The sequence below is a fragment of the Aquarana catesbeiana genome, linkage group LG11, assembly GCF_042186555.1.
Source record: "Aquarana catesbeiana isolate 2022-GZ linkage group LG11, ASM4218655v1, whole genome shotgun sequence".
NCBI lineage: Eukaryota > Metazoa > Chordata > Amphibia > Anura > Ranidae > Aquarana > Aquarana catesbeiana.
In genome coordinates this window covers 283,535,314-283,679,492 of record NC_133334.1, presented here as the reverse complement: position 1 = coordinate 283,679,492, position 144,179 = coordinate 283,535,314, and the positions used below count along the sequence as shown (strand labels likewise).

Below are 144,179 nucleotides of genomic sequence, written 5' to 3'. Positions count from 1 at the left end.
GCAGGGTGGCATTGATGGGAAAGGTGAGGCTACAGATGGGCACTGAGCAGGGTGGCATTGATGGGAAAGGTGAGGCTACAGATGGGCACTGAGCCGGGTGCAATGATGGGAAAGGTGAGGCTACAGATGGGCACTGAGCCGGGTGCAATGATGGGAAAGGTGAGGCTACAGATGGGCACTGAGCCGGGTGCAATGATGGGAAAGGTGAGGCTACAGATGGGCACTGAGCAGGGTGGCATTGATGGGAAAGGTGAGGCTACAGATGGGCACTGAGCCGGGTGCAATGATGGGAAAGGTGAGGCTACAGATGGGCACTGAGCCGGGTGCAATGATGGGAAAGGTGAGGCTACAGATGGGCACTGAGCCGGGTGCAATGATAGGAAAGGTGAGGCTACAGATGGGCACTGAGCCGGGTGCAATGATGGGAAAGGTGAGGCTACAGATGGGCACTGAGCAGGGTGGCATTGATGGGAAAGGTGAGGCTACAGATGGGCACTGAGCCGGGTGCAATGATGGGAAAGGTGAGGCTACAGATGGGCACTGAGCAGGGTGGCATTGATGGGAAAGGTGAGGCTACAGATGGCGCAGCTGCCAAGTAAAATAAGAAGTTCTGCATTTTTGGTTAAGCTGACCGTAGATCGGCAGGTCTGGCCTGTCAAGCTGATGGCCAGGCTTTATAAATGGGGGGGGGGGGGGGAGCCCATAAACTCCTAAGGCCTCCTGCAGAGCCCTGTGTTGTGGTAACACACAGCACTTACATTGGGCACCTTACTAGGGCTCTCCAATCTACAAGTACAGCCTGGACCCGCCCTGCAGGGAACACAAAACATGCCGTGCATTGAAGTGAGACATATTTGTTCCTCTGCTGCCGTATGATGTGTTGCTTTTTGAAATATTTTAGCGTGCCTTAGACCGTTTCTATTTTAGCGATTTCTTAAATCCACAGGTCTGGCAGTAATCAGGCCTGGGTGTGGCAAATTAAATTTAACTCCACTTTCCAAAAAATTTGTGTTAATCACAGTTCATTCATGAATACACATTCAATACACACATGTGGGGGGGGGGAGGGGGCAATGACTTTTTCACATACTGTAGGGCCAGGCAGGATTGGAGGTTTTTTTTCCCTTAGATGAAATCATTTAAAAACGTTTTGTATTTCCTCGGGTTATCTTTGTGTAATATTAATATTTAGGTGTGACAAATGTGCAAAAAAAATAAAAAATCAGGAAGGGGCAAATCCTTTTTGTGGTTTATACTTCCCCTTCATGTGTGGATTCCGGTACTTTCCATCCTCTTCTCCGGATTTGTCCTCAATGTATCTGACAGACGGCGCGGCCTTAATATATTCTTCTGTCAAAGAAGAGAAGAACCTGGACTTACTCTACAAGTACATCGTCCATAAAATGTACGGATTTCACTTCAGTACTTCTGCCTTGGTGGTGGAGAAGGACGCCGTCTTCATGTAAGTCATTTATTATCTTTACTCCATTCAGACTTCCTAAAATGTGTGAGACGTGTGCAGAGTATTTACTAACCAGTGCAGGATAAAGTGAATAGAATGGCGGCATGTCTTAAAGGATAAGTTCACCTTTTATACAAAAAAGTAAAGTATTGTACCTGTGATCCGGATCCTGGAGACTCTCAGTCCTCTATATCTGTGATCCGGATCCTGCAGACTCTCAGTCCTCTGTCTGTACCTGTGATCCGGATCCTGGAGACTCTCGGTCCTCTGTATCTGTGATCCGGATCCTGCAGACTCTCAGTCCTCTGTCTGTATCTGTGATCCGGATCCTGGAGACTCTCAGTCCTCTGTCTGTACCTGTGATCCGGATCCTGCAGACTCTCAGTCCTCTGTCTGTACCTGTGATCCGGATCCTGGAGACTCTCAGTCCTCTGTCTGTACCTGTGATCCGGATCCTGCAGACTCTCAGTCCTCTGTCTGTACCTGTGATCCGGATCCTGGAGACTCTCAGTCCTCTGTCTGTATCTGTGATCCGGATCCTGCAGACTCTCAGTCCTCTGTCTGTACCTGTGATCCGGATCCTGCAGACTCTCAGTCCTCTGTCTGTATCTGTGATCCGGATCCTGTAGACTCTCAGTCCTCTGTCTGTATCTGTGATCCGGATCCTGCAGACTCTCAGTCCTCTGTCTGTATCTGTGATCCGGATCCTGCAGACTCTCAGTCCTCTGTCTGTATCTGTGATCCGGATCCTGCAGACTCTCAGTCCTCTGTCTGTACCTGTGATCCGGATCCTGCAGACTCTCAGTCCTCTGTCTGTACCTGTGATCCGGATCCTGGAGACTCTCAGTCCTCTGTCTGTACCTGTGATCCAGATCCTGCAGACTCTCAGTCCTCTGTCTGTATCTGTGATCCGGATCCTGGAGACTCTCGGTCCTCTGTATCTGTGATCCGGATCCTGCAGACTCTCAGTCCTCTGTCTGTTTCTGTGATCCGGATCCTGGAGACTCTCAGTCCTCTGTCTGTACCTGTGATCCGGATCCTGGAGACTCTCGGTCCTCTGTATCTGTGATCCGGATCCTGCAGACTCTCAGTCCTCTGTCTGTATCTGTGATCCGGATCCTGCAGACTCTCAGTCCTCTGTCTGTACCTGTGATCCGGATCCTGCAGACTCTCAGTCCTCTGTCTGTATCTGTGATCCGGATCCTGCAGACTCTCAGTCCTCTGTCTGTCTGTATCTGTGATCCGGATCCTGCAGACTCTCAGTCCTCTGTCTGTCTGTATCTGTGATCCGGATCCTGCAGACTCTCAGTCCTCTGTCTGTCTGTATCTGTGATCCGGATCCTGGAGACTCTCAGTCCTCTGTCTGTATCTGTGATCCGGATCCTGCAGACTCTCAGTCCTCTGTCTGTATCTGTGATCCGGATCCTGCAGACTCTCAGTCCTCTGTCTGTCTGTATCTGTGATCCGGATCCTGTAGACTCTCAGTCCTCTGTCTGTATCTGTGATCCGGATCCTGGAGACTCTCAGTCCTCTGTCTGTATCTGTGATCCGGATCCTGGAGACTCTCAGTCCTCTGTCTGTCTGTATCTGTGATCCGGATCCTGTAGACTCTCAGTCCTCTGTCTGTCTGTATCTGTGATCCGGATCCTGTAGACTCTCAGTCCTCTGTCTGTACCTGTGATCCGGATCCTGCAGACTCTCAGTCCTCTGTATCTGTGATCCGGATCCTGGAGACTCTCAGTCCTATGTCTGTATCTGTGATCCGGATCCTGCAGACTCTCAGTCCTCTGTCTGTATCTGTGATCCGGATCCTGTAGACTCTCAGTCCTCTGTCTGTATCTGTGATCCGGATCCTGGAGACTCTCAGTCCTCTGTCTGTACCTGTGATCCGGATCCTGCAGACTCTCAGTCCTCTGTCTGTATCTGTGATCCGGATCCTGTAGACTCTCAGTCCTCTGTCTGTATCTGTGATCCGGATCCTGCAGACTCTCAGTCCTCTGTCTGTCTATACCTGTGATCCGGATCCTGGAGACTCTCAGTCCTCTGTCTGTACCTGTGATCCGGATCCTGCAGACTCTCAGTCCTCTGTCTGTATCTGTGATCCGGATCCTGCAGACTCTCAGTCCTCTGTCTGTACCTGTGATCCGGATCCTGGAGACTCTCAGTCCTCTGTCTGTACCTGTGATCCGGATCCTGCAGACTCTCAGTCCTCTGTATCTGTGATCCGGATCCTGCAGACTCCCAGTCCTCTGTCTGTACCTGTGATCCGGATCCTGGAGACTCTCAGTCCTCTGTCTGTACCTGTGATCCGGATCCTGCAGACTCTCAGTCCTCTGTCTGTACCTGTGATCCGGATCCTGGAGACTCTCAGTCCTCTGTCTGTACCTGTGATCCAGATCCTGCAGACTCTCAGTCCTCTGTCTGTACCTGTGATCCGGATCCTGTAGACTCTCAGTCCTCTGTCTGTACCTGTGATCCAGATCCTGCAGACTCTCAGTCCTCTGTACCTGTGATCCGGATCCTGGAGACTCTCAGTCCTCTGTCTGTATCTGTGATCCGGATCCTGGAGACTCTCAGTCCTCTGTCTGTACCTGTGATCCGGATCCTGCAGACTCTCAGTCCTCTGTCTGTACCTGTGATCCGGATCCTGGAGACTCTCAGTCCTCTGTCTGTACCTGTGATCCGGATCCTGCAGACTCTCAGTCCTCTGTACCTGTGATCCGGATCCTGCAGACTCTCAGTCCTCTGTCTGTATCTGTGATCCGGATCCTGGAGACTCTCAGTCCTCTGTCTGTATCTGTGATCCGGATCCTGCAGACTCTCAGTCCTCTGTCTGTATCTGTGATCCGGATCCTGGAGACTCTCAGTCCTCTGTCTGTACCTGTGATCCGGATCCTGCAGACTCTCAGTCCTCTGTCTGTACCTGTGATCCGGATCCTGCAGACTCTCAGTCCTCTGTCTGTATCTGTGATCCGGATCCTGCAGACTCCCAGTCCTCTGTCTGTACATGTGATCCGGATCCTGGAGACTCTCAGTCCTCTGTCTGTACCTGTGATCCGGATCCTGCAGACTCTCAGTCCTCTGTCTGTACCTGTGATCCGGATCCTGGAGACTCTCAGTCCTCTGTCTGTACCTGTGATCCAGATCCTGCAGACTCTCAGTCCTCTGTCTGTACCTGTGATCCGGATCCTGTAGACTCTCAGTCCTCTGTCTGTATCTGTGATCCGGATCCTGGAGACTCTCAGTCCTCTGTCTGTATCTGTGATCCGGATCCTGGAGACTCTCAGTCCTCTGTCTGTATCTGTGATCCGGATCCTGGAGACTCTCAGTCCTCTGTCTGTACCTGTGATCCGGATCCTGGAGACTCTCAGTCCTCTGTCTGTACCTGTGATCCGGATCCTGGAGACTCTCAGTCCTCTGTCTGTCTGTACCTGTGATCCGGATCCTGGAGACTCTCAGTCCTCTGTCTGTATCTGTGATCCGGATCCTGGAGACTCTCAGTCCTCTGTCTGTACCTGTGATCCGGATCCTGCAGACTCTCAGTCCTCTGTCTGTATCTGTGATCCGGATCCTGGAGACTCTCAGTCCTCTGTCTGTATCTGTGATCCGGATCCTGCAGACTCTCAGTCCTCTGTCTGTTTCTGTGATCCGGATCCTGCAGACTCTCAGTCCTCTGTCTGTCTGTATCTGTGATCCGGATCCTGGAGACTCTCAGTCCTCTGTACCTGTGATCCGGATCCTGCAGACTCTCAGTCCTCTGTCTGTACCTGTGATCCGGATCCTGGAGACTCTCAGTCCTCTGTCTGTACCTGTGATCCGGATCCTGGAGACTCTCAGTCCTCTGTCTGTACCTGTGATCCAGATCCTGCAGACTCTCAGTCCTCTGTCTGTACCTGTGATCCGGATCCTGGAGACTCAGTCCTCTGTCTGTACCTGTGATCCGGATCCTGCAGACTCTCAGTCCTCTGTCTGTATCTGTGATCCGGATCCTGCAGACTCTCAGTCCTCTGTCTGTACCTGTGATCCGGATCCTGGAGACTCTCAGTCCTCTGTCTGTATCTGTGATCCGGATCCTGCAGACTCTCAGTCCTCTGTCTGTATCTGTGATCCGGATCCTGGAGACTCTCAGTCCTCTGTCTGTACCTGTGATCCGGATCCTGGAGACTCTCAGTCCTCTGTCTGTATCTGTGATCCGGATCCTGGAGACTCTCAGTCCTCTGTCTGTACCTGTGATCCGGATCCTGGAGACTCTCAGTCCTCTGTATCTGTGATCCGGATCCTGCAGACTCTCAGTCCTCTGTCTGTATCTGTGATCTGGATCCTGTAGACTCTCAGTCCTCTGTCTGTATCTGTGATCCGGATCCTGGAGACTCTCAGTCCTCTGTCTGTACCTGTGATCCGGATCCTGGAGACTCTCAGTCCTCTGTCTGTATCTGTGATCTGGATCCTGTAGACTCTCAGTCCTCTGTCTGTATCTGTGATCCGGATCCTGGAGACTCTCAGTCCTCTGTCTGTACCTGTGATCCGGATCCTGCAGACTTTCAGTCCTCTGTCTGTACCTGTGATCCAGATCCTGCAGACTCTCAGTCCTCTGTTTCTGTGATCTGGATCCTGCAGACTCTCAGTCCTCTGTACCTGTGATCCGGATCCTGGAGACTCTCAGTCCTCTGTCTGTATCTGTGATCCGGATCCTGGAGACTCTCAGTCCTCTGTCTGTACCTGTGATCCGGATTCTGGAGACTCTCAGTCCTCTGTCTGTACCTGTGATCCGGATCCTGGAGACTCTCAGTCCTCTGTCTGTACCTGTGATCCGGATCCTGGAGACTCTCAGTCCTCTGTCTGTACCTGTGATCCGGATCCTGCAGACTCTCAGTCCTCTGTCTGTACCAGTGATCCGGATCCTGGAGACTCTCAGTCCTCTGTCTGTACCTGTGATCCGGATCCTGCAGACTCTCAGTCCTCTGTCTGTACCAGTGATCCGGATCCTGCAGACTCTCAGTCCTCTGTCTGTACCTGTGATCCGGATCCTGCAGACTCTCAGTCCTCTGTCTGTACCTGTGATCCGGATCCTGGAGACTCTCAGTCCTCTGTCTGTACCTGTGATCCGGATCCTGCAGACTCTCAGTCCTCTGTCTGTATCTGTGATCCGGATCCTGGAGACTCTCAGTCCTCTGTCTGTATCTGTGATCCGGATCCTGCAGACTCTCAGTCCTCTGTCTGTATCTGTGATCCGGATCCTGGAGACTCTCAGTCCTCTGTCTGTACCTGTGATCCGGATCCTGCAGACTCTCAGTCCTCTGTCTGTATCTGTGATCCGGATCCTGGAGACTCTCAGTCCTCTGTCTGTATCTGTGATCCGGATCCTTGAGACTCAGTCCTCTGTCTGTATCTGTGATCCGGATCCTGCAGACTCTCAGTCCTCTGTCTGTACCTGTGATCCGGATCCTGCAGACTCTCAGTCATCTGTCTGTATCTGTGATCCGGATCCTGCAGACTCTCCGTCCTCTGTCTGTATCTGTGATCTGGATCCTGCAGACTCTCAGTCCTCTGTCTGTATCTGTGATCCGGATCCTGGAGACTCTCAGTCCTCTGTCTGTATCTGTGATCCGGATCCTGGAGATTCTCAGTCCTCTGTCTGTACCTGTGATCCGGATCCTGGAGACTCTCAGTCCTCTGTCTGTCTGTATCTGTGATCCGGATCCTGCAGACTCTCAGTCCTCTGTCTGTACCTGTGATCCGGACAGAGAGTCTCTGAATGGCAGGAAGAGTCGTGATCTACGAGGACACTCACCAGCACCTTCACAGTTTATTGAGAACTACAAGCCATCTGCCGTGGTGGCCCACGGGAGTTCATTCATTCACAGAAATCTGTGCATGAATGATGCGGCTGTGACAGGGAGGGGGGTTCGGGGAGAGGATCTCCTGCCCACTGTCACAGGGAGGGGAGATCGGGGAGAGGATCGCCTGCCCACTGTCACAGGGAGGGGGGATCGGGGAAAGGATCGCCTGCCCACTGACACAGGGAGGGGGGATCGGGGAGTGGATCGCCTGCCCACTGTCACAGGGAGGGGGGATCGGGGAGAGGATCGCCTGCCCACTGTCACAGGGAGGGGGGATCGGGGAGAGGATCGCCTGCCCACTGTCACAGGGAGGGGGGATCGGGGAGAGGATCGCCTGCCCACTGTCACAGGGAGGGGGGATCGGGGAGAGGATCTCCTGCCCACTGTCACAGGGAGGGGGGATCGGGGAGAGGATCGCCTGCCCACTGTCACAGGGAGGGGGGATTGGGGAGAGGATCTCCTGCCCACTGTCACAAGGTGGGGGGAAGGGATCGCCTGCCCACTGTCACAGGGAGGGGGGATCGGGGAGAGGATCTCCTGCCCACTGTCACAAGGAGGGGGGATTGGGGAGAGGATCTCCTGCCCACTGTCACAAGGTGGGGGGAAGGGATCGCCTGCCCACTGTCACAGGGAGGGGGGATTGGGGAGAGGATCTCCTGCCCACTGTCACAGGGAGGGGGGATCGGGGAGAAGATCGCCGGCCCACTGTCACAGGGAGGGGGGATCGGGGAGTGGATCGTCTGCCCACTGTCACAGGGAGGGGGGATCGGGGAGTGGATCGCCTGCCCACTGACACAGGGAGGGGGGATCGGGGAGAGGATCGTCTGCCCACTGTCACAGGGAGGGATCGGGGAGAGGATCGCCTGCCCACTGTCACAGGGAGGGGGGATCGGGGAGAGGATCTCCTGCCCACTGTCACAGGGAGGGGGGATTGGGGAGAGGATCTCCTGCCCACTGTCACAAGGAGGGGGGATTGGGGAGAGGATCTCCTGCTCACTGTCACAAGGTGGGGGGATTGGGGAGTGGATCGCCTGCCCACTGTCACAGGGAGGGGGGATTGGGGAGAGGATCTCCTGCCCACTGTCACAGGGAGGGGGGATCGGGGAGAAGATCGCCGGCCCACTGTCACAGGGAGGGGGGATCGGGGAGTGGATCGTCTGCCCACTGTCACAGGGAGGGGGGATCGGGGAGTGGATCGTCTGCCCACTGTCACAGGGAGGGGGGATCGGGGAGAGGATCGCCTGCCCACTGTCACAGGGAGGGGGGATCGGGGAGTGGATCGCCTGCCCACTGACACAGGGAGGGGGGATCGGGGAGTGGATCGCCTGCCCACTGACACAGGGAGGGGGGATCGGGGAGTGGATCGCCTGCCCACTGACACAGGGAGGGGGGATCGGGGAGAGGATCGCCTGCCCACTGACACAGGGAGGGGGGATCGGGGAGTGGATCGCCTGCCCACTGACACAGGGAGGGGGGATCGGGGAGTGGATCGCCTGCCCACTGACACAGGGAGGGGAGATCGGGGAGAGGATCGTCTGCCCACTGACACAGGGAGGGGGGATCGGGGAGTGGATCGCCTGCCCACTGACACAGGGAGGGGGGATCGGGGAGTGGATCGCCTGCCCACTGACACAGGGAGGGGGGATCGGGGAGAGGATCGCCTGCCCACTGTCACAGGGAGTGGGGATCGGGGAGAGGATCGCCTGCCCACTGACACAGGAAGGGGGGATCGGGGAGTGGATCGCCTGCCCACTGACACAGGGAGGGGGGATCGGGGAGAGGATCGCCTGCCCACTGACACAGGGAGGGGGGATCGGGGAGAGGATCGTCTGCCCACTGTCACAGGGAGGGGGGATTGGGGAGAGGATCGCCTGCCCACTGACACAGGGAGGGGGGATCGGGGAGAGGATCGTCTGCCCACTGTCACAGGGAGGGGGGATTGGGGAGAGGATCGCCTGCCCACTGACACAGGGAGGGGGGATCGGGGAGTGGATGCCGGAACTGGAACATGAAAATATAAACAGAGGATTTTGTTGTGCCTTCCCTAAATAAATTGGTGATCCTGATAAACCATCAATTCAATAACAAATCACTAAAAAATTATTATATTGTGCAAAATGGGCAAAAAAAAGTCCAAAGTGAATATCTCAGTCTCTGATTGTAATAATCTTTATAAAGTGACTTTCAATTCCTCTTACTCCAATATGTTCAATGACTCCCACCACCAGCACACGCATGCGCTCCCCTTTGGGTATGGACCTACAAATAATTGGGTCACTCACACTTTCCTCTCTTCAGGATTATGCTCCAATTCCACTCCGCCTAATCCGTCTCTCCACACTTTCCTCCTGTGAACTCTCAGGGTGGGATAAACTTTGTCCACTTAAGTAGGTGTATAGTCCTTTAAAGGGATCCTGGATCTCCCTGCAACCAAGCTCACACAACACAGGGGTCCCATATAGTGTAGTAAGTTGGAAAAGTAAAATTGCACCTACATAAATAAAACGAGATGCGCATTTTGAAATGAGAATGACAGCTGGGCTGTGGCCCCCATGTCACTTCCGGTTTTGGCAAGTCACCCAGCTCCATCCTACGCGTGTCGTCATTGTCAAAAAGGAGCTGGAACATGTTTCAAAGGTGAACTTATCCTTTCATCACATTTCAGTACATCAGTACTACGTTCACTATTACTGCCGTGTATGCTATCCATGAAAGCAAGTTAAAAATGGCAACTGCTCAGATCAATTAATAGCTGGGAAAAAAAATCCAAAACCTTTTTGGTTTTAAAAGCAGTAGTTTTTGTTGGATATCTTTGAAAATACAGTATATGTGAATCCACATTGTTGTGCTCTGCACCTCTGTACATTGTGGTCTGAGCTTCCATCCTGTGTATAGCGATGACCTCAGAGCAGGCGTGCCATGAAGCCCCATGTTCAGATATGCACTTTTCTGTGTCTCTGCGATCCCTACGATCCCTATCTGGGCCGGGCACTGCCTGGCAGTATGGAAGGGGGTGGTAGTAGGATTATGAGTCCCTGACACCTCCGGTCACTATTTGTGTTCTGCGCCAAGAGATCCATCTTTCTAAATTATGGGATAGATTTCCTACAACTGGAGCACACAATCTGGTGCAGCTGTGCTTGCTAGCCAATCAGCTTCTAGCTTCAGCTTCTTCAATTAAGCTTTGATAATAAGCTCCCCATTCACACCAGTGCGACTTGTTATGCGATTTGGCAGGTCCATATCACAGGACAAGTCGCACCGTATTGTTGGCAATGGAACTGTTCCAATCGGTGCAACGCCGACTTTGCAGTGCCGCACAGATTTGAAAAAGAAGTTCCTGCACTGTTTTTGGGCGATTTCAGGAGCGACTTGCATAGACATTTGTGCATGAAGTCGCACAGATGTCAGCCAAGTGGGACCTGAAGTTGCACTGACATGCGGCTTTGAAATCATGCAATTTTCAAGTGAAGTCGCACGATTTCAAAGTCAGATTTGCTGTGAACAGGCAGATTGGTTATCTATGCAGAGCTGCACATCATATTCTGTGTGCTCCAGTAGTAAATCTCCCCCCCTCAGGTTCTGTAGCACAGCCGGGTCCCGGGTTCTGTAGCACAGCCGGGTCCCGGGTTCTGTAGCACAGCCGGGTCCCGGGTTCTGGTTGTGTAGCACAGCTGGGTCCCGGGTTCTGTACCACAGCCGGGTCCCGGGTTCTGTAGCACAGCTGGGTCCCATGTTCTGTAGCACAGCTGGGTCCCGTGTTCTGTAGCACAGCCGGGTCCCGTGTTCTGTAGCACAGCCGGGTCCCGTGTTCTGTAGCACAGCCGGGTCCCGTGTTCTGTAGCACAGCCGGGTCCCGTGTTCTGTAGCACAGCCGGGTCCCGTGTTCTGTAGCACAGCCGGGTCCCGTGTTCTGTAGCACAGCTGGGTCCCGTGTTCTGTAGCACAGCCGGGTCCCGTGTTCTGTAGCACAGCCGGGTCCCGTGTTCTGTAGCACAGCCGGGTCCCGTGTTCTGTAGCACAGCTGGGTCCCGTGTTCTGTAGCACAGCTGGGTCCCGTGTTCTGTAGCACAGCTGGGTCCCGTGTTCTGTAGCACAGCTGGGTCCCGTGTTCTGTAGCACAGCCGGGTCCCGGGTCCTGTAGCACAGCCGGGTCCCGGGTCCTGTAGCACAGCCGGGTCCCAGGTTCTGGTTCTGTAGCACAGCCGGGTCCCAGGTTCTGGTTGTGTAGCACAGCCGGGTCCCGGGTTCTGTAGCACAGCTGGGTCCCGGGTTCTGTAGCACAGCTGGGTCCCGGGTTCTGTAGCACAGCTGGGTCCCGGGTTCTGTAGCACAGCTGGGTCCCGGGTTCTGTAGCACAGCTGGGTCCCGGGTTCTGTAGCACAGCTGGGTCCCGGGTTCTGTAGCACAGCTGGGTCCCGGGTTCTGTAGCACAGCCGGGTCCCGTGTTCTGTAGCACATCTGGGTCCCGGGTTCTGTAGCACATCTGGGTCCCGTGTTCTGTAGCACATCTGGGTCCCGGGTTCTGTAGCACAGCTGGGTCCCGGGTTCTGTAGCACATCTGGGTCCCGGGTTCTGTAGCACAGCCGGGTCCCGGGTTCTGGTTCTGTAGCACATCCGGGTCCCGGGTTCTGGTTGTGTAGCACAGCCGGGTCCCGGGTTCTGGTTCTGTAGCACAGCCGGGTTCTGTACCACAGCCGGGTCCCGGGTTCTGGTTCTGTAGCACATCCGGGTCCCGGGTTCTGGTTGTTGTGTAGCACAGCCGGGTTCTGGTTCTGTAGGAGAAGAGGTTCTATCAGCCGCTCAGTAGAGGACGTTGGTTTTTATTGGCTTTCTTTTCTTGTGATGTTTCCTGTAGTCCTGCTGGCTGGGACAATGAGAAGAAAATAGGAATTTTGCATGAAAATTTTTCCAGCATCAAACCTGAAGATGCCTTTGAAGACTTTATTGTAAAGCCGCCTATTAGAAAGGTAAGTGATTGGTCTGAGTGAAGGATGTGGTGGAAATGCCGCAGTTCGAGGTCTGTAGGGGGGAGGGGGAGGGGTATATATATTTTTTTCACGGTCAGGAAAGATCCACCTAACCTGTATGTGTCGTCTTCTCTTCTCTGATTAGCTGGTCCATGATAAGGAGGTGGCAGCAGAAGATGAGCAGGTCTTTCTAATGAAGCAACAGGTACGTCCGTTCTCCACAGGTCATGTCATCTTCGTTTTATTTTTATTTATGATGAATGAGTTTAAAATGAACGCAGGTGATGGAAATGAACGCAGGTGATGGAAATGAACGATGGAAATGAACGCAGGTGATGGAAATGAACGCAGGTGATGGAAATGAACGATGGAAATGAACGCAGGTGATGGAAATGAACGATGGAAATGAACGCAGGTGATGGAAATGAACGCAGGTGATGGAAATGAACGCAGGTGATGGAAATGAACGCAGGTGATGGAAATGAACGCAGGTGATGGAAATGAACGATGGAAATGAACGCAGGTGATGGAAATGAACGCAGGTGATGGAAATGAACGCAGGTGATGGAAATGGACGCAGGTGATGGAAATGAACGCAGGTGATGGAAATGAACCCAGGTGATGGAAATGGACGCAGGTGATGGAAATGGACGCAGGTGATGGAAATGAACGCAGGTGATGGAAATGAACCCAGGTGATGGAAATGAACGCAGGTGATGGAAATGAACGATGGAAATGAACGCAGGTGATGGAAATGAACGCAGGTGATGGAAATGAACGCAGGTGATGGAAATGAACGCAGGTGATGGAAATGAACGCGGTTCCAAAGGCAGAGGGATTTTTACCCTAATTGAATTCTCTGCTTTAAAGTGATACTAAAGTCTCGTTTTTGTCATACTTCCCGGCTCTGTGATGGGTTTGCACAGAGCAGCCCTGATCCTCCTCTTCTGGGGTCCTTCTTCGGTGCTCTTGGCCCCTCCCTCCTGTTGAGTGCCGCCCACAACAAGCAGCTTACTATGGGGGACACTTAAGTCGAGCCGTCGCTCCGTGTGTCCATTAGAGATGGGCTCAGGCGTGTTCAATATCCCACATTCCCAATCCCGGCAGGAAGCCGACACTTCACCCGGCCAATCACAGGCACTCAGACATTTCCCGGTTTGCAGCTGCAGAGATCAGGAAATGTCTCAGTGCCTGTGATTGGCTGTTTGCAGTGTCGGCTTCCTCACGGGATTTCGAACACGCCCAGCCCATCTCGTGTCAATTCAGACATGAAGCTGCTGCCCAGCCCCACCCCCTCTCTCTCTTCATTGGCTCACTGACTTTGAGTGACAGCAGCAGGAGCCAATGGCACTCCACTGCTGTCTCAGCCAATCAGGAGGGAGAGTCCCGTACAGCCGGGTCTCTCGTGCAAAACATCCCTGGACAGAGATGGGGCTCAGGTAAGTAATTAGGGGGGGAGGGGGGCTGCTACACACAGAAGTCTTTTTATCTTAATGCATCTTCTGCCTTTACAACTCCTTTAAGGGAAAAACCTCCTTTATGCAGCTCCCAGCCCTCCTTATACTTGCCTGATCTCAATCCAGCAATGTACCTGCAGCTCTCTCAGCCATCTGCCTCCTCATTGGCTCCTGTTGCTGTCATTTTGTCCTATAGAGCAGCAGTGCCCCCCCCACCCCCCCTCTTCAGAGTTGATGGGAAGATGGATGGAGACAAATACAGGACAATCTTAGAAGAAAACCTGTTAGAGTCTACAAAAGACTTGAGACTGGGGGGAGGTTCACCTTCCAGCAGGACAACGACCCGAAACATCCAGCCAGAGCTACAATGGAATGGTTTAGATCAAAGCATATTCATGTGTTAGAATGGCCCAGTCACAGTCCAGACCTAAATCACATTGAGAATCTGTGGCAAGACTTGAAAATTGCTGTTCACAGACGCTCTCCATCCAATCTGACAGAGCTTGAGATATTTTACAAAGAAAGGATAAGTTCACCTTTTCACAAAAAATAATAAATGCACATTTTTTGTGCAGGTTAAAAAATGTATAAATGTATTATTTTGTGTTGCAAAAGCTTGTCCTATACTTTGTAGGTCTTATTATCTTTCACAGTCACTTTCAGGGATTTCCAATCATTTCCTTTTCTCCCCAAATCTCTCTGATGTGACTTTCTGCTGCTCCCTGTTAGTTGCTTTATAGATGACGGACAGGCATTGGGGGCACACAGACAAACATTGGACGGGCAGCCATTGGACGGGCAGCCATTGGACGGGCAGCCATTGGACGGGCAGCCATTGGACAGGCAGGCATTGGGGGCAGACAGGCAGACATTGGATGGGCAGACATTGGGCGGGCAGGCATTGGGCGGGCAGACATTGGGCGGGCAGGCATTGGGGGCAAACAGGCAGACATTGGGCGGGCAAACACTGGACAGGCAGGCATTGGACGGTCAGCCATTGGGCGGGCAGGCACTGGGCGGGCAGGCATTGGGCGGGCAGACATTGGGCGGGCAGACATTGGGCGGGCAGACATTGGGCGGGCAGACTTTGGACGGGCAGGCATTTAATTTAAGACTTCTAATTGTTTTAATTCTTTTATTGACAGTCTTACCTGGCGAAGCAGCCGGCCACTCCAACAAGAGCCTCGGTGAGTATCCCAGAATATTCCGGACTAGTTGCCTCAATGCTGCTCAGCCTTAAAGAGTATCTGTAAGTAGCCAAGTCTGTCTTCAGATCAGTTCCTGATGGTCTAGGTCACTGGTTGTCAACTCGCAAGATAAAGGGGGGCCTCAGATGCGCCCCTAATGGCTACAAAGGGCTCCTTATAATATTGCATGTAATGCTCCAGGAAACTAACACAGACTGAAGACTTACTGGGGGAAATGGCCAGAGTTTAGGAGTGTTTGGAGACTGAAGTCACGCTTTAGGAGGCCGTCAGATACTAGGCCATGTTCCATGAAACTGCCAGACTTTACTACTATTAAGGGACCCTTTTCAAATCTCAAATGTTCCCTCTATTGACTGCTGGGGCCCAAGGGCCATGCTTCAAACACTAAAGGGCCACAGGTGGGGCACCAGGGGTCTAGGGGGACCCTAGATTACAGAGCCAGGCTTCAGTTAAATGATGTTGTGTTACCCCCTTATTTTACCATCCAGCGGCTCTCTGCTGACCTTAAATCTTCTCTGAAGCTGAATTGTCCGTCTTAGACGAGGTCATTCCACATAAGGGGGAAATATGAAGATTTGTATGTGTATTATGACCGGTTCTCTTTAATCTGAAGAGTTGTTTAGATAAAAGTTATAAATTGATTTGCATTTTAATGAGTGAAATAAGTATTTGATCTCCTATCAATCAGCAAGATTTCTGGCTCCCAGGTGTCTTCTATACAGGTAATGAGCTGAGATTAGAACTCTCTTAAAGGGAGTGCTCCTAATATCAGCTTGTTACCTGTATAATAGATATCTGTCCACAGAAGCAATCAATCAGATTCCAATCTCTCCACCATGGCCAAGACCAAAGGGCTGTCCAAGGATGTCGGGGAGAAGATTGTAGACCTACACAAGGCTGGAATGGGCTACAAGACCATCGCCAAGCAGCTTGGTGAGAGGGTGACAACAGTTGGTGAGATTATTCACAAATGGAAGAAACACAAAATAACGGTCGATCTCCCTCGGTCTGGGGCTCCATACAAGATCTCACCTCGTGGAGGTTCAATGATCATGAGAACGGTGAGGAATCAGCCCAGAACTACACGGGAGAATCTTGTCAATGATCTCAGCTGGGACCATAGTCACCAAGAAAACAATCGGTAACACACTACACCGTGATCGACTGAAATCCTGCAGCCCCCGCAAGGTCCTCCTGCTCAGGAAATCACATGTACAGGTCCATCTGAAGATTACTAATGAACATCGAATGATTCCGAGGAGAACTGGAGGAAAGTGTTGTGGTCAGAGGAGACCAAAATCGAGATCTTTGGCATCAACTCAAATCGCCGTGTTTGGAGGAGGAGGAATGCTGCCTATGACCCCAAGAACACCATCCCCCACCATCATACATGGAGGTTCTATGACCCCAAGAACACCATCCCCCACCATCATACATGGAGGTCCTATGACCCCAAGAACACCATCCCCCACCGTCATACATGGAGGTCCTATGACCCCAAGAACACCATCCCCCACCGTCATACATGGAGGTCCTATGACCCCAAGAACACCATCCCCCACCGTCATACATGGAGGTCCTATGACCCCAAGAACACCATCCCCCACCGTCATACATAGAGGTGGAAACATGCTTTGGGGGTGTTTTTCTGCTAAGGGGACAGGACAACTTCACCACATCAAAGGGACGATGGACGGGGCCATGTACTACCAAATCTTGGGCGAGAACCTCCTTCCCTCAGCCAGGGCATTGAAGATGGGTCATGGATGGGTCTTCCAGCATGACAATGACCCAAAACACACGGCCAAGGCAACAAAGGAGTGGCTCAGGAAGAAGCACATGAAGGTCCTGGAGTGGCCCAACCAGTCTCCAGACCTTAATCCTATAGAAAATATGTGGAGGGAGCTGAAGATTCAAGTTACCAAACGTCAGCCTGGAAACCTTAATGACTTGGAGAAGATCTGCAAAGAGGACAAAACCCCTCCTGAGATGTGTGCAAACCTGGAGGCCAACTCCAAGAAACATCTGACCTCTGTGATCGCCAACAAGGGTTTCTCCACCAACTACTAAGTCATGTTTTGTGAAGGGATCACATACTTATTTCACTCATTAAAATGCAAATCAATTTATTATTATTTTTTTTTTTTTTTTTAAATGTGTTTTTCTGGATATTTCTGTTATTTTGTCTCTCACTGTTATAATAAACCGACCAATAAAATTATAGACGATCGTTTCTTTGTCACAATATCAGCACTCGATCAAATCATTTTTTCCCCTCACTATATGGATCAGTCACGATAGTCATGAATCCTGAAAGATTAGTCCAGAATGATGTAATAAAGAGGGTCTGTTCATACAGAACACGTATGTTATAAGGCATGTTGGGCTATAAAGTGGAACAATATATGTGCACAAATGATATGGCTGAATGAACATGCGATTAAATGCTGCACCTCTATAGGTCAAATACCAAACCCAAAACAAGTACTAAGAAAGAAAAAGGTGCGCAAAAAAACGCTACAAGTAACAATAAATATTACTGTGAATAAGTTCTATAACATATAAACATGTGAAAAGATGAATATTGTATCAAAACATAAAGTCCATATAGTATATGAAAAATAAATAAACTGAAATTGAATGTATCAAAAACAGAATATCCCACAGTGTATCTTCAAATTGGGAAATGTAAAGTCCTTCACTTATTCTCAAAAAGCAGGACAAATATTAATGTGAGAATATGTGAAAAAATAAAATCCATGTGGTGTGTGAAAAAAAAAAAATTATCAAAAAACGGGAGATCCCACAGTGAATTTTCAAATTGGGAGATGTAGAGTCTTTCACTTATTCTCAAGGAGCAGAACACATATTCCTTATTCCAATCATCTGAGATACGAGGCATACAATGCAAATACAGGCTGCTTACCAGAACCGTTGGATCTCAAGTCATAGAGATCAGAGGCGCTTTGTGCATTAGCCTGCCGGCAGGTGAACTCGCATTGATTGAAGACAGATCTAGGAACCAGCAAGGATACAGACTTCCCTTCCAGGACACTCTTAAATTAGCATGGATCTGAAGAAACTTCTTAATGTCAGGGGGCCATTGTACCTTAGCCAAAGTGAATGTGAGGATCCACCTTCTCTAACACATCCCTGAACCAGTAAGTGCTTCTGATCTCTATGACTTGAGATCCAACGGTTCTGGTAAGCAGCCTGTATTTGCATTGTATGCCTTGTATCTCAGATGATTGGAATAAGGAATATGTGTTCTGCTCCTTGAGAATAAGTGAAAGACTCTACATCTCCCAATTTGAAAATTCACTGTGGGATCTCCCGTTTTTTGATAATTTTTTTTTTTTTCACACACCACATGGATTTTATTTTTTCACATATTCTCACAATAATATTTGTCCTGCTTTTTGAGAATAAGTGAAGGACTTTACATTTCCCAATTTGAAGATACACTGTGGGATATTCTGTTTTTGAGACATTCAATTTCAGTTTATTTATTTTTCATATACTATATGGACTTTATGTTTTGATACAATATTCATCTTTTCACATTGTTATATGTTATAGAACTTATTCACAGTAATATTTATCGTTCCTTGTAGCGTTTTTTTGCGCACCTTTTTCTTTCTTAGTACTTGTTTTGGGTTTGGTATTTGACCTATAGAGGTGCAGCATTTAATCGCACGTTCATTCAGCCATATCATTTGTGCACATATATTGTTGTATATTTTAACTATTAGGTGGTTAGCGCAAATATCCCCCCTCTCTTTTACTATAAAGTGGAAGGCAAGTAAAAAACGAACTAAGTTTAAATCTACCCCCTCCCCCATTCTAGTTTTGTTCTATCTTTCCTGTAAAAGGAAGGATTTTTATACTTGCCTATTCTGAAGTCTCTCCGGTCCAGTTACGTCACATGAACGTTCCAGCACCGGCTTTAGTGCAGTGGAGAGATCGCCAACAACAGCTGGCGGTGACGTCACCCATAGGCTTACTAAGGGGCTTCACATTGTGGGCTGTCTCTCTGCTGCACTGAAGCCGGTGTTCTATCACATAGCTGCCACCCGGCCTACTGCGCATGAACGATGCGCAACCGAAGTGACGTTGCATCGCAGCCATCTTGGTACACCCGCACTCGTCCGCAGTAAGCATAGAGTTAGAAGTCGGCAAGCGGACATCTTTATACACCCACCGGAGTCTTGCTTTTCACTGTTTATTTTTAACAGTAAACACGGCTTATATAGTGACATACAGGATTTAGAAGTCTGTAACACTGTTTTGATGTTTGATCTTAAAATCAGCAGTCTTCTGTCAGATCAGCAAACCTGTGAGATCAGCAGGCTTGCAGCTGCTTTTAAAATTCAACATCAAAACATTGTTACGGACTTCCAAATCCTGTATGTCACTTTATATGCCGTGTTTACTGTTAAAAATGAACAGTGAAAAGCAAGACTCCGGTGGGTGTATAAAGATGTCCGCTCGCCGACTTCTAACTCTGGGCTTACAGCAGACGAGTGCGGGTGTACCAAGATGGCCACGACACAACGTCACTTAGTTTACATATTCTGATGGGTAGCGGCTTTCTGACAGGTCACTGGCGCTGGCAGATGGTCATGTGACCAGAGTGACTTCAGAATAGGAAGTATTAGACGTCTTTTCTTTTACAGGGGAGATAGAAAAGTCTTAGAATGGGGGTGGGAGTAGATTTAAGCTTCGTTAGGGGTTGACCAACCTTCCACTGTAAAGTGCATGTAAAGCCAAAACCTTCTCTTTGTTTTGGGTCTAGCAGTGAGGGGAGAGAACCTTTTTATTGCTGTCTGAGAGGGAAAATCCTCCAATGGGGACACTCCTTCCAGTGACAACCGTCTCAGAGAGGATTTCCCTCACTTCCTGTCTACAAAGCAGAATGTACGGGAAATCTCCCAAATTGGGACACACATGGCAAAGGGTTTAACCCTTCACAACTTGTACCAAAATGGTAAAATAAAGAAAATGTTTTGGCTTTGATGCACTTAAAAGTATTCCCTGCCTGTCACTGGAGGAAATTGGCTTATTGCCCCCTGTTGTACTGTGATATGTGACACATCAGAAGAGAACATTAAATAATCTCCATGTTTTTTTTTTTTTGTTTTCTCAGGAATCACCGGCCAGAGCTCCCACAGGTTCCCCCCGGACTCCGGGCCGCACTGGTTCCACCACCGTGCCCAGCTCTTCACCCATGGCAGCCGTCAAGAAACCAGACCCCAATAGTAAGAGTAAGACCCCCCCACCCCCACCCCCCTGTCCTTTTCAGAATAATCCTGGAAATCCTCGTCTGGGCAGAACACATTCTGTGAGGGAGATTTACTAAAACTGGAGCAATCTGGTGCAGCTGTGCATGGCAGCCAATCGCCTTCCAGGTTTTATTGCCAAAGCTTCAATAAACAAACTGAAGTTAGAAGCCGATTGGTTACTATGTACAGCTGTACCAGATTCTGAGTTCTCCAGTTTTCATAAATCTCCCCCCAGTTTGAACGTGATGGATTCTGAAAGAGGCAGCAGACCTGGTGGGGGTGACCATGACTGTTCTACATTTATATCTAGAACTATAGTACAGATCTAGGAGCACACAGATATATGTATATATTATGAGTGATTTGGGTGTATATGTGGACTGTGCAGTAAAACAGCGATAAGGAAATCACCAACTTCTGCTCATGGCTGAAAATATATTTGGAAGAGGAGGGTGACAATATAAAAGTAGATAATAAAAACAGAGTAAAGAGATTGGCGCGGCTGTGAAGGTCGGATATAGTTGGAAGCGAAAGTAACTGTGACCGTTATAATTCCCAGCATGCCAGGAATGTAACTGTGATTGAATCAGGGTTTAAAGTTATTTGTAAAGTCCCTCCTCTGTGTAATGGGTTTGCACAGAGCAGCCCTGATCCTCCTCTTCTCAGGTCCCTCTGCGTTGCTCCTGGCCCCTCCCTCCTGTTCAGTGCCGCCCACAGTAAGCAGGTTGCTATGGGGGCACCTGAGCCAAGCTGCAGCTCCGTGTGTCCATTCAGACTCGAAGCTGTGGCCTGGCCCCGCCCCTTTACTCTCCTCATTGGCTGACTGACTTTGATAGCAGTAGGAGCTGTGCTGCTGTCTCAGCCAATGAGGAGGGAGAGTCCTGGACAGCCGAGACAATCCTACAACATCGCTGGATAGAGAGGGGGCTTAGGGAAATATGAGGGGGACTGCTGCACATAGAAGGCTTTTTTATCTTAAAGGAGTTGTAAAGGCAGAAGGTGCATTCCTTCTGTGTGTAGCAGCCCCCCCCTCCCCCCATAATACTTACCTGAGCCCCGTCTCTATCCAGCGATGTCCACGAGTGTCTGAGCTGTCCAGGACATTCCTCCTGATTGGCTGAGAGATGGCAACGGTGCCATTGGCCCCCGTGGCTGTCAAAGTCAGTCAGCCACTCAGGGGAGAGAGGGGACGGGGCCGGGTCAGGGTTCCATGTTTGAATGGACACATGGAGCTGTGATTTGACTTCAGTGCCCCCCATAGAAAGCTGCTGGCTGTGGGGGGCACTCGATAGGAGGGAGGAGCCAAGAGCAGCAAAGAGGGACCCAAGAAGAGGAGGATCCGGGCCGCTCTGTGCAAATTCACTGCATAGAGGAGGGAAGTATAACATGTTTGTTATTTCAAAAATAAAACTAGACTTTGCAATCACTTCAATGCATAGAATTCACCTTCTGCCTTTACAATCACTTTAGGAGGGTAGGGTGGGTTGGGTTACAGGTAGATTTCAAATATTCTTATTCTTGTTTAATATAATATTAATGTTTCCTTTTCCAGATGCAGCGGCCAGTGAAGGTGTCTTGGCCAGTTTCTTCAATAGCCTGCTGAGTAAAAAGACCGGATCACCGGGGAGTCCGGGGGGGGCGAGTCCTGCACAGAATTCAGCAAAGAAGCCAGGTATGGGTATGAAGGGGAGCAGTTCAGTCTCGTGCACGCTGCGGCTGGCATACGCTTCTTTCACAGGCTTTTCAAACCACTTACAAACTGCCCACCCACAATGTAGTGCAGAAGGGCGGCCACACAGAACCACGTACCCCTACCTCACTGCCTACTTTAGGGTTTAGGGCGCACACCCTCCTCCAATGGCACCCACTCTGATTGTACACAGAGAAAGGGAAGGGGATCACCGCTCCAGGTGGATATATGGATACAAGACTCTCCTCAGAGCTGGAACACCAGGTACAGGCTAAACGTATAGCAAAATGAAGCAAAAAGGAAGTTCTGGACAGCCACACTCCGGAATATAGCCTTTATTGTAAAAAGTCCAACAGGTACAAACCACAGCACAAAATGGGAAAAACGAGCTGGTTTGTACCTGTTGGACTTTTTACAATAAAGGCTTTATTCCGGAGTGCGGCTGTCCAGAACTTCCTTTTTTGCTTCATTCTGATTGTACACAGTGGGAGTCCTGACCAATGATTCATGGCTGGGACCCCATATAGTACACCATTTGTAGATGATATCATTTTCACACAAACCAATCAATAAACACTTATTGGGATTGTTTTGATCATAAATATGTAGAAGAATCCATATTGGCCAACATTTATGAAGAAATGTGATTCTTTTTTATTGGATATGTTTTTAAGCAGAAAGTAAAAAATATGGGGTTTTTTTCAAAATTTTTGGTGGTTTTTTGTTTTGTTTATATTGCAAAAAATTAAAAAAAACCCAGAGGTGATCGAATACCACCAAAAAAAAATGCTATTTGTATATAATTATAAATGTAATGTGGGTACAATGTTGCATGACCGCGCAATTACCAGTTATAGTAACGCAGTGCTGAATAGCAAAAAAATGGTCATGAAAGGGGAAACCTTCCGGAGCTGAAGCGGTTAATGTAGGAGTATAATAAATACAGGGACTGCCAGCGGCACCAACATTCTAAGGCCCTTTTCACCCGATCGACCCGCTCGGATCTGACTGTCCATTTTTCAGGTGGATCTGAGCGGGCCAGCCATTGACTTGTATGGGAAGGCTGATGTCAGTGGAGATGTGTTGCTCGCCTGCCATCCGATCCGTCAAGATCCACTCAAAACTGATGGATGGCGATACGTTCGTAATCCGTCCAGTGGATGGGATCAGATGAAAACGAACAGGCTGTCCATTTCATCCGATCGTCCATAGAGGACAGCGGAGCTCTGACAGGTCCGTCCTCGCACAGTGAGGGGAGACGGACCCGTCACTCGCCTGATCAGCCGGGATCCATGGAGCGATCGACCCCGAGTGAAAGGGGCCTAAGGTATCATGCACACTGCAGCTCAAAGAAGCGCCTCCTACAGGCTTTTGAGCTCTCATTTTCTCTGCCTGGAACTCCCCTCTATGTTTCCATGCAATCAATGGCTTTTTAAGGAGTTTACACTCATATGCTGATACAGGCAAAAAAAACCCACCAAACTCACATTTTTAGGAGGAGCGTTTGAGCAGAAAAGACACCCAAGTTCCAAAAGACGTGCAAAAAATGTTGATAAAAACACAAAAAAAAATAGGAAAAATGAGCTGAGGGGAGGAGAAGGTGTGAAACAAAACGCTTATCCTCAAAGAAGCTCAATAAAAACGTGCAAAAAACTACAAGATTCTTCAAGCTGAAATAAAAGCTCAAATGCCTGTAAAAGCAGCTCTTTTTTTTTTTTCTTTTTTTTGAGCTGGAATGTGGATGATCCCTAATGGTGTCATCAGACATTGACAGGAAATAACACAAACTTTTAAGGTGCCAACGCAATACAACAGTTAAAAAAATACAAATTTTTATTGTTACAACATCCATGAAATCATCTGAACACATACAATGTATACATGTAGAACCTCCCTTGGAGTAAATGATGCCAACCCATTTCAAAACGACACTTTATTCCATTCACAAAACCTAATGATAGGTAGGTGTCTTCCATGGGTGGGAAATTCCTCAGCAATAGGAGCACCCCACTTCTTCAGGAGGTGAGGGGGGGCTGCAAGAATGAAAAATTAAACACTTGAAAGTACAGAATAATTGCTACACTTCTTATGTGAAGCAGATCAACAAATAACTCACCAAGTCAGAGAAGTCAGACACAGAGCAAGGGAAGGGAATAAGACGGCAAGCAACTGCACTGCTATGAGAAAGAAATTAATATAATAATGAGACTAATGAGGCCCCATAAAAATAAAATAATGATAAAATAAAAATAGCACTGCTGTGCTCCTGGCCCCTCCTCTTCTCAGGTCCCTCTGCTGTGCTCCTGGCTCCTCCTCTTCTCAGGTCCCTCTGCTGTGCTCCTGGCTCCTCCTCTTCTCAGGTCCCTCTGCTGTGCTCCTGGCCCCTCCTCTTCTCAGGTCCCTCTGCTGTGCTCCTGGCCCCTCCTCTTCTCGGGTCCCTCTGCTGTGTTCCTGAACTCCTCCTCTTCTCGGGTCCCTCTGCTGTGCTCCTGGCCCCTCCTCTTCTCGGGTCCCTCTGCTGTGCTCCTGGCCTCTCCTCTTCTCGGGTCCCTCTGCTGTGTTCCTGAACTCCTCCTCTTCTCGGGTCCCGCTGCTGTGCTCCTGGCCCCTCCTCTTCTCGGGTCCCACTACTGTGCTCCTGGCTCCTCCTCTTCTCAGGTCCCTCTGCTGTGCTCCTGGCTCCTCCTCTTCTCAGGTCCCTCTGCTGTGCTCCTGGCCCCTCCTCTTCTCAGGTCCCTCTGCTGTGCTCCTGGCCCCTCCTCTTCTCAGGTCCCTCTGCTGTGCTCCTGGCCCCTCCTCTTCTCGGGTCCCTCTGCTGTGCTCCTGGCCCCTCCTCTTCTCAGGTCCCTCTGCTGTGCTCCTGGCCCCTCCTCTTCTCAGGTCCCTCTGCTGTGCTCCTGGCTCCTCCTCTTCTCGGGTCCCTCTGCTGTGCTCCTGGCCCCTCCTCTTCTCAGGTCCCTCTGCTGTGCTCCTGGCCCCTCCTCTTCTCAGGTCCCTCTGCTGTGCTCCTGGCCCCTCCTCTTCTCGGGTCCCTCTGCTGTGCTCCTGGCCCCTCCTCTTCTCAGGTCCCTCTGCTGTGCTCCTGGCCCCTCCTCTTCTCGGGTCCCTCTGCTGTGCTCCTGGCCTCTCCTCTTCTCGGGTCCCTCTGCTGTGTTCCTGAACTCCTCCTCTTCTCGGGTCCCGCTGCTGTGCTCCTGGCCCCTCCTCTTCTCGGGTCCCACTACTGTGCTCCTGGCCCCTCCTCTTCTCGGGTCCCTCTGCTGTGCTCCTGGCCCCTCCTCTTCTCGGGTCCCGCTGCTGTGCTCCTGGCTCCTCCTCTTCTCGGGTCCCTCTGCTGTGCTCCTGGCTCCTCCTCTTCTCGGGTCCCTCTGCTGTGCTCCTGGCTCCTCCTCTTCTCGGGTCCCTCTGCTGTGCTCCTGGCCCCTCCTCTTCTCAGGTCCCACTGCTGTGCTCCTGGCCCCTCCTCTTCTCAGGTCCCACTGCTGTGCTCCTGGCCCCTCCCTTCTGTTGAGTTCCCCCCACAGTAAACAGCCTACTATGGGGGCACTTGAGCCGCTTCTCTGTGTGTACAGAGTGGGGGCTCGGGTAAGTATTGGGGGGGAGGGGCACACAGAAGCCTTTTTATCTTCATACATAGAATTCACCTTCTGCCTCTACAATCCTTTTCAGAGCACAGATCTGTCCACTGACTGTGTTTCTCTTCTACAGGACAGAAGCCGGTACTGACCAACGTCCAGGAGGAACTGGACAGAATGACGAATTCTGCCCCCACGGAGAATGAAGCCTGACCCGCCTATCAAGCAAACGATTACATCTGTGTAAATGACCAAATAATAACCATGTATAACGGACTTATGGCTGCTCTGACACAGCGGATCCTGTAGGTTTCGTCGTGGAAAGGGGCGGGCCTCCTAGCTTGTCTCAAGTGTTACACGCCCCTTATGGGAAGCTTGCCTTGATTTTATTCCACCTGATTAACCCCTCAAGTACAGGAAGTGGTCTCTGCCCCACCAACGCTTATAATGGGTTGCTGTGATTGGAGAGTCGGGAGTTGCTGACGCCGCGTCTCTCGTGTTCTCGCTGTCTGTGACGTGCGCCGGGCTGCTTAACGAGGGAGATTTGTACGTTTGAACCTGAGCTGAATGAAGCATGTGCTCCAGTTATTGGAAAGTAAAGGCCCGGCTGTACGCTAGGGGCAGGAAGCCGAATCGCCTTCCCCTTTGTACATCTGCTCCGGGACGCTTCTGCCCAAGGGGGTATGTCCGGCTTTCCGGGAATCCTTCACTTTGCCCCTAGAAAACCGCAGCAAGGGAATTCTGGGTAGGACACTTTATGTCGCCAGCCGGGAGGATTATACATGGGGGGGGGGGGGTTGGGGGGAGGGGGGTGGCCATATCGTAGGGTGGAAAAAAATAGCATGTTTTTCAGTTCCAAGTGCCTAGAGCGGTTCAGGATGTGCCACTAGGAGGTGCTTGGAGGATTTCTGCACTGTATGGACAGTCACTTTTATAGACTTTTATTATTTGCGATGACCTAGCCGCAGTCACTGTTACCTGTGGATCCATAACGTTTCCCAGCATGCATTCCTGCATCATAAACACCAAACCCTTACCTGTGGGGGCTCTGCAGAGCTGGTCATAGGGGGGGTTTGCTGCCGGCCCACCTCTTCTCTCATAGATTATTATTTCTATTCTTGTTATTTCAAGTTCTCCTGAAGGTAAGGCTGGGACTACATGCTGCAATGCTTAACCCATTAAACCCCAGAGGCACAACAAGCTCCAGCTTTTCAGGTGGATCAGCAAAAGTACAATGGGAATATTGCAGACCTGCAGTCTGTAGAACAGACCACTTTAGCACCTTGTCTAGCCTTACACTAGAAAATAATCTGTACTCCTATGTACATAGCAATGTTCATACTTATACCACAAGAACACCGCCTGCTGCGGAATACGTGTGACCTTTATGTCCTGAACACCACTTCGTTTTCTTCTTTGTTTTATAAATGTGTTTTTTTTCATTACTTGCCAACAATCCTAGCACTGGGGGCTGTTCCTTCTGTCTCCTCAGGGGCGGAGCTCCTCTTAGGGCTGTTCCTTCTGTCTCCTGGGGGGCGGAGTTCCTCTTGGGGCTGTTCCTTCTGTCTCCTCAGGGGCAGAGCTCTTCTTGGGGCTGTTCCTTCTGTCTCCTCAGGGGCAGAGCTCTTCTTGGGGCGGTTCCTTCTGTCTTCTCAGGGGCAGAGCTCTTCTTGGGGCGGTTCCTTCTGTCTTCTCAGGGGCAGAGCTCTTCTTGGGGCGGTTCCTTCTGTCTCCTCGGGGGCTGAGCTCTTCTTGGGGCTGTTCCTTCTGTCTCCTTAGGGGTGGGTTCTTTTGTGGGTGGAGCTTGTGAGGTTTCCCTTTGGACTGTTGGCAAGTAGATCGTTTTTTTGTTTTTTTATTCTTGTCAAGGCACTTTCCCAGTTTTAGCTGCAAAGTCTGTACAATGGGTTCTGGCTGGAGTACACTGCCGGAAGGAAACCTCCGATCCCGCCGCTGGGTTTCTTTTTTAATTTATTTATTTTTTTAAAACTTTAAATTGGATAAAGTTGTTTTCTGTGCAGTCTGGCCTCTCCGTGTATATTGAGTAGATATATGCCTCTGTTTACCACTAGAATCCACAACCTGTTTTATCGTCCGATTTTCTGTGTAACCAAAACACTATGAAACGCGTTACAAATGTACTTACCTTCGGGGCGGGGCGCGTTCCTCCCTCCGGTTTTTGCATTAATGGAATCTTTCTACTTAGTGTCCTAACACAACGGTTATTAGTGAGGATTTGTCAGTATGAAGCATGTGGACCCAGATCACGTCATTATCTGCACACGCTGGAGGCGGTTCTTCTCATCCAACCCACTGATTGGCTTATTCCCTCCCACACTATTTGTTTATAGCAACCAATCGGGTTTTTACCTTCAGCTTCCCTGTGCCCTATGGGAGAAGAGAAGAAGAAACTGGTTGCCATTGGCTACAAAATTGATACTCTTTGTAAAGACCTTTAAAAATCGGGTCTAATTGTGCTCCTCCCCCCAGTCATGTGATTGGTTCTGAGGGATTGGATAGGTGAGCGTTGGGTTTGGTGATAAGGAAGTTGCCTTGGCTGAGTGCAGGAAGATCGGCACAATGAGGTGATATATTGTGGGCGGATCTCGTCTCAGAAATCGCGGTGCTCAGTAATTGTGTCCTCAGAACTCGCACAAAACTTCACAACGATTGTATTTGTAATGTCTGAGTTATTGGAATCCACCTTCATCTATTAAAAGAACTTTCTTCTGGCTCCTCCCCCTTTCCAGTAATTGGAGTTTATTATCTTTTTTTTCTATCATTTTTATTGAGGATATAAAACCAAACAATACAGTATAGAAAAGTACCAATATATGATATCATGAGTGACCTACATCATTGGTCGCTAAGGAACCGGTATAATATAATTCTGGGCTGTGATTATATTTCCTAATAACAAGAGGAACTGCATGACCGGGGGGCGCCCTCATCTAAGGCGGGGGGGCGCCCTCATCTAAGGCGGGGGGGCGCCCTCATCTAAGGCGGGGGGGCGCCCTCATCTAAGGCGGGCGGGTCGCCCTCATCTAGGATGGGGGGGTGCCTTCATCTAGGATGGGGGGGTGCCCTCATCTAAGGCGGGGGGGGCGCCCTCATCTAAGGCGGGCGGGTCGCCCTCATCTAGGATGGGGGGGTGCCTTCATCTAGGATGGGGGGGTGCCCTCATCTAAGGCGGGGGGGCGCCCTCATCTAGGATGGGGGGGTGCCCTCATCTAAGGCGGGGGGGGGCGCCCTCATCTAAGGCGGGCGGGCCCTCATCTAGGACGGGGGGGGGGCGCCCTCATCTAAGGCGGGGGGGCGCCCTCATCTAGGACGGGGGGGGCGCCCTCATCTAGGACGGGGGGGCGCCCTCATCTGGGACGGGGGGGCGCCCTCATCTGGGACGGGGGGGCGCCCTCATCTGGGACGGGGGGGCGCCCTCATCTGGGACGGGGGGGTGCCCTCATCTGGGACGGGGGGCGCCCTCATCTAGGACAGGGGTGCCCTCATCTAGGAAGGGGGGGGGCGCCCTCATCTAGGACGGGGGATGGGAGGTCATCCCAGCCATGCATTGATCACGGTAGCTGGTCTTTGTGTTTGTATTTACAGCCCTCAGATGGGAAGTGGGACCAATGGCCGCCGACCAGCAGTCCTACATCTCTCCCCAAATGAGGTTTAATAAAAGGAAAAAAAGTTTAATAAGTAGGAAGAGGAGAAAGAGGCAAGAAAGGGAAAAGAGAGGGGGAGCCTCAGATCTGAGGAGGCCGCCCCCCGTCAGGTAGGTGATCCGGGGGTCCTGCAGGATGGCGGAGAGGCGTTTGTTTATTATTATTCAGGACATTTTGTTCTTTAAGAGGTCAAAAGATCGCTCTGGGGATTTCCAGGATCTTGCGATCGTTATTCTGGCTGCTGTAGAAATGAAAGCTCTTCTTTTTTCAGCACTTCTTTCTCTTCTAGGTGAGAAGGACGTCGCGGCCTCCAGGGGGCAGATTACCGGCGGTTACACCGGATTCTGCAGATATACAGAAGTCGGTCTTCAGGACGTGGCAGAGTCATTTGGCACATATTGTGTATTCACAAGATATTCAAAGAGGGCGGTGCCGGAGAGGAGGGGGCGGTGCCGGAGAGGAGGGGGCGGTGCCGGAGAGGAGGGGGCGGTGCCGGAGAGGAGGGGGTGGTGCCGGAGATGAGGGGGCGGTACCGGAGAGGAGGGGCGGGGCCAGTATTTACAACCAAATCCCAGCAGAGTATAAACTCTAAATATAAGAAGTCTGATCTTCTGGCTCAGGTGGGGGAAGAACAAAAGGCGGATTTTCTGGGTAGCCGGCTGCTCAGACTTTCTATATATAAGAACGACGGCTGTAGCCTGAGAAAAGTATCATTAATATTATTTTATTGAGAGCATAGATTGCTTATTCATACAATTAACTCGCTAGATTTGTATTTTATTTTTTAGAAGTGGCCTGCTGAGGTATTAACCAGTGAAAAGTCATTAGTGACCCGGCCTTAGAGAGGAACTTTATACCAGGAAATGAGAATGGGGGAGCAGGAAGGATTTTATTGGTTTGTTTGGCTCCTTACCTGCCTGCGGTTGTGCAGACGCAGCTCACTGCACCAATTCTGCAATGCTGAAGCTGACAGAACAATGTCCGCCCAGCCCAGCCAATGACAGGCCAGCAATTGAGACCCAGAAGGCGGCTGCCTGAAGATGTCAGCGGCTGGTGGGGAGTTCCGGGATGTCGCATTGCTGCATTGAAGGTGAATATAGTTCAGATTTAGGGTACTTTCCCACTGGGACGGGGGTCCGTTAGCGGTAAAACATCGCTAGTTTTAGTGATTCTTTTAACCCCCGATATTGGCTGAAGAAAGGGTTAAAAGTGCCCGAGTTCTGTTGCTGCCGAAGTGCTTTGCAGGCGCTGCCCATTCATTCCAATGGGCAGGGTGGTGGAGGAGGGGTGTATACAGCGCTCCCGCACCGCCCTAAAGATGCTGCTTGCAGGACTTTTTTTCCCGTCCCGCAAGCGCCCGCTAGCGGCCGAATACCCCCGCAAATACGTCAGTAAAGCGCAGCGCTTTACCGCCGACGCCGGCCCCACTGCAGTGTGAAAGGGGCGTTATTGTTTATACGTTGCCATGACTACAGCTGTGTGCCAACTGCTCCCCACATTGTCAGAGACCTGACATCGTGTGAACAATAACAGCGTCAGAGCGCGTACAGCGCGTGCGCGAGGTCTGGTGGTTACATTTACTAGTTAGAATGGCGGCGCGGGTTTATATGAAGAGAAAAGGAACGTTCACATATAGAAAGAAATGAGGAGAGAAATCGTACCTCCATCTATTTGTCTTTACTAACTTCATCAATGGAGTATTTTTATTGGAGGGATTCATCCACTTTAAGTCATGAACTTACATTGATGATAATTTTAGGGTAACGTTTTGTAGATCTAAATAACTTTTAAAGGTTAAACGTTCCCCTTCCGGAGTGACCCCAATACTCTGCAGACCTTCTGAGGACACGTTTTCTGAGCACTTCCCTCCTTCAGAGGCCGCAGACTCTCTATAGATGGAGGAGGATTTCTATCTTTTTGTTCCATAGTTCTTCATTACAGATCTGTACACCCCCAGGAGGAGGAGGAGGAGGAGGAGGAGGGTGGTGATGGTGGTGGTGATGATGATGATGATGATGGTGATGCGGCACCTGCACAGAACACAGAGGACACTGACCCTGCTCATCGCGGTGGCTCACTTTGCGCCTCGGTGACATCACAGACCCTTCTTAGACATTATTCGGTCTGATCCTCATATTTTGCGTTCTGCTCTGTGTAGATGCGGTTAGTTGTATAGAATTTGATACAAGGGTAGGAAACCGCAACTCTCCAGCTGTGCGGAAACTACAACTCCCATCATCCTCTGCCTCTGGAAGTCATGTCTGTGGCTGTCAGTCCTGCAGGGCCTGATGGGATTTGTAGTCTCGCTGGAGTTCCAGGATTGCTGCCCCCCCTGTAATTCTTCAGCACCTCTGTGATCTGGAAAGGCCGCTCGCAGTATCCGGTGTCCAATGCTCTTCTCAACTGACCTCTAACATGGCGCTTTCTGGGGCAATTTAAAAAACAAAAAATAAAGATTACCTTTTAAAAGGGATGGAAGATCCGTCTGTTATTTCTGATTGTCTTCAATACTTGTATATACAGTCCAGGCTTCTCCCACCGTTTATAAACTCCTCCGGAGTTGCTGCAATACTCCATGAAATGACCTCGAACTTGGATTTCGAATCATAGAGATACTGTTGTACGAGGAGGATTTGGATTTTGTGGGAATTTCAGAGACCATTTAAGGCTCGCCAGCTCCTTAATGTCTTGCAGGACAATTTTATGGGTCAGATGGTAGACGCACCAACTAGAAATAAAACATTACTAGATCTACTGATTACCAACAATACAGACCTGATCACAGATGTGGAAATACGGGGCAATTTAGGTAACAGCGATCACAGGTCAATTGGCTTCAGTATAAATCACACAAATAGGAGACATAAAGGGAACACAAAGACACTGAATTTCAAAAGAGCCAACTTCCCTAAACTACAAACCCTGTTAGAAGGCATAAATTGGGATAAAATATTAGGAACAAAGAATACGGAGGGGAGATGGGTTTGCTTTAAGAGCATATTAAATAAGGGCATTAGCCAATGTATCCCATTGGGAAATAAATTTAAAAGAGCGAATAAAAATCCTGGATGGCTTAACTCCAATGTAAAAATGCATATAAAAGCAAAGGAGAAGGCCTTCAAAAAATACAAGGTTGAGGGATCATCATCAGCATTCAGACTTTGCAAAGAATGCAATAAGAAATGTAAAGGTGCAATTAGGACAGCTAAGATAGAACATGAAAGACACATAGCGGAGGAGAGCAAAAAAAAAAGTATATAAACAGTAAAAGAGGGAGGACAGACCATATTGGCTAATAGAGGACAGAATTAGAAATTGACTTGGGAAACCTAACATTAATAAATCACCGGGACCAGATGGCTTTCACCCAAGGGTACTTAGGGAACTCAGTCAAGTAATTGGCAGACTATCGTTCCTAACTAATTTTTACTGACAGTCTACTGACTGGAATGGTACCAGACAATAAGAGGAAGCGGAAGAGTTCCACCTCGGGGATAAAAAAAAGGGGGGGGGGTCACCTCCCTTTCATGGAGGAGGGAACTGCTCACTGTGCTAAAATTAATCCATGGTTCCCATCTAGCTTGGAACTCTTCTAATCTACTATTAGTACAGGCCCATTTCTCACCTGCCACGGTTTTGTTGACCTTTTTCACCCAATGTACTATAGTAGGTGCTTGTGACTTTTCCCCTTTAGCTGCATCCAACATATGTGGACCTATACTCTTATATGCCCTGATGGAGCTTTGAGTACTATGAACAAGTCATTGCAAGGATCATCCTTGATCAGGACCGTTGTTATTTTAGAGTTAAAATTCCTGAGCTCAGTCCAAATTGGCCTAATCTTTGGGCATTCCCACCAGCTGTGGATTTGGGAGCCTTGCTGCCCACAGCTCTGCCAACATCTATCCGACACTGAGGGGTATATGACGGCCAACGTCTTCGGGACCTTGTACCACCTAGACAGAAGTTTGTCTCCTGTATTTCTGTATGTACCAGTCTTACCATATTCCGTTTCTGTTAGTCTGTGAAGTGACGGTCTAGTTTCCCACTCCACAAACAAATCAAAGGTCTGCGGTGACACGTCTATTCAGCAATTTATAAGAGATGGAGAGAAAACCCCCATCCATTGGCTGTTTATTCCATAGAGATTCCAAATCAGAGAGGTTCCTCCATTCTAATCCTCTGTAGGTGAACAATGCAGACATGCTGTAGTCGCTGATCCCTCCAGGTATCCATTGGAAACTCGCCATGTTCCTCTCTAAGGTCCCTCATCTGTATTTTTTAATGTTCACTATTTTTATTAGTTTTATGATTAAACACAGAATTACAACATGGCACTTCAGAGGGATGGATATAAAACAATAGAGTGATCAGTGCAGAGAACATCAACAGATACAATAGATCCAGAAGAACGGCTCGTCCACCTCGGAAACATCAAGAAGAAATTTAGTTTGAGGCAAATGGTGGGAACAGTCAATGTAGACTGCACTGAGGATGAGAGCCGAGGTGAAGGTCTGGCTTGTTCCAAAAATACAAATCTCAGAGAAGAATCCTAGAAATGAGGAGAAAATAATGGGGGGGGGGGAGACAGTCAGGGGGAACCCACAAACCATCACTAGGGCTCCATCCATGGATGCCCCATTATTTATAATTCGAGGAGATGGTGGTCAAACTTAGAAAACAAGTGACCCGGGGTTCCCGAACTTGGTGCAGTTTAGTGTGAGTGTAATTTATCTTTTTAAAGCATGAAAAAGAGTCTAGATCCTCTGTCGTGTTTTTGTTGCTTACAGGGAGGTTCACCATTGAGCGCTGTCACCAGAATAGCGGTTATACCCGTCCTGATGACAACTTTGAAAGAGGATTTCCCTTCGTTTTAGAGAGATTCACATCCTCAGGACAGGGAAATCTACCCAATGGGGTGCACACCTAAAATAATGGGAGGCGGGTGTCTGGGATCTGACCATTCACTGGCTATAAATACACTTTTCGGCCCCATTCACATTTGTGCGACCTGAAAGTTACGTGACTTGAAGCAATGCCTGTGTAATGTTGAGGTCTATGAACCTCAAGTCCCATCAAAGTAGTGCAGGGAGTACATTGAAGTTGCACAGAGATGGACGGTCCTCATTGGAATTCATGGGGTACAACTTGTCATGCAGCTTTGCTGTCCCAAGTCGCAGGACAAGTCGCACAAGTGTGAAAGGGGCCTAAAGGGGAGACATTGAGGTTGTTATTAATGTGCTGCAACACATGGAAATGAATGAAATGTCATTTTGTGACATTTTTATAGCTTAAAAAAAAGGTAAACTTGTAACAAGGCGTCGCTCCTCCACACTGCGTATTCCAGCAGACGGGCGTTCTATAGAGCTTAAGGCCCCGTTCACACCTATGTGAATTAGATGCGGCTTACACTGCATCCAGTTCGCAGGACATTTCAAAATACATTCATTTTAATGTGTCTGGTTCACATATCTGCGGTGCATTCGCACTCCGCATTGCACAAAAAACGTGTGCGATTTCTAGGCAGTGCGGTCCAGCTCAGGTGCGAATAATTGTGTGAATGTTGGTTTTCTATCGGTGATGTTTTATCTCCAATGTCAGTACTTTGTCTCCCTTCCCTGGAACAAGCATGGAAATAATAATGTCCGATCCTTCTGATGGGAATATTTGTTCCAGGTCAGTAAATAACACCGTACTGAACCCCGCGGGTACGAGGCGGAGACTTCTCCATAAAGGGATCGGCAATGACATGTCTGTAATTTATTTATCGCTCATCCATGTCTTTATGGACCTTGCTTTGTACACTGGTGATCAGTCATATTGGAACAGGAAGGGGCCGTCCCCAAACTGTTCCCGCAAAGTTGGGAGCATGAAATTGTCCAAAATGTCTTGGTATGCTGACGCTTTAAGAGTTCCCTTCACTGGAACTAAGAGGCCAAGCCCAACCACTGAAAAACAACCCCACACCATAATCCCCCCTCCCCCCCACCATAATCCCCCCTCCTCCAAATGATTTGGACCACTGTACAAAGCAAGGTCCATAAAGACATGGATGAGCGAGTTTGGGGTGGAGGAACTTGACTGGCCTGCACAGAGTTCTGACCTCAACCCCATAGAACACCTTTGGGATGAATTAGAGCAGAGACAGCGAGCCAGGCCTTCTCATCCAACATCAGTGCCTGACCTCACAAATGCTCTTCTGGAAGAATGGTCAAACATTCCCATAGACACCCTCCTAAACCTTGTGGACAGCCTTCCCAGAAGAGGTGAAGCTGTTATAGCTGCAAAGGGCGGAGCCAACTCAATATTGAACCCTCCGGACTAAGACTGGGATGTCATTAAAGTTCATGTGTGTGTAAAGGCAGGCGTCCCAATACTTTTGGTAATATAGTGTATCTCAGGCACTAGAGGCGGAGTCTGGCCTTTACAATCTCTCAGGTGTTTGGTGTAGGTGGCCCACAAATGGATACATCACAGTAGCACTTCTTTTAGATGATGGATGAAATATTCAGTTCTTGTTAGGACATAATACAAAACATTTTGTAGCAGAGGGATTGTAGGAGGACATACAGGAAGTGAGCAAAACCAACAAAAGAGAAAATATACCATAAAATGGCGAGTTTATTGTACAAAATGTAAAAAGGACATACAGTAGTAGTGACCATATCCATGTAATATACCCAAATATAACACACATCTCTACTACAGAGGGTCCACATAAGAAGCTTGACACCTTATGAAAACACTCTGGGAGCGCATGTGAGCATTATCCAGGGAGCGGAACAAAGTATTTGATCGGCTGCTGATTTTGTACGTTTGCCCGCTGACAAAGAAATGATCCGTCTATAATTTGAATGATACAAAAAAAGTGCAGCGCTATATCAAAAATCAAATGTGCATATACAAAAATTATATATGTATAAAAGTGCAATATGCTGTAAATTTCCTGATACTATGCAAAAGAAATAATTATATGCCTTAGAACTAGCAATAAAGTGCAACGTACTCCTTATTGCACACAGTGTCCTTATAAATTCCAATCGATCGTGCAAAAGAGAACGATAGATACCGTATTTATCAGCGTATAACACGCACATTCATTTTAAGAGGGAAGTTTCAGGAAAAAAACCTACATTTTAAATAAGAAACTTTAAAGCAAAATAAGGGTCAGTGCCTCACTGCAGCCTCACCTTTGCCATCAATGCAGCAGCCTCACCATTGCCATCAGTGCAGCAGCCTCACCATTGCCATCAGTGCAGCCTGATCGAACAGAACAGTGGTCCAATGGCGGCCCAGGAGACAGGACTTCCTATTACAGAGGCCGCCAAGTAAACAGGAGATTCTCACTGGACGTAATCTGACGGCGCTCACCCCGGCCCGCTCCCTGTCCCCTCTGAGGCAGCTAAAATTGAAGAATTGGCGTATAACACGCACACGCTATTTGCACCTGATTTTTATGGTGAAAAAGTGAGTGTTATACGCCAATAAATACAGTATATCTATCTATCTATATCTCTTTGCGTGTGTCACCATCACCAGTTGTGCCCTCACCCTATAGGCTTAATAGCTACACCTTCAGATTACAATCAATCCTCTGCTTGGCCTCTTTAGATTTTCCACCTTCTTATGGCTTATCCACTTATTCAGGCATCTCATATTACAGTCATAGTTTCCAACTGTCCCGGATTTCAAGGGACTGTCCCTGATTTGGAACAAAGTCCCTCTGCCCCTCGTTCCTCCTCATTTGTCCCTCATTTTGGGTCCGATCTATATAGATATATATAAAATGCACTTTTTATCTAATAAAAAGTGTTTTCCAGAGTTAAACCTTTAATCTGATTTCTAAATTGCTGCATTTGTAAATTCCAAAAGCCAATATAAAGGAATAATGGTGGTAAATAAAGCACTTGTGGGTTTTACCAACCTTGTTTTTTGTACAATTCTCCTTTAAGGGGCGTGTCTTATGCCTGCATACTTTTCCTGATAGGTGTCCCTCATTCCCATCTCAAAAAGTTGGGAAGTGTGCACAGAGTAAACTCCACCCTTATTAATTTACCATTGGTCTCCACTCACATCGCCCACATGCAAGGTAATAAAGCTTACAATAGAGCTTTACCGTTTTAAAAGATTTATTTATATAAAACATAATACAGATTACACTCACATTTCTTCAGATTAAATTAAGCCTTGATATGTGTATCCACAAGTACTAGGATAAAGGTTTCACCTCATAGCTGGCTCTGCAGCCCCGGTTATCGGCGCCCCCCCCCGTCCTTTACACTGGCTCTTATTTTCTTTGTTTTCTGGTTCCTCAAATGTCAGCCTCTCAAGCCCCTCCTACTAGTTTCGTCACTCCTCGTGACTTCCTCTGGGAGATATGATCATAATTCCCAGAGGAAGTCACTAGCACTTGAGGATACACATATCAAGGTTTATTTTAATCTGAAGAAATGTGAGTAATCTGTATTATGTTTTATACAACCCCTGGCAAAAATGATGGAATCACCAGTCCCTGAGGATGTTCCTTCAGTTGTTTATTGTTGTAGAAAAAAAGCAGATCACAGACATGGCCAAAAACTAAAGGCATTTCAAATGGCAACTTTCTGGCTTTAAGAAACACTAAAAGAAATCAAGAAAAATAATTGTGGTGGCCGGTAACAGTTAGATTTATAGAACAAGCACAGGGAATAAATTATGGAATCAATTCTGAGGAAAAAATGATGGAATCACCCTGTAAATTTTCATTACAAACACGAACACCTGCATGAGATGAAATCTGCTTGTTAGTATGAAGGTAAAGAGGGTCAATCATCAGGCAGTGTTGCACAAGATGTTGGTTGTTCACAGTCGGCTGTGTCTAAAACATGGACCAAATACAAACAACATGGGAAGGTGGTTAAAGGCAAGAATACTGGTAGACCGAGGACACAGTGTTCGTGTTTGTAATGAAAATTTACAGGGTGATTCCATAATTTATTCCCTGTGCTTGTTCTATAAATCTAACTGTTACCGGTCACCACAATTATTTTTCTTGATTTCTTTTAGTTTTTCTTAAAGCCAGAAAGTTGCCATTTGAAACGCCTTTAGTTTTTGGCCATGTCTGTGATCTGATTTTTTTTCTACAACAATAAACAACTGAAGGAACATCCTCAGGGACTGGTGATTCCATCATTTTTGCCAGGAGTGGTAGAAATAAATCTCTTAAAACGGTAAAGCTCTATTGTAAGCTTTATTACCTTGCATGTGGGCGATGTGAGTGGAGACCAATGGTAAAATAATAAGGATGGAGTATACCCTGTAATATGAGATGCCTGAATAAGTGGATAAGCCATAAGAAGGAGGAAAATCTAAAGAGGCCAAGCAGAGGATTGATTGTAATCTAAAGGAGTAGCTATTAAGTTTATAAGGTGAGGGCACAACTGGTGATGGTGACCAAAGATAGAGATATATAGATATAAATGCACAGAGGTGGATTAGAGTGAAGACATTTACCTTCATTCATCTAGTGATATCACAGATCACCAAATGGACTGTTTGTTTTTTGCACAATCGTTCTCTTTTGAACGATTGATTGTAATTTATAAGGACACTGTGTGTAATAAGGAGTATATTGCACTTTATTGCTAATTCTAAGGCATACAATTATTTTTTTTGCATAGTATCAGGAAATTTACAGCATATTGCACTTTTTTATATATATAGTTTTTGTATATGCACATTGGATATAGTTTTGTATACGCACATTCGATTGTTGGTATAGCGCTGCACTTATTTTGTATCATTTTGTATTTTCACATATTTTGGAAGTGCCGGAAGCTTTTTGGTACTATATAGCAGCTCACAAGGTTTTATCTATAATTTTATTGGTCGGTTTATTATAACAGTGAGAGAATAATAATAAAAATATCCTGAAAAACGCATTTCAAAAAAGTTATAAATTGATTTGCATTTTAATGAGTGAAATAAGTATTTGATCCCCGATCAATCAGCAAGATTTCTGGCTCCCAGGTGTCTTCTATACAGGAAATGAGCTGAGATTAGGAGCACTCTCTGTCTTTCTCTTTTAAAGGGAGTGCTCCTAATCTCAGCTTGTTACCTGTATAAAAGACACCTGTCCACAGAAGCAATCAGATTCCAATCTCTCCACCAAGACCAAAGAGCTGTCCAAGGATGTCGGGGAGAAGATTGTAGACCTACACAAGGCTGGAATGGGCTACAAGACCATCGCCAAGCAGCTTGGTGAGAGGTGACAACAGTTGGTGGGATTATTCACAAATGGAAGAAACACAAAATAACGATCGATCTCCCTCGGTCTGGGGCTCCATACAAGATCTCACCTCGTGGAGGTTCAATGATCATGAGAACGGTGAGGAATCAGCCCAGAACTACATGGGAGAATCTTGTCAATGATCTCAGCTGGGACCATAGTCACCAAGAACCAAACTGGTTAGATATTGAATTTTAAAAGCAGCAAACTTCTGTCAGATTAGCAAACCTGTCAGATGATCAGCTTGCCGCTGCTTTTAAAATTCAACATCTAACCAGACAGAGTTGTAATTACTGTATTTCACTATATAAACTCACTTTACTGTTAAAAATAAGTGTAAAATGCAAAACTCCGGTGGGTGGAACAAGATGTCCGCTTTCCCCCTTCTCAGTGTATCCTTACAATGGAGGAGTGCGGGGTGTAGCAAGATGGCGGCAACGGAAAGAGGGTGGCAATATCCTGCTATGGGGTGTTTCTCTTTAGCAGGGACTGGAGCACTTGTCAGGATAGATGAGCACACAGTGGTTGGAGGAGAAGGCGGGGAATGTCCTCCAATGAGCACACAGTGGTTGGAGGAGAAGGCGGGGAATGTCCTTGCATGGACTAGTCAGAGCCCAGACTTAAACCTCATTGAAAATCTGTGGAAGGATTGAAGACTGCAGTTCACAAATGCTCACCATCCAATGCAGATGAACCCAAACTGTTCTGAAAAGACGAGCGAACAAATATTGCAAAGTCTAGATGTACAAAGTTAGTAGAGACAAATCCCAACAGACTAAAGGCTGGAATTACAGTAAAAGGGTCCAACAAAATACTGACAGAAGGAGAGGGGGGATCCCTCCTCCTCCTCCAACTCAGTGATTCTGATTTCTCTGACATGTCGGTGTTCTATCTTTCACTCGGATGGTATAAGTTGCACGGAGTAAATACAGCGGGATAAAACGAAAACTGTGTCTGTCTTAATTTTAGGCTGCAAAGCAACAAAATTGGATTATTGTAAGGGGGGGGGGGGGGGATTCTTTCCTCACAGTGCTATGGGATGGCGGCACTGACAGTTCCTGAAGGGTTACGGTGCGCAGATTAGTCCTCGTCTCCTCCGTACATGTCGGCCAGCTTGGTGAGGCCCCCAGTCATTCAGAGCGCTGTAATCCTGATCCCCACCAGAGCTGGAGGAGTGCAGGGAGCTGAGAGAGGCGGCTTCCGACCCGCTACCTTCATAGTCCAACATTAGTAGTGAATTGTATGGAGAGGGGGGGATGGGTCCATGCGGTCATTTTTTACATTCTTTTTATTGTATCTGACAAATACAAAAGGAAAAAACAGTCAATCATCCAGACAGAAATCTTGTGAGCTGATAAATGTCCAGAGGCAGAAAGTACAGGAAGTTATCAGTTACATTGTTCCCTGCTAGAATATGAAGTCTTGACACACTCCCTGTCTTATGGCGGGCAAACATTTTTTTCTCCTGGGTACAGATACACTTTAAGGTGGATCACATAATCCGTATACTTCTACAACACAACGGGTCTATTTCACAAAGCTCTCACACAAGGGGGAGGGGTTTGTATTAGCCATGTGACTTTTATTTGAAATCTCATTGGAATTTGATACAAACAGAAGAAGGATCCTTATCCTGCATTAGGTTTGTGAATTCAGCATTTTGTGTCGGTTCTCTTGCAGTCTCTGTGAATGTGGATCTCCATTTATATAGAGGATGCAGCATTCACACTGCACAGTGAGAGCGCACCCCTCAGGGACATAATCCCTACTCTTTAGGTCTTATATGGTGAACTGTTTTTCTCGGATTCCTGAGCTCAAGGAACATGTAAGCTGCCATGCTATCTCAGCCACTAACATCCCATAAAACTGGAGGACTGAGGACATACTGTGAGTGCAGAGCACCAAGGACATCCCCCCTGAGTAGGCGTCATCCCTCTCCCTGCGCTCACATTGTAATGATACAAAGAGCATCACACTCCTTTCTGCATCCACCAGAGCCAGGAGAGGAAGAGGATCGGCCTGTCACATGACCAGGAGAGGAAGAGGACCGGCCTATCACATGACCAGGAGAGGAAGAGGACCAGCCTGTCACATGACCAGGAGAGGAAGAGGACTGGCCTTTTACATGACCAGGAGAGGAAGAGGACGGCCTGTCACATGACCAGGAGAGGAAGAGGACCGGCCTTTCACATGACCAGGAGAGGAAGAGGACCGGCCTGTCACATGACCAGGAGAGGAAGAGGACTGGCCTGTCACATGACCAGGAGAGGAAGAGGACCAGCCTGTCACATGACCAGGAGAGGAAGAGGACCGGCCTGTCACATGACCAGGAGAGGAAGAGGACTGGCCTTTTACATGACCAGGAGAGGAAGAGGACCAGCCTGTCACATGACCAGGAGAGGAAGAGGACTGGCCTGATGATTTTGGATAAAGGTACAGTATCTGGCAAAAGTAAGGTCCCATCCTGACGGCCCCATCCTGTTAATATGTTGTTTTCTAATTAATGTACTTACAGTATCTCACAAAAGTAAGTACACCCCTCACATTTGTGTAAATCTTCTCTTCTATCTTTTCATGTGACAACACTGAAGAAATGACACTTGTCTACAATGTAAAGTAGTGAGTGTACAGCTTGTATAACAGTGTAAATTTACTGTCCCCTCAAAATAACCATAATAATTCCATTGACACAGCGAGTGATTTTTTTTTCTGTGACCAACCCATTTTATCACAATAGGGTTGGGTCACCCATTTTAATTGAGATGATTAATGCATTAGATCAGCTGCACTCTGTCCGCTATGAACCTGTTAAATAGCGTGGGTCTCGACATGAACTCCACACCCCCGATGACGTCATTTATGACGAAACTATTAGGGTGGTGTTTATGCTCAGTCACACCATGCTAGTCACACCATGACGTCATTTATGACGAAACTATTAGGGTGGTGCTTATGCTCAGTCACACCATGCTAGTTTGTATTGCGATCTGCAGATTGTTTTTTATCCAGGCTCATTCTATCAATGCCTTGTTGGATTTGTGACATTTTATATTTTCAATAAACCATCACGGTTTTATACTATGTGGCGAATTTTCCTCACTTTTGAGACACAACTGCAAAGGACTGTTTTCTCATATCATTAGGAACACTTTAATGGACTGATCACTGCTATTCATTATTTCTATTTCATCACTGCCATTTATTTGTTTGATATTTACATAGAGCTGCAATTTCTGTTTTTTATTGTTTATACACAAATGTTCTGTTATGTGATTGCCAACTGCTTTCTCTTAAAGGGAGTTCCACCCAAAAATGGAACTTCCGCTTTAAGTGCTGATGACCCTCCGACTGACATGTCACATATGGCATGTCATTTTTTTTGGGGGGGGGGGAGTGGGCTCCCACTTCCTCCCCCGGCGCCGGACGGAAAATCACCTCTCCCCCCTCCCTGCAATCTTCTGGGACACGTCACAGGTCCCAGGAGATTGTCAGGCCAATCACAGCACATATCGCGGCTCGTGCATGTGCAGTACACCACAGCTGGGCATCCACAGTTAGAATGCCGGGGAGAGGAGCGGGAGGAGCGGGGCTTCGTGTACCCACATCGCTGGACCGCGGGGCAGGTGAGTGTCCGATTATTAAAAGTCAGCAGATACACTTTTTGTAGCTGACTTTTAAATGGGTGGAACTCGGCTTTAATACATTTTATTTTTTCACCTGCGCAATCACTATATATTTTTTTACACAGCCATTATTGTCTAAACCGCTGGCAACAAAAGTCAGTACACCCCTAAGTGAAAATGTCCAAATTGGGCCCAATTAGCCATTTTCCCTCCCCGGTGTCATGTGACTCGTTAGTGTTACAAGGTCTCAGGTGTGAATGGGGAGCAGGTGTGTTAAATTTGGTGTTATCGCTCTCACTCTCTCATACTGGTCACTGGAAGTACAACATGGCACCTCATGGCAAAGAACTCTCTGAGGATCTGAAGAAAAGAATTGTTGCTCTACATAAAGATGGCCTAGGCTATAAGAAGATTGCCAAGACCCTGAAACTGAGCTGCAGCACAGTGGCCAAGACCATACAGCGGTATAACAGGACAGGTTCCCCTCAGAACAGGCCTCGCCATGGTCCACCAAAGAAGTTGAGGTCACGTGATCAGCTTCATATCCAGAGGTTGTCTTTGGGAAATAGATGTATGAGTGCTGCCAGCATTGCTGCAGAGGTTGTAGGGGTGGGGGGTCAGCCTGTCAGTGCTCAGACCATACGCCGCACACTGCATCAAATTGGTCTGCATGGCTGTCATCCCAGAAGGAAGCCTCTTCTAAAGATGATGTACAAGAAAGTCCACAAACAGTCTGCTGAAGACAAGCAGACTAAGGAGATGGATTACTGGAACCATGTCCTGTGGTCTGATGAGACCAAGATAAACGTATTTGGTTCAGATGGTGACAAGCGTGTGTGGGGGCAACCAGGTGAGGAGGACAAAGACAAGTGTGTCTTGTCTACAGTCAAGCATGGTGGTGGGAGTGTCATGGTCTGGGGCTGCATGAGTGCTGCCGGCACTGGGGGGCTACAGATCATTGAGGGGACCATGAATGCCAACATGTACTGTGACATACTGAAGCAGAGCATGATCCCCTCCCTTCAGAGACTGGACCGCAGGGCAGTATTCCAACATGATAACCACCCCAAACACACCTCCAAGACCACCACTGCCTTGATAAAGAAGCTGAGGGTAAAGGTGATGGACTGGCCAAGCATGTCTCCAGACCTAAACCCTATTGATCATCTGTGGGACATCCTCAAACGGAAGGTGGAGGAGCGCAAGGTCTCCAACATCCACCAGCTCTGTGATGTCATCATGGAGGAGGGGAAGAGGACTCCAGTGACAACCTGTGAAGCTCTGGTGACCTCCATGTCCAAGAGGGTTAAGGCGGTGCTGGAAAATAATGGTGACCACACAAAATATTGACACTTTGGGCCCAATTTGGAGATTTTCACTTAGGGGTGTACTGACTTTTGAGAGATACTGTACCATTAATAAGAAAACAGCATATTCCTGGGATGGGACGGAGGAGTCCAGAGTTCGGCTTTCAGGATAAGAACTCTTTGCTGGATACAGTCCATTGTCTGATGTATAATGAGGCCATTTATACCGTCTATTGTATGCAAAGTGCGAGATCCCGATTTTGGCTGTTTATAATTGAACACTAACACATGGCGGGCCCCTCCTCCCTCTGCTCTGGGATGTGATAGGAAACCCAACAGGAGGCTGTACTGCTTCTCCATGCACTGTACACTTCTACAGATGAAGCTGAAAGTACGACTACTTACCTCCTCAATTAAGTTTCCAATCACATCGGGATTGGCTGGTCTTGGCTGGTACTGAGGAGCCGGCATGAATGTTGGTGCGATATTAGGAATGACCTCAGGGCGGGTATCAAGACCACGGTGAAACTGGCCAAGTTCAAAACCCTGGGGGGTAAAAATAAAGTTCAGTTCTGGTTCTTCTAGAAGATGTGAGAAAACCTTTTTTACTTCTCTTAGTGGAATGATCTGGTAAATTCACTGAAATGAAAGTAAAAATTAGGCTTAAAGAGAGAATTGCTGATCTAAATAATGATGAGGAGGAAGAGCAGAGAGACAGCTCTGGGTCGGTGTCCCGGGGTAAGGGCAAGAAGTGTCCCGGGTATGGGCAGGAAGTATCCCCAAGGTAAGGGCAGGAAGTGTCCCCAAGGTAAGGGCAGGAAGTGTCCTGGGGTAAGGGCAGGAAGTGTCCCCGAGGTAAGGGCAAGAAGTGTCCCGGTGTAAGGGCAGGAAGTGTCCCCAGGGTAAGGGCAGGAAGTGTCTCTGGGGTGAGGGCAGGAAGTGTCCCCGAGGTAAGGGCAGGAAGTGTCCCTGGGGTAAGGGCAGGAAGTGTCCCGGGGTAAGGGCAGGAAGTGTCCCCGGGGTAAGGGCAGGAAGTGTCCCCGGGGTAAGGGCAGGAAGTGTCCCCGAGGTAAGGGCAGGAAGTGTCCCCGGGGTAAGGGTAAGAAGTGTCCCGGGGTAAGGGCAGGAAGTGTCCCCGAGGTAAGGGCAAGAAGTGTCCCCGGGGTAAGGGCAGGAAGTGTCCCCAGGGTAAGGGCAGGAAGTGTCCCCGAGGTAAGGACAGGAAGTGTCCCCGGGGTAAGGGCAGGAAGTGTCCCCGGGGTAAGGGCAGGAAGTGTCCCGGGGTAAGGGCAGGAAGTGTCCCCGGGGTAAGGGCAGGAAGTGTCCCCGGGGTAAGGGCAGGAAGTGTCCCCGGGGTAAGGGCAGGAAGTGTCCCCGGGGTAAGGGCAAGAAATGTCCCCAAGGTAAGGGCAGGAAGTGTCCCCAAGGTAAGGGCAGTAAGTGTCCCCAAGGTAAGGGCGGGAAGTGTCCCCGGGGTAAGGGCAGGAAGTGTCCCGGGGTAAGGGCAGGAAGTGTCCCCGGGGTAAGGGCAGGAAGTGTCCCCGGGGTAAGGGCAAGAAATGTCCCCAAGGTAAGGGCAGGAAGTGTCCCCAAGGTAAGGGCAAGAAGTGTCCCCGGGGTAAGGGCGGAAAGTGTCCCCGAGGTAAGGGCGGGAAGTGTCCCCGGGGTAAGGGCGGGAAGTGTCCCCGGGGTAAGGGCGGGAAGTGTCCCCGAGGTAAGGGCAGGAAGTGTCCCCGGGGTAAGGGCAAGAAATGTCCCCAAGGTAAGGGCAGGAAGTGTCCCCAAGGTAAGGGCAAGAAGTGTCCCCGGGGTAAGGGCGGGAAGTGTCCCCGAGGTAAGGGCGGGAAGTGTCCCCGGGGTAAGGGCGGGAAGTGTCCCCGGGGTAAGGGCGGGAAGTGTCCCCGGGGTAAGGGCGGGAAGTGTCCCCGAGGTAAGGGCAGGAAGTGTCCCCGGGGTAAGGGTAAGAAGTGTCCCGGGGTAAGGGCAGGAAGTGTCCCCAAGGTAAGGGCAAGAAGTGTCCCGGGGTAAGGGCAGGAAGTGTCCCCAGGGTAAGGGCAGGAAGTGTCCCGGGGTAAGGGCAGGAAGTGTCCTGAGGTAAGGGCAGGAAGTGTCCCCTAGGTAAGGACAGGAAGTGTCCCCAGGGTAAGGGCAGGAAGTGTCCCGGGGTAAGGGCAGGAAGTGTCCCTGGGGTAAGGGCAGGAGGTGTCCCCGGGGTAAGGGCAGGAAGTGTTCCCGGGTAAGGGCAGGAAGTGTTCCCGGGGTAAGGGCAGGAAGTGTCCCTGGCGTAAGGGCAGGAAGTGTCCCCGGGGTAAGGGTAAGAAGTGTCCCGGGGTAAGGGCAGGAAGTGTCCCCGAGGTAAGGGCAAGAAGTGTCCCGGGGTAAGGGCAGGAAGTGTCCCCAGGGTAAGGGCAGGAAGTGTCCCGGGGTAAGGGCAGGAAGTGTCCTGAGGTAAGGGCAGGAAGTGTCCCCTAGGTAAGGACAGGAAGTGTCCCCAGGGTAAGGGCAGGTAGTGTCCCGGGGTAAGGGCAGGAAGTGTCCCGGGGTAAGGGCAGGAAGTGTCCCTGGGGTAAGGGCAGGAGGTGTCCCCGGGGTAAGGGCAGGAAGTGTTCCCGGGTAAGGGCAGGAAGTGTTCCCGGGGTAAGGGCAGGAAGTGTCCCTGGGGTAAGGGCAGGAAGTGTCCCCGGGGTAAGGGTAAGAAGTGTCCCGGGGTAAGGGCAGGAAGTGTCCCCGAGGTAAGGGCAGGAAGTGTTCCTGGGGTAAGGGCAGGAAGTGTCCTGGGGTAAGGGCAGGGAGTGTCCCCGAGGTAAGGGCAGGAAGTGTTCCTGGGGTAAGGGCAGGAAGTGTCTCAAAGACAACAGCAAAATGCTGCTTCCCATTTGAGGAACTCCGACTGGGTGGAACAAATACTGGAGCTGTGCAGAGAGACCACTTCAGGGGTCAGCAGTGAGGGGACAGGGGTCAGCAGTGAGGGGACGAGCGGTCAGCAGTGAGGGGACGAGGGGTCAGCAGTGAGGGGACGTGGGGTCAGCAGTGAGGGGACAGGGGTCAGCAGTGAGGGGACGAGGGGTCAGCAGTGAGGGGACAGAGGAGAGCAGTGAGGGGATGAGGGGTCAGCAGTGAGGGGACAGGGGTCAGCAGTGAGGGGACAGGGGTCAGCAGTGAGGGGACAGGGGTCAGCAGTGAGGGGTCAGCAGTGAGGGGACAGGGGTCAGCAGTGAGGGGACAGCAGTGAGGGGACGAGGGGCCAGCAGTGAGGGGACGAGGGGTCAGCAGTGAGGGGACGAGGGGTCAGCAGTGAGGGGACGAGGGGTCAGCAGTGAGGGGACGAGGGGTCAGCAGTGAGGGGACAAGGGGTCAGCAGTGAGGGGACAGGGGTCAGCAGTGAGGGGACAGGGGTCAGCAGTGAGGGGACAGGGGTCAGCAGTGAGGGGACGAGGGGTCAGCAGTGAGGGGACAGGGGTCAGCAGTGAGGGGACAGGGGTCAGCAGTGAGGGGACGAGGGGTCAGCAGTGAGGGGACGAGGGGTCAGCAGTGAGGGGACGAGGGGTCAGCAGTGAGAGGACAGCAGTGAGGGGACGAGGGGCCAGCAGTGAGGGGACGAGGGGTCAGCAGTGAGGGGACGAGGGGTCAGCAGTGAGGGGACGAGGGATCAGCAGTGAGGGGACGAGGGGCCAGCAGTGAGGGGACGAGGGGCCAGCAGTGAGGGGACGAGGGGTCAGCAGTGAGGGGACGAGGGGCCAGCAGTGAGGGGACGAGGGGCCAGCAGTGAGGGGACGAGGGGCCAGCAGTGAGGGGACGAGGGGTCAGCAGTGAGGGGACGAGGGGTCAGCAGTGAGGGGACAGGGATCAGCAGTGAGGGGACAGGGGTCAGCAGTGAGGGGACAGCAGTGAGGGGACGAGGGGGCCAGCAGTGAGGGGACGAGGGGCCAGCAGTGAGGGGACGAGGGGTCAGCAGTGAGGGGACGAGGGGTCAGCAGTGAGGGGACGAGGGGTCAGCAGTGAGGGGACAGCAGTGAGGGGACGAGGGGTCAGCAGTGAGGGGACAGCAGTGAGGGGACGAGGGGTCAGCAGTGAGGGGACGAGGGGTCAGCAGTGAGGGGACGAGGGGCCAGCAGTGAGGGGACGAGGGGTCAGCAGTGAGGGGACGAGGGATCAGCAGTGAGGGGACAGGGGTCAGCAGTGAGGGGACGAGGGGTCAGCAGTGAGGGGACAGGGGTCAGCAGTGAGGGGACGAGGGGCCAGCAGTGAGGGGACGAGGGGTCAGCAGTGAGGGGACGAGGGGTCAGCAGTGAGGGGACAGGGGTCAGCAGTGAGGGGACGAGGGGTCAGCAGTGAGGGAACGAGGGGTCAGCAGTGAGGGGACAGGGGTCAGCAGTGAGGGGACGAGGGGTCAGCAGTGAGGGGACAGGGGTCAGCAGTGAGGGGACGAGGGGTCAGCAGTGAGGGGACGAGGGGCCAGCAGTGAGGGGACGAGGGGTCAGCAGTGAGGGGACGAGGGGCCAGCAGTGAGGGGACGAGGGGTCAGCAGTGAGGGGACGAGGGATCAGCAGTGAGGGGACAGCAGTGAGGGGACGAGGGGTCAGCAGTGAGGGGACAGCAGTGAGGGGACGAGGGGTCAGCAGTGAGGGGACGAGGGGTCAGCAGTGAGGGGATGAGGGGTCAGCAGTGAGGGGACGAGGGGCCAGCAGTGAGGGGACGAGGGGCCAGCAGTGAGGGGACGAGGGGTCAGCAGTGAGGGGACGAGGGGTCAGCAGTGAGGGGACGAGGGGTCAGCAGTGAGGGGACGAGGGGTCAGTAGTGAGCAGTGAGGGGACGAGGGGTCAGCAGTGAGGGGATGAGGGGTCAGCAGTGAGGGGACAGGGGTCAGCAGTGAGGGGACGAGGGGTCAGCAGTGAGGGGACAGGGGTCAGCAGTGAGGGGACAGGGGTCAGCAGTGAGGGGACAGGGGTCAGCAGTGAGGGGACGAGGGGCCAGCAGTGAGGGGACGAGGGGCCAGCAGTGAGGGGACGAGGGGCCAGCAGTGAGGGGACGAGGGGTCAGCAGTGAGGGGACGAGGGGTCAGCAGTGAGGGGACAGGGGTCAGCAGTGAGGGGACGAGGGGTCAGCAGTGAGGGGACGAGGGGTCAGCAGTGAGGGGACGAGGGGTCAGCAGTGAGCAGTGAGGGGACGAGGGGTCAGCAGTGAGGGGATGAGGGGTCAGCAGTGAGGGGACGAGGGGCCAGCAGTGAGGGGACAGGGGTCAGCAGTGAGGGGACGAGGGGTCAGCAGTGAGGGGACAGGGGTCAGCAGTGAGGGGACGAGGGGTCAGCAGTGAGGGGACGAGGGGTCAGCAGTGAGGGGACAGGGGTCAGCAGTGAGGGGACGAGGGGTCAGCAGTGAGGGGACAGGGGTCAGCAGTGAGGGGACAGGGGTCAGCAGTGAGGGGACGAGGGGTCAGCAGTGAGGGGACAGGGGTCAGCAGTGAGGGGACGAGGGGTCAGCAGTGAGGGGACGAGGGGTCAGCAGAGAAGCGGAGTGCGTGGAGCGTCTGACATGCGGGAGCAGAATGGGGCGATATTATATCTGCAGATCGTGTGAATGGGCCCTCAGGAGAAGGAAAGACGTGTCTGTTCTAAACAACAACGTCTGTTACTTTGTAATCTTATGTAATGAGGATGTTATTGGTGAATAATGGGGGGGAGGGGGGAGAGATAAACAGATAATAGAAGATGAATAAACAAGAAGTAAACATTTGGTCTGACCCATAGGGGGGATTACAGGGGGGGGGATGAAATGGTTAAACACGGCACCGCCATTAATCTGCCGTAGACCTCCAGAGATTTGCCGGTTAACGGAGTTTCAGCAATAAACCCGAATGTGTCGTACCCGATTCTCCTCTCCACCACCTTCTTGCTGACGCGTTTTGTCTTCAGGAGGCAGAAGTGGCTTCTTCATAAACAGCAGAAAAGGTAATATCAGTACTATGGGGGAGAAATGTACAAGGATTACAAATCTATAGATAACTGGAGGAAGATGCTTTTATTTGACATCAGAACCTGATATTATATATATTTGCAGTGTGCGCTGTCCTTACCGCTGGGCTATCATTTCAGATATTCACATAAAACACACAATTGGGATTTTAGTCCCCCTGATGGGGGTATGTGTACTATTCCATCTGACCAGCAGGTGGCAGCGGCTGACTGTATGAAGACCGTACATCTATATGACTTTGTATTGATCGGAAGGGATGTGGCAAAAGATTATTGAGCCCTTATACCGAGCGCCAAAATATGATTGTAATCTGATATATATATATATTGTACATTCTAGTGTATGACCAGGTGATCGTCTCCTGAAGAAGCGGATTATGTTCCTGTGAACCTGCGCCGAAGTTCAAGCGCGTTTCTCATCCCCGATTAGAGTGCGGAGAATCAACACATATAGGGCGTACACACGGTCGGACTTTGTTCGGACATTCCGACAACAAAATCCTAGGATTTTTTCCGACGGATGTTGGCTCAAACTTGTCTTGCATACACACAGTCACACAAAGTTGTCGGAAAATCCGATCATTCTAAACGCGGTGACGTAAAACATGTACGTCGGGACTATAAACGGGGCAGTGGCCAATAGCTTTCATCTCTTTATTTATTCTGAGCATGCGTGGCACTTTGTCCGTCGGATTTGTGTACACACGATCGGAATTTCCGACAACGGATTTTGTTGTCGGAAAATTTTATCTCCTGCTCTCCAACTTTGTGTGTCGGAAAATCCGATGGAAAATGTCCGATGGAGCCCACACACGGTCGGAATTTCCGACAACACGCTCCGATCGGACATTTTCCGTCGGAATATCTGACCGTGTGTACGGGGCATAAGAAGAAACAAATTTGTGTTTTCTTCATGTCATTTTGTTGGTTCTTGTTTATTTTTTTTATCTTGTACAATAAATATTTTGATACATTTTTTTTTACCCTTTTGGTTATAGTCCTTCTATAGTTTAGTAATTAGATGGGGTACCGGACTACTATTCTCCAATGTTGAGGGCTCTCCTAGGAGACCCCCCCCTCACAAATTTTCTTTCTCTAAGGGAATGTTTAGCTTGTCCGAGCCGCCCCTCCCCCGAGCACTAATACTACTTACTGAGAAGAGCCAGGGTGCCCCCGAGGATGCCCAGGATGACAGGGATGCCCAGGCCTCCAGCCAATGTCTTGTCACAGGTATTCTCGGCTGTACATTGGCACACTTGCATACTCAATGTAGTTGTGTTTTTCATATCCCCGACATCGACGAGGGTGACGGGTATATTATAGATCTCTTCAGCCAGTTCCCTGATTGGTTTAATCAGAAATTCTGTACAAAAAAAAGCAACAATTACTCAAAGAGAGAAATAATATACACACTACAAAATATCACCGCAACATTCCAGTGTGTTTGACCCCCTCCCTCCTTGTTGTGTGTATATTATATAGAATGCTCAGCATAAATGAGGACACCCCAATATACAGAGCTCGGCATAAATGAGGACACCCCAATATACAGAGTTCAGTACAAGGAGTACACCCCAATATACGGCGCTCAGCATAAATGAGGACACCCCAATATACGGCGCTCAGCATAAATGAGGACACCCCAATATACAGCGCTCAGTATAAATGAGGACACCCCAATATACAGAGCCCAGTATAAATGAGGACACCCCAATATACAGCACTCAGTATAAATGAGGACACCCCAATATACAGAGCTCAGCATAAATGAGGACACCCCAATATACAGCACTCAGTATAAATGAGGACACCCCAATATACAGAGCTCAGCATAAATGAGGACACCCCAATATACAGAGCTCAGCATAAATGAATACACCCCAATATACAGAGCTCAGTATAAATGAGGACACCCCAATATACAGCGCTCAGTATAAATGAGGACACCCCAATATACAGAGCTCAGTATAAATGAGGACACCCCAATATACAGCGCTCAGTATAAATGAGGATACCCCAATATACAGAGCTCGGTATAAATGAGGACACCCCAATATACAGAGCTCGGTATAAATGAATACACCCCAATATACAGAGCTCAGCATAAATGAGGACACCCCAATATACAGAGCTCAGTATAAATGAATACACCCCAATATACAGAGCTCAGTATAAATGAGGACACCCCAATATACCGAGCTCAGTATAAATGAGGACACCCCAATATACGGCACTCAGTATAAATGAGGACACCCCAATATACGGCGCTCAGCATAAATGAGGACACCCCAATATACGGCGCTCAGCATAAATGAGGACACCCCAATATACAGCGCTCAGTATAAATGAGGACACCCCAATATACAGAGCCCAGTATAAATGAGGACACCCCAATATACAGAGCTCAGCATAAATGAGGACACCCCAATATACAGAGCTCAGTATAAATGAATACACCCCAATATACAGAGCTCAGTATAAATGAGGACACCCCAATATACAGAGCTCAGTATAAATGAGGACACCCCAATATACAGAGCTCAGTATAAATGAGGACACCCCAATATACAGCACTCAGTATAAATGAGGACACCCCAATATACAGAGCTCAGTATAAATGAATACACCCCAATATACAGAGCTCAGCATAAATGAGGACACCCCAATATACAGAGCTCAGTATAAATGAATACACCCCAATATACAGAGCTCAGTATAAATGAGGACACCCCAATATACAGAGCTCAGTATAAATGAGGACACCCCAATATACAGAGCTCGGTATAAATGAGGACACCCCAATATACAGAGCCCAGTATAAATGAGGACACCCCAATATACAGAGCTCAGTATAAATGAGGACACCCCAATATACAGAGCTCAGTATAAATGAGGACACCCCAATATACAGAGCTCAGTATAAATGAATACACCCCAATATACAGAGCTCAGTATAAATGAGGACACCCCAATATACAGAGCTCGGTATAAATGAGGACACCCCAATATACAGCACTTAGTATAAATGAGGACACCCCAATATACAGAGCTCAGTATAAATGAGGATACCCCAATATACAGAGCTCGGTATAAATGAGGACACCCCAATATACAGAGCTCGGTATAAATGAATACACCCCAATATACAGAGCTCAGCATAAATGAGGACACCCCAATATACAGAGCTCAGTATAAATGAATACACCCCAATATACAGAGCTCAGTATAAATGAGGACACCCCAATATACCGAGCTCAGTATAAATGAGGACACCCCAATATACGGCACTCAGTATAAATGAGGACACCCCAATATACAGAGCTCAGTATAAATGAATACACCCCAATATACAGAGCTCAGCATAAATGAGGACACCCCAATATACAGAGCTCAGTATAAATGAATACACCCCAATATACAGAGCTCAGTATAAATGAGGACACCCCAATATACAGAGCTCAGTATAAATGAGGACACCCCAATATACAGAGCTCAGTATAAATGAGGACACCCCAATATACGGCGCTCAGCATAAATGAGGACACCCCAATATACGGCGCTCAGCATAAATGAGGACACCCCAATATACAGCGCTCAGTATAAATGAGGACACCCCAATATACAGAGCCCAGTATAAATGAGGACACCCCAATATACAGAGCTCAGCATAAATGAGGACACCCCAATATACAGCGCTCAGTATAAATGAGGATACCCCAATATACAGAGCTCAGTATAAATGAGGACACCCCAATATACAGAGCTCAGTATAAATGAGGACACCCCAATATACAGAGCTCAGTATAAATGAGGACACCCCAATATACAGCACTCAGTATAAATGAGGACACCCCAATATACAGAGCTCAGTATAAATGAATACACCCCAATATACAGAGCTCAGCATAAATGAGGACACCCCAATATACAGAGCTCAGTATAAATGAATACACCCCAATATACAGAGCTCAGTATAAATGAGGACACCCCAATATACCGAGCTCAGTATAAATGAGGACACCCCAATATACAGAGCTCGGTATAAATGAGGACACCCCAATATACAGAGCCCAGTATAAATGAGGACACCCCAATATACAGAGCTCAGTATAAATGAGGACACCCCAATATACAGAGCTCAGTATAAATGAGGACACCCCAATATACAGAGCTCAGTATAAATGAATACACCCCAATATACAGAGCTCAGTATAAATGAGGACACCCCAATATACAGAGCTCGGTATAAATGAGGACACCCCAATATACAGCACTTAGTATAAATGAGGACACCCCAATATACAGAGCTCAGTATAAATGAATGCACCCCAATATACAGCGCTCAGTATAAATGAGGACACCCCAATATACAGCACTTAGTATAAATGAGGACACCCCAATATACAGAGCTCAGTATAAATGAGGACACCCCAATATACAGAGCTCAGTATAAATGAGGACACCCCAATATACAGAGCTCAATATAAATGAGGACACCCCAATATACAGCAGTCAGTATAAATGAGGACACCCAATATACAGAGCTCAGTATAAATGAGGACACCCCAATATACAGTACTCAGTATAAATGAGGACACCCCAATATACAGAGCTCAGTATAAATGAGGACACCCCAATATACAGCGCTCAGTATAAATGATTTCACCCCAATATACAGAGCTCAGTATAAATGAGGACACCCCAATATACAGAGCTCAGTATAAATGAGGACACCCCAATATACAGAGCTCGGCATAAATGAGGACACCCCAATATACAGAGTTCAGTACAAGGAGTACACCCCAATATACGGCGCTCAGCATAAATGAGGACACCCCAATATACGGCGCTCAGCATAAATGAGGACACCCCAATATACAGCGCTCAGTATAAATGAGGACACCCCAATATACAGAGCCCAGTATAAATGAGGACACCCCAATATACAGCACTCAGTATAAATGAGGACACCCCAATATACAGAGCTCAGCATAAATGAGGACACCCCAATATACAGCACTCAGTATAAATGAGGACACCCCAATATACAGAGCTCAGCATAAATGAGGACACCCCAATATACAGAGCTCAGTATAAATGAATACACCCCAATATACAGAGCTCAGTATAAATGAGGACACCCCAATATACAGAGCTCAGTATAAATGAGGACACCCCAATATACAGAGCTCAGTATAAATGAGGACACCCCAATATACAGAGCTCAGTATAAATGAGGACACCCCAATATACAGCGGTCAGTATAAATGAGGACACCCCAATATACAGCGCTCAGTATAAATGAGGACACCCCAATATACAGCGCTCAGTATAAATGAGGACACCCCAATATACAGCGCTCAGTATAAATGAGGACACCCCAATATACAGAGCTCAGTATAAATGAGGACACCCCAATATACAGAGCCCAGTATAAATGAGGACACCCCAATATACAGCGGTCAGTATAAATGAGGACACCCCAATATACAGCGCTCAGTATAAATGAGGACACCCCAATATACAGCGCTCAGTATAAATGAGGACACCCCAATATACAGCGCTCAGTATAAATGAGGACACCCCAATATACAGAGCTCAGTATAAATGAGGACACCCCAATATACAGTACTCAGTATAAATGAGGACACCCCAATATACAGAGCTCAGTATAAATGAGGACACCCCAATATACAGAGCTCGGTAAAAATGAGGACACCCCAATATACAGAGCTCAGTATAAATGAGGACACCCCAATATACAGAGCTCAGTATAAATGAGGACACCCCAATATACAGAGCTCAGTATAAATGAGGACACCCCAATATACAGAGCTCGGTAAAAATGAGGACACCCCAATATACAGAGCTCAGTATAAATGAGGACACCCCAATATACAGAGCTCAGTATAAATGAGGACACCCAATATACAGAGCTCAGTATAAATGAATGCACCCCAATATACAGCGCTCAGTATAAATGAGGACACCCCAATATACAGAGCTCAGTATAAATGAGGACACCCCAATATACAGAGCTCAATATAAATGAGGACACCCCAATATACAGCTGTCAGTATAAATGAGGACACCCCAATATACAGAGCTCAGTATAAATGAGGACACCCCAATATACAGAGCTCAGTATAAATGAGGACACCCCAATATACAGAGCTCGGTATAAATGAGGACACCCCAATATACAGCGCTCAGTATAAATGAGGACACCCCAATATACAGAGCTCAGTATAAATGAGGACACCCCAATATACAGAGCTCAGTATAAATGAGGTCACCCCAATATACAGCGCTCAGTATAAATGAGGACACCCCAATATACAGAGCTCAGTATAAATGAGGACACCCCAATATACAGCGCTCAGTATAAATGAGGACACCCCAATATACAGAGCTCAGTATAAATGAGGACACCCCAATATACAGCGGTCAGTATAAATGAGGACACCCCAATATACAGCGCTCAGTATAAATGAGGACACCCCAATATACAGCGCTCAGTATAAATGAGGACACCCCAATATACAGCGCTCAGTATAAATGAGGACACCCCAATATACAGAGCTCAGTATAAATGAGGACACCCCAATATACAGAGCTCAGTATAAATGAGGACACCCCAATATACAGAGCTCAGTATAAATGAGGACACCCCAATATACAGCGGTCAGTATAAATGAGGACACCCCAATATACAGCGCTCAGTATAAATGAGGACACCCCAATATACAGCGCTCAGTATAAATGAGGACACCCCAATATACAGCGCTCAGTATAAATGAGGACACCCCAATATACAGAGCTCAGTATAAATGAGGACACCCCAATATACAGAGCCCAGTATAAATGAGGACACCCCAATATACAGCGCTCAGTATAAATGAGGACACCCCAATATACAGAGCTCAGTATAAATGAATACACCCCAATATACAGAGCTCAGTATAAATGAGGACACCCCAATATACAGAGCTCGGTATAAATGAGGACACCCCAATATACAGAGCTCAGTATAAATGAGGACACCCCAATATACAGCGCTCAGTATAAATGAGGACACCCCAATATACAGAGCTCAGTATAAATGAGGACACCCCAATATACAGAGCTCAGTATAAATGAGGACACCCCAATATACAGAGCTCGGTATAAATGGGTGCACCCATGTATGGCATTCCTCTGCAGTGTACCCCGTATTGTGTCACGGGAAACAATCACCCCAGTTTGGCTTCTCTCAGGGTTGCCAACCTCCCGCGTTCTTTACTGACAGAACAAAGTCATTTGTTTGATTTACACTTAAAAAGTAACAACATGAAAAGATCAGCCTCCGATATTTACTGGCAGTTGTAGAAGAAATCACTGATTTTTACAAAGTGTCAGTAAATTTTGCTTTCTACGTCTTTCACTATCTGCAGTGACCTTGTCTGGCGATTTTCTCCACCCGTCTCTTCAGAAGACGCTCCTGATGAGGTGAGAAGTTCCTGGAGATCTGTGATGGTGGAACTTCCATCTTTGTTATTCTGAGTGAAGTGAAGATTTGCTGATCTTCTTGTCGTCATTTTTCTTCATTCTCAGGTCAGGTGACTTTTCTCTTCCATGTGGTGTCATTGCTGACAGCAGGAAATGGGAGGGGCTTTCTTTGTTAGGTAACGCCCCTTTATAATCACCTGTCTGCTGGACACCTGATTGGTGGATAATTACTCACCTGGAGATGAATTCTTGTTCATTAGGATTTTGTTGTCTAAAATGTAGCTTTGCTCCTAAGACCCCCCCCTCCCCCTCCCCCCACACTATACAACTTTTGTTGTCTGATTTCCTTCAGATTTACCAAAACCATGTCGTGCGATGGACGGTCTGATTGTATACAAATAGTAACTCTTAAGGTTTGACCTCATATTATTATACGTTTTTTGGTAAATCTAAAGGAAAAAAAATCTAAAGAGAATTGTATAGTGTGTATCCGGCTTTAGACTTTCATTGGGGTGTGTTCACTTTTGCAGCGCGGTCTGGTAATTTGTTAAGAAACCTCCAGGGGGGGTGTGGCTCATGTGATGTCATGGGACCTCCTCTTCATCCCCAGCTCCATACAGCTGAACATGAAGAGTACTCACACTGTGACATCACAATGTGTGCGTGGTGCAGTACTTACCTGAGCCTGGGCCGTACAATGAGATCTGGGGGGGCGGGTCCATGACAGCCTGGGCTCAGAGGAAGTGGATTGGATGACACTGGTCATCAATCAGCCAGGAAGAGCGAGGACATCTTGTGGTGGAAAGAAGTACTGCTCCAGACTCTGTATTGTAGTTAGAGCTTCCTATTTATTTTATCTTTATATGGGCTGTTCATCTTTTTTAGCTCAAGTTCTCCTTTATTCACGATCTGCAGTTCTTTTATTGTTTTAGTATGAGAGAGCGAATGTTTTCTCCTCAGTAGGAGCACAAAATTATAATAAACACCTGACAGAGGCGTTAAAGCTGAACTCAGGGTTAAATTATGTTTTTTGTCTGTGGGGGGGGGCAAGAAAAAGTAAAAAGCTTATCCCCCCCCACCCACCCAAGCAGGCAGCTCTCTCCAGGTTGTGGGCGGGCACTCGGGGGCGGGCACTCGGGGGTGGGCACTCGGCATCCTCACTTACAATGCAGGACTGCCGGACCTGCATTGTATGGGATGAAAAGGAAGGAGGCGCAGAGCCCGTCGTGTAAAATGATAAAACAGGTGAAAGAGATATTATTGTAGTTACAAGAGTGACATGAAATGGGCCAATCGGCATCAGTCTGGAGAGGACTGGGAGTGGCAGAGCGTCACCCACAACCCGCAGCCTTGGTCCCCGGCGTAGCGGACAGGAATGGGCGGTGTGTGGATAGAAGCCGCGGTCACAGGTCCATGGAGAACGCTGGAGCCGGAACTCAAACCCGGAAGTGGAGCCGCCCGATGCTCGTCGCTGGTTTACATATTCGCCGTACAGCGACGCGTTTCGGAGCTTTCACCCTTCATCAGTCTGTCTGTCATAAGACTCCCCACCACAAATAAATACACCGGCTGAGCTCAGTGCGGCACAACCAGATCACCTATTCCATATCTCTGATCACTGAGGGTCTCAGCCACAAAGTCAGCCTCTAATGACACCCACAATGCACCTGACAGACGCTCATCTCATATCTTAGAGACGTTCAGCCGCGCCGATATGATTTATTTGACATGTAAAACTCAATAAAGGTCTTTTTGAAATGAAATATCACATAAATCCTGATAAATCGAATTATGTGATGAATCCAGAATGTTCTACCAGCCATGAGAACCCTGCGCATGCGCACACAAACACAAGGAATCGATCGATGTGCAGGAACTTACTGTCATTCTCTATGCTGATTGTCCAGTTGTCACGAGCTTCGCGGCTCAGTTCTGCCCTGTATGGGGCTGTAAAGGGGGGCAGATCTCTGTCAATAATATTAATAGATATGGGGTCTGCACTCTTCAGGCAGTATACGGCGTCTCGATATTCCAAATACGGTCCGTTATCGTTCACATCTTCAAGTGTGATCTGAAGGGTGCCGGTCCCGGTGGTTGGGGGTGAACCTGTAGAAATCACAATATATATTAAAGAACTCCGTAATAAAATCCACATTCTGTATGGTGATTGTTTTACAGCATCGGCAACATTGTCTGTAGCGGTGTACACATCCTATATGGTCAGAGAGTAACCCCGCTATTCTGTCCTGCACCCCTCCATGCCATCTCCAGTCTGCTGGTCAGTGAGCCCCCCCATAATGATTCCTCATCCAGGGACACCCCCCATGTGCTCTCCCCCTCTCTACTGGTCAGTGAGCCCCCCCCCCTAATGATTCATCGTCCAGAGACACCCCCCATGTGCTCTCCCCCTCTCTACTGGTCAGTGAGCCCCCCCATAATGATTCATCGTCCAGAGACACCCCCCATGTGCTCTCCCCCTCTCTACTGGTCAGTGAGCCCCCCCCCCCATAATGATTCATCGTCCAGAGACACCCCCCATGTGCTCTCCCCCTCTCTACTGGTCAGTGAGCCCCCCCCCCATAATGATTCCTCATCCAGGGACACCCCCCATGTGCTCTCCCCCTCTCTACTGGTCAGTGAGCCCCCCCCTAATGATTCATCGTCCAGAGACACCCCCCATGTGCTCTCCCCCTCTCTACTGGTCAGTGAGCCCCCCCCCCATAATGATTCCTCATCCAGGGACACCCCCCATGTGCTCTCCCCCTCTCTACTGGTCAGTGAGCCCCCCCATAATGATTCATCGTCCAGAGACACCCCCCATGTGCTCTCCCCCTCTCTGCTGGTCAGTGAGCCCCCCCATAATGATTCCTCATCCAGGGACACCCCCCATGTGCTCTCCCCCTCTCTACTGGTCAGTGAGCCCCCCCCTAATGATTCATCGTCCAGAGACACCCCCCATGTGCTCTCCCCCTCTCTACTGGTCAGTGAGCCCCCCCATAATGATTAATCGTCCAGGGACACCCCCCATGTGCTCTCCCCCTCTCTACTGGTCAGTGAGCCCCCCCCCATAATGATTCATCGTCCAGGGACACCCCCCATGTGCTCTCCCCCTCTCTACTGGTCAGTGAGCCCCCCCATAATGATTCCTCATCCAGGGACACCCCCCATGTGCTCTCCCCCTCTCTACTGGTCAGTGAGCCCCCCCCCATAATGATTCCTCATCCAGGGACACCCCCCATGTGCTCTCCCCCTCTCTACTGGTCAGTGAGCCCCCCCATAATGATTCCTCATCCAGGGACACCCCCCATGTGCTCTCCCCCTCTCTACTGGTCAGTGAGCCCCCCCCTAATGATTCATCGTCCAGAGACACCCCCCATGTGCTCTCCCCCTCTCTACTGGTCAGTGAGCCCCCCCCTAATGATTCATCGTCCAGAGACACCCCCCATGTGCTCTCCCCCTCTCTACTGGTCTGTGAGCCCCCCCATAATGATTCCTTGTCCAGAGACACCCCCCATGTGCTCTCCCCCTCTCTACTGGTCAGTGAGCCCCCCCCCATAATGATTCCTCATCCAGGGACACCCCCCATGTGCTCTCCCCCTCCTGTAAGCACACTAAACAACTGCTGCCCCTTTGGCCTCCAATGCCTGAAATATGTTAGACATGTAGAACAGAGACTGGTTGGCACATGTATGGGATGTACAGATCGATTCTAGACAATTCCGCTCGATGTATTTATCATACATAATGATTTCTAAATAACGGATAACTGGGCCAAATGTTTTTTTATGCTCCGTTTGGCCGGAGTGCCGCTTTAAGGAAACAATTCGGGTGAAGTAAGAAGAGAATCTTAAGATAAGTTCTGCCCTTTATATATATACACTATATTTCCAAAAGTATTGGGACGCCTGCCTTTACACACACACATGACCTTTAATGACATCCCAGTCTTAGTCCGGAGGGTTCAATATTGAGTTGGCTCCGCCCTTTGCAGCTATAACAGCATCAACTCTTCTGGGAAGGCCGTCCACAAGGTTTAGGAGGGTGTCTATGGGAATGTTTGACCATTCTTCCAGAAGAGCATTTGTGAGGTCAGGCACTGATGTTGGATGAGAAGGCCTGGCTCACAGTCTCAGCTCCAATTCATCCCAAAGGTGTTCTATGGGGTTGAGGTCAGGACTCTGTGCAGGCCAGTCAAGTTCCTCCACCCCAAACTCGCTCATCCATGTCTTTATGGACCTTGCTTTGTGCACTGGTCCAATCATTGGTGGAGGGGGGGATTATGATGTGGGGGGAGGGGGTATTATGGTGTGGGGGGAGGGAGGTCATGGTGTGGGGGGGAAATTTGGTGGGGGGGTTGTTTTTCAGGGGTTGGGCTTGGCCCCTTAGTTCCAGTGAAGGGAACTCTTAAGGCGTCAGAATACCAAGACATTTTGGACAATTTCATGCTCCCAACTCTGTGGGAGGAGTTTGGGGACGGCCCCTTCTAGTTCCAACATGACTGCCCACCGGAGCACAAAGCAAGGTCCATAAAGACATGGATGAGCGAGTTTGTGGTGGAGGAACTTGACTGGCCTGCACAGAGTCCTGACCTCAACCCCATATAACACCTTTGGGATGAATTAGAGCGGAGACTGCATGCCAGGCCTTCTCATCCAACATCAGTGCCTGACCCCACAAATGTTCTTCTGGAAGAATGGTCAAACATTCCCATAGACACCCTCCTAAACCTTGTGGACGGCCTTCCCAGAAGAGGTGAAGCTGTTATAGCCGCAAAGGGCGGAGCCAACTCAATATTGAACCCTCCGGACTAAGACTGGGATGTCATTAAAGGTCATGTGTGTGTAAAGGCAGGCGTCCCAATACTTTTGGGAATATGAAAAGGAATTGGCGTTGGGACTTTATATGAGGCAATAACTGTGATCCCTGATTATTTGGGGAAAAAAAGGGAAAAAAAGAAGAGGAAAAGGTTGGGACTTTGTGTGAGGCACACTGCTACAAAACATAGTATGAACCAATCAGTGTAAACATTGTTTATTAAATACAAAAGGCAAACAAGACATGGTAGTATAATAAAATGATAAAATTGCATAGTAAATAATGGGTAACATATAAACCTTATATTGCAATCAATATATAGTACACATTGAGCTTACAATAAAACTTAATAGATCTAGGAATGTAAGCCAGATTGTAATGGTAACATATAAGTAAACAATGGATTGGTGGATAATGATATAAAGATGGTATTCAGGTAGGATGGTAGAACATGGGGGAATGTGACGTCACATCATAGGAAAGCTCTACGCGTTTCGTGGTTAGTATACCACTCGTCAGGAGCAGATGCAGGGTTTGGGATTATCTAGGATAAATTGCCAAATTGAGTATAGTAAAAAATATAAAAAACAAAATAGGGAATAAAAAGGAAAGAGGGGGAGCAGACAAGGATCCCAAGCACGCAAGTCGCTCCGACTTAGAAGAAAGGTTCCTGTACTACTTTAGGGGCGACTTGCGTAGACTTCTATACAGAAGTCGTCTTGCAAGTCGCCGTGGATGTCGTGTGCAGATCACCTCGGTGAGGCGACCTGCAAGTCGTGCCGCTTCTAGTTTTCTTATTGAAAAAAAAAAAAGAAACCATCAGATGTTCTCAGAGACATCGGAGACTTGAGGAACACTCACCATTGTCCACAGCCAAGATGATGGCTCTATAAATGTTGTTCTTCACAAACACCGACTCTCGATCTAACTGTCCGTTTCCTGTGATGATTCCATTATCCGGGTTCACGCTGAGCCACCCGGCCGGGTCATTGCCTATCCTATAGCTGCAGGAAAACATTTAATAAGATCATCACGACCAACGTCTGACTTGCCGTATTGGGGTTGTTCATCTATCGGGGATCTCTTTATCAAATATCAGACATAAGACGATTGGACATCCTGGAACTGTAAAACAAACTTATACAGCAACTTTCTTTGTAGCTTTGTGTAAAGAAGGAAACATTTCACTCACTTCCGATCGTTGTGCCTCTCATACAAAAATAAAGGAGTGCGAATGTCACCAGGACAGGAGGGGCAACAATGAAAATATTGTTGGAAGTTTCAATCCTTCACTCTACTAAAAGTGTGTGTAGGAAGGTTCTGGGCTACAACATGGAGAAGGAGACAAAGGGGGTTATTTACGAAAGGCAAATCCACTCTGCACTACAAGTGAAGTGAAGTCGGTAAAAGTCATCTCACCACTCCCCCTGGTTCTCAGCACTCTGCATAGAAGTCTATGGGCTGGCTTCTCTATGGCTCTCCCCCTGCTGGCTGGAGGGGGTAGTGCAGCATAACCTCAGCATTACAATAGTGAGTGAAGCAACAAAGGACATTGGCGGTTATTTACTAAAGGAAACTCCACTTTGCACTGCAAGTGCACTTCATGCAGGGCAAATAAAAAACAGCATTTTAGCTTGCACATGATTGGATGATAAAATCAGCAGAGCTTCCCCTCATTTCAGATCTACCCCTCAGATTTAGAGCGACTTCACTCTAAGTGCTCTAAGTGCTCACTCTTGTACTGCAAAGTGGATTTACCTTTCGTAAATAACCCCCTTAATTTCCATGCATTTGTAAAAACATACTTTAATGTGTATAACAATGGTAATGATACACCAATCACAGTTCTGGCATTCCAAAAAATTGTACAATTAAGTCCTTGTGCATCGACGCGTTTCACTTTCCGCTTCCTCAAGATACACAAAAGGACAACATAGAATTCACTGTATAAATGAAAAACACAAATTATATCTATGCTAAACATACAGTAAGGGAAAAAATAATTTGATCGGCTGCTGATTTTGTATGTTTGCCCACTGACAAAGAAACGATCGATCTATAATTTTATTGGTCGGTTTATTATACCAGTGAGAGAATAACAACAAAAATATCCAGAAAAACACATTTCAAAAAAGTTATAAATTTATTTGCATTTTAATGAGTGGAATAAGTATTTGATCTCCGATCAATCAGCAAGATTTCTGGCTCCCAGGTGTCTTCTATACAGGTAATGAGCTGAGATTAGGAGCACTCTTCTCTTCTCTCTCTCTCTCTTTCTCTCTCTCTCTTTCTCTCTCTCTCTTAAAGGGAGTGCTCCTAATCTGAGCTTGTTTCCTGTATAAAAGACACCTGTCCACAGAAGCAATCAATCAGATTCCAATCTCTCCACCATGGCCAAGACCAAAGAGCTGTCCAAGTATGTCGGGGAGAAGATTGTAGACCTACACAAGGCTGGAATGGGCTACAAGACCATCGCCAAGCAGCTTGGTGACAACAGTTGGTGGAATTATTCACAAATGGAGGAAACACAAAATAACGATCGATCTCCCTCGGTCTGGGGCTCCATACAAGATCTCACCTGGTGGAGGTGAGAACGGTGAGGAATCAGCCCAGAACTACACAGGAGAATCTTGTCAATGATCTCAGCTGGGACCATAGTCACCAAGAAAACAATCGGTAACACACTACACCGTGAAGGACTGAAATCCTGCAGCCCCCGCAAGGTCCTCCTGCTCAGGAAATCACATGTACAGGTCCGTCTGAAGATTACTAATGAACATCGAATGATTCAGAGGAGAACTGGGGGAAAGAGTTGTGGTCAGAGGAGACCAAAATGGAGATCTTTGGTATCAACTCAACTCACCGTGTTTGGTGGAGGAGGAATGCTGCCTATGACCCCAAAAAAACCATCCCCCACCGTCAAACATGGAGGTCCTATGACCCCAAGAACACCATCCCCCACCGTCATACATGGAGGTTCTATGACCCCAAGAACACCATCCCCCACCGTCATACATGGAGGTCCTATGACCCCAAGAACTCCATCCCCCACCGTCATACATGGAGGTCCTATGACCCCAAGAACACCATCCCCCACCGTCATACATGGAGGTCCTATGACCCCAAGAACACCATCCCCCACCGTCATACATGGAGGTCCTATGACCCCAAGAACACCATCCCCCCACCGTCATACATGGAAGATCTATGACCCCAAGAACACCACCCCCCACCGTCATACATGGAGGTCCTATGACCCCAAGAACACCATCCCCCACCGTCATACATGGAGGTCCTATGACCCCAAGAACACCATCCCCCACCGTCATACATGGAGGTCCTATGACCCCAAGAACACCATCCCTCACCGTCATACATGGAGGTCCTATGACCCCAAGAACACCATCCCCCACTGTCATACATGGAGGTGGAAACATTATGCTTTGGGGGTGTTTTTCTTCTAAGGGGACAGGACAACTTCACCGCATCAAAGGGACGATGTACGGGGCCATGTACCATCAAATCTTGGGTGAGAACCTCCTTCCCTCAGTCAGGGCATTAAAGATGGGTCATGGATGGGTCTTCCAGCATGACAATGACCCAAAACACACGGCCAAGGCAACAAAGGAGTGGTTCTAGAAGAAGCACATTAAGGTCCTGGACTGGCCTAGCCAGTCTCCAGACCTTAAGCCCATAGAAAATATGTGGAGGGAGCTGAAGGTTCGAGTTTCCAAAGATCAGCCTCGAAACCTTAAAGCAGAATTCTGGGATCGGCAAAAAATCCCTCATTAGTACGTCCCCCTACACAAAATACTAAACAGTTATTACATTTGAGAAATTCCTTACTATTGAAGAGAAAAGTCTAATTGAATTTTCAGGAAGTCTAGTTATTGGTTGTTAACGGTTTGGAATATCTGATATCCATATTCAGACTGGGAGGAAGCACTCAAGCGGAGTGTGGGACGTTTCAATACATTGGTGGCAAGCAGTGGGACGCTTCCTGAAGTCTGGGACATCCAAACCTCCACCTGGATCCAAGACCAGGATAATAGACTTCAGTCACCCCAGCGGAGATATGGATCTGGCATCAGAGTTCCCGGGGCTGCTGCGGATCATCCTTTCAGCATACACTAGGACTGTGTCTGTGGATGAATACCTGGAGCTCGGGTAACAGATTTGGGTAGGACAAGTGCTTTCCAACCCCAGAGCAATGGCCAGTGACCAGCGGGCATTGCGGATGGCATTCCTGGAAGAGCGGCCCCAGGAGCAATTGGTGACTGAGTTGGACAGGCTGGTCCAGCAGGAGATAGAGCTGGACAATCGTTATCGGGCTCTGCAATGGCACGCAGAGCAGGAATATTTAGGGGAGACAACAGAATGCTCTCCGGAGGGATATGACTTTGGAGGCCCTGGATTGCTGTGGGAGAGCCCTACAGATCATTTTGTGTTTGGCGATGGAGGAGAGCCTACCCTTAAAGACCTGCAAGAATATAGAGAGTCTATGCTCAGTCTTGCAGGGGTCTCACAGTTTAAACCTGATCTGGACCATTTGCTAAGGAAGGAACAGCATCTGGAAAGGGCATCGGGGAACTGCTAGAACACGTTCAGCAGCATGCCAGAGAATCAGCAGCAGAAAGTCCAGAGATTGCCGTCTACAAAGCTGAAGTGCTGACAACAGGGCAGACATTAGCTTTGCCTCTGCCCAGCACCAATAACATCTTCTGGGTTTCACGGACAGGAGATGGGAAACCTCTATCCCCAGACACCAGTTCCAGAGACTGGGGATTTAATAGACTTCTCTGCTGAGGAAGGACAACCTGGTGAGCCTCCAGCAGAAGAGCTGGTATTAGGGCCAAACATCCCTGAGCTCTGCCCAGCACCAACAGCAGCATCTGTGGAGTTACCAGAAACTTCTCCAGCTGAAGCGCTGACAAATGGACAGAGGGTCCAAGACCTCTGCTCCCCACCTGCAGCAGTTCCGGATGCCCAGGGTGAGAAGGAGATGGTCACTTCCCAACAGTTGTCCAGGGTGGAGAAAGCGATCCTTCCTCCCCAGCAAAGATCAGTGCACCTGGGAGACAGTATCAGAGACATGTCGTCCCAGCAGCCAGATGAGGGTAAAGGGGGTGGAGCAGCCAGCTCCCCTTCCCAGCAGAAGATGGCACCCCAGAATGATGCCACCAAACTAACAGAAGAGCTGGCAACAGAGCAGAGTGCTGCTGGCCTCTGCCCTCAACTAACAAAACATGCAGTGTCCACCTGTATACTCCAGGGATGCTGGGCAGTCAGTCCAAATCCCCAACAGCATGATGAAGTGAGCCCAGACACCCTGTCTTCTTTCCAGTGTCTGAAAGGACTCCAGAGAGAAGGGCCAGTCTGCACTTCTCCCCAGCGGCGGGCATGTTCTCTGAGAGAGGCAGAGGTTTGCTGGGTGAGTAATGCTATGTTTGGGACAATTTGTTTGGGGTACTATGTGGGTACAGGCAGTAGAGGACTGGAACTACTGACTAACTTCGAAGTCTACACATCTGGGGTCTCCTCCTGTGTTAGTCTGCCTCCGAAAGGGGAGAGATGTGACGGGAGGGACTTTGGACGGGGGGGGCTGGTGGAACCCAGAATGCCTTGGAGAGGTTGGGAAACCCTTGCTTCAGCTCCCCATGCACCTCCTATGTCTAAGTAACCCTGTGTCTAATAGGGGCACAGGGTGACTGAGAACCCCAGTCTGATCTGTACTACTCAGACTCACTGTACAACCACACTGGAATGTTGTGTGTGGATATATATATTATATATTGCCTCATACTGTTGGGGACTCTTTGTTGGGTCGTTTGGGGTGTGTCTGTATTCCATTGTTCTATTGTGTCTGTCTGCCTTGAGTATTATGGGATGTGTATGTAGATTAGCTGTTAGAGGGGAGAGGGGGAATTTCTCCAACAGCTCTCCCTGCTGATTGGACAGTCTACCCCGCCCTGAATGCAAAGGTAGGCGATTTTCCTGAGTGTTACCTCTGTGTACCTGCGTTTCAATAAACAGTTTCATGTTCAGCAACCAAAACGAGTACTGTCTAGTTATTCGTTGTCATGGGTTTGGAATATCAATATTCAGACTGGGAGGAAGTGGTATATGACGAAAGCACTCAAGCGGAGTGTGGGGCGTTTTGTTACATAGATGTAGAAGGTTGTCGGGTTTCAGAAATCTTACAATCACCACTCACGTGATCGTTTGGATCTGCGCCTTGTCGGGGTCCTGAGCCGTGTAGGACGCCACCTCTTGGCCGCTCGGCAGATCCTCCCGGACAGTGACATTCTTCACTGGCGGTACGAAGATCGGAGCCTCATTCAAATCCTCCACATCCACCGTGATAGTGGCGGTAGAAGTTACCAGCGGTACAGAAAAGGCGGCTTCGTTGGTGGCCGCTACCAACAGGATGTGTTGTCTTTTCACCTCAAAGTCCAGTCCCTGCAATCAGGAAGAAATGATTGATTGACAGTTATACACCGGAGTATTATAGCAGCTCTATTGCATTTATTATTATTATTATTATTATTATTGCTCATTACATAGGCAGGCTTTGCTTCCTGCTTAGAGGAGCTACACGGTGCAGATCCCAATGCAAGTCTACAAGTGAGGACTAACTAAAACCAAAAAAGATAAAGTGTCCATCCAAAGCTGGATGTCCGGGGTTAGCTTTATCTGTTGTTGCATCCAATACTCAGATTCAGAATTCAGAATAGTTTATTAATCCCAAAGGGAAGTTATTAAGATACAATTACATTCAACAAAGACAATACAAACTCACAATAACAATAACATTTACCAATAACAGCAAGTTAATATACAATAACCATACAGCAAATTAAAATAAACAAATTCAAATTAAATTCACACTTTACTGTAGTAAACATACAATCCTATTAAAACACTACATAGAATAATAACTCAGATTAAAAAATAACAGAAAACCAAATTACAAAATGAAAATCTTGCAACACTTTCTCTAAACATTATCCTAAAAATTATTTCACATATTTAACCAATACCAACATGATATAAATCTGCATAAAAAAAAAATTTAAATGGCCCACGCATTTCAGGGTTTAAGAGTTCACTCACACAGGCAGCCAGGGGGCAGTATAAACAGGAGGCGTTTATATGACTAAAACAGACAGTGAGGAGGCAACATATTGCCTCCTTACTGCCTGTCACCGATGCACCGTGGAACCTGCCAACCTATGTGTGCGAGCCCTAGGGAAGTCTGTGATGTTAGATAACTCTATATAGTGCTGTAGTCTGTCCTGCTGAGGTCTTTTGTGACCTTAATTCGTTTAGTTGGCCTTCTCTGCATCCTCTCCAGATCCACAACTTTCTTTTTGGTGAAAAGGCCCTCAAATCTGTATTTCTCCCTCCATCTTTCTACCTTTTTACAAAAATTCTGCTAAGGCTCCTGTACATTAGAGAGCTGCCCGTGGAACTATATCCAGATATATTTAACTATACCCAATTATACCCAGATATACCCAACTATATTCAATTATGTCCAACTATACCCAACTATACCCAGATATACCCAACTATATTCAATTATGTCCAACTAAGTCCAACTATGCCCAACTATACCCAACTATGTCCAACTATGTCCAACTATACCCAACTATATCCAGATATAAACAACTATATTCAATTATGTCCAACTAAGTCCAACTATGCCCAACTATACCCAACTATGTCCAACTATGTCCAACTATACCCAACTATACCCAACTATGTCCAACTATATCCAGATATACCCAACTATATTTAATTATGTCCAACTAAGTCCAACTATGCCCAACTATACCCAACTATGTCCAACTATGTCCAACTATGCCCAACTATACCCAACTATGTCCAACTATACCCAGATATACCCAATTATACCCAACTATGTCCAACTATATCCAACTATATCCAACTATACCCAACTATGCCCAACTATACCCAACTATGTCCAACTATACCCAGCTATGCCCAACTAGGGCCAACTATACCCAACTATATTCAATTATGTCCAAATAAGTCCAACTATGCCCAACTATACCCAACTATGTCCAACTATACCCAGATATACCCAATTATACCCAACTATGTCCAACTATATCCAACTATACCCAGATATACCCAACTATATTCAATTATGTCCAACTATGCCCAACTATACCCAACTATACCCAACTATGTCCAACTATACCCAGATATACCCAATTATACCCAACTATGTCCAACTATATCCAACTATACCCAACTATGCCCAACTATACCCAGCTATGTCCAACTATACCCAACTATACCCAACTATGTCCAGCTATACCCAGCTATGCCCAACTAGGTCCAACTATACCCAACTATATTCAATTATGTCCAAATAAGTCCAACTATGCCCAACTATACCCAACTATATTCAATTATGTCCAAATAAGTCCAACTATGCCCAACTATACCCAACTATGTCCAACTATACCCAGATATACCCAACTATATTCAATTATGTCCAACTATATCCAACTATACCCAGATATACCCAACTATATTCAATTATGTCCAACTATGCCCAACTATGTCCAACTATACCCAGATATACCCAACTATATTCAATTATGTCCAACTATGCCCAACTATACCCAACTATGTCCAACTATACCCAGATATACCCAATTATACCCAACTATGTCCAACTATATCCAACTATATCCAACTATACCCAACTATGCCCAACTATACCCAACTATGTCCAACTATACTCAGCTATGCCCAACCAGGGCCAACTATACCCAACTATATTCAATTATGTCCAAATAAGTCCAACTATGCCCAACTATACCCAACTATGTCCAACTATACCCAGATATACCCAATTATACCCAACTATGTCCAACTATATCCAACTATACCCAGATATACCCAACTATATTCAATTATGTCCAACTATGCCCAACTATACCCAACTATACCCAACTATGTCCAACTATACCCAGATATACCCAATTATACCCAACTATGTCCAACTATATCCAACTATACCCAACTATGCCCAACTATACCCAGCTATGTCCAACTATACCCAACTATGTCCAGCTATACCCAGCTATGCCCAACTAGGTCCAACTATACCCAACTATATTCAATTATGTCCAAATAAGTCCAAATATGCACAACTATACCCAACTATATTCAATTATGTCCAAATAAGTCCAACTATGCCCAACTATACCCAACTATGTCCAACTATACCCAGATATACCCAACTATATTCAATTATGTCCAACTATATCCAACTATACCCAGATATACCCAACTATATTCAATTATGTCCAACTATGCCCAACTATACCCAACTATACCCAACTATGTCCAACTATACCCAGATATACCCAATTATACCCAACTATGTCCAACTATATCCAACTATACCCAACTATGTCCAACTATACCCAGATATACCCAACTATATTCAATTATGTCCAACTATGCCCAACTATACCCAGCTATACCCAACTTTGCCCAACTATACCCAGCTATACCCAATTATACCCAACTATGCCCAACTATACCCAGCTATGTCCAACTATACCCAACTATACCCAACTATGTCCAACTATACCCAGCTATGCCCAACTAGGTCCAACTATACCCAACTATATTCAATTATGTCCAAATAAGTCCAACTATGCCCAACTATATCCAACTATACCCAACCATGTCCAACTATGCCCACCTATGCCCAAATATACCCAACTATATTCAATTATGCCCAATTATGCCCAACTATACCCAGCTATGCCCAACTATACCCAACTATGCCCAACTATACCCAGTTATGCCCAACTATACCCAACTATACCCAACTATACCCAACTATACCCAGCTATGTCCAACTATACCCAACTATGTCAAACCATACCCAGATATACCCAACTAAATTCAATTATGTCCAACTATGTCCAGCTATGCCCAACTATACCCAACTATGTCAAACTTTATTCAACTCTGTCCAACTATACCCAACTATACCTATGGAAATGTACCCAACCAGAACCCCAACTATACTCAACTATACCCATATACCCAACTATATTCAACCATGTCCAACTATGTCCAACTACTGTTGTTGGGTGCAGTTAGGTATAGTTGAATATAGTTTGGTATACTGTATATCCGACTATGTCTGACTATACCCAAAAATATCCATCTATACCCAACTATGTCCAACTATGTCCAACTACAGTATGTCCGACTATGTCCAACTATACCCAACTATACTCAACTATGTCCAACTATAACCAACTACACCCAGCTACACCCAGCTATGGTCAACTATACCCAAATATGCCCAATGCAGCTCATCTGTGTGGTTTTACTATCACCCAACTGCACATCCGAAGAGGTCCTATAAGAGTGAGGTTTTCTATTTGAGCAGGACGGCCCAGGGATTACAGTGAAATTAATATAATACAGCCGATGAAATATGGTAAAGAAAACATGAGAAAAGTAAAATTGCATGTAAAGTAACAGAAACATCAGTGTGTGTGGTCATAGAATATATGCTGTTATTTCTGATTAATACCCTGCAGTTGTTTATGAAAGCCGAACTTCAGGTAGAAAAGAATCCTTCAATAAATTAACTGTATTTAAAAGTAATTATGGTAATATAACACCTAATATCAGCCAGTTGCAGTTCCTTTCCTAGCAGAGCTCAGACTAGGAGAGGGAGAAGCAGCAGAAGGAGGTAATATGTAGTGCTCATGTACTCACAAGCAGCATGCTGATAGCAAGAGAGAGCAGAGTGACAGTGAGAAGAGCTCATCAGTCAGCTGTTTCTCCCTTACTGTCCAATCACAGGCTGGGGAAGGGACAAGACCTGGTTCTATTATATGGCTGGCTGTGCTGTGTATATCTCAGGAATCCATGGAGAGGAATATAAAGTATTTGGCTGGTAAAGCAGCTCTCATGTACAGATGTATTTGGTGTATTTGGCTGATGCCTGGAGTCCAGCTCTACATAAGGACGGCTCTTAGTACAGCAAACACAATGAGCTTACCTTCACTGTTGTCAGCTGCCCCATGTTGTCTGGGGTTGTAGTTATGCCAAACAGGTTTCCTTCATTGCCTTTAACAATCTTAAACACGGCTGTCCAGGCGTCTGTGTTGGGGGTGTCGTCATCTGTGACCGTCAGGAGTGCAACTTCGAACCCCACAGCGTTTTCAGGGACCTTCGCTGAGTACTGAAATTAAGAGATCTCATATCAGAACTACAACATAATGGTCTTCATGAATGTAGAACTATATGTCAGGGCTTCTCTAAAATGGCCTCCTCCGCCTACAGGACCATAACAAGATGGCCTCAGCCTACAGGACCATAACAAGATGGCCTCCGCTTACAGAACCATAACAAGATGGCCTCTGTGTACAGGACCATAACAAGATGGCCTCCGCCTACAGGACCATAACAAGATGGCCTCCGCTTACAGGACCATAACAAGATGGCCTCTGTGTACAGGACCATAACAAGATGGCCTCCGCCTACAGGACCATAACAAGATGGCCTCTGTGTACAGGACCATAACAAAATGGCCGCTGCGTACAGGACCATAATAAAATGGCCTCCGCGTACAGGACCATAACAAAATGGCCTCTGTGTACAGGACCATAACAAAATGGCCTCCGCCTATAGGACCATAACAAGATGGCCTCCGCCTACAGGACCATAACAAGATGGCCTCTGTGTACAGGACCATAACAAAATGGCCTCTGCGTACAGGACCATAACAAAATGGCCTCCGCGTACAGGACCATAACAAAATGGCCTCCGCGTACAGGACCATAACAAAATGTCCTCCGTGTACAGGACCATAACAAAATGGCCTCCGCCTACAGGACCATAACAAGATGGCCTCCGTGTACAGGACCATAACAAAATGGCCACCGCGTACAGGACCATAACAAAATGGCCTCCGCGTACAGGACCATAACAAAATGGCCTCTGTGTACAGGACCATAACAAAATGGTCTCCGCCTACAGAACCATAACAAGATGGCCTCCGCCTACAGGACCATAACAAGATGGCCTCTGTGTACAGGACCATAACAAAATGGTCTCCCCATTGTACAGGACGATAACAAAATGGCCTCCGTGTACAGGACCATAACAAAATGGTCTCCGTGTACAGAACAAAATGGCCTCAGCCTACAGGACCATAACAAAATGGTCTCCCCATTGTACAGGACGATAACAAAATGGCCTCCGTGTACAGGACCATAACAAAATGGTCTCTGTCTCTGGAAATCCTACAAAATAGCTTCTGTGTACAAAATTTATATTAACCACTTCACGCCCGTGCTATAGCCGAAAGACGGCTACAGCGCGGACGCCAGTTGCCAGGAGGGCATCCCTGGACGTCCTCCTGTTTACTTCCGCCATGCGCGCTCCTGCACATCGGGGAAATTCTGTGCTGGCCAGTCACAGATCGCTGTAAATGGCCAATCACAGCGGCCGTTTACAGCGCGATCGGAGCTTCCAATGAGAGATGATCTCATATGTAAGTATATGAGATCATCTCCCTCCTCACACAGAGACAGCGTGTGAGCAGGGAGAGCGAATGGCTGCAGCGGTGAGAGTAAAAAAAAAAAAAAAACAGAAAATAAAGTGACCACAGTGCCTGTCAGTGCCATCTGTCCCCAGTGCCACGTATTAGTATCATCTGTTATCAGTGTCACGTGTCATCAGTGCCACGTATTAGTGCCACATCAGTGTCACATGTCATCAGTGTCACGTATCAGTGCCATCTGTCATCAGTGTCAGTGTCATCAGTGCCACGTATTAGTGCCATCTGTCATCAGTGCCACGTATTAGTGCCACATCAGTGTCACATGTCATCAGTGCCACGTATCAGTGTCACGTGTCATTGTCCTGGTGCTCCAGGGCCTTGAAAAGTGTAATAGGTAGTCAACAAGTTAGATGTGTCATTTATGCTCCTAGAACCCCTGAAGGTGCTCACTGCATGTTGGGCCTCTCTATGTGGCCAGGCTGTGGAAAAGTCCCACACATGGGGTATCGTAATACTCAGGAGGAGTAGCAGAATGTATTTAGGGGTATTATTTGTGGTATATACATGCTATGTGAGAGAAATAACCTATTACAATGACAATTTTGTGGGGAGAAAAAATCTTCATATTGCAAAGAATTGTGGGAAAAAATGACAACATCAAAAACCTCCCCATGCATCTTACTAAACACCTTGGAATGTCTACTTTCTAAAAAGGGGTCATTTGGGGGGTATTTGTACTTTCCTGACTTGTTCGGGTCGCAAGAAATGAGAGGCCGCCAGTACATCAGGTGTGATCAATTTTTTATGATTCGCACCACAGCTTGTAGACTCTCTAACTTTCACAGAGACCAAATAATATCCACTAATTTGGGTTATTTTTACCAAAGATATGTAGCAGTATAAATTGTGGCCAAAATTTATGAAGAAAAATTAATAATTTGCTAAATTTTATCACATAAACTAAGAAAAATGCGGCTTTTTTCAAAATTTTCGGTCTTTTTTTCATTTATAGCGCAAAAAATAAAAAAAACGCAGAGGTGATCAAATACCACCAAAAGAAAGCTCTATTTGTATGAAGAAAAGGACAAAAATTCATTTGGGTACAGAATTACATGACTGAGTAATTGTCATTCAAAGTGTGAGAGCGCTGAAAGCTGAACATTGGTCTGGGCAGGAGGGGGGTTTAAGTGGCCGGTAGGAAAGGGGTTAAATGGCATTTGTGTAAAGGGGTCCTAGAGGAGGACATGTGGCAGAATCTGAGGACCCTCTAAAATGGAACAAAAATAGAGCCAGTACACAGGACTGTGACAAGATCGCTCCTTGTTACAAGAATTAAAGAGCTGAACCCCCAAAACAAAAATGTAAAATATTCTTATCTTATCAGCCTTTAGATATGACGGCTGCATTCCTTTTCATTTTTCATGCTTTTTTCCCCTTTATTTTCCCCCTGGCAATTCTGCAAATATTACACCCCCTGTCCTGGTGGCTACTCTCTCCCCTCCACTTTATCCATGAAAGGCACCAAAGTTGTCACCCAGGCTGGACTACAAACATGTCTTCCTCTTTTTTATCTCCATTGTGGGTGGAGGAGGGGTCAGTAGTTTACAGAAGGACGATAACATTGTTGGTGTTTTCTGTTCAGCTCACATGAAAGGACATTTCTGGTGAGATCAATGGGAATTTTCTGTTCTTGCTGATAGTTCTCTTAAAAATGAGGACTAATGCAGCCACCACATCTAAGGACTGGTAAGCTTGTAGTCAGGTGCAGTCTACTTTCTCCACTGCAGATGGCGCTCAACTGCAGCGGAATAGCAGTGAGAAGTCAAGAGGAGCCTGGTTCCTCTATGGTTTCCAGGGTCACTGGGGAAGCCATCCGATTGGATGCTACCTCCCCACGTGACTCTAGCAGCCATCTTGGGTCAGACAGAGCCTATTTAAGGCCCTGGTTCCCAGGTTTAGCACGCATTCACTCATAGGTAGTGTAGGGACAGGTCACCTGTCTATCGGGGACAATATTAGTGGCAGGACGAGGTTCCAGGTGAGAAGGGAAAGGATAGGGCTCGCAATCTTCTTGGGCATCTACCCATTTGGACCCCATTCTGTTACTGGGAGTGAGGTAAGAAAGGTACACTGACTGGTGGAGGCTCCGCATGTCCCTCCTAATGCAACACAAACACCTGTAAGTATGTAGGACAAGGGAAGCCGTGTACAAGATTACACACAAGGGGCTCATCTCTGAGTTGGGGGATTCTTCACATGACCCTCACCTGGTCCCGGGCATTGGTGAGCACGCCTTGGGGTGAGGTGTTATCCCCGTGTTACATGGACACCACCTGGTGTAGCCAAAAGAACCCACCCAGTGGGCAGTCCTCTCATCTGACCCAGAACTTGGCACCTAACAAGTTAAGAAACACGGAGGAAAGGACCTTCATCACCCACCTCCATGTATGGATCTCTGTCTATACACGGATCTCTGTCCATACACGGATCTCTGCCCATACACGGATCTCTGTCCATACACGGATCTCTGCCCATACACAGATCTCTGCCCATACGCGGATCTCTGCCCATACACGGATCTCTGTCTATACACGGATCTCTGCCCATACACGGATCTCTGCCCATACACGGATCTCTGCCCATACACGGATCTCTGTCCATACACGGATCTCTGTCCATACACGGATCTCTGCCCATACACGGATCTCTGTCCATACACGGATCTCTGTCCATACACGGATCTCTGCCCATACGCGGATCTCTGCCCATACGCGGATCTCTGCCCATACGCGGATCTCTGCCCATACACGGATCTCTGCCCATACACGGATCTCTGCCCATACACAGATCTCTGTCTATACACGGATCTCTGCCCATACACGGATCTCTGCCTATACACGGATCTCTGTCTATACACGGATCTCTGCCTATACACGGATCTCTGCCTATACACGGATCTCTGTCTATACACGGATCTCTGCCCATACACGGATCTCTGCCTATACACGGATCTCTGCCTATACACGGATCTCTGTCTATACACGGATCTCTGCCCATACACGGATCTCTGCCTATACACGGATCTCTGCCTATACACGGATCTCTGCCCATACGCGGATCTCTGCCCATACACGGATCTCTGCCCATACACGGATCTCTGCCCATACACGGATCTCTGCCTATACACGGATCTCTGCCCATACACGGATCTCTGCCCATACACGGATCTCTGTCTATACACGGATCTCTGCCCATACGCGGATCTCTGCCCATACACGGATCTCTGCCCATACGCGGATCTCTGCCCATACACGGATCTCTGCCCATACACGGATCTCTGCCCATACACGGATCTCTGCCCATACGCGGATCTCTGCCCATACACGGATCTCTGCCCATACGCGGATCTCTGCCCATACACGGATCTCTGCCTATACACGGATCTCTGCCTATACACGGATCTCTGCCTATACACGGATCTCTGCCTATACACGGATCTCTGCCCATACACGGATCTCTGCCCATACACGGATCTCTGCCCATACACGGATCTCTGTCTATACACGGATCTCTGCCCATACACGGATCTCTGCCTATACACGGATCTCTGTCCATACACGGATCTCTGCCTATACACTGATCTCTGTCCATACACAGATCTCTGCCTATACACGGATCTCTGTCTATACACGGATCTCTGCCTATACACGGATCTCTGTCTATACACTGATCTCTGCCTATACACGGATCTCTGCCCATACACGGATCTCTGCCCATACACGGATCTCTGCCTATACACGGATCTCTGCCTATACACGGATCTCTGCCCATACACGGATCTCTGCCCATACACGGATCTCTGCCTATACACTGATCTCTGCCTATACACGGATCTCTGCCCATACACGGATCTCTGCCCATACACGGATCTCCGCCCATACACTGATCTCTGCCCATACACGGATCTCTGCCCATACACGGATCTCTGCCCATACACTGATCTCTGCCCATACACGGATCTCTGCCCATACACGGATCTCTGCCCATACACGGATCTCTGCCTATACACGGATCTCTGTCTATACACGGATCTCTGCCCATACACGGATCTCTGTCTATACACGGATCTCTGTCTATACACGGATCTCTGCCCATACACGGATCTCTGTCTATACACGGATCTCTGTCTATACACGGATCTCTGCCTATACACGGATCTCTGTCTATACACGGATCTCTGCTCATACACGGGTCTCTGTCTATACACGGATCTCTGCCCATACACGGATCTCTGTCTATACACGGATCTCTGCCCATACACGGATCTCTGCCCATACGCGGATCTCTGCCCATACACGGATCTCTGCCCATACACGGATCTCTGTCTATACACGGATCTCTGTCTATACACGGATCTCTGCCTATACACGGATCTCTGCCTATACACGGATCTCTACCTATACACGGATCTCTGCCTATACATGGATCTCTGACCATACACGGATCTCTGCCTATACACGGATCTCTGCCTATACACGGATCTCTGCCTATACACGGATCTCTGCCTATACACGGATCTCTGCCCATACACGGATCTCTGCCCATACACGGATCTCTGCCTATACACGGATCTCTGCCTATACACGGATCTCTGCCTATACACGGATCTCTGCCCATACACGGGTCTCTGCCTATACACGGATCTCTGCCTATACACGGATCTCTGCCCATACACGGATCTCTGCCCATACACGGATCTCCGCCCATACACTGATCTCCGCCCATACACGGATCTCTGCCCATACACGGATCTCTGCCCATACACGGATCTCTGCCCATACACGGATCTCTGCCCATACACAGATCTCTGCCCATACACGGATCTCTGCCCATACACGGATCTCTGTCTATACACGGATCTCTGCTCATACACGGATCTCTGCCCATACACGGATCTCTGCCCATACACGGATCTCTGCCTATACACGGATCTCTGTCTATACACGGATCTCTGCTCATACACGGATCTCTGCCTATACACGGATCTCTGCTCATACACGGATCTCTGCCTATACACGGATCTCTGCCCATACACGGATCTCTGCCTATACACGGATCTCTGCCTATACACGGATCTCTGCCTATACACGGATCTCTGCCCATACACGGATCTCTGCCTATACACGGATCTCTGCCTATACACGGATCTCTGTCTATACACGGATCTCTGCCTATACACGGATCTCTGCCTATACACGGATCTCTACCTATACACGGATCTCTGCCTATACACGGATCTCTGCCTATACACGGATCTCTGCCCATACACGGATCTCTGCCCATACGCGGATCTCTGCCCATACACGGATCTCTGCCCATACGCGGATCTCTGCCCATACACGGATCTCTGCCTATACACGGATCTCTGCCTATACACGGATCTCTGCCTATACACGGATCTCTGCCTATACACGGATCTCTGCCTATACACGGATCTCTGCCCATACACGGATCTCTGCCCATACACGGATCTCTGCCCATACACGGATCTCTGTCTATACACGGATCTCTGCCCATACACGGATCTCTGCCTATACACGGATCTCTGTCCATACACGGATCTCTGCCTATACACTGATCTCTGTCCATACACAGATCTCTGCCTATACACGGATCTCTGTCTATACACTGATCTCTGCCTATACACGGATCTCTGCCCATACACGGATCTCTGCCCATACACGGATCTCCGCCCATACACTGATCTCTGCCCATACACGGATCTCTGCCCATACACGGATCTCTGCCCATACACTGATCTCTGCCCATACACGGATCTCTGCCCATACACGGATCTCTGCCCATACACGGATCTCTGCCTATACACGGATCTCTGTCTATACACGGATCTCTGCCCATACACGGATCTCTGTCTATACACGGATCTCTGTCTATACACGGATCTCTGCCCATACACGGATCTCTGTCTATACACGGATCTCTGTCTATACACGGATCTCTGCCTATACACGGATCTCTGTCTATACACGGATCTCTGCTCATACACGGGTCTCTGTCTATACACGGATCTCTGCCCATACGCGGATCTCTGCCCATACACGGATCTCTGCCTATACACGGATCTCTGCCTATACACGGATCTCTGCCTATACACGGATCTCTGCCTATACACGGATCTCTGCCTATACACGGATCTCTGCCCATACACGGATCTCTGCCCATACACGGATCTCTGCCCATACACGGATCTCTGTCTATACACGGATCTCTGCCCATACACGGATCTCTGCCTATACACGGATCTCTGTCCATACACGGATCTCTGCCTATACACTGATCTCTGTCCATACACAGATCTCTGCCTATACACGGATCTCTGTCTATACACGGATCTCTGTCTATACACTGATCTCTGCCTATACACGGATCTCTGCCTATACACGGATCTCTGTCTATACACGGATCTCTGCCTATACACTGATCTCTGCCCATACACGGATCTCTGCCTATACACGGATCTCTGCCTATACACGGATCTCTGCCTATACACGGATCTCTGTCTATACACGGATCTCTGTCTATACACGGATCTCTGCCCATACACGGATCTCTGCCCATACACGGATCTCTGTCTATACACGGATCTCTGCCTATACACTGATCTCTGCCCATACACGGATCTCTGCCTATACACGGATCTCTGCCTATACACGGATCTCTGCCTATACACGGATCTCTGCCTATACACTGATCTCTGTCCATACACTGATCTCTGTCTATACACGGATCTCTGTCTATACACGGATCTCTGCCTATACACGGATCTCTGCCTATACACGGATCTCTGCCTATACACGGATCTCTGCCTATACACGGATCTCTGTCTATACACGGATCTCTGCCTATACACGGATCTCTGCCTATACACGGATCTCTGCCCATACACGGATCTCTGCCCATACACGGATCTCTGCCCATACACGGATCTCTGCCTATACACGGATCTCTGCCTATACACGGATCTCTGCCCATACACTGATCTCTGTCCATACACGGATCTCTGTCTATACACGGATCTCTGCCTATACACGGATCTCTGCCTATACACGGATCTCTGCCTATACACGGATCTCTGCCCATACACGGATCTCTGCCTATACACGGATCTCTGCCTATACACGGATCTCTGCCCATACACTGATCTCTGTCCATACACGGATCTCTGTCTATACACGGATCTCTGCCTATACACGGATCTCTGCCTATACACGGATCTCTGCCCATACACGGATCTCTGCCTATACACTGATCTCTGCCTATACACGGATCTCTGCCCATACACGGATCTCTGCCCATACACTGATCTCTGTCTATACACGGATCTCTGTCCATACACTGATCTCTGCCCATACACGGATCTCTGCCCATACACGGATCTCTGTCTATACACGGATCTCTGCCCATACACGGATCTCTGCCCATACACGGATCTCTGCCTATACACGGATCTCTGTCTATACACGGATCTCTGCCTATACACGGATCTCTGCCCATACACGGATCTCTGCCTATACACGGATCTCTGTCTATACACGGATCTCTGCCTATACACGGATCTCTGCCTATACACGGATCTCTGCTGAACCAGTTAACTCTCAATCCATGTATGGCCACCCTAGAAATCCTGATTTCCAGGAATAGCGGCTACAACAAACAACTACCACTTTAGCAGCTGCTACAACATTGTCCTTTGTTACACGGAGCGTTACATAATGGCGGATCGCGGGTTCCACACTCACCTGAATGGGATCGAATACGGGAGCGTTGTCATTGGCGTCTGTTACAGTGATCACAGCTTTGGCGAAGGTTTCAAATCCCTCCCCCTCCTGGTCCGCGGCTTTGACAGTCAGAGTATACACAGGATACAGCTGAGAAGAATATGATAATAAAAGTCATTAATAAATATTATGTATCGGAAATACAATCATTGTGTGTTCTTCCCTGAATATGATGACCCCTCTGGGTACGACCCCCCCGAAAGAGGACCTCTGCTTTGTCCATGCAAACCCCCACACACCTTCCTTTCCTCTCATTGGTTGTCCTCTTCACCCTCCTTGGCTGGCCATACACTAGTAGATCTTTGAATGAATGTTCGTAATAAAATTCTCATCAGTACGTTCGATGACTTTAGGAATGTCGTTTGAAAGGACTTCAAAGGTTCTTCTGCTTTTAACATTCGATTTTGGAATAAAAATCACATTCACTGTTTCAAATTTGTTTGAAAACAAATTTCCATGTTACTTATTGGAATTTTCTTGTTGCTTTGAGCCGAAAACAATCACTGATTTTAGCCAATTAACTATGTGATCCAATTAAATAACATTCCCGAAATCTAGTGTGTGGCCAGTTTGGACTCCCCGTGTGACCGCACTGACTGGGGTCACATGATCCTCCATACTCTGAAGTACCGGATATTTCCCGAACGGAGCTGTAAAGACGAGATTTGTGCTGCCGGGACATCCGTGTGCTTTGCCCTGAATGGGAAGTCGTGATTCTCATGGACCGAACGTCTAGAACTTGAATTTGGGGCATCCTGAGACACTTTTAGACACTTTCACAGAATGTCGGCGCCAGTTGCTCTCGTTTTGCCAAAAGAAAGTTGGTCCAAATTAGCTCCAATTTTTTTTTTGTGTACTGCACCTATATCATACCTATACTGCACCTATCCCGCCTATACCAACCCTATACCGCAATATATCAAACTTTTACCGCATCTGAACCACATCTACCTTGCACCTATACCAACCCTATATCATACCTATACTGCACCTATCCCACCCCTATATCATACCTATACTGCACCTATATCATACCTATACCGCACCTATATCATACCTATACTGCACCTATATCATACCTATACTGCACCTATATCATACCTATACCGCACCTATATCATACCTATACTGCACCTATACTGCACCTATATCATACCTATACTGTACCTATACTGCACCTATATCATACCTATACTGCACCTATACTGCACCTATATCATACCTATACTGCACCTATATCATACCTATACTGCACCTATATCATACCTATACCGCACCTATATCATACCTATACTGCACCTATACTGCACCTATATCATACCTATACTGTACCTATACTGCACCTATATCATACCTATACTGCACCTATACTGCACCTATATCATACCTATACTGTACCTATACTGCACCTATATCATACCTATACTGTACCTATACTGCACCTATATCATACCTATACTGCACCTATACTGCACCTATATCATACCTATACTGCACCTATACTGCACCTATATCATACCTATACTGTACCTATACTGCACCTATATCATACCTATACTGCACCTATACTGCACCTATATCATACCTATACTGCACCTATACTGCACCTATACCGCACCTATATCATACCTATACTGCACCTATACTGCACCTATATCATACCTATACTGCACCTATACTGCACCTATATCATACCTATACTGCACCTATACTGCACCTATATCATACCTATACTGCACCGATATCATACCTATACTGTACCTATACTGCACCTATATCATACCTATACTGTACCTATACTGCACCTATATCATACCTATACCGCACCTATACTGCACCTATATCATACCTATACCGCACCTATATCATACCTATACTGTACCTATACTGCACCTATATCATACCTATACTGTACCTATACTGCACCTATATCATACCTATACCGCACCTATACTGCACCTATACTGCACCTATATCATACCTATACTGCACCTATACCGCACCTATATCATACCTATACTGTACCTATACTGCACCTATATCATACCTATACTGCACCTATACTGCACCTATATCATACCTATACCGCACCTATACTGTACCTATATCATACCTATACTGCACCTATAATATACCTATACTGCACCTATACCGCACCTATACTATACCTATACTGTACCTATACTGCACCTATACCGCACCTATACTATACCTATACTATACCTATACTGCACCTATACCGCACCTATACTATACCTATACTGTACCTATACCGCACCTATACTATACTTATTCTGTATCTATACCATACCTATACCGCACCCTTACTGTACCTATACTGCACCTATACCGCACCTATACTGTACCTATACCGTACCTATACCGCACCTATACTGTACCTATATCATACCTATACTGCAATTATACTGCATGCAGGTTAACTAAAGCTGTCAGTAAAGAGTAGCTGCAGTCTGCTCACATAATTTGTAATAAAAACATCTTTACCATTCTGAAGCTTCCCTCCAACCACTTTGCATATTATTTTATATATACTGGGATTCTGTACTTGCCAAATATGCTGCAGAAATCTCCCTCCACTGAGTCTGGCTGCAGCCATTTTAACTGTGGGCAACTGAAGCTGCTGCTTGTTCACTTCCTGCATTTACACAGAAACACAGAGGCACACCTCCAGCCCTGCAGCTCTTATTGGCCCTCTTATGACTCATCCCTCCTCCCTTCCTGGCAAACTCTCAGAAGAGTGAGAGAGAGAGCTGTACATGATGTCATAAGCCTAGGCTAATGACCAGACAGGAAACAGGAAGTGGCTGTATAAGGGATTTACTGGCAGAAAAAAAGGTTTTACTATCCAAAGTTAAAACAACAACAACAAGGGCAGAAGATTTAATAGATGGAAAGATGAAAAATGACTGAAGTTCCGCTTTAAGTGCATTGATGCTCCTAAAGGGCCCCAATGATAGCCGGCAGAAGAACATCTCAAAGGACTGCCGCTCCTGTAATAATCATTCCGCATCCCCCTTTGTTCTTTTGTCCCCTCCCCCCTTACCATCCTACTTCTCTTTGGGCAGTGCATACCCAGTCTGTTCAGGATCAGCACCACCGCCATAAATACGCTCTGGCAGTTCCAGCACTCGGGAGATTCAACTTTACTGCTCCTGATTGCTGCACTGAGGTGACCTTGTTATTGTCTATACTGATCTGGACCCCACATGTCATCTCATGCCGCGTCTTTACCGATGATCACAAGTTTGTTTTCTCCTGCTTTAGTGCTGGTTTTCTTTGGTATGGCGCTACTATTGGGTACTAAGTGTTACTTTCCCAGCCTGGTGTGTCAGAGGGGCTGAGGTTCTGGAGAAGGTGGAGGCAAAGAACAGAGGACCCGTCCTATCCAGTGGCTCCCATAGGGGGCGGCACTACACTTGCAAAACTATTTTATTTAGAATTTGGCGCATTTGTTGATGTAAAAGTGGTGAATCTTTAGAACCACCTGAATTTGGCGCAGGAGTTGCTGTCAGAACCAAAAGTCTTGCAGATGCTTCATGAATTTGGGACAATACATTGACTAGAAGGATTAACGCCAGAAAAGTGACGCAGCAGCTTCACTAAATTCCCCCAAATGTCTTCCAGCTCCTGAGTGTGCATAACATTAACACAGAGCAGAGCTTTGAAGGTAATTCTTGTAAATACCTCAAATTCTTCTATTACTGTCATGTGTGAAAAGTGAAATTATGTGCAGCGCTCAAAACATGGAAATACAAATGTATACAAACGAATGTACACTGTGCAATGACCACAAAAACTAATAATAATGAAAATGTGAAATTCACCCCCAAACTAAAGTCCATGTGTCATCATACAAAAGTTGTTTTAAAACATAAACATAGCAGTCTTTAAATAAACGGTGAAAACAAATTGTGTGGATAGAAGTGGGATTCCACGTGACATCAATGTTGAGGTGAGGACACGGACAATAGAACCACCACCGGTTAGTGAGGAGGCTTACCGGAGTGAGAGGACCCAAATGGGCAAATACTCAGTGAGTCAACAAGGCTTATGGTGCAACCACCAAAATATGGGACCTCCACGTCTGAGTTCCAGATCAAGTTGTAAGGCAATCCAATTGGTCAAGAGATGTCACCAAGAAGAGATCTTCAGAAACAGCCAACTTGTCAGACCAAATCCTCTCAAGTGTTCAAAATATCATGACCAAAAAAAGAAAATACTCCACATAGTGTGAATCCGTATAACCGTAAAATGTATTAAAAGAGAATTGGAGACACTCACATTTAGAAAGTGAATCAAGTGCTTAAAATTGAAGTTTAGGGGTAACGCAATGACATCAGCAGGGCTCCTCCCTGATGTTTATACGGATTCACACTATGTGGAGTATTTTCTTTTTTTGGTCATGATATTTTGAACACTTGAGAGGATTTGGTCTGACAAGTTGGCTGTTTCTGAAGATCTCTTCTTGGTGACATCTCTTGACCAATTGGATTGCCTTACAACTTGATCTGGAGCTCAGACGTGGAGGTCTCATATTTTGGTGGTTGCACCATAAGCCTTGTTGACTCACTGAGCATTTGCCCATTTGGGTCCTCTCACTCCGGTAAGCCTCCTCACTAACCGGTGGTGGTTCTATTGTCCGTGTCCTCACCTCAACATTGATGTCACGTGGAATCCCACTTCTATCCACACAATTTGTTTTCACCGTTTATGTAAAGACTGCTATGTTTATGTTTTAAAACAACTTTTGTATGATGACACATGGACTTTAGTTTGGGGGTGAATTTCTCATTTTCATTATTATTAGTTTTTGTGGTCATTGCACAGTGTACATTCGTTTGTATACATTTGTATTTCCATGTTTTGAGAGCTGCACATAATTTCACTTTTTACTTATTCCTTGATTTACACTTGTCTTAGTGTTGTACTGGCTGCTACTAGATATATGTCAGCGCGATATACACCAATTATTTCTATTACTGTCAGTCAAGTGTCAAAAGACTGCAAGCGCAATCAGCACCAGCTCTGGAAGCTGACAAGGAAGCAGCTGTGACAGTGGAGAGGAACGCCTCACACTTCAAGCTTTGTTTTCAAAGTAAGAAATAATTCTGGGTTGTCCCCTAAATCCTGCACAATTAAGAATAAGTTGTTGCCCAACCATGACCGGTACTCTTTATTGGACTTCTCCATCCACACCTATCAGTTTAGTTCTAGACAACTGTCAGGATTTTCCACCCCTTCCTGCAAATACCGGAATAAAACCCCCCACTTTCTAGCGGCTGTATCTCCCAATGATTGTACATTACGGGGGGATCCATCACTGGAGGAAGACACCAGTATCTGTGGAATGGCAGCAATGGTTAGCCGGGACTGTGAGTGGTGGTGGGGATTCCTCGCCACTGAAGATCCAAAAAGATATCACAAACCTCGCGGTCCAATCCGGCGGTCACAACGCTGATCAGTCCGGTGGCCTTATCGATGGTGAACATTGTAGGGGTTGGTAAAGGGGGATCCTGATTTGTGATAGAGTAGCCGAGAATTCCGTTATTCGTGTCCACGGTGTCATCGGCGTCTGTTGCTGTGACATTCATCACAGGAGTCCCTAAAGGGGGAGGAGAAGAGACATTACAATGGAAGTATCCGGAGGGAGTGCCCATAGGGAGTGCCGCTTCACTAAAGTCATCACATGACAACAAACCCCTCCCCCCCCCAGAACCCCAGAGGAGGCCGCGGGGGATGGGGGGCCTGTTTTATGGACACACTTAGCCAGCTTGGGAGAGAACACACACCAGAACATGGGGAGGAACCAGGAGTGCCGAGGAGGGACCCCAGAAGAGGAGGATCAGGACTGCCCCTTGCAAAACCACTACAGAGGGCAGGTGGGTACGACGTGTCTGTTATTATTAAGGGATTAAACCTTTAATGCCGCGTACACACGGTCGGACTTTTCGTCTACAAAAGTCCGACAGCCTGTCCGACAGACTTCCGGCGGACTTTCAGCGGACTTGCAGCAGACTTTCTAACGAACGGACTTGCCTACACACGACCACACAAAAGTCCGACGGATTCGTACGTGATGACGTACACCGGACTAAAATAAGGAAGTTCATAGCCGGTAGCCAATAGCTGCCCTAGCGTGGGTTTTTGTCCGTCGGACTAGCACACAGACGAGCGGATTTCGGGGTCCGTCGTACTTACGACGTAAAGATTTGAAGCATGCTTCAAATCTAAAGTCCGTCGGATTTTAGGCTAAAAAAGTCCGTTGAAAGTCCGGAGAAGCCCACACACGATCGGATTACCAGCCAGCTTTAGTCCGTCAGCGTCCGTTGGACTTTTGTAGACGAAAAGTCCGACCGTGTGTACGCGGCATAAAGGTTGTACAAAGGGCATCCGAAAAAAATGAGCTGCAAAGCAACTGCTTACGGCAGGATGTAAAAACACGTTATTAGTAGCTTTTTGCATTGACATTAATGTGTGTTTAGCCGCATTAGCTTTTAGCAGCGTTTCTCTGCCGGGATACAAACTCAATGGTTCCCTATGAGAGCCGACTTAACGAATCCGACTTTCAGCCCAGTGATTTGAATTGAGGTCTCATCCAAGTCGGATCATCATGATCTGACTTGTGGCATGTGACTTGTGCTCTGAGGATCTTGAAGAGAAAGCCCACGGCAAAATTAAAAAAAAAAAAACGGCGTGGGGTCCCCCAGGCCCTTTGAGACTCTGCAACATTATGACATCACGGGATGGTCACGCTCCTTGGCTGTATAAGAACCGCAGAGAACAGAGCTGGCACAACGATGGGAGCCAGTGGCAGAGGAGGTTAGCAGTGGGTCAGCAGCGACCGAGACCGAAGGAAGAAGAACAGAGGAAGAAGACCGGAAGAAGAAGTCTGGAAGAAGAAGTCACCACTAGAGGGAGAAGTCTGGAGGAAGAAGACACCACTAGAGGGAGAAGACCGGAGGAAGAAGACTGTAGGAAGAAGACACCACTAGAGGGAGAAGACTGGAGGAAGAAGACACATTGAAGATTTTTAATAAAGGACTTGTCACAACCGTATCTTGTTTTTATTTACACTACACTAACTTTTTTGGGGAGAATGGGTAGGGGTACAATGTACCCCATGCTCATTCACATCGGGGGGAGGAATCTGGGGGCCCCTTTGGTTTAAAGATTCTGGTAAGCCCCCTGCCCGCAGATCCTTACAACCACCGTCCAAGGTTGTCGGGAAGAGGCCCTTGTCCTCATCAACGTGGGGACAAGGTGCTTTGGGGGGGCAGGGCCCCCCTGCCCCAAAGCACCCACCCCCTCATGTTGAAGGCATGTAGCCTGGTATGGTCCAGGAGGGGGGGGGGCACTTGCTCCATCCCCCACCCCTTTCCTGACCTGCTGGGCTGCATGCTTAGATAAGGGTCTGGTATGGATGTTGGGGGGACCCCATGCCGTTAGCGTGGGGTTAGTCCAGACCGAAGGGTCTGGTATTGTCTTTGGTGGGGGGGGGGGGGACCCACGCAATTTTTTTTTTTTGGCATGGGGTTCCCTTTCAAGTTTCATACCAGACTCAAATGGACTGGTATGGATCTGGGGGCGGACTCCACGCTGTCTTTTTTTAAATTTTGGGGTGGGGTTCCCCTTCAAGATCCTTAGAGCACAAGTCACATTCCACAATTCGGGTCATGATGATGTTGTATTCGGCCTTAGGCCGCGTTTATCAGCATCAGATGTCTTTACAGCTGTAACGCTGGTCTTCAGAACGCGATGGCCCTGGGGGGTTTGGAGCTTGAAAAACGCCTCTGCCACCTACAGCTCCAAAAAGCCTAATGTGCATGGACACATAGAACAACATGGAGAGGAGTTTTTAAGCTGCAAAAAAACCAAAACATCTGATGCTGGTAAGTACAGCTGTAAAAACGCTCCGTGTGCATGAGGACTTACAATCACTTTAAAGATAAGTCCTAAAACAAACAAAAAAAGACAACTTACCCGGTTTGGACCCCTCGGTCACTGTGCCTTCAAACACCGGCTGGGTGAAGGACGGACGATTGTCGTTCTGATCGGTCACTTCAATAATAATCTCAATGGGGGTCTCTACTTGTTGCCCATTTGATGAGACGGCGTAGAGCAAGACCTGAAACAAGAAGGAACAATCTATTATTATAGAATCGCCTTGTCTGATGTACAGTGCCTTGAAAAAGTATTCACACCCCTTGAAATTTCCCACATTTTCTCATGTTACAACCAAAAACGTAAATGTATTTTATTGGGATTTTATGTGATAGACCAACACAAAGTGTCACATAATTGTGAAGTGGAAGGAAAATGATAAATGATACAAATAAATATGTGAAAAGTGTGGGGGGGGGGGGGGGATTTGTATTCAGCCCCCTTTACTCTGATACCCCTAACTAAAATCTAGAGGAACCAATTGCCTTCAGAAGTCACCTAATTAGTAAATAGAGTCCACCTGTGTGTCATTTAATCTCAGTATAAATACAGCTGTTCTGTGAAGCCCTCAGAGGTTTGTTAGAGAACCTTAGTGAACAAACAGCATCATGAAGGCCAAGGAACACACCAGACAGGTCAGGGATAAAGTTGTGGAGAAGTATAAAGCAGGGTTAGGTTATAAAAAAATCTCCCAAGCTTTGATCATCTCACGGAGCTCTGTTCAATCCATCATCGGAAAATGGAAAGAGTATGGCACAACTGCAAACCTACCAAGACATGGCCGTCCACCTAAACTGACCGGCCGGGCAAGGAGAACATTCATCAGAGAAGAGCCAAGAGGTCCATGGTAACTCTGGAGGAGCTGCAGAGATCCACAGCTCAGGTGGGAGAATCTGTCCACAGGACAACTATTAGTCGTGTTCTCCACAAATCTGCCCTTTATGGAAGAGTGACAAGAAGAAAGACATTGGTGAAAGAAAGTCATAAGAAGTCCTGTTTGTAGTTTGTGAGAAGCCATGTGGAGGACACAGCAAACATGTGGAAGAAGGTGATCTGGTCACATGAGACCAAAATTCAACTTTATGGCCTAAAAGTAAAACATTATGTGTGGGGAAAACTAACACTGCACATCACCCTGAACACACCATCCCCACCGTGAAACATGGTGGTGGCAGCATCATGTGGTGGGGATGGTTTTCTTCAGCAGGGACAGGGAAGCTGGTCAGAGTTGATGGGAAGATGGATGGAGACAAATACAGGACAATCTTAGAAGAAAACCTGTTAGAGTCTACAAAAGACTTGAGACTGGGGCGGAGGTTCACCTTCCAGCAGGACAACGACCCGAAACATCCAGCCAGAGCTACAATGGAATGGTTTAGATCAAAGCATATTCATGTGTTAGAATGGCCCAGTCACAGTCCAGACCTAAATCACATTGAGAATCTGTGGCAAGACTTGAAAATTGCTGTTCACAGACGCTCTCCATCCAATCTGACAGAGCTTGAGATATTTTACAAAGAAGAATGGGCAGAAATGTCCTCTCTAGATGTGCAAAGCTGGTAGAGACACCCCCAAAAAGACTTGTAGAGAAAGGGGGTTCTACAAAGTATTGACTCCGGGGGGCGCCATACAAATACCCCTCCCCCACACTTTTCACATATTTATTTGTATCATTTATCATTTTCCTTCCACTTCACAATTATGTGACACTTTGTGTTGGTCTATCACATAAAATCCCAATAAAATACATTTATGTTTTTGGTTGTAACAAAATGTGGGAAATTTCAAGGGGTATGAATACTTTTTCAAGGCACTGTATTACAGAAATTGGGAGGAAATCTTGTTGCTAAACACAATGACTTACCCCAAACCTCACCCCCAACTGAAACCATTTGGACCCATCACCCAGTGACGTCATCCCGCTGTGTCACTCCCGGAGAGATGTCACATTATAGGAAACTACCATGCTACAAGAGATCCATTCCATGGTATCAGGAGGAACTGACATTAAGTATTAAAATATCAGACAGGCTCTTCATTGTAGAAAAGATATACAGGACTTCTTCTTCTGAAATACATCAAACTTACATCCAATCACAATCTTCTTCAGAACGTACACTGAGCTGCACATGTGCACACCCCGGTGTCAGGAATATTGACCTCTCATTGGTATGTACAGGAGTTTCACCACCAGAGCCGGCAATGAAGACAGCAGAAGAAGCCGCACCGAGGAGAAGCCGGGAGAAGATGTTGGTGTCGGGGGAGGGGGAGGGGTGGGACTCACAGACGTTCCATTGATGGAGGGGAAGTATCTGCAGACTTTAGTTCTGCTTCAATGTTAGAGAGAAACGCATGTTCTCTATTGGAAGAGATTGCTTCCATTGTACAACAGTCTGCAAAACCCCCCGGAGACTGCAAGAAAATCTTAAAGGCGACTGCTAGAGATTTCTCCATGGTTTTTTTTTACCTGAGCACTAGAGGGCGCACCACTCCATCCAATATACTGTATACACTCACCGGACACTTTATTAGGTACACCTGTTCAGTTGCTTGGTAACACAAATCGCTAATCAGCCAATCACATGGCACTATGGAGCAAAATCTCTGAGGAACGTTTCCAACACCTTGTTGTATCTATGCCACCAAGAATGAAGGCCAAAGGGGGTCCAACCCGGTACTAGCAAGGTGGACCTAATGTTTACTTACCTTATAGCTGGGTATAGTCTCTCTGTCCAGAGGCCGGGTCACATTAAGCCATCCAGTAGTCCTCTCAATGACAAAAGTCCCCTCAGGTGGAGAGTCGACCCCTTGGCCTGTCATGCTGTAGAACACAGAAAGTTCGTTTGCCCGGCTGGACTTGACCTAGAAGGAAGGAATATGGGAAATGGGAAGAACAATAAGCTTTCATAAAGGCATCAGAGTCCTAATTATTTATTTTATGGGTGGAATACAACAATAGATTTTCCCCATCATTTGTGTTAAGTTTGACCTAAATAACACTCCTCCGGCCAGCAGGGGGAGATTGAAGTCCAGAGAACTCATAGACCTCAATGTGGTCTATTGAATCTATCTATCACCTGGAACCTTGGGAGTGGTAGTTGGAGGCTGCAACCATGCATTGAACTAGGCAGTTTACTGAACTACAAATCCCACCAGACCCTGTGCGAGCGGGAGGAGAGAGTATTTATTGAATCGCCGGGGAAAGCCCGCTCTCTCGGCAGTCCATGCAGGAAGATCTGTTTATGCCGGTGGGGAAAACAAAGTAGGCCATGAAAGCCTGGCGATGGAGAGGAGATCGCTGGGGATCAGCAACTCTCAGTCTGGTCCATCTTGCAGGGTTGCCGCCGAGAGACCAGAGCATTCGCCAGACCCTCTGCTCCCACCATTCACAGCCAGACTGGAACCCACCCAAGGGGCCCCTTCCATCGCAAAAGCCTATCATCTCATTAGGGAGTTGGTGAGAGGACCGCCGGCCCATCTTGTACTGAAAGCAGGACAATCATTGTACCCAACCAACCCGCATCCATCTATAGGAATCTGGTCTTCTGTCACTTAAAGGGGTTGTAAAGTCTCATGGATTGTATTCTATATAGGAGGGTGAAAAACCTTCTGTGCTGCAGCTGCCCCCAGAGCCCCCCTCCCCCTTCTTACCTGAGCCCGTCCGTTCCAGCGATGTGCACAAGCCCAGCGACTCCAGCCGCTGTCTCCGTCCTCATTGGATAGAGCAAGTGGCTCCCCCTGCTGTCAATCAAATCCAGTAACACGGGAGTCGGGGGGTGGGACCGATTCAATAGACACAGCAGCAGGACTCGGGAGCGCACCCGCATGGGTGCCCCCATGGAAAGCGGCTCTCCTTGGGGGCACCCAGTGAAGAGGAGGAGCCAGGAGCACCGCCCGGGCACCCCAGAAGAGGAGAATCAGGCCGCTCTGTGTAAAACCCTTGCACAGAGCAGGTAAGTGTAGCAATAACTCTCGGTGGAGCTGCTGGTTTAAAGCGGGCTGTTACCGTCACCTTCCTTACCTTTATTTCACCAGAACCGGGTCTAGGGTCCCGTTGAGTTTACCATCAGACAATGTAGGCACCGGACACTTGAGTATCTTTTCCAATGCTTTAATAAACTTGAATTAAAGGAAATAGCAGGAAAGAGGTAGAAGGAAAATTGCAGGGAAGCTCAAATACCTTTTCTTAGTGTTCTTAGTGTAGCATTAGGGATTGAAAGCTTGTAGCTGAAAACACTCCCTCTGTAGAGTTGAATCTTTGCCCGCCCGGATAGGTTTCTCTCACTAACCTAGCAGTCAGTACGGAGCACGAACAAAAGTCTCTGCCACAGACTTGATTGGAACAGAACCCGTACGATCCTCTGCCACAGGATGTAATGGTTTACGATGAACAGTGAACACAGCACTAGAACCTTTAAGCCAACCCGGCAGTACTATGCGGTAGGATTACTTTAGGATACGTCCTCCAACCGAGTCACCAGGCCCCTCTCCAGACCAGCACTCTGCATGATCCTTCCATGACGGGTCCTCCCCTGGGATCTCCTCGGTTGTCCAGCTTCTTCACATAGGATAGACAGCTCAGGACCATTCCACTGCTGCTGTGGTAGGCCCCAGACAGGCTTCTGGGCCCACCCACACGCTGCAGCGACGTGGGCCTCCCGATCGGAGGACCACGAGGTAGCACTCTTAGCGCATACCTGTTGGCCAGGAGGGCCAGCAGGTGGACGGAAAAAAACCCCCCAAAGCATGGCGTCTGTCCCATAAATACCCTCTCCCAGAATGCAACTTGGAGGACCACCTCCACCGAGTTATCTCTGGGACAGAGGAGCACTCATACACTTCAACGTTTTGCCTTTCCAACAGCGGCTCATAGTAACAACGACACCCACAGGCACAGTGCGAAATTACATGCAACTCAGCCAAACTGGAACAGAGGCAAATCTGACTATGTATGAACAGATAACCCACTAAATTTACCTATCAGCAGTAGATTAAAAATCTACCAGCGCTACATAAGTATAACATGTTTGTTATTAAAAAAAAACAAAAAACCTTTCCAATCACTTTAAGCACATAGCGTTCCATTCCAGGGTTCCGGTCATATTACATCATTATTTCTTACCTTCAGCATTACTTCTATTCCTCCCTGCAATGAACGTAGCTGCACCTATTGTTGTTATCTTACTGCACGCATCGCTGAAGGTCTATCTTAGGTGCACCAATCCTCAGACGAAAAAGGGCCCCAACATAAGCCGGCAGAAGATCAACTTTGAGGACTGCATCTAATATTCACCTTACAGGTTTCCCTTATATCCCTCCATTTCATTATATATTGTTCAAACCTAACCACGCTCACCTCGTGAAATTTAGGCCACGCTCCTCAACCATTAGTGCATGTCGGCAGTAGAGCCCCGATATTGGTAGATCTACTGCTGCCCATCATTACACTTTGGATGGCATTGCCGGTGTTTATGCTGGTCTGGGTGGCCCATGTCTCTTATATTTAGCCCTCATGATTAGACACCTCTTATGCCAAACTATTGTATTTGGGTTTCAGCAATACCGGGTAATAATACAATCAGACTACCTCTGCTGACTGGTTTGGTTTCTGTTTTTGGTATAGCACTATCATTGGAGAATAAGGATTATTTGCTGTTTGCTTGTCTTTACACTCAACCTGGTTTGTCAGAGGGGCCGAGGCCCTTGGTAAGGTCGAGGCAAAGAACAGAGGATCTATCCCATCCAGTGGCTCCTATGGGGGTAGCCAGTGGCGGCTGGTGCTTCGTTTGAAAACCCCATTGAAATCCAATGCCTCCGGCACCCAGCATGTAGATTTAGGGGCCGGGCACATGGATAGGGGGGTGGCGCCCCTGCGCCCCTAATGAAGCGGCTGTCGCTCTGGGGGTAGCGCCACATAAACTTTGCTCTATCCTTGTGACCCATCTACTTTTATTTTTCTGATGGCCATGGATTGTAGGTAGGATTGCTCCTAAACTGTGACATCACTATATATCCAAAAGATTGTGGAAAAAAGTTTGTGGACTCCTTACAAATGTTATTTTTGCTGAATGGACACCAAATCTTGTGGAAAGCCTTCCCAGAAAGGTGGAGGTCGCTAAGTGCGGCTAACACCATATTATTGCTGATGCTTTTGGAAAGGGACATCCAACAAACTTATATAGGTATCGGGGTCATCTCTCCTCAAACTTTGGGCCATATGGTGTGCCAATCATGAACAATGTGGTGCAATGTCAGAAGAGAAGCATTGTATTGTATGCAGGAAGGAATTTCTTTTTAATGTTCTGCTCACCCGACACAGAAAGAAGACATGCTGAGCGCTCTGTGCTAATAACCAATGTGTGATGTATTCTGTACGGAAGGAGAAAGGTTGGTGTTGTAGGTACCTGAATGAGCCTTTTGGGAAATGGGCCTCTTTCATTTTCAGAGCAGTGAATTGGTGGGATGACCCAATCTCTCTTCTGCCTCCGAAGCTCATGTGATGGATGTGAATGTTCAGCCTGCAGAGGAGACACCAACAATTATCACAATCAGCAAAATAAAATACTTTATAACTAAAGATAAAAACTCCACCCAAAGATGACATTTATTTCATTTTGATTGAATGTAGGCGGGTCAATCATCTGCTTTCTTCTTATATCATCCCCAATGGAGCTCCCTACTCTCTGACCTGACAACCTTGAAATAAATGAACAGCCAACAGTGATAGTGGAGAGTCCTCTTTGAGATGTCCAGTCCTAGGAACTTGTTTCTGAAGTCTCTTAAACAAATTCTGTAAAACATTTTTTTCCCCAGTGAGGACTTCCATTAGGACAAATCGTGTCGTGTAGAGCTACAGCAGTGACGTCATCGCGCCTGCTGGGGTGTTAGGTGTGATCTGTGTGTTATGCTGTGTTACCATTTTTTATGTGAGTAGATGCCTAGTTTTAATAAACCCTTACTGTTATACTGCACCATCAGAGATCTCCTTCATTTTGCCTGATTTATTCTGATATGACCAATGGCTAGCCTGATCAATGTGAATGGCGGTGTAAGCGGTGTGAACCAGTAATGGAAATTGAGGCTACAAGGGAAAGCAATCCTGTATCCACCACTGTGAGTGCAGACCAGGGAAGGAGCTCGTCTCCAAACAACTGGGGAGCAAGGGATGGATCCCATGAAGCCACACATTGATGCAGACCCAATGGTATTGGAATGAATGGCAGTGACAGGAGCCCGGGCTGAGACTGACATTCATTCCAGTACCATTGGGTCTGCATTGATGGGCGGCTTCATGGGATCCATCCTTTGCTCTACAGGTGTAAGCGGTGTGCAGAGGTGGAGATAATGAGAGCATATTCTCCATCCAGAAGGTCGGAGTGTTGTTGTTCACCCATCCATTCCATCATGGAGCACTTGGTGTGTTAGGAAGTGACCATCCATCCATCTATTTTGGGATTTCTCCCTAAAACGCGGTAAGACCTCCTATACTCTGAAGTCTGAGGGTCTGGTAAGTGGTCTTGGTGTGTTGGTGTTCACAATGGTGAAGAGTTTGCTGATACATAGGATCACTTGGGATGTTTTCTTGGCGTACGGATACTTTATCTTCTTGTTCTCAGCACTTTATCTACAGATGAGCTTTATTGGACTTATATAAGGTGTTGGGAGTTTTCTATATAGTACATGATTTATTGATTGATTTGTGTATTCTTAATATATTTATTTTGCACTATATATGATTTGTGGCACATTCACTTTCATTTATTTATGGTAGCACAAGGTAATGGGTGAAATATTTCTCTAGTGTATCACATGCGGTGATATAGTGAGTGCCGCCACCATTCACAATTGATATATTTGCGCCGTTTTGTTTCAGTGACACTTTAGCGCAAACATTGTTGGTTTTATAAATTGTGTAAAACACGAGTAGTATTGGGTGTAATGAGGATGTAACCCCTTCATCACCATTGTTGCCCTAAATGTGACATACAGGATGGAATACCTTGACGGCTGCGGCCTCCAAGGTTTGTTTACAAGCCGACCTCATATGATCACCTCATCATGGCTGTTATATTGATCACATGATTGGGAAAAGTTCTGACTGATTCCGGACTGTTAGTGGAGTCCTCAGCTGTCAGAGACGGTGCGGTTTTATGGCTTTGAGCACGCTACTTGTATTTCCTCCCAGCTGTTAAATCTGGAATGTATATTCCCTTGGCATGGGGCACCGTACTGGGAAGGCTGATCTACAGATGGCAGATGCCAGCTGGTAAACCCTTTTGCTTTATTAGTATTATCAATTAGATATGAACTTCCATATGTTCTCATCTACTCACGTCATGGAACCCTTCAGCTACAGACAATGGGGGGCATCAGAGTTAATCCTAATCCCTAAATCCTCCATATTGATCTTTCGCTCCCACCTCTTCCCATGATTGGATGGATCCTCCACATAAAGCTGCACAAAGGAACCTGAGTACAAAGACTCAACACCCATCATGGGTCTTCTGACTTGGATTCCATGAGGGGACACATGTAGAAGTATCTCTGGACCTGCCGGTACTTCCTCTGTGTGGTTCTATGTGGACAGTCCAGCACCCCTCAGGGTGAGTTCACAGTAAAGGGTATATTGGGGTATAACTGAACCCGGGCCCCATTGCAGCTGCCCTGACTCTATGTACACCCCAACCCCACCGACATTGTACAGCTAAGGAAGAATATTTTCAGCATCAATAAGCCCCATTCAGTCTGGAACTTCCTCTACCAATGGTATTATTGGAGGTAGGAAGAGACATGGAAGGAAGACCCCCATCATTCATACAGCCTGACCTACCTGCCCCGTATATAGGAGGCTCACCTCTTTGTGGTGGGGGTGGCGTTTTCTCAGTATCACGGTGGTCTCAGTCAGCACATTCTTCCCCTCCAATGCCACAACACCCAACTCTTTGTGTCCATGAAGCTTCAGATGTTCCTTCACTACGATGGAGCCGTCAGCCTGAACTTCAAAGTGAGAGTCTTTGGATTCATAGCGTACCTTCGATTTCAGGCCGCAGGTAATGAAGTCCACTGAAAGATAAAAGAGGGGGGAGGTGTGAGCATTGAGGTCATCCCACCACCACACCATCCGTCACGTCTATTCAATTCTGTATCTTCTCTTCAAAATGTTCAATTCACTAAAATGAATATTGTGTAGAACTGGAATTTTATATCCAAAGCCAAAAACCTTTTTTTTTTTTACTTTTTGATAGAGAGGGTAAGGGTTAGACCTCTGTCAGGTTTTTATTGCCCTTTGTGCCCCCCCTCTAACCTGTATGTCACTGGGGCAGAGAGGTGAGGGGGGGACAACCAAATTATTATAAGTGTCACCAGAACAGGAATATAGAGGGGTCTCCAGGGGGACATCTGTTCTCTGGGGAGATTTCCTTCCATTTTCTTCATATCTCCAGGACAGGAAATGAAGAGAAATCTCCCCAACTGGACCAAAAAATCCAAAACAAACAAAAGAAAACCTTCTGATAGAGTTTAAGTAATTATTTCCTATGACCCTTTATTTTTCTGCAGCTGCAAACGGTTAGATGATTGTATATAGATTTCCTGTAGAGATGATATTGGAATACAATTGTATTATTACTATTTGTTACTATTTTGTTCCAGACCGGCATACTCTTACCCCAGAGGAAGATAGAAAATCCACTTGGGTTACCCTGCAGCTAATGAGATAAAAAGGAAGTAATTCCTAGCAGACTAGACACCGGGGAAAGAGGATGCACAATGGTTGTAGACAAAACATTATCCTTCCACACACAATACTGACCATCCAACACCACAAAGCACGTGTTCAGTTGTGTTATATTCAGATACCAGACTTATATTTTGCAGACTGTTCCCATACAGCTCAAGCAGCCCTGTATAATCCAAGGTTATGTACTAGAAAGTTTCCCCCATACAGAAAACTGGATAATGGACATTCTACATTGTAATTACCTTCAACACTGCATGCAGACTGTATTGGGGGTCATCTCCTCCAGAGATAAATTAGGTCAAATATAACATTTACAATGTAATTATTATACACCATATAGAGCCGCCTTTCCCAACCAGAGTTCTGCAGAACCCCAACATTCCTACAGAGGTTCCCAGGGAGTCCTTGAGCAACAGGCAATGTCTGCCTCTCAGATAAGTAACCACTTCGGCTGAAGAAGAAGCCGACCAGCATCGAAACGCGTCCCATGTCTACAGTGATCTCGGGGATTCCAGTCCGGGGTTGAACACTTATTACAGTTGCACTGACAGCGGCTTCCTCCATCTTCAGCGCGCTTCATCCACAGCCAGTGGCCAAGGCTGGTGGTTCTCTGGCTGCCCCTTGGACATTTCTGGCTCCCGTCACCATTATGCCATGCTCCACACATGCGTACTTTTGTGAGTGCATTTTTTATCTTTCGATAAATTGTCATTTATTTTTTAATGCTACACTATGGGGCTGCATTGTTGTTTCTTTTGTTTTCTTACAGTTTATTCTTCATTATGAGTAAAGGCATTTTTAACAAGTTTAACAACTGTCAGTGAATATTCACTACTACTGGGAGACCGAAATCCCTGGTCCTTTAATTCCTGTATGGCCACTTCATAGCCTTCTCATTCACTGATAACATTCAATGAAGAAGGTGAACAAATCTTCAAGAATGTAAACCATCCACCTGAAGAGGTTATAGAGCCCACCCAGTCAGCCATCCTCCTGATAGCCGTCTACGGCCTTCCAACAAGGATAACAAAAGATAGAAGGATAACCGCCCTGGAATTATCTGTGTCACAGGAGCTTCCCACCACTCCATCTGGATTATGATAAAAACCAAAGTGAAACCATGAGCGGTACTCTTACCTTTTCCCACCACCGTGCCGGGGTCCAGAGATCGGGGCACCGAGAAATGGTATTCCTTATCAGCAAAACCATAGCGACAAATGTCCCAGTCTGATAATCCTCCCATAATCTGTGGCAAGGCAAAAGAAAGCACTGGTTGGTCTACAGAAGAGAACTTTAATCATTAGATAGTTACATAGAAGGTGAGGTTGAAAAAAGACACAAGTCCATCAAGTCCAACCTATGTGTGTGATTATATGTCAGTATTACATTATATATCCCTGTATGTTGTGGTCATTCAAGTGATTATTTCTTGAAGCTATCGATGCTCCCCGCTGAGACCACCGCCTGTGGAAGGGAATTTCACATCCTTGCCGCTCTTACAGTAAAGAACCCTCTACGTAGTTTAAGGTTAAACCTCTTTTCTTCTAATTTTAATGAGTGGCCACGAGTCTTATTAAACTCTCTTCTGCGAAAAAGTTTTCTCCCTATTGTGGGGTCACCAGTCTGGTATTTATATATTGTGGGGTCACCAGTCCGGTATTTGTATATTGTGGGGTCACCAGTCCGGTATTTGTATATTGTGGGGTCACCAGTCCGGTATTTATACATTGTGGGGTCACCAGTCCGGTATTTATATATTGTGGGGTCACCAGTCCGGTATTTATATATTGTGGGGTCACCAGTCCGGTATTTATATATTGTGGGGTCCCCAGTCCGGTATTTGTATATTGTGGGGTCACCAGTCCGGTATTTATATATTGTGGGGTCACCAGTCCGGTATTTGTATATTGTGGGGTCACCAGTCCGGTATTTGTATATTGTGGGGTCACCATTCCGGTATTTATACATTGTGGGGTCACCAGTCCGGTATTTGTATATTGTGGGGTCACCAGTCCGGTATTTGTATATTGTGGGGTCACCAGTCCGGTATTTATATATTGTGGGGTCACCAGTCCGGTATTTATATATTGTGGGGTCACCAGTCCGGTATTTGTATATTGTGGGGTCACCAGTCCGGTATTTATACAATGAAATCATATCCCCTCTCAAGCGTCTCTTCTCCAGAGAGAATAAGTTCAGAGCTCACAACCTTTCCTCATAACTAAGATCCTCCAGACCCTTTATTATCTTTGTTGCCCTTCTTTGTAGTCGCTCCATTTCCAGTACATCCTTCCTGAGGACTGGTGCCCAGAACTGGACCGCATACTCCAGGTGCGGCTGGACCAGAGTCTTGTAGAGCGGGAGAATTATCGTTTTATCTCTGGAGTTGATCCCCTTTTAATGCCAATATTCTGTTTGCTTTGTTAGCAGCAGCTTGGCATTGCATGTCATTGCTGAGCCTATCATCTACTAGGACCCCCAGGTCCTTTTCCATCCTAGATCCCCCCAGAGGTTCTCCCCCCAGTCTATAGATTGCATTCAGATTTTTGCCACCCAAATGCATTATTTTACATTTTTCTACATTGAACCTCATTTGCCATGTAGTTGCCACCCCATTAATTTGTTCAGATCTTTTTGCAAGGTTTCCACATCCTGCGGAGAAGTTATTGCCCTGCTTAGCTTAGTATCGTCTGCAAATACAGAGATTGAACTGTTTATCCCATCCTCCAGATCATTTATGAACAAATTAAATAGGATTGGTCCCAGCACAGAACCCTGGGGGACCCCACTACCCACCCCTGACCATTCTGAGTACTCCCCATTTATCACCACCCTCTGAACTCGCCCTTGTAGCCAGTTTTCAATCCATGTACTCACCCTATGGTCCATGCCAACGCACTTTATTCTGTACAGTAAACGTTTATGGGGAACTGTGTCAAATGCTTTTGTAAAATCCAGATACACCACGTCTACGGGCCTTCCTTTATCTAGATGGCAACTCACCTCCTCATAGAAGGTTGTTCATGGAGGGTATCTAACGAAACATCTGGGGGGTATCTAGCCACACCAATGCCACAGAGACGTGACATCCTCCTACAATGTTAAAGGAAATGTATAATGGTTTTGTACATAATTTCTTTCTGGAAGGCGGCGTGCATCCTGCCTATCTGGGCCAGAGACAATGAGTGGGAGCCTCTTGCTGAAGAAATGCAAAGTATGCTTCTCCCTTGAATAAGACTTGGGGTGATAAAGTCTCAGATCATTTTGTAGATTTTAGCCTTGAGGGGTTGTATTTAAGTTAAGCGGAGAAGAGGACAGTGTCTTCAGGTGGCTTGTACTTTGTTCATGCTCTCTATACTGAATCATAAGGGAGGTAGAAGGCAGAGGCATAAATGAAGGCATTAAAAGACCAGCTAGCAGTTACTTTGGAATGTGTTCGTTCAACTGCTGGTCAGGCTGTGGATTTCCTGACCGGCAGCTGCACATTCTTACGCTGCCTATGATTGGCGGTGTGCAGTGCCAGCTTCCTGGCAGGTTCGATCTGAACACGCCCAAGCTCATCACTACTAAGCATAGGAAAAGGCAACATGATAGAGAGGATATGACAGATGGGGAGGTACATTACCGCAACCCCCGAGATGTGGAATTTGAAGAAGTAGGGGAGTTTACACAAACTGAACTCCATGATCTGGCAAAACAATACAAACAGAATCCTGGGGAACCCCTATTGAGTTGGCTCCTACGTTTGTGGGATGAAGGATAGCGGACAGTGTTGTTTTGTCAGGTAAGGGAGCAGTGGCTATGGGAGTGTTAACCCATGATGCACAATTGCGTCAAGCCATGCAAAATGCCAGAGAGTTTACTGTGAATTTTTCACTGTTGGACCTTGTGAGACATGGGATAGTCCAAGTATACGCTAGTCCTAGATCTGGAAAATACCTACTCATGGAAAACGATCAAAGAAGGTATTTCCCAGGTACACGACATAGGCTGCAGAACCGGAATAAATACGTTTCCAGAATGGATGGGTCCAGAAATGGAACCCTTTACATCTGCTCTGCACTCTAAGCTAATGAACTCTGCGCCATTCAATCTCAGGGCTCCTTTATTGTCCTTGTTGGGAGGCCTTGGAATAAATAGCATTATTCATGAAGCCACTACCCTCTCAAGCCAGTTGGGAGAACTAGAGGAGACTAAAACAAAACCTGTTAGGGCAGTCGATAAGGTCAAGGCCAGACAGGAAGAAAACAAGCAGAAAAGAACAGAGAAGAAAGGGAATGTGGGAGAGAAGACAGGAGGTGAAGAGAAAACCAGGCTAATTATCTCTAGGAAACAAAAGTGGGTGGACCTAATAAAAGCAGGAGAACCTAAAGGAGGAGATAGATGGGATTCCTACTGCAGAATTGCTTAAGAGGTGGAAACAGTTAGTGGGGAAAACTGACAGGGTTAGGAACACTACCCCTAGTTAAGTCCTAGATATGCCCCAGTTGCTCCTTTCCCTTCCCCTGATCTCTCTGTCAAAATCAATGGCACAACTATAAGCCCATCCCCCGCAGGCCAAGGTTCTAGGTGTAGTCCTGGACTCTGAACTCTCCTTTAAGCACCACATCCAATCACTGTCCAAATCTTGCCGCCTCAACCTCCACAACATCTCCAAAATACGCCCCTTTCTAACCAATGACACAACAAAGCTGGTCATCTCTCACCTCGACTACTGCAACTCCCTCCTCATTGGCTTGCCTCTACATAGGCTCCTCCCCCCTTCAATCCATCATGAATGCTGCTGCCAGACTCATCCACCTTACCAATCGCTCTGTGTCTGCTACTCCTCTCTGTCAATCCCTCCACTGGCTTCCGCTCACCCAACTAATTACATTCAAAATACTAACAACTACTTAAAAGCCATCCACAATTTAGCCCCAGCTACATCACTGACCTCGTCTCTAAATACCAACCTACCCGTTCTCTTCGTTCCTCTCAAGACCTCCTGCTCTCTACTTCCCTCGTCACCTCCTCCTATGCTCGCCTGCAGGACTTTTCCAAAGCCTCTCCAATCCTATGGAATGCCTTACCCCAATCTGCCCACTCATTTTCTCCATCAGCTCACCCCCACAGTTATTACCTTTTGTTCCACTTGACCCTCCCTAGATTGTAAGCTCTAACGAGCAGGGCCCTCTGATTCCTTCTGTATTAATTTGTATTGTAAATGTAATGTCTGCCCCCATGTTGTAAAGCGCTGAGCAAACTGTTGGCTCTATATAAATCCTGTATAATAATAATATAAATGAAACAGAACAGACCCCTCCTGTTAGCCCCAAACCAGTTCCCAAAACTGCACATGAACCCAAACCCAAATCCTTTTATCCTGGGGAGGAGTTAGAGAGATTCAGAAAAGGGGATTGTGAGGTTCCTTATCATCTATGAAGGGAAGGTGGGCCTCCTATAATAGCGGTAAGGACAACAGGAGACGGACGCCCATATCCACCTGTCACTGTATGGTGGGGGAAGTCATCTTCACCTACACATCTGATGGCTTTAGTTGATACTGGAGCTGAAGTTACACTTTTGCAAGGAAATCCTTCCCATTACAAACTGATTTATGTAGAAGGTTTGGGAGGACAAACCATACCAGCAGTTAGGACATGGGTGAAAATAGCTATTGGCAAGGGACCAGGATTTTTGACAAAAAAAGTTACCCAAATATATTCTTGGGATGGATGTACTTCAAGGTCAGTCTATTCAGACTGAATGGGGTACATTCACATTCGGGTATCCTGATAAAGTGTATCTGGTTAGGGCGGTGAAGGTTGCGGTCAGAGGTCATGCGAAATGGACCCCTGTCTTCATTCCTCCACCAGAGAAGCCAGTAGGTCTCAAGCAGTACAGACTTCCTGGAGGCAACAAAAGAGAGACTATTCAAGAACTGTTGAGAGTAGGGATCCTGATACCTACTGTAAGTCCTTTCTCGTCTCCGGTGTTCCCAGTAAAGAAACCTGATGGGACATATAGAATGACTGTGGATTACAGAGGTCCAAACAAAGTTGCACCTCCATTGAAGTCAGCTGTACCTTATTTGATCTCCATCATTGAGAAAATTGCTAAAGTGGCAGGAAAATACCATACTGTGATAGACCTTGCTAATGCCTTCTTTTTTATTTTGATAGACCTAGAGTGTCAGGGCCAGTTTGCCTTTGTATGGGATGGCTACCAGTACACTTTCACCATACTTCAAGAAGAGATGTCCATTCTCCAACAATTTGTCATGGACTGATTGCCCGAGATTTGAGTACCCTCAATTTGAAAGTCGCGGTGTTTCACTACATCGAGGACATCATGATCTCTAGAACAAAAGAAGATGTAACTGAAGCAATGCACCTACTGATACAGCATATGGAGAACAGAGGGTGAGCTGTCAGAGACAAAGTCCAATGACCTGCCACAGAGCTGAAATTCCTGGGAATGATGTGGACTGGGCCCCAGGGGAAAATATTAAAGACAGTTGTGCAAACTATCCAGGCACTATCGCCCCCTACTGCCAAAAAAGGAGGCACAGAAGTTCATTGGAGTTGTGGGATTCTGAAGATCGTTCATCCCACATCTTGGACTGATCCTGAGGCCTATATACAATGTCACCAGGAAAAAGACTGAGTTCTCATGGGGTTCAGAGCAGCAGACAGCATTCCTTGCTGCTAAAGAAGCCATTTTGCAGCATCAGAGATTGGGACCCGTGAGACAAGGAGTGCCATTTCAGCTGGATGTAGTGGAGCAGGATGGTACTATTTCTTGGAGTCTGTGGCAGCCAAACGAAAGACGGAGAGCAATACCCCTTGGATTTTGGTCCAAGCAACTGACAGGGGCACAGAAGAGCTACATGCCCCTAGAGCAGTACCTGTTAGGGGCCTACACAGCACTTCAACACATAGAGACCATTAAAGTAGAGACACAGTCACCATCCATATTGACAATAGCAGGATGAGTGAGAGATAATGGACTGACCACTAGGGTAATTGTAGCCCAGAACCAGACATTGATGAAATGGAACTTTGAAGAAAGAAGGGGTATTGCAGCTGGGGATGTCAGAGACATTTCAAAACAGTTGGTGGGGCTTGTTATTTTTACCAGCACCCAGCCAGAAGAAGATATTCCTTTGCTGCAGTCATCCCCCATTCAAGAGGCTTCACCCTTTGAGTCTCTGTCAGAAGATATTAAAGGGTCAGCTGGGTTCACTGATGGTTCAGCCATAGTCACCTCATTTGGTTGTCAATGGACAGCAGCAGCCTACAACCCAAGTACAGACACAGTTCTGCAGGAGACCAGAATTGGAGGGTACAGTCAGTATGTAGAGTTGGAAGCTGTAGTGATGACTCTTCAGGAGGATCCTTCTTCCCATATTACTATCTACACTGACAGCTGAGCAGTCTTTAAAGGACTGACAACTTGGATGCCCACGTGGAAGTCCACTAAATGGATGATTCATGGAAAGGTGGTGTGGGGAGGCAAGGAAGTCTGGGACTACATATGGAAGGAAGCTCATTCCCGCACCATAAAAGTGGGGCATGTAGACACACATGTGCCCCTGGTCCCAGACTTCGACAACTATAACAGATTGGCAGAAGAAATTGCCAAGGTGAATGCAGTTGTGCCAATTGATCCTATCTTGATGAACCTGGCCAAATGGGCCCACAAACAATCCAGACATTTGAGGCAGAAAGCGACATATAAATGGGCACAGCAGAGAGGATTGCCTATATCCATGGACATGATAAAGACTGTAATAGGGAACTGTACAGTGTGTGGAGAATTGAGACAATGGCCATTGTAAAAGTACTCCACCAGGTTGATTAAGAAGGGTAAGAGGCCTGCAGAGATTTGGCAGAGTGACTTCATTGGCACCCTGCCTCGGGGAAACAATGGACTGAGGTATTGTTGCGATGCGGTGGACACGCTCCAGAAACTTGTCGTGGCATATGGCTGTCCCAAACAAGTTCAAAGTGATAACGGCTCACACTTCACCAGATCAACAGTCCGACAGTGGGCCAAAGATTCTGGAGTGTACTAGATATGCCACATCCCATACCATCCACAGGCAGCTGGTTTGATTGAAAGATACAACTGGCCATTGAAGGAGCAGATGCACAAACTTACATACATACACTAATGGGGTGGGATTGGGTCCTCACAAGGCAATAATACTGTTAAATGCTAGGCCAATAGCCAAAAGCACATCATATGAGAGGATGGTGGGGGCTGGGGCACAGATTCCACATATGGAGTGCAGAGTTCAGTATTTACGTAAGGTTCCTGAAAGAACAGGCTCAACAGGTACCAAGTTACTGCTTCCTATGATATAGAATCCAAGAGTGACATGTCTGAAGCTGAAGCCTATCTAGGAATGAGAGGGAATTTGGCAGGAAGGTTTGAAGTTATATTTGTAGATGAGTGGCTGGTACTCTCACTGGTTAGTGGATACTGCTCAGCAAGAGTGGAAAGTGAGGCTCTAAAAAAATCAAACCTTCCAAAATAGATAGCAATGATCTTCTGGGTAATATCAGTATATCTCCTCTCCTCCCTATCGATGTTCTTTGGGAGTGTCAGAAGTGGATACAGGCAGGAGGCAAAGTGTTGGTCAGAGATCCAGGCAAGAAGCCAGTTAGAGGAGAGATTGTAGCTGGGCCAGGGTCTATGGTTAATGTATTATTAGAAGGAACAGATAATCCATTTTGTTTCTCGCTCAATAGACTGTCTCTGATTTGAACTACAGGAAAACCAGAGAAAATTGGCTTCATGATAGAGACCGCAAGAGCTGTGGAGAGCAAGCCCCTAGATGTGTTACAAACCTGGACTTGGTTTTAACTGACTTTCTAAATAACTTTTGCAAAAGATTGATACACCTTCTCAGTGGCAGAAATATGGGAGGGGGGTTGCATTCAAGGCAAATTAATGTTTCGGATGAGTTTTGTTAGTAATTACGTGATTTTCTGTGTGGAGGCTGAGAGAAAAATCAAGGGCGGAATGTGTTGCATTTGATATAAATGTAGCAGGTGTCAAGCCGGAGCAATTTACACAGGCTTTTTTAAAACAGGGAGAATTTGCCTGCCATCTCCTGTGGGTGATCACCCCCCTTCCTCTCCTCCCACACTCACACAACTGCTCATCCTGCACCCTTCCATGTGCCCCTGTTGTTAGGAAGAAGAAAGCCAATAAAAAGGCACAGTTACAGCAGCCAATGGGGGTGGGGGACTTTAACAAGCTGCAGGAAGCAGCTGCTGCAAAGGATTCTGGGATATATAGTCCCTATCTAAAAAGGCCCCATAGCTTTCTATTGGGACAGAAATACAAATCCCAGAATGCTCTGCTGGCAAGAAAATAAAGGCTCCATCTTGCTTATCAAAGGAGACTCAGAACCATGAGGGAGTGAGAGAGATCCGACCTGGAGGAGAGGTGCTGTCTCTCAGATGATCTTCCTGCACGATTCAGGCCTCCACCGTCAGTTGGGACTTCCAGCCTGAGAGAAGGGGATCCCAGGTGTATATCGAGGCACACCTACACCAACGGTGAATCGTTCCAGTGTGAGGTGACCAGTCGGGTTGCCAAGAGAGCCTGTCTGTTCCGGAACGTTCGTTTGGGCCTTGATTGTAGGATTTGGTGAGAGGGCATTTTTGCCCATCTGCAGGGAACAGAGACACTGCACTACATAAGCAGTTATTTGAACACTGTATACAGACATCATCGCTGGTAGTCATCTTGCTGACACTTGTAGTACCACAGGGATAAAGGATAAGGCCATCCATTTCGGGGACACTGTATACAGACATCATTGTCCTCTCACCTTGTTGAACAAAACCCTGCCTGTTTCACTTGATAATCTCAGCCAGTTGTGTTGTTTGGCCCTGCCACTCAGGAGTTTAAGTGCACCAACGAAAGTGGCTAGCTAAAGACACCAAAGCTTATCTTTGCTTCAGAAGGAGTGAAGATACTAGTGCCATATGGATCCGCACACACATATTCAGGGCTCAGCATATGCATTGGGTGTGTGGGACAGTTTATCTAGGAAGTTAAGCCATTACTTGCTGACTTGTATAGAGTGATTAAGTTGGACCTGTGGTGTCAGGGGACAGGAGAGAGAGGCCTAACAAAGGGAGTCATTCCTCGGCTCTCCTCCTGCCTGGACTCATCAAGCTAACCCGAGTAAAGGTAACCAATCCAATATAAAGTGTCATATTGTGCTTTATTTGCCATTTAAGTGTGCCTCTGCTCTTGGGGACATTCTCAGGTTTGGAATCCCGGGAGAGCAGTTTGAATATAGGATGGAGAGCTCCTAAATCTCAGTTATTGATCTCTAGTTTCATCGAGAAAGGCCCAAAGTGGCCAAACGCTGCGATAAAAAATAACATCTAAACAAGAATGAATCAATTGAAGGCGAGACAATAGAAGCAGCTTGCACCAAGAGTCTGCAATACAAAACCCAAAATCATGTAGTATATAAATAGTGCAGAGCTAAATAAATTAATAAAAGTGAAAACAAGACTGAAAAAAGAAAACTAATGCAAGCATATGTGAAGGTTAAATCAATAAGTGAAGTGAAACGTATTCAGAAAAACAGCACTAATATACATATAAATAACAGTGATATAAGATGACCCATCTACTGATGAAGGCCAATGAGATGCCAACACACGTTTAGAGGGGAGGAGCTGAATCTGTGAAGCATCATTTTGAGTGACATCGCCATCCTAAGTGGAGCAGCCTCTCAGGAGTTCCTGTTATCACAACCTTGAATCGTTCCTATGGTTTTGGGAGACCCATTTCCCGTGGCTTGGTGAGACCAACTTTTTGGTCTGTATAGCTGGTAAGGAGCCAATCTATTTCACTTTGGGTGTTCCGGTCTCCATTAGATTAAGGGACTTTTTCTTTCATCACAGTGCTCATTGTAGAACTCGCCTTATTGAAGTTTCTCCTGCAATGCTATTGGGACTTTATATTCACTAATTTTACTACGTATAAGTATTTCTCACTTGGGATTATCATATTTAAAATTTATTTTGAATTTACTCATTTGTGCATCTTATATCACTGTTATTTATATGTATATTAGTGCTGTTTTCCTGAACACGTTTCACTTCACTTAATGATTTAACCTTCACATATGCTTGCATTCGTTTTCTTTTTTCAGTCTTGTTTTCACTTTTATTAATTTATTTAGCACTGCAATATTTATATACTATTGATCTCTAGTTGATTATTTGAAGATATATTGTTACTGTCTGTTATTTGTCCACAGAAGTATTGCAATAAAGACAATTTCTGTGTTTTATCATAACGTGTGTGTTTCTCATTGGTCCATGCACTTACACTATTGCCAGGTGTACCAGAGGGGTCTCTGAGGCTGTTATTGGGGTTGAGAGGCAAAGTAACGGACTGAACATACTTAAGCAGCCCTTACGGGGGTATCACTATATAAATATATGTCTATTTTATCATTTTTATTCTCAGACTTTACTGTACATGGAAGAACCGGTTTAGTAGTTTGTCTTAGAAATAGAAATCAGGCTACTTTTGCATGTTTAAGTGGATTTCTCATAGAGATGCCTTTGTAAAAATGACACAAGCTGTCCTCAATGAGAACTTAGATACCATTGTTGTATGTTGGGCTATGTAACGGAAATGTTAATCAATGGTTAACAATAGCTTGACCTTCTGACATATATGACCTATGGCATGTATGATAACAGTCATGCAAATATGACATACTTACTACATATTAATACAACATGTTTAGCTTTGGAGCCAGTAAAGAGTTTAACGCTTGACATGCACATGTAGTTTTCTCTCATTTATCCCCATTGGCTGAACAAAAGTAATCGATTGATCACAACAGCTCTGATTGCCTGAATACCCAAACATGGACTACTTCTGATAGGATGAAGTCTCTCTGCAATCGACAATATTCCACCTGGCACAATCGTTAATTTAATTTAATTTTGTTGAGCCAGATAGTGCCAACAGGGCCACCTAAGACTTGTTGTAGACGTATAGAATTGGGGAATTTCCAAACAGCTTACTCTTGGTTGTGAACAAGCACAAGTGATCCGTGTGAACCCGGTCTACCAATCTTCCTATAACCTCCCGTCTACGTCCTTTGGCACCTTGACAATAAAGTAACTATTCTACAGAAGTTCTTCCTTCCATGGGTTGCGACCAATTTTCTTTTTCTTCAATATCTTACTCTAACATGCAGCCTTTTTTACACAATGCGAAGGATTAACCCCTTAGGTTCCACAGTGAGTATAACAAGCATGCTTTACTGCATACACAGACTGCTTTTACTGTTGTAGGTTTAGGTGACCATAGGGCAGTAGTTAATATAGAGAAGGGTAGGTGTCCATAAGGCCATAGCTAAAACAGGGCAGGTGTCCACAGGACCATAGGTAATATTTTGTATGGTTGGGGTCCAAAGGGCCGTAACTAATACAGAGAACAGTAGTTGTTCAAAGAGCAGTAACTAAGTAATAAGTAATATAAAGAAGGGTAGGTGTCCATAACATAATAGCCCAATATAGAGAAAGGTACAGGGCAGTTTCTAATATAGAAGGTACACAGGACAATAGGTAAGATTTTCAGAGTAGGAGTCCATGGGTAGTAGCTAATACAGAGAACAGTAGATATTCAAAGAGCAGTTACTAACATGAAGTAGGGTAGGTGTACACAGGGATATAACTTACAGAGTTGGGAAGGTGTCCCTATGATGGTAGATAACATTTAGTGGGGTGTCCAAAAAGCAAGCAGCTAATGGTAGGGTAGGTTTCCATAGGGCACTAGGTAATATAGAGAAGGGGAGATATCAGAAGAAAGTAGCTATAAGTTGAGTAAGAGTTCATAGGACAATAACTAACACAGAGTAGGTGTCCATAGGACAGTAGATAATCTTTAGTAAAGTAGGTATTCACAGGGCAGTAGATAATACAGAGGTGGGCAGTAATGTGTCCAAAAGCGAAGTAGCTAATAGTAGAGTAGATTCCAAAAGGGCAGTAGGTAATACAGAGAAGGGTAGGTGTCCATAGGTTGCATGTATTATAGAAAAGAGAAGGTTTTCATAGGGCAGTAGGTAATATAGAGAAGGGTAGTTGTCCATAGGGCAGTAGGTAGTATAAAGAAGGGTAGGTGTCCAAAGGGCAATAGTTAATATAGAGAAGGGTAGGTGCCCATGGGGCAGTAGGTAATATAGAGCAGGGTAGTTGTCCATGGGGCAGTAGGTAATATAGAGAAGGGTAGTTGTCCATGGGGCAGTAGGTAATATATGGAAAAAGGTAGGTGCCCATGGGGCAGTAGGTAATATAGAGAAGGGTAGTTGTCCATGGGGCAGTAGATAATAGAGAAGGGTAGGTGACCATAGGGCAATAGGTAGTATAAAGAAGGGTAGGTGTCCAGAGGGCAATAGTTAATATAGAGAAGGGTAGGTGCCCATAGGGCAGTAGGAAACAGTTGAGTAGGTACTGAAGGTGTCCACAAGGTAAGGTGTTCCTAGGATTGTAGTTTGGTGTCCGGACAATATTATGTGTCCAGGGGACACCGGCTGTGTGTGGCCCATTGGTTGGTTTTCATTCTGCAGAACTTTGATGGGATATTCAGCGTCCTCCCTGCTCGGGGTCACCACTCACCTGCAGCAGGAGGCAGATCAGCAGAGCTTCCAGGCAGCTCCTCTTCTTCATTGGTGGGCTCTGGTTGGTGTCAGTCCTGTACAAAGTCCTGAGTGATTTAACGTCTCCTCTGCCTGTCCTTGCACTCTCTCCTCTGTGGTGGGCGTGGCATCCCCAGGTAAAGAATAAGAGGTGACTACCGGGTACCTGAGGCTGCAGCTTAGTCACCCCGGGGAGTCTCCCTCCTCTGGAGAAGAGAGGTGAAATATGACACTATCAGAGGGTCATTCGGGACTAGGATGGACCAGTCTTAAAAATCAGAGATCTGTTTTCAGGAGAATCATCACAATGATCGTCCATTAATACAAAAAACTGGTAGCGACCAGATCGGATCACCGACACCGAGATGTGCCGAATATTCTGTGTAACCAATCTGCAAAGTGCAGTGTATGAGACAAAGAGCCAGACACCAGAGGAAGAAGAAGTGGTTAATAATTCTCAGGGACGGTCTCTGGGGTCATACGTGAATATTGGGTAAAGCAGAACTTCACTCTCTCAGTCAATGAACTCGGTGTAATCCTTATCCTGCCAGCATTACTAAATAGATAGGAAGGGAGATGATATTTTTGGGTTTTACACTTTTTTTTTACATTTCTTCAGTCACTTCCTGATTTCTGGCCCATGCCACAATGATGTCATACATCCCAGGAGTCTTTAAGGAGGAGCTTTCTCAGCTAAGTACACCCTACTGCCTGAATGCCTGAGCTAAGGGCAAATTAATTCCAGGAAGTTACATAGTTAGCAGTGGCAGCTAGTGCTCAAAATTTTTGGGGGGGCGAAAACAAACTAAAAAATGTAACTGTTAGTAATGCAGGGCTGTAAATAGCCATTTATCAAGTGATTATGTATCATTACTGCTAGATAAAATTGTACCCATCATATGCAGCCTCACTGTGCCCATCATATGCAGCCTCACTGTGCCCATCATATGCAGCCTCAATGTGCCCGTCAATAGCAGCCTCAATGTGCCCATCAATTGTAACCTTACTGTGCCCGTCAATTGCAGCCTCACTGTGCCCGTCAAATGCAGCCTCACTGTGCCTGTCAATTGCAGCCTCACTGTGCCCATCAATTGCAGCCTTACTGTGCCCGTCAATTACAGCCTCACTGTGCCCGTCAAATGCAGCCTTACTGTGCCCGTCAATTGCAGCCTCACTGTGCCCGTCAAATGCAGCCTCACTGTGCTTGTCAAATGCAGCCTCACTGTGCCTGTCAAATGCAGCCTTACTGTGCCCATCAATTGCAGCCTCACTGTGCCCGTCAAATGCAGCCTTACTGTGCCCGTCAATTGCAGCCTCATTGTGCCTGTCAAATGCAGCCTCACTGTGCCTGTCAAATGCAGCCTTATTCTGCCCATCATTTGCAGCCTCACTGTGCCTGTCAAATGCAGCCTCACTGTGCCCATCAATTGCAGCCTCACTGTGCCCATCAAATGCAGCCTCACTGTGCCCATCAATTGCAGCCTCACTGTGCCCATCAAATGCAGCCTCACTGTGCCCGTCAATAGCAGCCTCAGTGTGCCCATCAATTGCAGCCTTACTGTGCCCATCAAATGCAGCCTCACTGTGCCCATCAATTGCAGCCTCACTGTGCCCATCATATGCAGCCTCAATGTGCCCATCAATAGCAGCCTCACTGTGCCCGTCAAATGCAGCCTCACTGTGCCCGTCAATAGCAGCCTCACTGTGCCCGTCAATTGCAGCCTCACAGTACCCGTCAATAGCAGCCTCACTGTGCCCGTCAACTGCAGCATCACTGTGCCCATCAAATGCAGCCTCACTGTGCATATCAATTGCAACTTCACTGTGCCCATCAATTGCAACCTCACTGTGCCCTTAAAATGAAGCGTCACTGTGCCCATCAATTGCAGCCTCACTGTGCCCATCAAATGCAGCCTCACTGGGCTCACCATAAGCAGCATCACTGTGCCCATCAAATGCAGCCTCACTGTGCATATCAATTGCAACTTCACTGTGCACATCAATTGCAGTCTCACTGTGCCCTTAAAATGCAGACTCACTGTGCCCATCAAATGCAACCTCACTGTGCAAGTGAATTGCAGCCTCACTGTGCCCCTCAAATGCTGCCTCACTATGGCCATCAATTGCATCCTCACTGTGCCCATCATATGCAGACCCACAATGCCCCAGCCATGTTCATTGCACAAACTTGCAGGGTAGTTGTGGTGCACCCTATTCATGGTGAAATGGCATTTAATATTTGTCATTGAACAGCACTGAGTGGCTGCATCTCTTTTCAGGTGGGGTGGTCGGGGTGGTAAAACTTCAGCTCAACTGCCTGCTTGTACTGCCCCTCCCAGCTGTGTGAATGAGCCCTTAAGGTCTTCTTTACAAGTGTGGTCTCAGATCTGGGCATTCCTCTCTAAGGGTCCAATCTCTGACTGTCTGACTGACACCCTTTCCATCCCACATTACTTTTTATCTCTTTTACCTGTTCAGCAGCTCAGTCCTTTCTCTGCACTCATTTAAGGTGGTCATAGAATAGAAGATTCCTTTTATTATTTCATTCCTAGTATGGCCACCTTAAATGAGTGCAGAGAAAGTACTGAGCTGCTGAACAGGTGAAAGAGATAAAAAGTAATGTGGGATGGAAAGGGTGTCAGTCAGTGATGGGAATGTTCAGATCTGAGACCAGAGAATGGAGGATGGGAGCAATGAAGATCTATGTGAGGGGAGAGCAAACACCAGAAACTGGTCTCCATTCAGTGTCCTCCACCCCTCTCTACCAATCCCTCCACTGACCTCCATTCAGTGTCCTCCACCCCTCTCTGCCAATCCCTCCACTGGTCTCCATTCAGTGTCCTCCACCCCTCTCTGCCAATCCCTCCACTGGTCTCCATTCAGTGTCCTCCACCCCTCTCTACCAATCCCTCCACTGGCCTCCATTCAGTGTCCTCCACCCCGCTCTACCAATCCCTCCACTGACCTCCATTCCGTGTCCTCCACCCCTCTCTACCAATCCCTCCACTGGCCTCCATTCAGTGTCCTCCACCCCTCTCTACCAATCCCTCCAGTGGTCTCCATTCAGTGTCCTCCACTCCTCTCTACCAATCCCTCCACTGGTCTCCATTCAGTGTCCTCCACCCCTCTCTGCCAATCCCTCCACTGGTCTCCATTCAGTGTCCTCCACCCCTCTCTGCCAATCCCTCCACTGGTCTCCATTCAGTGTCCTCCACCCCTCTCTGCCAATCCCTCCACTGGTCTCCATTCAGTGTCCTCCATCCCTCTCTAACAATCCCTCCACTGACCTCCATTCAGTGTCCTCCACCTCTCTCTACCAATCCCTCCACTGGTCTCCATTCAGTGTCCTCCACCCCTCTCTGCCAATCCCTCCACTGGTCTCCATTCAGTGTCCTCCATCCCTCTCTAACAATCCCTCCACTGACCTCCATTCAGTGTCCTCCACCCCTCTCTGCCAATCCCTCCACTGGTCTCCATTCAGTGTCCTCCACTCCTCTCTGCCAATCCCTCCACTGGTCTCCATTCAGTGTCCTCCACCTCTCTCTACCAATCCCTCCACTGGTCTCCATTCAGTGTCCTCCACCCCTCTCTGCCAATCCCTCCAGTGGTCTCTATTCAATGTCCTCCACCCCTCTCTGCCAATCCCTCCACTGGTCTCCATTCAGTGTCCTCCACCCCTCTCTGCCAATCCCTCCACTGGTCTCCATTCAGTGTCCTCCACCCCTCTCTACCAATCCCTCCACTGGTCTCCATTCCGTGTCCTCCATCCCTCTCTACCAATCCCTCCACTGGTCTCCATTCCGTGTCCTCCACCCCTCTCTACCAATCCCTCCACTGGTCTCCATTCAGTGTCCTCCACCCCTCTCTACCAATCCCTCCACTGGTCTCCATTCAGTGTCCTCCACCCCTCTCTACCAATCCCTCCACTGGTCTCCATTCAGTGTCCTCCACCCCTCTCTACCAATCCCTCCACTGGTCTCCATTCAGTGTCCTCCACCCCTCTCTACCAATCCCTCCACTTGTCTCCATTCAGTGTCCTCCACCCCTCTCTACCAATCCCTCCACTTGTCTCCTTTTCAGTGTCCTCCACCCCTCTCTACCAATCCCTCCACTGGTCTCCATTCCGTGTCCTCCACCCCTCTCTACCAATCCCTCCACTGATCTCCATTCAGTGTCCTCCACCCCTCTCTACCAATCCCTCCACTGGTCTCCATTCAGTGTCCTCCACCCCTCTCTGCCAATCCCTCCAGTGGTCTCCATTCAGTGTCCTCCACCCCTCTCTGCCAGTCCCTCCACTGGTCTCCATTCAGTGTCCTCCACCCCTCTCTACCAATCCTTCCACTGCTCTCCATTCAGTGTCCTCCACCCCTCTCTGCCAATCCCTCCACTGGTCTCCATTCAGTGTCCTCCACCCCTCTCTACCAATCCTTCCACTGCTCTCCATTCAGTGTCCTCCACCCCTCTCTGCCAATCCCTCCACTGGTCTCCATTCAGTGTCCTCCACCCCTCTCTGCCAATCCCTCCACTGGCCTCCATTCAGTGTCCTCCACCCCTCTCTACCAATCCCTCCACTGGTCTCCATTCAGTGTCCTCCACCCCTCTCTACCAATCCTTCCACTGCTCTCCATTCAGTGTCCTCCACCCCTCTCTGCCAATCCCTCCACTGGTCTCCATTCAGTGTCCTCCACCCCTCTCTACCAATCCTTCCACTGCTCTCCATTCAGTGTCCTCCACCCCTCTCTGCCAATCCCTCCACTGGTCTCCATTCAGTGTCCTCCACCCCTCTCTGCCAATCCCTCCACTGGCCTCCATTCAGTGTCCTCCACCCCTCTCTACCAATCCCTCCACTGGTCTCCATTCAGTGTCCTCCACCCCTCTCTGCCAATCTCTTCACTAGCTACCCCTACCCCACTGTCTAATATTCAAAATACAAACCAGAACATACAAGGCCATCTACATCATCGCCCCCAGCTACATCACCAATCTCCTCTGCAGTTCTTGCTCAAATCATCCTCTCCGCTCCTCCCGGGACCTCCTGATCTCTAGTTCCCTCATCACCTCCTCCCATGCTCACCTCCAGGACTTCTCCAGAACCTCTCCCATCCTCTGGAACTCCCTACCCCTACTCCCAGCTCCTATCCTGTCCACCATTAGGTGTTCCCTAACAACTCATTCATATAGGGAAACCTCCTTACCTCACGATCACCTAAGACCTGGGATTCGCTGACATCAAATCTTTATGTGTTTTATGTTGTCTGTCTTTGGCTCTGTAAAATGTCCAATCTGCACTTCAGCTGATTTACCTGAATGATGAGACTTCTTTTTTCTGAGGCTGCATTCCCCAACCCCACCTCCTGAAATATGCATGAATTATGAGGCTGCCTAAACCCGATTCTCCCTGACGGCCAGCATAAAACAACGATTCCAGACGGCAATTTGTCACCCTGCTCTCTGCCTCTTCTGCCACTGTTCTGATTTCAGATTTCAGCTGGTGTGCCGGGGGTGAGAGTTCAGTATAATAAAGTATTACAATACTACACACAGTATAGTCTACCGGGTTCATGAGCAGCTGAAGTACATCTATTAGAAATGGTAACGCGGATCCTTCACAGCATCAAATCCATTTATTTTGTATAAGCAGAAGAAAGAAATCCAGAAGACAAGCCGGGCTTATTAATGCCTCCTGATGGACGAAACGCGTAAGCTGCTTGTCTTCTGGATTTTTTACCTCTGCCTATACTAAATAAATGGATTTGATGATGTGAAGGGTCCGAGATACCGATTGCATCTGTTTCAAATCTTCATTCCTGGCTTGTGGAGCCTGCTGATTGATTACGATTGGTTACCGGAGGACAATCTTTCCTGACGATCGGTTTCCGGAGGACAATCTTTCCTGCTGACCTGGAATATTGGGGTTGTAGTACAATTCAGATTTTAGAAGTTGAAGTATCTCCAGTTCTCGGTTCATTCTGGAAGGAAGGTCGGGGTTGTCTCACTTTATACCGGACAGCAGGTTTTTTAATTTTTTTTTTTTTGCTCATGAAAGAATTACTATAAAAAAATAAAACCAACTTGTTTCCCTTCTGTCTTCATATCAACAAGAAAAAAAAAAAAGAAAAAAAGAAAGAAGAGAATTTCCTTTAATATTCATTTATTTGACAGTAAATGAGAAATCTGTGTGATTCTGCAGTAGTCTCCATCAAATGTCAGTAATAGGTGGCAGTGCGCCCGTCACCTTCCCCTCTCTAGCTCCCTCTGTAGGTGGAATAGGAATGTGGGGTAATCAGGAGAGGCACGTGATATTTCTCTTTTGGGTCATTAATGTTGAAAACAACCTGGAGGAGGAGAAAAAAACAAGAACCGGTCAGAATTTCCATGATCATTCAATAGGTAGTTAAAGAGTTTGTAAACCCGCCATATCCCCAGTGTAGTGACCGGCCTCAGGTGATACACAGAGAGAAAAACAAATCCTCCTACATAAGTTGTACCTGTTTATCTGCAGTCTTCTCTTCTCTACATCTATTAACATTCTAGAATTTATACAGCTTATCTGAGAGTTCAGAAAAAAGGGGGGCAGAGAGCTGAAGTTACACTCTGCAGAGCTCAGTTAGAGCTGATTGGAGGGATGAATCACACCCCTGTTCACACAGCACACACACTTTTATTTCTTGGTGTCAGGAAAACTCCTCAGAAGTGACTCATGCAGATAGCAGAGGAAGGAGGCAGCAGACAGAAATGACACTTAGTGCTCTGGACTGAGACAAGTACACACTATAGAGGGATGTGCTTTGTTCAGATTTCATGTCTGAGGCTGTGAACTGCCCCTGGACTATAGTAAATCATCTGTCACTAATTTATCTCCAGTCCCAAAACTCAGGGTGTCGTGTTATGCAAATTATGACCAGAACTTAGTGATCTCACTCTGGCCCGCCCAATCTCACACCCCCTTATTAGTCCATAAATGTGATTGGTGGCTCACTGGCCAATAGGGAGGTCCAGGAAGAAACCTACATCGATCAGCCATAACATTCTGACCACTGACAGGTGAAGAGAATAACATCGATTATCTGGTTACAATGACATCTGAAAGTGGGCGGGATATATTAGGCAGCAAGTGAACATGTTGTCCCTGAAGTTGATGTGTTGAAAGCAGTTTGTTTATGGGGCTGTGTAGCCGCAGCCTGGTCAGGGTGTCCATGCTGACCCGTGTCCATAGCCAAAAGTACCTACAATGGGCACATGAGCACCAGAAATGGAACACGGAGCAATGGAAGGAGGTGGCCTGTCTGATGAATGACATTTTCTGTCCCATCATATGGATGGCCGGGTGGGTCACTTACCCGGGGAAGAGATGGCAGCAGGATGCAGTATGGGAAGAAGACAAGACGGCGGAGGCAGTGGGATGCTTTGGGTGATGTTCTGCTGGGAAGCTTGGCTCCTCCCATTCATGTGGATGTTACTGGACACGTACCACCTACCTAAACATTGTTGGTGACCAAGTTTACCCCCTTCATGGAAACAGTATTTCCTGATGGCAGTGGCTTCTTTCAGCAGGATAATACTCCCTGCCAGACTGCAAAAATGGATCAAGAATGGTTTGAGGAACAAAACAATGAGTCTCACTAATCTGGAGAAGAGAGGTGAAATATGACACTATCAGAGGGTCATTCGGGACTAGGAAGTAGTGGAAGGACGGATCTTAAAAATCAGAGGGAAGGAGAATCATCACAATGGCCGTCCAATAATACAAAAAACTGGGAGTGCCCAGATCAGATCACCGACACCGAGATGTGCCGAATTGTTGTGCTTTTTTTAAGGACAGTTTTTCCCGCACAGTAATTATTATTAAGTCATTTTTAATGAGGATATTTTTAAGATACAAAATCAATCTATATGACACAGTCTATGCCTATGAAACCTATTCAAGGAGACATGTGATCATATGAAATAGTTACATTTATTGGTTGACAAAAAAACAGATATCTACATGAAATTAAAATACCGATTTCGTTACATGAACGTCTTGAAAATCAATAAAAAATTTAAAATGGGCGCGCAGTCCCTTTGACATAACACCACCATGATAACTTCTCAGTAGAATCAATAACCTTGTGAACTTGACAATTAAACAGAACGTCAGTATTTCACACGTCCAACTGTTACTATACTGCAGGTAAGTAAGTGGTTAACAATGTGAAATAAATTAGATGTTTGTTTTGTCAATAAAAGTAGCAACTATGCAAAAAGAAAAATATAATGAAAAATCGAATCTTTAGCGAAAAATCTACAAGGCGGTTATTGATTCGGGAGAACGATTATCAATAGTATAATATTCAATACATCAATATTTGAGAGAACATACAAGATAAAATCAACATGACATAATTACTCATTCCAGGATGGCTACTAGTCTGGATTGATGGTTACCAGAGTTTTTAAGATGGCTGCCATGGCTTTCAAAATGGATAAAGAGGAATTTTGCGACCTCCGAGTTCCAAGTATCAGGTGTCCCCCCTCACTGTGTATCTCCCAGTGTCCCCCCTCAGGGTGTATCTCCCAGTGTCCCCCCTCAGTGTGTATCTCCCAGTGTCCCCCCTCAGGGTGTATCTCCCAGTGTCCCCCCTCAGGGTGTATCTCCCAGTGTCCCCCCTCAGGGTGTATCTCCCAGTGTCCCCCCTCAGTGTGTATCTCCCAGTGTCCCCCCTCAGTGTGTATCTCCCAGTGTCCCCCCTCAGGGTGTATCTCCCAGTGTTCCCCCTCAGGGTGTATCTCCCAGTGTCCCCCTCAGGGTGTATCTCCCAGTGTTCCCCCTCAGGGTGTATCTCCCAGTGTCCCCCTCAGGGTGTATCTCCCAGTGTCCCCCCTCAGTGTGTATCTCCCAGTGTCCCCCCTCAGGGTGTATCTCCCAGTGTCCCCCCTCAGGGTGTATCTCCCAGTGTCCCCCCTCAGGGTGTATCTCCCAGTGTCCCCCCTCAGTGTGTATCTCCCAGTGTCCCCCCTCAGTGTGTATCTCCCAGTGTCCCCCCTCAGGGTGTATCTCCCAGTGTTCCCCCTCAGGGTGTATCTCCCAGTGTCCCCCTCAGGGTGTATCTCCCAGTGTCCCCCCTCAGGGTGTATCTCCCAGTGTCCCCCCTCAGGGTGTATCTCCCAGTGTCCCCCTCAGGGTGCATCTCCCAGTGTCCCCCTCAGGGTGTATCTCCCAGTGTCCCCCCTCAGGATGCATCTCCCAGTGTCCCCCTCAGGGTGTATCTCCCAGTGTCCCCCTCAGGGTGTATCTCCCAGTGTCCCCCTCAGGGTGTATCTCCCAGTGTCCCCCCTCAGGGTGTATCTCCCAGTGTCCCCCTCAGGGTGCATCTCCCAGTGTCCCCCTCAGGGTGTATCTCCCAGTGTCCCCCCTCAGGATGCATCTCCCAGTGTCCCCCTCAGGGTGTATCTCCCAGTGTCCCCCCTCAGGGTGCATCTCCCAGTGTCCCCCCTCAGTGTGTATCTCCCAGTGTCCCCCCTCAGTGTGTATCTCCCAGTGTCCCCCCTCAGTGTGTATCTCCCAGTGTCCCCCTCAGGGTGTATCTCCCAGTGTCCCCCCTCAGGGTGTATCTCCCAGTGTCCCCCTCAGGGTGCATCTCCCAGTGTCCCCCTCAGGGTGTATCTCCCAGTGTCCCCCCTCAGGATGCATCTCCCAGTGTCCCCCTCAGGGTGTATCTCCCAGTGTCCCCCCTCAGTGTGTATCTCCCAGTGTCCCCCCTCAGGGTGTATCTCCCAGTGTCCCCCCTCAGGGTGTATCTCCCAGTGTCCCCCCTCAGTGTGTATCTCCCAGTGTCCCCCCTCAGGGTGTATCTCCCAGTGTCCCCCCTCAGGGTGTATCTCCCAGTGTCCCCCCTCAGGGTGTATCTCCCAGTGTCCCCCCTCAGGGTGTATCTCCCAGTGTCCCCCCTCAGTGTGTATCTCCCAGTGTCCCCCCTCAGTGTGTATCTCCCAGTGTCCCCCTCAGGGTGCATCTCCCAGTGTCCCCCTCAGGGTGTATCTCCCAGTGTCCCCCCTCAGGGTGTATCTCCCAGTGTCCCCCCTCAGGGTGTATCTCCCAGTGTCCCCCCTCAGGGTGTATCTCCCAGTGTCCCCCTCAGGATGCATCTCCCAGTGTCCCCCCTCAGGGTGTATCTCCCAGTGTCCCCCCTCAGGGTGTATCTCCCAGTGTCCCCCTCAGGGTGCATCTCCCAGTGTCCCCCTCAGGGTGCATCTCCCAGTGTCCCCCTCAGGGTGTATCTCCCAGTGTCCCCCCTCAGGGTGTATCTCCCAGTGTCCCCCCTCAGGGTGTATCTCCCAGTGTCCCCCCTCAGTGTGTATCTCCCAGTGTCCCCCTCAGGGTGTATCTCTCAGTGTCCCCCCTCAGGGTGTATCTCCCAGTGTCCCCCCTCAGGGTGCGTCTCCCAGTGTCCCCCTCAGGGTGTATCTCCCAGTGTCCCCCTCAGGGTGTATCTCCCAGTGTCCCCCTCAGGGTGGGTCCCCTCAGCTTCCTCTCCCCTCTTACTTGCTGCTAAATACCATCTCAGACAAAGAGATCATAAAATTATACTAAATTCTGCCCAAAAGGATGTGGCTTCTTTTCTATTGGTTAAGAAAAACTTAATAATTAACCTTTCCCAGACCGTCAACCACCAGGCGTGTCTGAGAGCAGAAAATGTGATCTGTACTCTCTTTTAAAAGAAATGTTCAATTTTCATAATATGTATAATGGTGAAAATAATAACCATATAGGTACTTTTAAAATATTTTTGACATAATACCACCATGATAACTTCTCAGTAGAATCAATAACCTTGTGAACTTGACAATTAAACAGAACGTCTGTATTCCACACGTCCAACTGTTACTATACGGCAGGTAAGTAAGGGGTTAAAAATGTGAAATAAATTAGACGTTTGTTTTGTCAATAAAAGTAGCAACTATGCAAAAAGAAAAATATAATGAAAAATCGAATCTTTAGCGAAAAATCTACAAGGCGGTTATTGATTTGGGAGAACGATTATCAATAGTATAATATTCAATACATCAATATTTGAGAGAACATACAAGATAAAATCAACATGACATAATTACTCATTCCAGGATGGCTACTAGTCTGGATTGCTGGTTACCAGAGTTTTTAAGATGGCTGCCATGGCTTTCAAAATGGATAAAGAGGAATTTTGCGACCTCCGAGTTCCAAGTATCAGGTGTCCCCCCTCAGTGTGTATCTCCCAGTGTCCCCCTCAGGGTGTATCTCCCAGTGTCCCCCCTCAGTGTGTATCTCCCAGTGTCCCCCCTCAGGGTGTATCTCCCAGTGTCCCCCCTCAGGGTGTATCTCCCAGTGTCCCCCCTCAGTGTGTATCTCCCAGTGTCCCCCTCAGGGTGTATCTCCCAGTGTCCCCCCTCAGGGTGTATCTCCCAGTGTCCCCCCTCAGGGTGTATCTCCCAGTGTCCCCCTCAGGGTGTATCTCCCAGTGTCCCCCCTCAGGGTGTATCTCCCAGTGTCCCCCCTCAGGGTGTATCTCCCAGTGTCCCCCCTCAGGGTGTATCTCCCAGTGTCCCCCCTCAGGGTGTATCTCCCAGTGTCCCCCCTCAGGGTGTATCTCCCAGTGTCCCCCCTCAGTGTGTATCTCCCAGTGTCCCCCTCAGGGTGTATCTCCCAGTGTCCCCCCTCAGGGTGTATCTCCCAGTGTCCCCCCTCAGGGTGTATCTCCCAGTGTCCCCCTCAGGGTGTATCTCCCAGTGTCCCCCCTCAGGGTGTATCTCCCAGTGTCCCCCCTCAGTGTGTATCTCCCAGTGTCCCCCCTCAGGGTGTATCTCCCAGTGTCCCCCCTCAGTGTGTATCTCCCAGTGTCCCCCCTCAGTGTGTATCTCCCAGTGTCCCCCCTCAGGGTGTATCTCCCAGTGTCCCCCTCAGTGTGTATCTCCCAGTGTCCCCCTCAGTGTGTATCTCCCAGTGTCCCCCCTCAGGGTGTGTCTCCCAGTGTCCCCCCTCAGGGTGTATCTCCCAGTGTCCCCCCTCAGGGTGTATCTCCCAGTGTCCCCCCTCAGGGTGTATCTCCCAGTGTCCCCCCTCAGGGTGTGTCTCCCAGTGTCCCCCCTCAGGGTGTATCTCCCAGTGTCCCCCCTCAGGGTGTATCTCCCAGTGTCCCCCTCAGTGTGTATCTCCCAGTGTCCCCCCTCAGGGTGTATCTCCCAGTGTCCCCCTCAGGATGCATCTCCCAGTGTCCCCCTCAGGGTGTATCTCCCAGTGTCCCCCCTCAGGGTGTATCTCCCAGTGTCCCCCCTCAGGGTGTATCTCCCAGTGTCCCCCCTCAGGGTGTGTCTCCCAGTGTCCCCCCTCAGGGTGTATCTCCCAGTGTCCCCCCTCAGGGTGTATCTCCCAGTGTCCCCCTCAGTGTGTATCTCCCAGTGTCCCCCCTCAGGGTGTATCTCCCAGTGTCCCCCTCAGGATGCATCTCCCAGTGTCCCCCTCAGTGTGTATCTCCCAGTGTCCCCCCTCAGGGTGTATCTCCCAGTGTCCCCCTCAGGATGCATCTCCCAGTGTCCCCCCTCAGGGTGTATCTCCCAGTGTCCCCCCTCAGGGTGTATCTCCCAGTGTCCCCCCTCAGGGTGTATCTCCCAGTGTCCCCCTCAGGGTGTATCTCCCAGTGTCCCCCCTCAGGGTGTATCTCCCAGTGTCCCCCTCAGGGTGTATCTCCCAGTGTCCCCCCTCAGGGTGTATCTCCCAGTGTCCCCCCTCAGGGTGTATCTCCCAGTGTCCCCCCTCAGGGTGTATCTCCCAGTGTCCCCCCTCAGGGTGTATCTCCCAGTGTCCCCCTCAGGGTGTATCTCCCAGTGTCCCCCCTCAGGGTGTATCTCCCAGTGTCCCCCTCAGGGTGTATCTCCCAGTGTCCCCCCTCAGGGTGTATCTCCCAGTGTCCCCCCTCAGGGTGTATCTCCCAGTGTCCCCCCTCAGGGTGTATCTCCCAGTGTCCCCCTCAGGGTGTATCTCCCAGTGTCCCCCTCAGGGTGTATCTCCCAGTGTCCCCCCTGCAGGGTGTATCTCCCAGTGTCCCCCTCAGGGTGTATCTCCCAGTGTCCCCCTCAGGGTGTATCTCCCAGTGTCCCCCCTCAGTGTGTATCTCCCAGTGTCCCCCCTCAGTGTGTATCTCCCAGTGTCCCCCCTCAGTGTGTATCTCCCAGTGTCCCCCCTCAGTGTGTATCTCCCAGTGTCCCCCCTCAGGGTGTATCTCCCAGTGTCCCCCCTCAGGGTGTGTCTCCCAGTGTCCCCCCTCAGGGTGTATCTCCCAGTGTCCCCCCTCAGGGTGTATCTCCCAGTGTCCCCCCTCAGGGTGTATCTCCCAGTGTCCCCCCTCAGGGTGTATCTCCCAGTGTCCCCCTCAGGGTGTATCTCCCAGTGTCCCCCTCAGGGTGTATCTCCCAGTGTCCCCCTCAGGGTGTATCTCCCAGTGTCCCCCCTCAGGGTGTATCTCCCAGTGTCCCCCCTCAGGGTGTATCTCCCAGTGTCCCCCCTCAGGGTGTATCTCCCAGTGTCCCCCCTCAGGGTGTATCTCCCAGTGTCCCCCCTCAGGGTGTATCTCCCAGTGTCCCCCCTCAGGGTGTATCTCCCAGTGTCCCCCTCAGTGTGTATCTCCCAGTGTCCCCCTCAGGGTGTATCTCCCAGTGTCCCCCCTCAGGGTGTATCTCCCAGTGTCCCCCCTCAGGGTGTATCTCCCAGTGTCCCCCCTCAGTGTGTATCTCCCAGTGTCCCCCCTCAGGGTGTATCTCCCAGTGTCCCCCCTCAGTGTGTATCTCCCAGTGTCCCCCCTCAGTGTGTATCTCCCAGTGTCCCCCTCAGGGTGTATCTCCCAGTGTCCCCCCTCAGTGTGTATCTCCCAGTGTCCCCCCTCAGGGTGTATCTCCCAGTGTCCCCCTCAGTGTGTATCTCCCAGTGTCCCCCTCAGGGTGTATCTCCCAGTGTCCCCCTCAGGGTGTATCTCCCAGTGTCCCCCCTCAGGGTGTATCTCCCAGTGTCCCCCCTCAGTGTGTATCTCCCAGTGTCCCCCTCAGGGTGTATCTCCCAGTGTCCCCCTCAGGGTGTATCTCCCAGTGTCCCCCCTCAGTGTGTATCTCCCAGTGTCCCCCTCAGGGTGCATCTCCCAGTGTCCCCCTCAGGGTGTATCTCCCAGTGTCCCCCCTCAGGGTGTATCTCCCAGTGTCCCCCCTCAGTGTGTATCTCCCAGTGTCCCCCTCAGGGTGTATCTCCCAGTGTCCCCCCTCAGTGTGTATCTCCCAGTGTCCCCCTCAGTGTGTATCTCCCAGTGTCCCCCCTCAGTGTGTATCTCCCAGTGTCCCCCTCAGTGTGTATCTCCCAGTGTCCCCCTCAGGGTGTATCTCCCAGTGTCCCCCCTCAGTGTGTATCTCCCAGTGTCCCCCTCAGTGTGTATCTCCCAGTGTCCCCCTCAGTGTGTATCTCCCAGTGTCCCCCTCAGTGTGTATCTCCCAGTGTCCCCCCTCAGTGTGTATCTCCCAGTGTCCCCCCTCAGTGTGTATCTCCCAGTGTCCCCCCTCAGTGTGTATCTCCCAGTGTCCCCCCTCAGTGTGTATCTCCCAGTGTCCCCCTCAGTGTGTATCTCCCAGTGTCCCCCTCAGTGTGTATCTCCCAGTGTCCCCCTCAGGGTGCATCTCCCAGTGTCCCCCTCAGTGTGTATCTCCCAGTGTCCCCCCTCAGTGTGTATCTCCCAGTGTCCCCCCTCAGGGTGTATCTCCCAGTGTCCCCCCTCAGGGTGTATCTCCCAGTGTCCCCCCTCAGGGTGTATCTCCCAGTGTCCCCCCTCAGGGTGTATCTCCCAGTGTCCCCCCTCAGTGTGTATCTCCCAGTGTCCCCCCTCAGGGTGTATCTCCCAGTGTCCCCCCTCAGTGTGTATCTCCCAGTGTCCCCCCTCAGGGTGTATCTCCCAGTGTCCCCCTCAGTGTGTATCTCCCAGTGTCCCCCCTCAGGGTGTATCTCCCAGTGTCCCCCTCAGGATGCATCTCCCAGTGTCCCCCTCAGGGTGTATCTCCCAGTGTCCCCCTCAGGGTGTATCTCCCAGTGTCCCCCCTCAGGGTGTATCTCCCAGTGTCCCCCTCAGGGTGTATCTCCCAGTGTCCCCCCTCAGGGTGTATCTCCCAGTGTCCCCCCTCAGGGTGTATCTCCCAGTGTCCCCCCTCAGGGAGTATCTCCCAGTGTCCCCCCTCAGGGTGTATCTCCCAGTGTCCCCCCTCAGGGTGTATCTCCCAGTGTCCCCCTCAGGGTGTATCTCCCAGTGTCCCCCTCAGGGTGTATCTCCCAGTGTCCCCCCTCAGTGTGTGTCTCCCAGTGTCCCCCCTCAGGGTGTATCTCCCAGTGTCCCCCCTCAGTGTGTATCTCCCAGTGTCCCCCCTCAGGGTGTGTCTCCCAGTGTCCCCCTCAGGGTGTATCTCCCAGTGTCCCCCTCAGGGTGTATCTCCCAGTGTCCCCCCTCAGGGTGTATCTCCCAGTGTCCCCCTCAGTGTGTATCTCCCAGTGTCCCCCTCAGGGTGTATCTCCCAGTGTCCCCCCTCAGGGTGTATCTCCCAGTGTCCCCCTCAGGGTGTATCTCCCAGTGTCCCCCCTCAGGGTGTATCTCCCAGTGTCCCCCTCAGTGTGTATCTCCCAGTGTCCCCCTCAGGGTGTATCTCCCAGTGTCCCCCTCAGGGTGTATCTCCCAGTGTCCCCCTCAGGGTGTATCTCCCAGTGTCCCCCTCAGTGTGTATCTCCCAGTGTCCCCCTCAGGGTGTATCTCCCAGTGTCCCCCTCAGGGTGTATCTCCCAGTGTCCCCCCTCAGGGTGTATCTCCCAGTGTCCCCCCTCAGGGTGTATCTCCCAGTGTCCCCCTCAGGGTGTATCTCCCAGTGTCCCCCTCAGGGTGTGTCTCCCAGTGTCCCCCCTCAGGGTGTGTCTCCCAGTGTCCCCCTCAGGGTGTATCTCCCAGTGTCCCCCTCAGGGTGTGTCTCCCAGTGTCCCCCCTCAGGGTGTGTCTCCCAGTGTCCCCCCTCAGGGTGTATCTCCCAGTGTCCCCCCTCAGGGTGTATCTCCCAGTGTCCCCCCTCAGGGTGTGTCTCCCAGTGTCCCCCCTCAGGGTGTGTCTCCCAGTGTCCCCCTCAGGGTATATCTCCCAGTGTCCCCCTCAGGGTGTATCTCCCAGTGTCCCCCCTCAGGGTGTATCTCCCAGTGTCCCCCCTCAGTGTGTATCTCCCAGTGTCCCCCTCAGGGTGTATCTCCCAGTGTCCCCCCTCAGGGTGCGTCTCCCAGTGTCCCCCCTCAGTGTGTATCTCCCAGTGTCCCCCTCAGTGTGTATCTCCCAGTGTCCCCCCTCAGGGTGTATCTCCCAGTGTCCCCCTCAGGGTGTATCTCCCAGTGTCCCCCCTCAGGGTGTATCTCCCAGTGTCCCCCCTCAGGGTGTATCTCCCAGTGTCCCCCCTCAGTGTGTATCTCCCAGTGTCCCCCCTCAGGGTGTATCTCCCAGTGTCCCCCCTCAGGGTGTATCTCCCAGTGTCCCCCCTCAGGGTGTATCTCCCAGTGTCCCCCCTCAGTGTGTATCTCCCAGTGTCCCCCCTCAGGGTGTATCTCCCAGTGTCCCCCCTCAGGGTGTATCTCCCAGTGTCCCCCCTCAGGGTGTATCTCCCAGTGTCCCCCCTCAGGGTGTATCTCCCAGTGTCCCCCCTCAGGGTGTATCTCCCAGTGTCCCCCCTCAGTGTGTATCTCCCAGTGTCCCCCCTCAGGGTGCGTCTCCCAGTGTCCCCCCTCAGTGTGTATCTCCCAGTGTCCCCCTCAGGGTGTATCTCCCACTGTCCCCCTCAGGGTGGGTCCCCTCAGCTTCCTCTCCCCTCTTACTTGCTGCTAAATACCATCTCAGACAAAGAGATCATAAAATTATACTAAATTCTGCCCAAAAGGATGTGGCTTCTTTTCTATTGGTTAAGAAAAACTTAATAATTAACCTTTCCCAGACCGTCAACCACCAGGCGTGTCTGAGAGCAGAAAATGTGATCTGAACTCTCTTTTAAAAGAAATGTTCAATTTTCATAATATATTTAATGGTGAAAATAATAACCATATAGGTACTTTTAAAATATTTTTGACTTGCACAAACTTCAAATTATTGTTGTGTTGAATTGAATTTCGTTTCAATGGATGTTTAGATAGTTTAGCTGTGTCCACAATTCCTAAAATCTACACAATGAGTTGTGTTCACTATTTGAACAGTTCCTCACATGAACACAATAGGTTTTGTTGGACACAAGTGTATTCCAGGTGATAAGACTCTGTATAACCCTTTTTCCTGTGGCTGTTTGTGTCGCTTTTGTTTATCCACTAAAACCATGTAAATATCTCCTGGTTTTGTGACGAGAGCGACCATTGTTCCACCGAGTCTCTCTCTCAATGCCGGTGTTCTGCCATATAGTGTCCTCGTATCAGATAGTGTCCGCCTCGTACTGCGCAGGCGCAGCGCCTGCGCAGTACGGAGGAGCAGGAGATGCCGAAAATGCCCGAAGTTGATCAGCTGACCATCAGCTGTACACGGCGCTCGGGCACCTGTTAGCGATGGCAGTGTAAGAGGGCCCCTCGCGGGCTCGCTTCGCTCGCCACGCTTCGCTCGCCACGCTTCGGGCACGGCCTCGCTGCGCTCGGCAAATATTTATTCTAACTCTATGTCCACTTGGATAGTAGGGAATGATCCTGGACATAGGGTAAGAATAAATGCGCAGGCGCCGTGTACAGCTGACGATCAGCTGTTGAACTTCGGAGACTTTCGGCGTCTCTTTTGTCCTCCGTACTGCGCCTGCGCAGTACAGGGAGGACACTATATGATAGGGGACTGAATTCGATAAGACACCGGCTTGTAAAAGTCTCCAATAGCTGTTGAAGTAACAATTCGGAAAACATAAGTTCATCTGCTTTTCTCTGAAAGGTTTTCAAGAGCAATAATTCAATTATTACAGAGCCACCGTCCAGCCACCGTCCATATTCTCTGAGAGATAAGCAAATCGCACATTTCTAACAGTAAATATAAAATGGATTTCTCCATGAATCCACGACAGAATATTCTGTGTATCCAATCTGCAATGAGACAAAGAGCCAGACACCAGAGGAAGAAAAAGTGCTCAATAATTCTCTGGGCTCATACGTGAATATTGTGTAGCGCTGGTAGATTTTTGATCAGGCGCTTATATGTAAATTTAGTGGGTCATCTGTTCTGTATATAGTTCAGATTTAATCTATGGCTAATTTAGCCTCTGTTCCAGCATTGGCTGTGTTGCGTGCAGTTCCACACTGTTGCCTGTAGGTGTCGTTGTCACCATAGGTCAGTGTTGGAAAGCAACAAGCTGAAGTATATTGAGTGCTCTTCTTTCCCGGAGGTAACTCGGCGGAGGTTGTCCATTGCAGTGCATTCTGGGAGAGAGTATTAAAGGGACATGTGCTAAGAGAGTTCTACCTTGTGGCCCTCCAGGCCAGAGGGCTGCGTTGCTGCAGCCGTGCAAGTGGGCCCAGAAGCCTGTCTGGGGCCTACTACTTTGGAGATGGTCCTGTGCTGTCTGTCCTGCGGGAAGAAGCCGAACAATTGAGAAGACCCCAGGGGAGGACCCGTCTTTGTAGAGGACCGTGCGGGAAGCTGGTATCTCAAGAGGGGCCTGGGGACTCAATTGGAGGATGCATCTTAATCAAATCTACCGCACAAGTACTGCTGGGTCGGCTTAAAGGTTCTGGTACTGTGTTGCTGTTCATCTAAAACTACTACATCCTGTGGCAGAGGATCGTACAGTTATATTGTTCTCCTCAAGTCTGTGGCAGAGACTTTTTGTTTGTGCTGCTGGGTGTTACGGAAATATCTATACCTCACTTAAACGATTAACGATACAAATATAAGTGATTAAACCTTTGTCTATATAAAAATAAAAACGAGTGATAACAGGGAAAAAAGATAAAAATTACATTTATTTACACAGAAAAAGAAGGTTAGAATGATTAGAATTTATCATATATCTCTATAGTGTTGGCTCTAGGCTGCAAAGTTAATTCTAAGTTAATTCAGGCATAAACTCATAATTGTTTTCAATGGACATATACAAGATATACAAAGTTATAAGATAAATCCTAGGATGAAAAAAAGGTTAGAAAGAAAGATAGACATAGATACTTTACACCGACAGCATGTCCCTCAGATGTTCTCGGGCTGGACTGCTGTAACCATTTAGCCCACTCCCTTTTATATGCATTCTCCACCAATCAACAGATGCCACATATTGACTGGGTTAGAGATGTCACAGAATTCATGCTCGGACATTGCGACCCCCTCGGTGCCTACCAGTCTATGAATTAATGAACAATCTCCTTTGATCTCCTAGCCCAAACAGTCCCGACCGTAGTATGTTAATGGCCCCTGGTGAGTTGATTACCACCTAGAGGACCTTCCCTGATTCCCATCAGTGTATTGGAAGCATGTTAATGGCCCCCTGAAGAATGAATGCCTTAAGGTCTGCCAATAACCTTTGATCTAATCAACACCTCTAGGGCTTCTCGGGTTCACATCAAGGTAAATATATTTCTTAAGGTGAGCTTTGTTCTATCATGCTATTAAGAAACATTCCCATATATGAAATATATATATATACCCACACATAGATACCCACATATACACGTAGATATATATATACATATATATACACATACACCTATATATACATATACACATCCTATGGGGCAAGGCAGTTTAAATTGGAGTCCTTGCAATGGTCCACTTGAATCTCATTGATATAAATATGATATCCAATAATTCCATCACATTTCCCCCTGAAGTTCATTCTTGAACTTATGTCCTCCTTCAATGATCTTGCACCCACCCACAACAGCCCAGAAGCCCCGACCCTTCCCCACCACCACTGCGGCCTCCTCTTCCTTTCTTGAACACGCCGGAACTCCTCAAAGTAGGCTTAAGATAGCAAAGAAATCCTGGTCCTTTGGAGACTCCACATTCAAACCATGAGTGTCTGTATTGCAATATTTCATCACTCCTCTGCCTTGGAGGAGCGGAACTCCAACATTGATGGCGGGATCCTGGCATATCTAGTCCTGTATCTTTGTAAGACCATGTAATGGTTGCATCGATTGGATCGGACCGCGAGACAGCACTTTTCAGCATGGTGAAGGAAAGTCCAGGAAAGTCTTATTCGTGACACGTTTATCTCAAGAAATAACTTGGTGGTCGCTGCTTCTTCAGGTGGGGTCGGGCGGGTCTCCAGACAGTCGTGCATGAATACAGAAAGAGAGAGGAGAACGTTAGTGTATAGAGAAATGCTGGACAGGAACAGAGTGTTGGCCATTAAGACTAAATACTCATAAAGGGTGTAATGTGGACGAGTAGAGTGGGTTCCCACAGGGTACAGAGTCTGAGCAACAGCCAATATCATCCATGGCCCTTGATGGTAGGGATAGACAATACTGTCTGTTATTGCCAGGTCCCTGGGTTCACCACACCTGCTCACGGGGCTCAGGTTAAAGTAGTAGGTAGACTAGAGGAGGTGAAATTACATTAAGACATAAAACTGGATGTCCAGGGATACTTTAGTTAAAATATGGTACTTGCGGGCAGGCAAAGTCTTTTTTTTTAAAGAAAAATGATATGACTGATGTCTTAGTTACATTATCTTGAGAAGATAGATGATAGAAATCAAAGGAAAAAACTCAGAGAGCATAATATTAAAGAAGAAAAAGGAATGGAAGAGAGGTGAGTAATGAAAATGAACAGGAAAAATAGTGGAAATGAAAAAAAGAACAAAAAAATGAAAAAAAACTACAGATTGAACGCTGCTCCAACCAAGACTGTTAAAGAGCCTTGAATCTGTATAAAAAAAAATGAATACATTGGTTAAAAAAACATAAAATAAAAAACAAAACAAATGTTTTTCTTAAAAAAAAACCCTCCTCTCCCATTAACAGTATTTTTGCAGGTCAGGTACACAGATACTAACAACAAAAGGGAGAGAAAAAAATAAATAAATAAATAAAAATAATAAAAAAATGAATAAAACTTTTGGAATTTAGGTAAACCTGACTGCACTTTATTACTAAAAATTGAAGAGGCTTATCCCTGGAACAAGAAAAATATAGTTCTAGGGTCCTCTCTTACATGCGCAACTTCTTAGTACTGGTCTGGATTGGGTCTGGCTTCCTCAGAGATTTGTTTCTGAGTTAGTGGCCTTTCTGTTCCTTGAGAGAAGATACCTTGTTGAGGTGCACATTCTCACAGCTTTGGCATTCATTCTCCTGATAGTAACGCACATTATTACCTGCATCAGGAAAAGCAATAAGGCTGCACAGGTTAGGACAACAACAGGGTGGAGCAAAATGTTTAGGAAAGCTGTAGCGTTCGGACTATACCCAAATAAACTTTCCCACCAGGAAGTCTTAGCATCTGCGTCTAAAGCGTGGGATACTTGGATCAGTCTATTTTGATCATGGGTGAGTCGTATGGTGGCTTGTTTTTCAGCATCTCCTAGTACATTTAATATTTCATCCTGTTGTCCGAAATCCATCAGCCAAGCTTTTAACTCAGCTCCAAATCCCAGAGGAAGTTTCTGTAGGTGTAAGGGGATGTCAGGTTTGCTATAAGACCTTTCTTCAGGGGTGATCGGGGTACAACCCGGTGTTCCTGCTATATCCATGCCACGGGCCAGAGGAGGTGTACTATAGACTCCCCGAGGTAGTGTACCCTGCTGAGTACCATTTAACCTGATGCTGAAAACGTTAGTGCATCATTAGACATGTGATACTAGCACCAGTACCCTGGTCTCCAGTCTCAAGTAGTTTTAACTTTGTTTAGGACCAGTTGGGACACTACCCCGGCATCCATTAGACATGACCCCCCCCTGTGCCAGCATTATTGCCTTTTCCCATAGCACAACCCTTACCTTCCTCTAGCACTTATCAGTACCAATCATCTGAGGCTGTCCAGACTCAAACCATCAGAACAAGATGGACTCCAGGGTGTAATCCAGTAGAGTCTGATAGGATAGTACCCAGACTGACCGTGATATCAGCACAATGTTCCATCCCTGCCATTAGGGATGAGAACAGTGCAAGTAAGATTTTTGATGATCCTGGAACTGAGTCATCCACCAATCTATTACGACTCATAGGCAACCTGGATACTACCTCCCCCCCCCTTGTTTGTCCTTGCAAAGTGATGCTGGACAGAGCAAGTTGGCTTTCCTAACCCCTTCCCTGATATGTAGCACAAGACCCCCCCAATGTGATCCTGAATATCTCCAGCTCCATAGTGTTTTAAGGTACCCAGTGCCCCACCTCCAGCTCCAAAGGCAGTCTCCATTAAGCCTCTCTTTCCTAAGGATGGGAAATAGTCAGAATACCCGGATTGAAAAACCACCTGCCACCAGGTACACTTGTCTTTTCATAGAGGTTGCACACCTTATGGGGCACTGGTCTTCCTGTCATGCAGGACACGGACCACTAGTTAAGGTACACAAGGAGTCTAGGACAGGAAGGACACCTATGGGTATCCACTGAGGAGAATACAGCATGCCCACACAACTCCATCCCTGTGCCTGGATTTCAGAGACCATGCCCAGGGTATACAATGCACCTCTACCTATGGTTAGGTTCAAAGAACCCTCTAGTTCCCTGACTAACGTTACATCGGTATTCCTTAGGACACAGAAACAAACTCGTCTATGTCCCAACTAATACCCAGGTGCTTCCTTCCCAGCAATGACCTCTTCATTCAGAACACAGAGTGCAATATACACAATCTTCCTGCACAACTCTTCTCCAGGCTCTCCCAAAACTATACACTCTCAACTTGTATGCCATCAGGCAGGCCCTCATACTACACATCTGAAGGTAAATCTGAAGGAAATTGGAAAACAAAAATTGCATAATGTGTATCCAACTCGAGGAACTTCTGCTACCAAACACAACTGGCCAAAGGGCAAAGAAATATCCCTTGCAGCACTGAGGCGCCGGGATCACTGAACAGTAGTGGGTACACGAGCCGACCCTTTAAAGCCAGGAAACCCAATTATCAAATCTGAGAAATAAAACACCAATAAAATTTAGTAATAAATATTCCATTTTCCTCCTAGAAACAAAATAATCCAATGGTTATATACCTGTAACAAGACATTAGCATATGAAACACAAATATACATTACATTACATTACATAACCAGTGCACTTTTTTTTTAAGATACCAAAAAATTGTTGAGCTCAACTTATCATTAATATGTATTACTTAATACACATTAATACCACGTGGATTTTTTGTTTTATGGTATACCAATAATTCCAAAAAAAAAAAAAAATGTATTCACCATGGTTGAAAAAATTAGCAATCCGTAAAAAAACCTTTTAGCAGTACCATTTGTCATAATACCTCACCACAAAGAACCTCTCCAGTACTGTTTTCCTGGAAAAACAAAGTCATGTTAATACATGTATCTTTCAATTCACTAGTACAGATAATTATCTTGGCTCAGGTCATTTGCATGTCAATACAGTTCGCTGTACCTTTTCACAGACCTGGTGAGAAAGAAGGGGGGTCATTTGGGTGGGCTGTCAGCAGCTGAGAACAAACGTCACACAACACAAAATATATTGCATATTCCACACACACACAGAAATGGCTAGGTTATAGATGAACTCTAGACATCACACATATCAGCATGTTTTCTGTAATACCCTGTACTTCTTCTTAAACTCATAACATCTGTTTGGTAATTTTGAAATTCTTTCAGAGATCCATCCCATTTCGTTAGCCCCTTCTCAGCCTGTATGGATGCATTCTCAGGAGTTTGGAATGGGACCCCTGACCCAGGTGGTCCATACTTCCTACACCTAGGCCATGTGGCGAAGCGTGCAGAGTACACTTCAAAATCACGTCTTGTGGTCCTATATGGATTATGCTTACCGACTTTTTCACTGGAACTGGATAGACAGAATCTCGCGATGTGACCCAGTAATCCGCATAAGTGGCATTTTATCTTATTTAAAGAGGTACAACACCTCTTAACAAAGGGCTTTGTTTTAGATGACGGTGAATATGGGATGGCCTCTCCTGGATTAGTAGTTTTTACCTGCGGCTTACAAAATATAGGGGCAATTTTTAAAGAGCTCTTACCTTCCTGGGATTTATTCTTGTCGATACATACCTTAGGTGTGGAGGACGTCCCCCTGAATTCAGACCTACCCAAATCAGTTACATTGTTATCTTCTCTATCTGAAAACTGATCCAACGGCTCCTGGAAGCTGACAGATAATGGTTTCGCCCCACCTTCTGCATCCTTCAGTCTCTTTCCCAACTGGAGAATGTCCTCCTGTAGTCTTTTGTTTTCTAGTACTAATTGCTGGTGGATAGCCTCTGAATTTAACATAGAAGCTTCTAAAGTACTGATGTTACCTTTGGTGATTTCTAGCTCTTCTTTTAGGGATGTGTTTTGCACTTTCAAATGCTCATACTGTTTTGCTAACCACCTGGCCGCAAAGATTAGCGGCGGTTTTCCCATGCGCTTATTACAGCTTCTTTCAGTGAGATTTAATTTCACATGCTCTCCCGTCAGCGGGACAGAAAGTGTCCCTTCTGCCTGGAGACCTTCCTCCCTTAATGCCAGCATGACCATTTCGTCTCCTTGTCTTGCTACTCTGCCTTCTTCTTCCTGTACCTCCCCATCCCCCTGTAATCCACATGTTACTGAGGTATTAGACTTGTGTTGTGGCTCTACCTTTTTGTCCACCACTGAAAGGTGACAATTCATGTCAGCCCATGAGCATTCAGCTGACAAGGACTGGGCAACTGCATAAGGCCCAAGTCCTGACAACTGCTCCTTGTCTCCCTGACAATCACTGTCACCCCTTGTTGGGGGTTGTGATGGTTTACGCTTGTCCCTACGTTCAAGCATTGTTTGGAATGATTTCTCCTTAAATCCCATAGTAATAACATTCACTTCCTCTGTTTTGTTCGCTGACTCCAGCATCCATATAAATAAAGTATCCTTTTCATATGGTCGTGTCATCTTACTGTGATGAGCACGATACAGATTTTCCCACGCTTTTTGCTTAAAAGTACCTCTTTTAAAATACTTCTTCCCAGTCCAACGATCCCAATCTTGCAAATATTTCACAACCCAAGGTCCATATTTATCTATCATCTCTTCCCTCGGGGTCAAGTGGTAGGGTTCCCCACGGTTAGACGCCCTCTTTGAAGCGATTCGATTACCCATCCTTTACGGACTCCGGACCTTGAACTGATTTCCCCAACCTTTTTACAGGTTGCCTTTACTTCAGAGGTAGCTACTCTCTGACCAAGAATTGGGTTGACAGGTACTGCCCCTGTCGCCCTTGCTGATTTTTTTTCGCTACTTGCTAGGCCAATTCCCTGTCCTGGCTATAGTCCTTCAAAAAATCAGCCTGGAGATTTTCCCAAACTAAATAATAGTTTAATCCCCCCGTGGACTTTTCTAAAGTACTCTAAAAGAAATGCTTAACGAAAGGTTATTACTAATGCGTGCTTGTAGTACAGGAGGTAGTTAACTGATGCACACCTAATTGCAATACGATTTGTAGGAGTTACAACATTACAGATCTAATCACAAAGCTTACGATCCCCAGTTAGTAGTTTACACAGAAAGATAGATACATACATCGAAGATCATTCAGTGTGTACTAGGCCCACAGGTGCAATTCGATCTCAAAGACCGGGAAGCGTCTTGACCTAGACTCATGCAAGGGTCAACCAGAAGCGCTTGTTGGCAGAAAGGCCCAGATCCTACTTCTTTCCACTGCCTTCAAACGTCCAATCAGAACCCCTTATCATTCACGCAGACACCCTCCTGCAGTGTTGGCCCAACCGAGCAGGATGCCTTCTCATACACTCTCAGTACAATTTTATTTCACTTATACTGTTCATATCAGTCTCATCAAAGTATTAGTACAGACAAAAGGTTATATAGATAAACAATGTTCAAAGAAGCTTGCTAGTTTGGGTGTTTATACAGGGGAGACAGACATACAAAGACATAAAAATGCTTACTGTTTCTGGAGTTAGACTTGTCCTCCACCCGCAGAATCACTCGAACGTGAAGCTTCCTCACACGACGGGCACCATTTGTTACGGAAATATCTATACCTCACTTAAACGATTAACGATACAAATATAAGTGATTAAACCTTTGTCTATATAAAAATAAAAACGAGTGATAACAGGGAAAAAAGATAAAAATTACATTTATTTACACAGAAAAAGAAGGTTAGAATGATTAGAATTTATCATATATCTCTATAGTGTTGGCTCTAGGCTGCAAAGTTAATTCTAAGTTAATTCAGGCATAAACTCATAATTGTTTTCAATGGACATATACAAGATATACAAAGTTATAAGATAAATCCTAGGATGAAAAAAAGGTTAGAAAGAAAGATAGACATAGATACTTTACACCGACAGCATGTCCCTCAGATGTTCTCGGGCTGGACTGCTGTAACCATTTAGCCCACTCCCTTTTATATGCATTCTCCACCAATCAACAGATGCCACATATTGACTGGGTTAGAGATGTCACAGAATTCATGCTCGGACATTGCGACCCCCTCGGTGCCTACCAGTCTATGAATTAATGAACAATCTCCTTTGATCTCCTAGCCCAAACAGTCCCGACCGTAGTATGTTAATGGCCCCTGGTGAGTTGATTACCACCTAGAGGACCTTCCCTGATTCCCATCAGTGTATTGGAAGCATGTTAATGGCCCCCTGAAGAATGAATGCCTTAAGGTCTGCCAATAACCTTTGATCTAATCAACACCTCTAGGGCTTCTCGGGTTCACATCAAGGTAAATATATTTCTTAAGGTGAGCTTTGTTCTATCATGCTATTAAGAAACATTCCCATATATGAAATATATATATATACCCACACATAGATACCCACATATACACGTAGATATATATATACATATATATACACATACACCTATATATACATATACACATCCTATGGGGCAAGGCAGTTTAAATTGGAGTCCTTGCAATGGTCCACTTGAATCTCATTGATATAAATATGATATCCAATAATTCCATCACATGGGTCAGTGAGAGAGACCTATCCGGGTGAGCAAAGATTTAATCTTGGACTGAAGGTACATTCGTCCCCGAGATTTCAACTCCTCAGTTATTCAAAGAAAAGGTATTTGGACTTTCCTGCAACTCCTCTTATACCTCTTTCCTGCTACTTCTTCCAGTTATCTCCTATTAAAGCATTGGAAAAGTACTAAAGTGACTGGTGCCTACATTGTCAGATACAAATCTCAATATGGACTCTAAGTTCTGGTATTGGTGAAACTACAGGTAAAGAGGTGACGGTAACAGCCCGATATAAATCAGCAGCTCCTTCGGGGGTAAATGCTACAATTGGGTAAAGCAGAACTTCAGTCTCTCAGTCAATGAACTCGGTGTAATCCTTATCCTGCCAGCATTACTAAATAGATAGGAAGGGAGATCACAATGATGTCATACATCCCAGGAGTCTTTAAGGAGGAGCTTTCTCAGCTAAGCACACCCTACTGCCTGAATGCCTGAGTTAGGGGCAGATTAATTCCAGGAAGTTATAGTCAGTCTGGTTGAAAAAAAAGACATCTAGTTCAATGCTACTTGAATCATCTGCCCTTACTCAAGATGGCCACAGCTAGAAATGCTAGGGGGGGGGGGGGGACACAACTGTTTTTCAAAGTGATTTCTTAGATAAATAAAACATGGACCCAAAAAAACTTTGCCACCTGTTTACTTTTAAAACAGCAAAAAAAAACAAAAACACTCCACCCAAGCTTCTTTACCCCCTGCCTTGCCGGTGTTCTGCTGAGAAAGTTCCGCTCAGCAGATAAGTTCCCCCCTCTACTGCGCAGGCGCTGCACCTGCGCAGTAGGATCCGGCGGAAGTAGCCGAAGAGGAATAGCTGAAAATCAGCTGTACACGGCGCCTATAAGAGGGCCCCTCGCTTCGCTCGGCTGTTTTTTATTCCCCCTCTAGGTCCACTTGGATGGTAGGGAAGGAACCTGGACCCAGGGCGCAGGCGCCGTGTACAGCTGATTGAAGAGTTTGAGCTTCGGCTATCTCCGGCGGCTGACAGTAGTTCGTACTGCGCAGGCGCTGCGCCTGCGCAGTACAGGGGGGGAACTTATCCGCCGAGGGAACATTCTCGGCAAGACACCATCCCTTCATCTATTGCATTCTTACTTATTTTTACTCCCTTTCATTTGGAAAGGTTTAGCAGCGCTCCAATGCACCAAATATTACAGGAAATAAAGCCGCTGTGATGCAGACAAGCTCCCATGTACACAAGTCCTTTTCCTCCTCTTTGTCCTTGTGGTAGAATTTCAGTTTTGTGTTTGAGGTGGGAGATTTTAGGACCATACCCCATCGCTCCCAACTGTCCCGGATTTGGAGGGACTGTCCCTCATTCAGGACAATGTCCCTCTGTCCCTCTTTTCTCCTCATTTGCCCCTCATGTTGGTCTGATCCATATAGTTGTATATAAAACACATTTTTTATCTTTCAAAACGTGTTTCCCAGTGATAAACCTTTCATCCCATTTCCAAATGGCTGCATTTGTTCATTTCAAAAGCCAATATAAAGGAATAGTAGTGGTAAGAAAAAGCACTTTGGGGGGGGGGCAGGGGGTGTGTCCTATGCCTACATACATTTGCTAATAGGTGTTCCTCATTCACATCTCAGAAAGTTGGGAGATAAGGTGTATTGCTTGAAGAACTTTAACAAGAAAAGAGTTGGGGCATGGCATACTTCAAATCACTTGGTAGTTGAGCAGTCTAAGGCCACACAGCTGAAGAAGACCATGGGGCAAGTCACTTTGGCATCTGGTTACCTTGTGCCAATGCACAACTGTCGGTACCCAGTGCAGCTTCCAGCACCCTCTCCAGTCACATGGTTCAGTTTAAGGTCATTATTCACTGGTTATTTTGAACCTCCAATCCTAGGCTCTGGAAGCTTTTTTCAGAGGCAGGGGGAAGTAATCAAACTCTCTGTGAGACCCCTGAACAGACCAGATCAAACAACTACTGCTCCCTTGATTACAAAAGGAGCCAAGAAATAAATTTAGCCAGCATCCTATGCTGGGAGGGTTCTACATCAGTATACAGTGACTCACAGATTTGAGAGCCCCCAGCCAGGCTTCACCTACCATTGATACTGAAGGTGACCCAGCTCTTGAGGAGTGTCTCAAGCTGAACTCCAACCACAAGAACTTCCATCTTACATATATCTAAAGGATCTAAATTCACTTTATATGCACCAAATGTCTTTGCCAACAAATGACCTTGTTAAAGGTAGTGGTGACATCATAACTATCACTTACCTTATGCTAGAGGCCAATGGAGAGAGAGGGCTTCCCTTGCAGTTCCAGACCCCCCTGAGGGTGGAAACAGGAGAGGACAGGGCCAAAGTAGCAAGGGTCGCCTGCTTGATTGTAAGCAGGAGGTTCCAGAGTACAGCTGGTGTGCTGGCGTAGAATCAGCAGACAGGTGGCGCCCATGAGGTGTTGCAGGATTTGGATAATGCTGAGAATGGAACGTGGTCAGAAGGAAGCCTAGGTCATGAGCCGGGTGGGTAGCAGAGCAGACGTGGTCAGGTGGATAGCCGAGGTCGAACACAGGAAGCAAACAGGAGACAGTTAAAGGACAA

At 47.6% G+C, this 144,179-nt stretch overlaps 3 protein-coding genes across 3 annotated transcripts in view; 1 reads left to right on the top strand and 2 right to left on the bottom strand.

Annotated features, from left to right (window-relative positions):
* DYNC1LI2 (dynein cytoplasmic 1 light intermediate chain 2) overlaps positions 1–28,237 on the top strand; it is a gene marked incomplete in the record, with an annotated part of 39,889 nt that extends 11,652 nt beyond the window's left edge. The window contains 7 exon segments of the mRNA XM_073605980.1: positions 1,327–1,462; positions 12,161–12,272; positions 12,418–12,477; positions 14,875–14,916; positions 20,084–20,201; positions 21,772–21,891; positions 25,618–28,237. Coding sequence (XP_073462081.1) covers positions 1,327–1,462; positions 12,161–12,272; positions 12,418–12,477; positions 14,875–14,916; positions 20,084–20,201; positions 21,772–21,891; positions 25,618–25,697 — 668 coding nt within the window.
* A 10,706-nt stretch (positions 28,238–38,943) lies between these two features.
* Positions 38,944–114,823, bottom strand: LOC141112874 (cadherin-1-like). Its single transcript, XM_073605977.1, has 16 exons — positions 114,420–114,823; positions 101,899–102,007; positions 99,877–100,085; positions 97,427–97,540; positions 93,729–93,884; positions 91,062–91,206; positions 88,508–88,683; positions 83,022–83,150; positions 73,696–73,878; positions 68,836–69,080; positions 63,483–63,625; positions 59,688–59,912; positions 51,472–51,681; positions 50,212–50,306; positions 44,752–44,892; positions 38,944–40,713 (listed from the first exon to the last, which is right to left on the bottom strand). The coding sequence occupies exons 1-16, from the start codon at positions 114,468–114,470 to the stop codon at positions 40,705–40,707; spliced, it is 2,340 nt and encodes a 779-aa protein (XP_073462078.1). The 5' UTR covers positions 114,471–114,823; the 3' UTR covers positions 38,944–40,704.
* Positions 114,824–120,573: 5,750 nt separating this feature from the next.
* Positions 120,574–144,179, bottom strand: part of LOC141112875 (blastomere cadherin-like) — a gene marked incomplete in the record, with an annotated part of 136,747 nt that continues 113,141 nt past the window's right edge. Inside the window, 1 exon segment of the mRNA XM_073605978.1 lies at positions 120,574–120,774. Within this exon segment, the coding sequence (XP_073462079.1) occupies positions 120,685–120,774 (90 nt within the window).

What these genes read in the sequence shown, in the direction of transcription:
- LOC141112874 (XM_073605977.1), bottom strand. Translation starts at nt 114,470, where the DNA reads ATGAAGAAGAGGAGCTGCCTGGAAGCTCTGCTGATCTGCCTCCTGCTG. An exon ending in TTCCCAAAAGGCTCATTCAG is followed by an intron (nt 93,885 to 97,426) that starts GTACCTACAACA and finishes CCTTCCTTCTAG; the next exon opens with GTCAAGTCCAGCCGGGCAAA. An exon ending in GACCGAGGGGTCCAAACCGG is followed by an intron (nt 88,684 to 91,061) that starts GTAAGTTGTCTT and finishes CTCCCCCTTTAG; the next exon opens with GGACTCCTGTGATGAATGTC.